Source organism: Mauremys mutica, chromosome 1, assembly GCF_020497125.1.
Source record: "Mauremys mutica isolate MM-2020 ecotype Southern chromosome 1, ASM2049712v1, whole genome shotgun sequence".
NCBI classification, from domain to species: domain Eukaryota; kingdom Metazoa; phylum Chordata; order Testudines; family Geoemydidae; genus Mauremys; species Mauremys mutica.
In genome coordinates this window covers 238,806,482-238,950,660 of record NC_059072.1, presented here as the reverse complement: position 1 = coordinate 238,950,660, position 144,179 = coordinate 238,806,482, and the positions used below count along the sequence as shown (strand labels likewise).

Sequence of the window (144,179 nt, the reverse complement as noted above, 5' to 3'; positions counted from 1 at the left end):
GCTAATACCCATCCATCCTGATGGAAACAAAAGTATAACTATTTTCAAGAAAAAAATAAACCTTAAAAGCAGCTAACAGACATCTCTTGTCTCTCCCTGCCATCTTGTCACAAGATGGTCGGAGCGAGAGACAACTGACATATCTTTTGTATAGACAATATGGGACTGAATTCCTCATCCAACAATTCTTTTAACAGTTTTGGTAAAGTGAGAAGAGGATTGCCTCTGTCTGCACTCTCGCTTAAGTCTATTACTTGGAGAGTGGCAGACCAAGACTTATTTTTCAGGGTCTCCAGCCTGTGACATGATTGCGCACTAGTTTATGACATCTGATCCAAAGCTGAGTGCGGTCAGTAGAGGCCTTTCCATTGACATTCTTCAGTTTTGGATCAGGTTCTGTAATCAGTAATACTTTTGCAATTATTTAATTCCAGGTTAATTTGATCTTCTTTGTTAACAATGACAGATTACTTCCTACTATCTTTTTTAGGGAAGTCTCAAGTTGACTGAATCTTGGCGGGAGGGAAGAGGGGGAGCAGATGGATGGGACACACTAACTTCTGATCCATATTTTTCATGAGTTGATTCCAGGCATTGAATGTAATATCTTTCTCTCCAGGAGGAAAAAACAAAACAAAACATACCAATGAACCTGCCTGGGTTGGGAGCTATGAAGCTCCAGAGAGAAAAATATCCTCAGAGTAACACATTGCCACCATCTCCTCTGATGTTATACGGCATACTGTCACTGCTGTCTTGACTTCTCAAACAATGTATGTGTCAGTGGAGGTATAATGCCACAGAAGGAAAACAGTAAAATGCTTGCAAAGGATAAAATAGTCAAAGTGAAGGCTGGGGGTAGGCACTAGTGACTACATGCACTCTAAGGGCAGTCCTTCTGTATGCCTCACCCCCATGCCAGCAGCCAGGGGTGAGGCAGGGCCTGAGTTAATGACTGTTATGATTGTTGTTGAACTTAACATCACCAGAGCCCAGTGTTCTCCAGCTCGACCACCTCAGAGAGCTGCTCTACCTAGACAGCCAGGGATTCTGCCCTGGAGGGGAAACCCCAAGGTTTGTGAAGCTGGCAAAGCCGATTCTAAACCTCTTCAGGATGCCCCTTATGTCTGGGTTCGGAATAAAGAAGTTTAGAATCAGCTCTCTGTCCCATTTGTGCCATGCTAAGTAAAATGCAGAGAAAGATGTGCACAATTTATTTTAATGTTAATCAGGACTCAAGTCATCATGCTGAAAGCATACATCCAAGGTAAGTGAAGAGTCTGTGGTTGAATTTCTTTCAGTATTGTTGCAATCTCCACTTCCTTTTTGCTTGGTGGTGTTGTCCCTGGGCCCAAACAGTTAGCTAGTATTCAAGGCCTTGCCAGACTGTTTCTGTTAGGAGAAACTGATGATAGAGTCAAGTATTTCACTGGTAAATAATCTTGTTCATTTACAAAAAATGTACACAAAGTCCTTTCTCAACACAGTAGGAACAAACAGGAGGCAGTTTCCTTGTTCAGAAATCCAATCCTGCTTCCCAGCCAGTCCTGTGCCAAGGAGCTCTGTTCTGTGCCTTCTCCAGGCCATGCTACAGCACTTCTCAGGCTTTCTGCTGGATTTCTGGTCCTGTCCACACTGGGCACACACACACAGTTCCACCAATCAGTGCCTTAGCCTATGTGTTTGCAGTTAGTGCCAGGGAAATCCCTCTTATTTTCCCTGAGTTAGTTCTTGTTCATGTCTTCCCATGCAGTGCTGGGCTGATAGATGAAACAATAGAAGCCATCTTAACCATAAAAGTATTTAATTGCTTCATCCATTTAGGGTGAATGAAAGATGGCTACCACACCCATCAGATTCAGCGAGGTGTGTAATTGCCCATTGATCAAAGACACACTTGCTGGCAGCCACTAGTATCCTCCAGCACAACAGTAGCATTGTTTCATAGAGCCCATTTTCTCAGGCCTGGTCTACATCTAAAAGTTATGTCGACCTAGCTATACTGGTCAGGGATATGAAATATTCACACCCCTGCGAGACATAGTTAAGCTGACCTAAAGCCTAGTATAGATGCTTCTAGGTTGACAGAAGAATGCTTCCATCAACTTAGCTGCTTCCTCTCAAGGGGGTGGATTTACTTTACTACTGCAATGGGGAAAAAATCCTTATTGCTATAGTAAGTGTTTATACTACAGCAGTGCAGCTGCAGCTGTAGTGTTGGTAGTGTAGATGTAGCTTCAGGAGCATGAAATAGAGAAGACATAAGCCTTGATTCTCTGCTGGCATGCTCCTTGTGTAGTAATTTACTCCAGCAGACAGTGAGGACTGGTCTACACTGAAAATTTACATCAGCGTAGCTACGTCTTTCTGGGGTATGAAAAATCCACACACCTGAGAGATGTAGCTAGGCTGATCTAACCACCGGTGTAGACAGTGCTAGGTCGATGGAAGAATTCTTTTATCGACCTAGCTACAACCTGTCAGGAAGGTGATTACCTACAGCGATGAGAGAACCCCTCCCTACCAGTGGTTTCCCCAGGAATTGAAATTAGGGGGGGTGTTCGAATTTACAGGGGGGGTGTCAGGACCAATGAGATATGTAAAAGAGATATGAATAAAGTAAATGTTTTGTTAGGATTATGCAAATTTAACATAAGAATAATGCAAGTTACACCAAAACACATAACAGGTCTAGATTTCTAAAAAAAATATACATTTAAAAAAAAAGTATTTAATTTAAATTGACTTTTGAAAAGTAAGCCATCATAGGTTAAGAGGGAAGATCCTCTCATGGATCAGTAACTGGTTAAAAGATGGGAAACAAAGGTTAGGAATAAATTATCAGTTTTCAGAATGGAGAGAGATAAATAGTGGTATCCCTGAGGGGTCGGTACTGGGACCAGTGCTGTTCAACATATTCATAAATGATCTGGAAAAATGGGTAAACAGTGAGGTGGCAAAATTTGCAGATGATACAAAACTATTCAAGATAGGTAAGTCCCAGGCAGACTGCGAAGAATTACAAAGGGATCTCATAAAACTGGGTGACTGGGCAACAAAAATGGCAGATGAAATTTAATGTTGATAAATGCAAAGTAATGTACATTGGAAAACAATCTCAACTATACATACAAAATGAAGGAGTCTGAATTAGCTGTTAACACTCAAGAAAGATCTTGCAGTCATTGTGGATAGTTCTCTGAAAACATTCACTCAGTGTGCAGCGGCAGTCAGTGATTCCCAACATTCTGTTTGCTTCTTTAAAAAGAACAGGAGCACTTGTGGCACCTTAGAGACTAACAAATTTATTTGAGCATAAGCTTTCATGGGCTACAGTCCACTTCAACGGATGTAGCCCACAAAAGCTTATGTTCTTTTTGCAATACAGACTAACACGGCTGCTCCTCTGAAACCTTTGCTTTTTAAAGAAAGGGATAGATAATAAGACAGAAAATATCATATTGCCTCTATATAAATCCATGGCACATGTACACCTTGAATACTGTGTGCAGATCTGGTTACCCTATCCCAAAAAAGACATACTGGAAATGCAAAAAGTACAGAGATGGGCAACTAAAATGATTAGGGGTATGAAACAGGAGAAGAAATTAAAATGACTGGGAATTTTCAGCTTAGAAAAGAGACAACTAAGGGGGGATATGCTAAAGGTCTATAAAATCTTGACTGATGTGAAGAAAGTGAATAAAGTAAATGTTTTGTTAGGATAATCCAAATTTAACATAAGGAAAATGCAAGTTACACCAAAACACATAACAGATCTAGATTTCTAAAAAAAAAAAAATTAAAAAAAAAGTATTTAATTTAAATTGACTTTTGAAAAGTAAGCCATTATGTGGTAAGAGGGAAGATCCTCTCATGGATCAGTAACTGGTTAAAAGATGGGAAACAAAGGGTAGGAATAAATTATCAGTTTTCAGAATGGAGAGAGATAAATAGTGGTATCCTTGAGGGGTCAGTACTGGGACCAGTCCTATTCAACATATTCATCTGGAAAAATGGGTAAACAGTGAGGTGGCAAAATTTGCAGATGATACAAAATTATTAAAGATAGTTAAGTCCCAGGCAGACTGCGAAGATCTACAAAGGGATCTCACAAAACTGGGTGACTGGGCAACAAAATGGCAAATTAAAGTCAATGCTGATAAATGCAAAGTAATGCACATTGGAAAGCAATCTCAACTATATATACAAAATGATGGCATCTGAATTAGCTGTTAACACTCAAGGAAGAGATCTTGGAGTCATTGTGGATAGATCTCTGAAAACATCCACTCCATGTGCAGCAACAGTCACAAAAGCAAACAATGTTGGGAATCATTAAGAAAGGGATAGATAATAAGACAGAAAATATCATATTGCCTCTATATAAATCCATGGTACGTGCACACCTTGAATAGTGTGTGTAGATCTGGTCACACATCCTAAAATATATATATTGGAATTGGAAAAGGTACAGAGACGGGCAACTAAAATGATGAGGGGTATGAAACAGGAGGAGAGATTAAAGTGACTGGGAATTTTCAGCTTAGAAAAGAGATGACTAATGGGGATATGATAGAGGTCAACAAAATCTTGACTGGTGTGAAGAAAGTGAATAAGGAAATTTTATTTAATCCTTCACATAACACAAGAACTAGCAGTCACCCAATGAAATTAATAGGCAGCAGATTTAAAAAAAACAAAAGGAAGTATTTCTTCACACAATATAAAGTCAACCCAGGGAACTCTTTGCCAGGGGATGCTGTGAAGACCAAAACTATAACAGGATTTTAAAAAGAACTAGATAAATTCCTGGAGAACAGGTCCATCTGTGGCTATTAGCCAGGATGAGAGGGATGCAACGCCATGCTCTGAGTGTCCCTAGCCTGTTTTCCAGAAGCTGGGAATGGGCAACAGGGGATGGATCACTTGATGATTCCCTGTTCTATTAATTCCCTCTGAAGCACCTGGCCTTGACCACTGTTGTAAGACAGGGTACTGGGCTATATGGACCATGGGTCTGACCCAGTATGACCATTCTTATGTAAAAATTAATTATAATAAAAATGTTTAGTACAGAAACTCCCCAACATAATGACCTCTCAAGATAGCAACAATGTGAGATAACAACCTTGGCAAATACTGCATTTTAAAAATCTTGGCCTACTGGGAAACATATTTATATAAGTTTCCATTCCCAGTCACAAATCTAGCATTCTGGAGCAAAGTGACTAAATTATAGTCCAACAAACAAATGTTTATTTAACATGCCCCTCACTTTTCCCTCCACCGCACTCCACTCACCGGTGTTGTCCTTGGTCAGTGGAGACTCAGAGTTCAGAGGTGCTTTCACGTGAGTACACCTTCCAGGTGGGGGACAAAAAGGCACAGTTTGCTCTGGCCATGGCTGTTCGTGGTGCCATGGTTCACTTTACCACTCTGTTGCCAATGGCCCTGCACAGTCACCTTCTGCTGTCACCTACCACTGTGACCTCTGCGAGTTGGTCTCTTGAGGTTCCACCAGCACTCAGTGATTTCAGCTGAGCTCTCAGTGCGGGAACCTTGCTGCTAGTGCAGTCTGGGCTGTCTCTTACACAAAAACACTGTACCCACAGGAACACTGTCCCCACAACAGGACTAAGCAGATTGTCAGTGATTTCAGCTGCAGTGGTCACTTAACAGAACAAAAGACTATCTATAGAGCCTAATCAGCTCTGTCCTTAAACAGTGGAGAGGGACAGGTCCCCACCCTCTCTCTTGATGCCTTAAAATCATCACAGACTAAGTACAGTTCTACTGCCCTTTACTCATACTATAAGAACAACATTTCATCCCCCCTTCCCCGACATTCAAGTGGTTTGTAACCCAACCCCAGCCAAAATCTATCACTTGGACAACACAGCTCTGTTTGCTGGATACCTAGGTAGATTAGGTGTGAATGTAAATATAATCTGGCCCTGAAGCCTTAGCCCCCAGCTCATCACTAGCTGTCAGGGAGAACTCATTTAGACTTTGCTTACAAATCATCATTTGAAATTATTAGGTTGTGTAGTAACGGGAAACAGAGACAGTGTTGCAGTGAGGCGTCTCTGGATAGTCCCAGACCGCCGCTTTTTATTCTCTTTCTTACAGACTTGTTACTCAGTATTACATGATTGACATCACACAGGTTACTTATTACTATATGATTGATACACCTGTTTACTTCATTCTGATTGGTTAAGGCTGGTTCCCATCACCGGGCCATTGTCTTGTGTGACTAGGCTAGCATAGCAGAAAGTGCATAATATACTGTGCTAATAACATGGTTCAGTGGAGGGACAGCGTGGTTTGCCAACATCTGTACCTACACTGTACCTACAAGGTTGGCCAACATCAACTAAATGAATGCAATGACATCATAAAAAACAGCTGTATAAGGAAGCAAGGAAGCTAGTCTATGTTCATACTTTTCAAATATATTATACTTTTTCAGATACACATATTTTATCAGCAAAGAATCCTGTGGCACCTTATAGACTAACAGACGTTTTGCAGCATGAGCTTTCGTGGGTGAATACCCACTTCTTCGGATGCAAGTAGTGGAAATTTCCAGGGGCAGGTATATATATGCAAGCAAGAAGCAAGCTAGAGATAACAAAGTTTGTTCAATCAGGGAGGATGAGGCTGTGAATGGCTTGCCAACTACAGAAACAGTTTCTCCTCCCTTTGTTTTCACACCTCTACTGGTAGAACAGGGCCTCATCCTCCCTGACTGAACTAACCTCGTTATCTCTAGCTTGCTTCTTGCTTGCATATATATACCTGCCCCTGGAAATTTCCACTACTTTCATCCGAAGAAGTGGGTATTCACCCACGAAAGCTCATGCTGCAAAACGTCTGTTAGTCTATAAGGTGCCACAGGATTCTTTGCTGCTTTTACAGATCCAGATTAACACGGCTACCCCTCTGATACTTGACATATTTTACCATACACTGTATAAGCTTTTAAAGTGTGTATTAATGTTTCAGTTTAAATTCAGATTTCCAAACAGTCACTAAATTGGTATGTAACTAGCTCACAAAACTTGGGGGGGTGTTGGGAAAATTCAGGGGGGGTGTACACCCCCCCTGGGGGGGGGTGTAGGGAAATCACTGCTCCCTACCCATCTGTGCTGCTGTAGCGTTTGAAGTGTAGACATAGCCTGAGTGTAAAACACCACCATTGTGCATTCTGATTTGGTAGCGTTATATACCCACTTTGGACAGATATAAATGACTACACACAGATAAGCTATTCCTTACCTTTATGCCATCAAAAGGCCAAAACTGAAGTTGCACCCAGAACTTTATCCAGAGAATATAAAGAAAAGCTCTCGCTTTGTACACTGTTAAAAGAGCTATCGCTGAAATTGTATTTACTTACTGCTGGATCAAAATGATCTCTTTGCAACAGTACTGAACTTACTTGAAGTTGTGGTATAAGTTTGGCTTGGCATTAGCTGAAGAGCAATATTACTCAAATCTATCTTATCTATGCCACAGCCAAAAATAATGTATATATTTTACTGTAGATGTCTTTGGTGCATAGGCTATATTTAAAACATATTAGTTCTTGTCTCACTCTTCTGTTTTCTTCAGCCACAGACAGGATAAAGTCATATTTGCTCAGAGACCAGAGCTGCTTTAGTAGTAATATACCAATACCGTTATCTGGCATATCCAGTTGGTTAGTGATTCTTTCAAGGCAAATTATGGTGGCAACCCCTACTAGCAATTACTATTTCTTCACACCCTCATTAAAAGCACATGCCATAAAAATGCTTGTTGATGGCAGTTTCTTATCTTAAGGCTAGGTACACAGCATACCACACAGACACAGGATATGGCTGTCCTCTCTCCTGTCCTATTAGGCTCTCTTATTTGGTAGTTTTCAGTTGTTTTTTTATTTTAAGTAAAATTTTTCATCCAAAACACTAGCAAAAGTACAGTAGTTCAAACTGATGCATTTTAAATAGGTGTATCAGTGCTCTGCTCTTGACGGCAAAGAACAGATCTTAATTAATGTTTCCAAGGCACACTAATTTCCAGTGCTATGTGAATGAATTTTGATAATAATCTGCAATATTGGGGAGGAGCACAACATAATTTAGTTACAATAGCTTCACTAGGTAATATAAACCATAGTAGTTTTACATCAAAAAAATCACATTGACATTCTTCTCAAACTGTCCACTCTAAAACGCCAATTCTGCAATCACTTATGTACATGTATAACTTCACTTATATGAGTAGTATTATTTAAATGAATAGAATAACTCACATGAATAAAATTGTGCAGTATATAAGTTTTTGCTTGCTCAGGACCTAAATACATATTTCCCTCAAGGTATAACTATCTCTAGAAGTTCATTTCAGAGATAAAGCATTTTTAAAAAGTCCTTATCTGTCCTTTGAAAGAAACAGCTTAACCAATATTTTCCTTCACATTTCAATCTGTCTCCATCCTCACCACAAATCACTCTTTCTTCCTGGATCTTTGCCAGTTTCATAGCATTTTATGTTTGTGTAACTATTAGCTTCCAAGGCAGGAACAAAATATTGCAGCCACATGATATGCTTAGGAAATCCTTTTTTAAATATTTGCTAGTTCTGTTGATTTTCCCTGGGGAGGAATAACAAGATTTTATCTCCCTCATACAGACTATCCATTGCCTTTTTCTGCTTATCTGTAAATCTTAACCCAGTCTTGGAGTAAGTGGTCTCAAGTTAGCGTTTTTATTTTTTTTTAAATCCAAATACAAATATTTTACTGTGTTAATTCAGAGTGACTAGAGTTATCTACCATAGCTTAAAGCATATCATTTTGATTTTCTCTCTCTGTTTATATTTAATTTTTAAAACAATTACACACACTTTAAATAACTGAGATGTTTGTTTCTTGTAGCCACCAGTCCTGTAACCTGAGCCACTCAGGCAAACCTTTATGTCTGCACAGAGTCCCATTGGAGAGTATGATCACTGAGGCTTTGCCTGGGGAGATACATCTGCTCCTTTGGATCCAAAGGCAGGATCAAGGCCTAAATCTAGAGATGGAAAGGAATAGCTAGTAATTGGGCCCATGCCTAAGACAACTCTATAAAGTTCAAAATTATTTTGGTGTAAAAATTATTGTTGCTTCCTATGACAGTGAACAGGTTTGGTTCTCAATATACAAAGGGTTAACTCTAGCTTCACCTTCACCTTGCTAAAGTGTCCCCTCCTCCCCACGGGCAGCTGAAGGAGACAGAAGGAAGAGAATGCTTGTGAGAACATAGGGCTCCTAGCCCAGATACCCCCAAAGTTAGGGAATCTTTTATGTTGGTTTGCTTAAGGTAACTTAGTTTGATTATACTGACAGAAATAGGCTCCCGCTCCTTCTGCTGCTTTATGTCTGCTGAGTCATCCTGCCAGCTTACACTCACTGGAAATGAATGGAGCACAAAAGTAATATGTGTGTACGTTTTTTGTTTTTTTTTTAAAAAGGTCACATTGTTGTGATTAGAATGACTACAGTGATAGTAATTCTGAGCTGACTTTAAAATCTGCCCACCCCACATAAAATTAGCCCACAAAAAAAAGCATACCTGGAAGCCAGTTTGCCTCCTCTTAGACATCTATGTTACTGTAAAAATTCCCAGTGACGGCTGTGATTCACTGACTGAAGGAGTGTTGCTGTAAAATGGTCTAAAACAGCTTTTCAGCAGAGTACAGAGGCACTTGGAAAGCCACATTGTCAGAGTGTTTGCCATTTCCATTTCTAAGCAGTAGGGCCATAGCCGTGGGTGGGCCTGGTGGGCCGCGGCCCACCCACTTAGCATCCAGGCCCACCCACATCTAAGTAGAGTGTAGAACTGCCACAGCGGCCCCAGAGCACCACTACAGCACCCAAAATCCAGAATGAAGCTACGCATATGTCCTTCAGAAAGCCACTCTCCAGCAGCTCTGCCTTGCCATTTTCTGAGCCGCCACATGCACGTGCACAGATCGGCAGGTGAAGCTCTGCGTCTGGGTGCACCAGTGCTAGGAAGAGGGTGTGGGTCAGGGGAGAAGCTGAGCTAGCAGGTGCTCCGGAGCCGCCCGTTGGCCAGCAGTGCTCTCTGCATGGCTCATCCCCTGCATAGCCGAAGGCAGCGGCAAGGCCAGTCTCTCTGCAGCACTCCCTGGAGAGGATGCACTTTGCTGGGCAATTCAGTAGAGTCCGGGCCAAGTTTCACACCCAGGCAAGCCCCTGTTCATGCCTCTGTAGTGCAGCCAGAGCCGACGCCATACAGGAGATGCGAGCCCCCAGCTGAAGGGCAGCAGCCCATATCCTGCAACAAGGCAACGGTTCCTTCTCTTCCCCCACTGCAGAGACAAGGCACATCTGAGCAGATCAGCCCTTCCCACCCAAGGCAAGCTGCACAGCCAGCCAGCATGGCCAGTGGATAGCACAGTCTGTCACTGCCCGTCCACCCAAAAGTCAGGGCCCACACACATTTCCACTCCTACCTACACCACTGCTAAGCAGCTAAAAAAACCCAACAATTGAGTAAAGTAGATCTGTGCCCAGAATGATTCAATAAACAGTGTGTGCGCAAAGGTAGTGTAGACCCATTAGCTTTAGAAATCTCTTCTTTATTAGCATGTTAGCCTAAAATGAAGACTACTACCTGCCTGAGCACAGGGGCTCAACTTGATGACTTCTCAAGGTTCCTTAAAGACCCACATTTCTATGAAATTATGATTCTCTGATCTTTATTCAAGCAGCCAACTCTACAGTCAAAGTTGGTGGATCTTTTGGACACAAGGTAAATTAAATTGGGTAACTAAATTAAACATCTGGTAAAAATATTATGCTCTACATAAGGCCAAATTTGCAAATAATGGATATGAGCAAAAGTTTGTATGCATTTTCTGGTCACTTGACTTAGGTACACAAATCTCTAGTGTGCTTGCACTTCAGGTTCTTTGTGCATGAACAACCATAACCATAACCAATACACATTGGTGGATTTGCATATCTAAAGTGGGTGCTATTTGAATATTTTGGTCTAATTTATTTTCATTATATGACTATTAGTCAGTGGCTGAGTTTGTTTAAGTCAGTCTGAGTCTTTGGAACAGTTCAGTCTGCAAGTCTGAGCAAGGATCACTGTGAGGAATATAGTTAAATAGGTGCAATGTCAAAGTCAGAGGGGAAAAATCAGTAGAGACTTTCACAACAAAAATATGTATGGAAGCTTTTAAGAAAAATCACAGCAATTTCTAGGACAGAGCAAGCATACTAAGCACAAATCTATACCATTAGTCTTTCATAACTGAAGCCAGTGGGCTTAGTGGAGCTGTCTGGATATTACTGAAGGTAGAATTTGGCCCTAATTTCTCAGTTGCCTACCTAGAAGATTCATATCTGCAAGTATAAAATGTAGTATAAAACAGGATTTGGCAGGAATTGTGTGGACTGCAGTAGGGATTTAGGCACCTAAACCCAAGATTTAGGCACCTAAATACCTTTGTGGGTTGAGGCTTTTCAGCTTCTCTCAGAGACAATAAAAACTAGGTATCGGAACAGAATGTTTATATAGGCAAAAACCCTAAAGACAATCCAGCTTAGGTTTATGTTTTGCTGCTACTGCTGTTAAAGTTTACAATAAAGAAAAACTCCAGGAAGGGGACGTTTGGACCAGACCCAGTTTCTATATATTGTGTTAGGAGCAAGAAGAGGAGAAAGCTACCAGTTTACACTATGCTTAAGTGTGTGTGTATGTATGGGGTAACCCCTGCTTTTATTATGGATAGTAAAACAAACAGATTCCCCATGCTCTCACACCTCCTTAGGTCTTATTGCTTAGGACTAGAAAACTAAGAACCCACTGATTTCAATCAGGATTAGATCAGTCCCTAAGGCAGGGGAGGTAATAGTTGGATGGTGTGTAATGTTCTAAAATATTCAGTCAATTAAATAAGAGAAAATCTTACTCAAATTATGTTAACTGGCTGGTCTGGTTTTGTGACCTACTTTCCCCTTCGTAGTATAGGTTTTCAAAAGCAACATACTGTTGGACAAGGGTAGTCTTGTTTTATAGCCCATTCTTTGGAATTCCAACCATATATTATCATTCCTGTCAGAGTGTATGGCTATATAATTAAGTCCTCGAAACATGCACTTCAATTAAAGTATACTATAAGAATAAAAATGTTTTAAACGTGTACCTTGTGATCCCTCTCATTTGAGGATCTCAGTATTTTACCAACGTTTATTAAGCCTTCTAAGAGCTTTGTGAGTTACAGAAGTGCCACTCTACTATTATAGGCGGCAGTGTTGCCTATTCGTGGCTCTGCCATTGGTTTGTGGGGTGACCTTGGAAAAATTATTTCCCTCCGTGTGCCTCAATTTCTACATCTGTAAAAGGGAGATAATGATACTCCCTTAGTAAAGCATTTGCAGACCTACTGATGAAAAGTGCTATATAAGATCTAGGCATTATTATCCCCTTTATACAGACTGATAAACAGACACAGATCAAGTGACTTGCCTGAGATCACACACAAAGTCAGTGGCAGAGCTGGGAATAAAAGCCATGACTTTGACTCCCAGAAACTCTTTTTTTTTTTTCACTTTGTGCCAGCTGTTCTTGTGTTTGGTCTCCACAGATATTAAGGAGTTGATGAAGACAAATAGTGCTGCATTCTGCATGAAAGTCAATGCCTGCTTATTTCATACAAAAGCTTTTCGGTTAAAGCAAAAAATGCCAACCACCACAACAAAAAGGAAATCCCAAATCAGTAACAGATCAGTAGACTCAGTTACAAGCTGTTAGGATACAATATTTTAAATCTTTCCCAGCTTTATTTTCCTGCCAAGTCCTCATGTCAGGATGGTGTTTTTTCTCTTGTAACAATTAATCACATCACTAACACCTAAAACAGAGCAGGAAGATGTTTTTCTTTCAGATGCTTCAGGGTGCAGTGGAGACCAAATGAGTGTAGATAACAAACACACTTTGACAGTTGTAAATGCTGCCACATGTCAGAGGAAGAAGTTAAACTGTGCAGATTTAATTTATAAGTGATTTCAAGGCAGATGTGTCAGTAAAACTTTTAACCAGATCTGTAAAGTTGAGCTGTTAAAACACTAATGAATTTATTAAAATCACTTTTCCTGGTTGTGGTGTAACATGCCACTGGTGACACCGATTCACCCAGGGTTGTTGGTAGGGGCGATCAAACCTGGGACCTGTGCAGCTTAATGCATGAGCCTCAACTCCAGGAGCAAAAAGACACATCTCATTTAACCAAGCAGGCTCATCAATCATTAGCTGGCCTAGCCACCACTGGGGGGAGACAGAGTGCCACTCTGAGCAAACAGTTTGAAAGTACGGTGCAAAATCATGTTTCTGTTTCTTTGGACACACTGTGGGTTTCTGGCTGCTGTACTTGCCTTCCATAATGAGCAAAGCATGCTCTTCCAAGGAATTTTTACATTTTGATTATGGGCCAAATCCTTCCTGTTCTATTGGAGTGAGTTTCCCCTTTGAATTGAATGGGCTAGTTTGTGATATCACACAAAGGCCCCCCCGGCAGAGCGGGGCTCATGAACAGCTTCCTCTGGCATGTACCCCTTTATTGGACTTTCCACCACCAGGTGCCTGCATCTGATGCCTTGCCAGCAGAGCTCTGGCGGTGATTCACACACATAAAAACGAACACAACACTAACTGAAATAGGTATAAAATGTTCCTACACACAGACATTAATGTGTGGTTTCTTTTGGTAGGTCAAGGTGATTTTGATTTATCCGATGCTCTTGATCATCCAGGTAAGTAAAACTGGGGGGAAAAAAAAGGTTTTGTTTGCCCTATTGTGTTTAATATTATTGCTACATCTTTAATATGTTTTCCATTTTATGAGAACTGGACCACAACATAAACTAATTTAATTTAAAGGAAATTCATAAAAGTCAATGGGACATGCTGGATTTAGCACTTTTGATAATTGGGCTATTTTTTAAAATGTGCTTAAATTCAGGTTCTATTTTAAAAGAATCTTGGCCATAGGACCTTAGCACTTAATTTGTGGTCTCAATGATGCTTATGTTTTCTTTATCTAGAATATTTATCAAGCTTTACAGATGCCTCCCTGTGATGTATTGAAAAGTGTTTCAGTTTGTATTGATTTTATGGTCTCACCGTGTCTCATAGGGGAAACAATTACTAAGAAGCCTCCACCGGCTACCAAAAGGCCAATGTTTGGTGAGTAATAAATTTGAATTGGCTAATGGCTCATGACAATGATCTCAGATTTGTAGTTCCTACAAGATTCATCGTGATGTGTGCCATGTGCAGGATCTGAGATCAAGGTTGTGCGATAACTATCTAAGTATCAAGTATAGGTTAAAAAAAAGTATTAAAGGAACTCTCTTGGACATTTACCAAATAATAAGAGTTCCTTAATGGGTATAATATGGCTTTAGACAGTGACTGGACAACTCTGAAATTGTATTGGCTGATAATTTTTGGTAATCTCTTACCTGCCCTGAAATCCCCAAAGAACATACAAATAGACAACTGTAGCTTTTGTGTTTGCTTTACTAAACATTTGTGCAGGGGAAAAGACAAGTCCACAACAAATGACTTTTAAAAAATGTTATTAGTGTTGGAGACTAAAGTCTTATATACGCGGGACTTTAAAATTTGATGGATCCCCTCTTCTGGCATTCACTTGTTAGCGTGGCTTTTAATAGTTCAAAAACAGGCTATGCCAATGAAGAGAAATGAGCTGTGAATGGTAAAGGAGGACTAGAAAGTTTTAAAGCCATAAACTGTGGAGGAGATTGGATGTGACAAACTAATTTTAAAAGGGTAAACCTTTTTTTCTCATTTTCAACGTTTAAAAATACTTTTTTATTTGATTATGATATTCCACATACTACACTGAAAGAAAATTCAAGTTCTAAAATGAAGCATTCAGGAATCAGGAAATGGATAAGGTTGCAATCTTAATTTAGCTCCCTTGTGACTATGCATTATGGTAGAGTCTTTCACTACACAATCACAGTTTTTCCCCCCTCAAGAATCCTGTCTCATTCAGTGCACAAGTTGGACATTGTTCTATGTATGTGGCAGCTGTTAAATATTTGTATTGTCACTATGTGGTGCATGGCTTCATGTTTTATACATTGCAGTGTCCCAGCCCCCACATTACATGAGGCCAAAAGTCCTTTCTTACCTCTGTCTCTTATACCATACACTGAACAAATAATATAGTGCATGGAGCAGGACTGCTGCCTCATTTACTCATAAAAATCTAGATAGATGTACTCTCCCACTTTCCCTGCTTCATTACACTACATCTTTAGTGAAATGGGTGGGGTTCTGTGTCTATGTCAATGGGGTGGAGTTCTTCTAGATTAAGGAGCCCTCCTTATGTATCTCTACATATTATTCAGAAGAAGTCACTGTCCGTTTAGAGCTCCGCCTCATTCCATACTCACCCTCAAAGACCATATTTCACACAGACCTGCACACTCTAAATGAAATTCCACTCAACTTTTCTGTGCATATGTAACTGCAATAGAAGTTGAAAGATTGTCTACTGAATAGAAAATTCCACTCAACTCGCGTGCACATATGTGCAGCACCAATGGCATGTTGGCAGATGGTTAGTACAACAAAAAACAGTGTACAGGCATGAAGCATGTTTTAAAATCTTTACAACTTGTCCAAAGCAAAACTGATTTTCACCAGATCCCAGAAAGGCATATGAGCTACTTGAGGACTCTGTCCTCTGATTAAAGGTGTCCCCTCCCACACACACACACACTATATTCCTACTCAAAGTAGCTGAACAGTTTTTGCTCAAACATTCTAAAAAAGTGCTCCTGGGCTGAGAACAAATGTTTCCAGTGTTTAACCAAAAGATAAAAGTTATTAAAATCTTGAAATCTTTATTGCTAATAGATGATCATCCAAAACCTCACCCACGTCCTCCTCACAAGCCGCAGCCGGGAAGCTATGGCAATGATGGCGGTAAGAATATTTTTGTGCATTAAATTTATGGATGATATACTTGTGGAGATTATGAAAGGGGGAGACCCGCATCAGGGCCCTAATTGTAACCTGGGTGATCACTACTTCCCACCACCCAACACAGATGTAATGAGGTTGAGTAGTGTCTGCAAAAGAAAAACTAAAACAACTAATTATTCCTCAAAGAAGGCTTTTAATGATTTACGACTATAAAGGCAACATAGACAGAATAAGAAGAGAATAATTAAAGACCATCACTGAATTAGGATTAATATAAATGGCAGGTTATACTGAAGATAGGCACAGTGACATGCAAAGCTACTATCACTTATCAACTACTAGCTCTACCTGAACTGTGCCCATTCCCAGCAAGGCACAAGAACCTACACAGTTATTATATATTGATTAACTATTTACTACTACTATTCCTAAGCAATTTACTATTACTATTAACCAACTTACTTTTACTTCTAAACAATTTACTAGTATAATTAAACTATAGTATCGATACAGACTTAAGATTAACCAGCTCGAGCACAATCAGACTTCTTTGCTTCAAAACCTCACCCTGCATTTTCCCGAGAATTCGTTACCCTTCAGTCGACCGCTTTCCGCAGTGGCCAGGCACAGATAGTCAGTGAAGTGCAAGTCCCTTCAGTTCAGGGGGTGTGTGTGAGCCCGATCAAAGAGAGATCTCTTGTAGGTCAATACACACACACACACACACACGCACACACACACACACACACACACGGACACCTTTGCACCTCTTTATACATTATTTTTTGGCCGTGTTCCAAAGCAGGTCAAGCAGTTAAGGTGGCCAAATGTCTTAGTGTGGTATTTTGCAGTTGTTTTGACCTTATGAACTGTGCACTTGTGCCCAGCTTTTCTTTATGTGGCCAGTTGTCCTAATTGTGGTAAATTTGCTAGACTCAAAAACATTTAAGTCAGCCTAAAGAAGTATCTGGTTGCAGTATGTAGTAACCACAAGTCCACATCTAATTTCATAGAGCTTCCTTTTTTGATTAATCTTAGTCTATAAAGCTTCCTAGCTAGATTTTGCTTATGCTTGGATTTTATTGTGCTCGCTCTTTGCAGCTTCCCAGAAGTTTGTGGCCTAACACTGCTTGACAAGACTTATGCTTACAGAGAAGCCTCCCATTAGGCCTAACACTGATACATTAATCACAATACTCTGATGGTGCACTTATTTATTAACCACTGTAGGGAACTTTTGGTTTGCTATGTGCTTGTTTGCTTGTTTGTTTGTTTGTTCAACGTTCCAGGTCCACTTTTTGAAAAAGGTTACTGGGTCTTAGTGTCTGTCCAACAAAGTATATCTAGCCTGAACAATTTACAAGCTATTGGACCCTAAAATCATGTTGATAATCATCTTGTTTTCCCTTCCACTTCTGTTGACAAATTTAGCTGCACCTATCCTGGGAATGGATAGGAACCAAAAATTTTCTATTGACATGACTGGAATTCTAGCCTTCAAATAGATTCTAATGGTTGACCTTGAGGTGAAAGACAGAAAGTGGGCTCTAAGCCCAAAAGGTCTGTCTCCACTTAAGGATCCTGGGGGAATGATCCTCTCCTAGGACACCAAGAATAAACAGGCCATGGTAGTGGAAGGGAGGGGGAAAAGATGAAATTTCAGATAATTTTGAATAATGAATAACATGTTAATTCTACAGACAGGTTCAGTGACTTAGATCTCAATGATGGGAAACCTCTACCCCCAAGGCCCGCAGGTACTGTATGCCAATTCTGTGGAATATTTCACAACCTCTCTCATACAGTCATATCCCACAGCTGTCTGTTTTTGCTTTAGACTTGCATGTAGCTGGTGTAGGGCCAGATTCTCCTACTCTTACATATATTGAGCAATCTCTTGCTCCACAAATAGTGCTAAAAGATGTTGACTGGTCAGTCCTGAAGAGAGAAATCACTTTAAGAACATGAGTAAGCAGGGTGGATTTGATTTAAATCACTAGTCAGGAAGACTTGATTTTTTCATGGTTTTCTAGGTAAAAGTGCAGTCTTGTTGGTTGTTATAACCTTAATACATATTCTTCACAACTCAGAGATAGATGTAGGTTTCATTTTTAGAAGGTACACACTATACATATTTAAACAGGTGATTTATTTTGAAAACTTTTCAGATTAGTTTTACAGCTATATCAGAAAATGAATGATTGTTTGGTTATTTCATTTACCAAAGGTAATTGAAGCAGATATTTATGAAGTCATTGGGAAGTGAAGTATCTCCAATTCAACAGGTTAATCATTAATATTTGGAGGATTTTCTTGCCATGCTTTATTAGGAGGAGAACATCACCAGACAGACATTTAAATTGTTTTATTTAACTAAAACAACAACGTTAAGTATTCTGGATTTTTTTCTTCAACAGCAAACATATAATATTTTAACAAAACAAGCATATGTCCCTTGCTTCTCACATTTAATCCAGACTTCTTCTCCTTGTCCAGCTCTATTCTGCCCCCAACAATCTTCTATTCATTGAACGTTTTGAAACTTTGCACTCTTAGAGAGAGGTAAGGGATTGACTCTGTGTACACAATTTGCAGAGGGACAATAGAGATGAGGTCTGTTATTTCTCACTGCTATATATTATTTATTTATTTATTTAAAACATTTTTGCTGTTAACAAGCATGTTACCTCTGGAGACACAAATCCACAGTTTGAGAACTGCAAAACTAAGCATCTCTAAGCTTCTAGACTGATCACTGAGTCCCATTGAGTAGATAGAAAGATTAACCTAAATAATCTATACAGAAGCCTGTGGAACCCCATAAGATTGGGTGCCTAATCCATGAACTATTGGAACTCATTTACAAAACTTTTCTTAAACATTGCATGACTAGATTGTCTCATACTATAGAATTAGAATTTATAATCCCTATTCCATGATGAGATACCTTTGAGCTATAATGTGTCTTAATTAAAACTATCTTTAGATAGGTTTTTTCCTCAAAAAGCATTTTATAAAAAAATCCTATTTTTAAAAAATCATTGATTTTTTATCCACCCTGTGCTGAAGTGATTTGCTAGGTTGGAAAGGGTCTTCTGCACTTTGCAGGATTGGGCCCATAGTCTGGTTGAATTCAGTGGCACTACTTACAGATTAAGGGGCTATTCAGAGGGCATAAAGTTGGAAGCATGGGGCCTATAGTGAGTCAGCCAATGGCTCCCCGTGTGGTTGTCTGCCAGTGGAGACTAGCCAGAGTGTTGCAGTGCTCTGGCTACTCCCCTGTCTCACACCCCATGCTGGCAGCTATCTTTTATTTGAAATTTACAACATTTTTAATGAAGGTGGGTAAGCAGTTTCAACCCCATTTTATTGGGTGGGGGTGATTAGTATTATCATTCTGAGGAAATTAAGACAGAGGAGTGACACGATGTGCCTCCAAAAAGTTAAGGTTGAAGTCAGGATTAGAACCCATGTTTCCTTACTTCCACTCCCCAGTTCTTACCAAATATCATTTTGCAGACTGCCTCTGCATGGGATTTGTTGTTGTTTTGCTGTGTGTTAGCTGTGACTTTTCTCCAAAAGGTTTCTTCCAACAATGAAGTTATTTCCTCTTTTCCAGGAGAAAAGGAGAGTAATGTCAATCATGGTGGAAACACTGGTCAGTAAATACATATATACGTATTATCTTATGGTATATTTAGGACAGTCTTAGCTGAACCAAAAGAGTTTTAAAACCCATATAAAACATATGTGTAGATAAGTCACTATTTTCTTGTCTGTAGGAATATTATGGTTTCTGGTCCTTATATATATATTTAAAAATGTTTTATTTCATGCTGCAAATGAAATTCAAAGTTGTATGAAGACTTTCTCATGTCAAACTGTGTTTGCAATGATTTGCTATTATGGGTCAGTGTCCACTTTATGTACTCTAAAATAAGGATGCTCTTTTGTTAATTCTGAAGAAAAAACATTTTTTCTTCCAATAGATTCTGGAGTAGTTGCTGGAGTTACATCACCTGTGATTTCTGTGCTTGTGCTGTTAATTGTTGGAACAGTAGCTGGTTACACAGCTTACAAGAAGAAGCAACTCTGTTTTAAAGCTAATGGTAAGATTTACACTAGCTTTTTTGTTCTCATTTTGGAACTGTGGCAGATCTTGATTGAAACAGCACTTTCTTATTTCTTGTAATATAAATTAAAACCATCTTGTACATTCTTTTTGCACATCTTTGGTGGTTGTTTTTGTACCACAGAAAACATTAGCTGAAAATGTGCATAGTGTATGTAGGTGGATGGGCATGGACGGAATAAGTGACCAATATATATCTGTTTCAGTCTCTGAGTTTGGATAATAAAATATAGTGCACCTGTTTTAAAGAATTCATTTTACTCCACTCAAATAGTTGCAAGACCTATAATGTTTCAAGTAGTAATTGCAGCTTCATTGTTCATCTTTAGTTTTTGTATTGCAATTGCACAACCAATATGCTATGTGCTTCCCAGAGTGGAAGACACTATCTCTGTCCTGAAGAGTGCAGGGTCCTGAATATGAACTTACATTTAAAATATTTTTATTCCCAGACACAAACTTAATGAAATTGAAATTAAGGTTGAAAATTCATGGATGTGATAGTCAGTCAGATGCTGCCCGATAAGAACTGCATATGTCATAATGAATTAAATATTTATGTGGGATTTTCAAAGGTGCTTACAGCTGGCCTAACTTGGCTTCCATTGAAGTCAATGGGAGTTTTACTATTGATTTCCGTGAGAGCAGATTTTGCTTTTGAAAATCCCATCTTAGCATTGTTTTCTAGGTTTGCAAGGGATATTTGTTAACAGATAGCATGCCTACTCTTTCCACAGATTTGAAGTAAACCATTGAAATGATAAAATTCCTAGGTCCCTAGTGTCAGAAAGTGTGATGGTGGGTGGGAGTGGAAGTTGCAGTGTTACAAGGCAGCTGCAACTTTCCCTGCAGCAAAGGGGGGGAGGTGCTATATAGAAGGGCATGGCAGACCCAGAAAAGGGGTAGGCAGGGCCGGTGCAAGGATGTTTCGCGCCCTAGGCGAAACTTCCACCTTGCACCCTCCCCCATCCCCGAGCCCCCGCCCTGATGCGCCCCCCCCCACGGCAGCTCCCCACCCCTACCCTCCACCCTGAGGTGCCCCCCCACCCCAGCTCACCCCTGCTCCGCCTCCACCCCGAGCACGCCATGGCTGCTTCACTTCTCCTGTCTCCCAGGCTTGCGGTGCCTAAGCTGACTGGCGCCGCAAGCCTGGGAGGCGGGAGAAGTGAAGCAGCCACGGCGTGCTCGGGGAGAAGGCGGGGCAGGGGTGAGCTGGGGCGGGGAGTTTCCCTGCGTGCCGCCCCCCCCACTTGCTGCAGGCGGCCCTCCCTGCGCTCCCCTGCCCCAGCTCCCTCCGCCTAAATGCCGGTGGCAATGGGGGCGGCCGAAGATCCGGCCGCTGCGGTCGCTGCCGAAGAAAATGCCACCCCCCAAATCCTAGTGCCCTAGGCGACCGCCTAGGTCGCCTAAATGGTTGCACTGGCCCTGGGGGTAGGATTATAGCATCAGTGCATCCCATGAGCAGCCTCTGCCATCGGAGAGCCTATAGAGCCCACAGAAGGAGCAGTGAGACAGGACAAAGGTTATCTGTCCTTCTGTAGGGGCAGGGAGGAGCAGTATTAAAGGATAGAGATGTATAGATCTGAATAAGCATCCATTCCAGAATATTTAAATTTTCTTTACAATCTTCCATTTTAGGTGGGACAACTGTGTAAGCTGGCAAGAGAGGAACTGCCCAGTGATAATGAATATTTTCTGCACAACACTGGACTACTTATTGTTAAGATGTACTTAAGTAATATATGAATGGGTAATATAGTACAATCTGATACATATTATACACATGAATGTATATTTTGGTTCAGATGCTAACTCCGTGATAATTCCTCAATTATGTGCTCTAATATTTTTCTAAGGGTAAAGGTTTGTGTCTGAGCATTGGGTTCACAGAATATTCAGTGTTTTTTCTATGCCTATTTGTTTTTTTAAAAAACAGGTTAATACTTTAGGTGATGAGAAAAAAGGAACTTTCACCTATGTGTTGTATTGGTGCTCTCTTGTATATTTGTATTTTTTGTAAAGTTTGAGGCAAATACTTGAAAAGTTTAAAGATTTTACTTTCCTTTATTTTATACTTTACATCTGAATTCTGCTGAGTAGAAAAATCAATAGTTGAAAAAAGCATTTTCATCATTCATTTTTCAAAAAACGACAAGGGAGATGTACTGTGTACCGCAAAACCACCGATAGAAAGAAAGCCCCAAACCATATATGAGGGGCACACATTGATTTTAAGGAAATGTGTTACGTTCTACAAATCTTGCTTGAACCCTGCTTCTTTTCTATGAAATTTCTTAATATAGAAAGGGCTAGTTCCAGAATCCATTAGAGTCAGTGCGTGCCCTCGCATTGTCTTTAATGGGCTGAATCAACCCCATCCATAGGTACTGGTTTTCAGGTAATTTGAAGACCCTGTAATAGAAACTAAATTGCGGTAGTTCTTTAAATCAGTCATCATAATCACCGCATTACTGGCCTTTTTACAAAAACAGTCAGAATTTTCTTGTGGAGGAAGGAATCAATTTGATTACAGCTGTAGAATACAAGGAGAATGCTTGTGGGTATGAAACATGATGCTTTGAATTCTAAGCCCCATCTTGAGTCACATATAACCAATCTGTTAAATGTTATCTTTTTGATATGTATGTTGTACTTATGATTTTAATCATGTAGTCTCTATTCATCTTTAAACTCAGCATTTTCACCTTTATTTTACAAATGATCTACCATATATACTCATTCATTAGCCCATTCGTTTATAAGCCAACCCCCTCCCCCCCGATGGTTAGGTAAAAATAGCAAAAACTGTATGACCCTTTTATAAGCTGACCCTATATTTCAGGGGGTGGCAAACTTTGGCTCCTGGCCTGTTAGGGTAAGCTGCTAGTGGGCCTGGATGTTTTGTTTACTTGGAGCGTCTGTAGGCACGGAGCCCCTCAGCTCCCAATGTCCGTGGTTTGCCGTTCCCAGCCAATGGGAGCTGTGGGAAGTGCCTGTTGACCTGTTGAAGTATTAAGAGATTTCTGAAACAGGTGGTGCAACAGGTGAGCATCCAAATAATATATAACTCAGCGCATCTAGAAGGAAATTGTTGTATCTTTCTCAGTTGTTTAATATTAAAAGATGTTTATTTCTGTTCTATCCAGTGTAAACTTTCAATAAATACTTCTTTTGTTTTATCTAAGATGAATTGGTGTTGGTTGTTATAGTCTAGGAAACAATGATGGCTGATGCTTCTGAACAAAATAGATCTGTCATGTTAAAGGAGGCAGGGAACTATTCATGACACTTCGTCTTTAAGGATATTGGGGAGAAAGAGAGAGCTGCAGTCTTTCTTAAGGAGTAGTGCCTCTGTCTATCCTTAATGCACACAAGGACTAAACCAGGGGTCGGCAACCTATGGCATGCATGCCAAAGGTGGCATGCAAGCCGATTTTTGATGGTTACACAGCCCGCCGGCGCTCTGGGGTTCCCGCTGCTGGCCCCTTGCCAGCCAGCGTCCCCCCCTCCGAAATCCCACTCGGGACCTCTTGCTGGCCTGGGTCAAGGAACCCCAGGCTGGCAGCAGGCTGAGACCCCGGCTGGCAGGAGCCAGCAGCTGAAACCCCAGAGCGGCGGCGGTGGGCTGAGCCGCTCAGTCACTGCTCTGGGGTTCTGGATGCTGGCCCCTTGCCAGCTGGGGTCCCCGCTGCAGCCCCACTCACCTTGCTTCCAGTTGGAGTTCCAGTGCAGGCTCCCTGCCAGACAGGGTCCAGGCTTCTGGCCCTGCTCAGCCCTACCAGCCGCCAGCTCCACTCACCTAAGCTGCCGATCTGGGGTTCCAGCCGGTTAATAACTGATCACTCAGAAGCCTGTGTGCAGCTTAAAGTATCTAAATACGTGCCAGACATTGGAAAACTCAGCAAGGAAAAGCAAGGGCAAGGATCACACTAAACTGATAAGATCTGCATTTTAATTTAATTTTAAATAAAGCTTCTGAAACATTTTGAAAACCTTGTTTACTTTACATATAACAGTAGTTTGGTTATATATTATAGACTTACAGAGAGACCTTCTAAAAAATGTTAAAATGTATTACGGGCACGCAAAGCCTTAAATAAGAGTGTATACATGAAGACTCGGCACACCGCTGCTGAAAGGTTGCCGACCTCTGGACTAAACAGTGTTACGGGGTGAACCACTGTTACACCCTACTTTTCATTTGTTTACAGTTTAAAAAACAACAAGATAAACACTTTCCTATTGGGTGGAAACTTCCCATGTTTATTTTCTCAACCAAAATGTGGATTTTATTTTTGCAAGTTTAGGCATAATTGACTCAGCCACTTGAGTTGGCTAAGCAAGAAAAACAATGTTTAAAAAAAGTTCTCAGTGGTCTAATTGCATACACATAGTGGATGGGTTTTTTTGTTTGTTTTTTTTGTTTGTTTGTTTTGGCTGCTATTGCTACTGTTTGCTATTGGTTGGTGATGTTTTGTTTGTTTTTGGGTTTTGGCAGCTTTTAATTTATGAGGGTAGGAAAAGAAGAGAGTCACGTGGTCAGATCACAAGACTCAGAGCCAAGAATACAGCCTAGCACTCCTGCCTCTGCCACTGACTTACCGCGTGATTTTGGGTAAGCTTCTTTGTTTCACTTTTCCTATATGTGCAATGGGGATGATCAAAACTACCTTGCAGAGATATTGTGGGGCATAATTGAATGTTCATTAAGCACTTTGAGATCCTTGGCTAAAACATGCTACGTACATTCACAATGTTACTGCGGCCAAATATTAGCTTGCATTTGGCTGTAGGGGATATAATAGCTTCAGAGAACTCCAAAACCACAATTACACAGGAGTAAAACAGGAGTAATGCAGTGGTGAATCTCTGTCTTCTTGGTTACCACAAATTGGATTAGATTCCATGATGTGAGCCACCATGATCTTTAATGGTGTTTTTTTTTTAAACCAAAACTCTATCACCTTATCCTAAGATGCAAAAAAAAAACAAAAAAAACCCCCAAAACAAAACAAAACAAAAAAGTCTTCTAAGGGCTGCATGTTGTGTACCCTTTCCTGGCTTTTCTTTTTTGAGCATGCATGTGCGTGTGTCAGCCCATATGTGCAGACTCAGGGGCAGATGATGTGAAGTACCTTCCCCGAAGAGCAAGCTGAGGAACGTACTGGCAAAGCTGGCTTTTGTTCAACCTTCGTACCGCCTGAATTCTTAGCCAGTGTGGCCCCAAATAAGCTATAGCAGCCTCAGGGATGATGACTATGCTGCCTACAACCCTTCCCAAGTCACTCCACAGTCCAGAATAGCCACAGCAAAGGTCTCTGGCTATACTTGCTCCAGGTCACTCACCACCAGCTTTGCTCTGATAAGGTGCTGAGCAAGGGCATCACCCCTCAAAGGGAGCTTATGTGAGCTTGACAAATCCGGAAATTATTATTTGTATTGCAGCAGCACCAAGCAGCATAGCCCAAGACCTGTTGTGCTAGGTGCTGTACAAACACAGAACAGAGAGCTGGTCCCTGCACCAAACCGCTTTCATTTAAGTCCCTGAAGGTGGCTTCAGGTACCTAATTTAAGGCATCCAGCTCTGGAAACGGCCTTTTGTCTTCCTTCTTGCCAGCTTATCTCTACAAACAATAACACTCTCCCCTCCCCCAAACAACAATGTCGAGATGGGGGAGGGGATTTTATGGCTTCTCCTCCCCCGCGTAGCCCTTCGGCCCAAGGGTGGGAGACAGAGCGGGGCTGAGATTGTAAAGGTCTCGGTGAAACACACCAGCCAAATGCTCTGGAGCCAGGTGAAATGGCCGCAGAATGGGCCCCCCAGCAGCGTGGGGGGTGGGGGGGCCGGGTCCCTGGCGCACCGGCAGGCGGGGCAGGAGGCGCGCAGCCCAGGGGGGCTCGCAGGAGGCGGGAGCACCGCTGGGGCGGGCGCGCCAGAGATTACCTGAGTGGGGGCGGCGGCAGCCCCGCTGCCCAGCAAATGGCTGCGCAAGGGCAGCTGGAGGACTCGCGCGGGGGGCAGCGCGCGGGCCCCCGCCCCTCATAAAAGCAGCTGCGCCGGGCCGGGCTGGGCGCGGGCTGCCTGCTGCGCCCGGGGCTTTGTCCGCGCGCGGGGGGCCCAGCGCGGGGCTGGGAGGCGGCGGCGGCGGCGGCGGCGGCGCCAGCGCCAGGCGCGACCCCAGGCTGGCAGGGGGGGAGTGGCCCATTGCAAATGCAATCGGCCAGGGCGTGGGTCTCGCATGCACGCTAGAGCCTGCGGATGGTCAGGCTTTGTCGCCTGCTAAGGACAGGGCTGCGGCGGGGGCTGAAGGGAGCGTGACTTTGTAATTCCCTTCCCGGGTCTCCAGCCGCAGGAAGGAGGCTAATTACCAGCTGGGGATTTGTCAACTCAGCCCAGGCCTGTTGGGAGCCAGGGAGACGGGCTGGAGTTGTTGGTGGGTAGGGTTCGGACACTGGCAGTAACAACAACAGCCTTCCCTTCTGGCTGAAAGGATGGCTGGTGAGTAGGCTTGCTTTCCCTCTCTCCCTGAGGCTCTTGTTAGTTAACTAGGCTTCACTTGAGTTTTAAGCCCCTTGTCTTGAATAGAGTACACCAGGTGTGGTAGAGCTTTGTAGGAGTAGGATTGATTTGTTTTCCCCCTTTGGTTTTAGGATACATACGCGTTTCCCAATGTGTTTTCTTGATAAAGACTGTCATTTAGTGTATGCAGTGTTTGTTCACAATAGAATAATACAATGTTGTAATTAGTAGGCCTGGATTAGGATTTAAACCATCTGGCTGGTAGGAGCTAAACTCATTTATCTATTACATATGCAAATATAAAGTCCTTTACCTGGGTTATCATTGGAGATTTCAAAGGTTCATAAGGTTATATTTGGTATAAAAGCATACTTATTGACTTTCTTGATCTGGGTGAAGAAAAGCTCTCTGTTTTATGCTGCTAATAGCGACACAGGTATTATTTATGAATAGCCCTCATTTTAAGAGAAGCCAAGTGGTAGTTTATTGTAATACAGGACATGGTTGGGTTTGGTTTTCCTCCCTGCTTATTCCCAGGATTGTTGCCTAATTTGAACCAGGGCTTTGCTAGAGCTGAGTCCTAGCACCTCTAGGCGTAGCAGTTCATCACCACCACTCCTCCCTCTACCTCTGGGCTTGCTGCATAATTTATGAATGTAAAAAGATTGCTTGAGACCCAGCACCTCTTTCATTACAAATTTAAGTGCTGCCCAGGATTACTGTGGTATAGAAGTTGTGGCGGAAAAGGTTCCTCACATGGTTTAAACCTGATTCCTCTGATCAATTAAGGAGTATCACTGAGAGTTTTGAAGAGAATTCCACTCTGTTCTGGGCCACAAAGATAGTGGCAGTGGTGTGGAACTTTGTGTGTTGGGAATGATACATGGAAAGAATTGTGTGGAAGGAATCCATAAATTAGAAAATAAACCATTTTAGGCATCCTTATTTGTCAAGATGAAGAGTTATACGGCTGTCTTATTGAGTTGATTTTTGGTTTGGGTAGCATGCTGAACTGTGATATGTGGGAAATCTAATGATGCATTGCACGGGCTCCTCTTACCTATCTCTCCAAAGTCAGAATTTCCAGCAGCTCTATGGCCAAATTTAATAACTGATTGTTTTTCAAAAACTGAGATGTTAAAATCTTGGGATAAATATGGAGTGCAGTAGAATTATGGTTAACCAAGTGTCAAAACCATTTTCTCATGTTATTTATTTGGCTTTCACCATGATCATCAATCATATTAAAATCATGAGTTCTAGGCTAATAGTTATGTGATTAGACCATATCTCACATCTCAGTTGAAAATAAATACAATTCAATAGAAGTTACATGGTTTGAGATGCAATTACTACTGACTTCAAAAACTGCACACAGTATTCAAGGTGTATGCGCATCATGGACTTGTATAGTAGAATTATGATATTTACTGTCTTTTATTGGTCCCTCTCCTTATGGTTCCTAACATTGTTAGCTTTTTTTTTTTTGATTGCTGCTGCATGTTGAATGGATGTTTTCAGAGAGCTACCCACAATGACTCTAAGGGTATGTCTACACTACCAGATTAGTTCGATTTTAACTTAATTCGAATTTGTGGAATCGACCTTACAAAGTCGACTTTGTGTGTCCACACTAAGGACACTAATTCGACTTTGAGCCCACACTAACGGGGCAAGCGTCGACATTGGAAGCGGTGCACTGTGGGAAGCTATCCCACAGTTCCCGCAGTCCCCGCTGCCCATTTGAATTCCGGGATTTCCCCACAATGCATGCTGGGGGGAAAAATGTGTCGAGGGTGGTCTTGGGTAACTGTCATAATTCAACGTGCTTTCGGACGTCTCAAGGGGAGATGGAGAAGCTTACTGACTCGCTCGGATCTCGGCAAAACCAATATCCCCATTGTTATTGCAGCTTGCTGTGTGCTCCACAATCTCTGTGAGAGCAAGGGGGAGACCTTTATGGCGGGATGGGAGGTTGAGGCAAATTGCCTGGCTGCTGATTACGCTCAGCCAGACAGCCGTGCAATTAGAAGAGCCCAGCAGGAAGCGCTGTGCATCCAGGAGGCTTTGAAAGCTAGGTTCCTCAGGGAGCAGGGTAACCTGTGACTGTTCAGTTTCTTTACAGAGAAGCTGAACCTGCCCTTGCTTCAGTTACTGTTGACTTTCTTCTGCGGTTACATACCCCGTTCACCACGTTTCCCCCCTTCCAACGCACGTTTAAAAATAAAGTTAATGGAACATTGTTAATTAACAACGTTTTCTTTACTAATGAATTCACGTTAAAGGGTTGAAACAGGGACGCAGACTGTGGTGGGTAGGGTGTGCAGTGATGTTAACACAGCTTCTACACTCGAGGAATGATAGGCTCCTGCTCCTAGAGCGGTCTGCAGTGCTGGACTGGTTGTTTCAACGGAGCCTGCCATCCCTCCTTTTCGGGACTCTGTGTGCGGGGGCTATGTGACCTTGTGGCGGGGGAGGATGGTTACAGATTCCCCTGCTGCGTGGCTCTGTGGTCCGGGACAAGGACCGCTGCATAAGTTCTGTAACCGCCCTCCCATGCCACAAAGTCACGTACCCCCCCACCCACACAGAACCTGGAAAACACCTCCCAGACCGACCAGGGTGCCTACTTTCTGCACTGTGTGTGTGACCTGCTGTTGATCCTGCCCCTGTGTCTGTACCCTGGTAAAGGTGACTGTCCTATGCAATTACCAACCCCCTTCCCCCTCCCCCTCTTCACAGACAGTCTTCTGTAGAAAAACTTGACGGAAATAGTAATTAACAGCAAACTACTTTTAATAATCAACTACACAGTTAGGGGATGAAACTGGGATTGGGGCTTCGGTGAGCCAGGAAGGGAAGGACTTCTCAACATTTAGGGAATGAGAGCCTTCTTGTATTTGTGCACTCTGCAGGGGTGCAGTGACAGTTTTCACGGCCCCTGTCGCCCCTCCTTCTTGTTACTTTGGGTGAGGGGGGTTTGGGACTTTGTGGCGGGGGAGGGCGGTTGCAGATACAGTGCAGGGGGGCTCTGTCCTCCTGCCTGCGGTCCTGCAGAACATCCACAAGGCACCGGAGCGTGTCAAATTTTCCCTGGGCATTTCCTGTGTGGCTGGTCAGAACATCCAAGCTCGGACTGCTGTCCAGAGCGTCAACAGAGTGGTGCACTGTGGGATAGCTCCCAGAGCTGCTACGGTCGATTTCCGTCCACACACAGCCTAATTCGACATAGCCATGTCGAATTTAGCGCTACTCCCCTCGTTGGGGAGGAGTACAGAATTCAAACTAAAGAGCCCTCTAGGTCGAACTAATTAGCTTCCTGGTGTGGACAGGTGCACGGTTAAGTCGAATTAACTCTGCTAAATTCGACAAACTCCTAGTGTAGACCAGGTCTTAGATCTTTTTCTTGAGTGATAACAGCTAATTTAAACCCCATCTTTTTGTATGTATGGTTAGGATTATTTTTTCCAATGTGCATTACTTTTGCACTTATCAATGTGGTGGGCATCTTTGGTATCTTCCCCCCCACCATGGATGTTAAATTTAATTAATTATGGTTGGTATAACCGAGCGTTTCAACTATGCTCATCTCTAGAACTAGAGTCTATATTACACTTATTCCTAAATCAGGAATAGCCTCTCTTCTTATGAGTTCCAGGACAAGCTGCTCTATGAAGCAGTCATTTAATGTGTTTAAAAATGTTATATCTGCACCCCTTCCTGAAGTGACACATACCCAAATATTAGGATAGTTGAAATCCCCCATTACTATTGTGCTTTCTGCCTTTGTAGCTGTTCTAATCCCCCTGAGCATTTCACAGTCACCATTGCTATCCTGGTCAGGTGGTTGGTAGTATATTTATACTGCTAGACTCTTACTGTTGAAGCGTGGAATTTCTATCCCTATAGAGATTCTATAGTACAGTTTGATTTAAAATTTGTACCTTATTTGACTCTAGCTTTCTTTCACATGTAGTGCTGCTCCCGCAGCAGTGCAATCTATCATTCCTATATATTTTGTACCCTAGTATTACCATGTCTCATTGATTATCCTCATTTCCATGATGCCTATTATAGCAATATCCTCTTTACTAATACTAGTTCACCCATGTTAGTATTTAGACTTCTAGCCTATTTTTAGTAAGCACTTGCACATTTTTGTCAATATTTAGTTGCTTGCCCTCATGTCTTCTTTTTAAATGTGATTCTTTTATGTTTGCCTTTCTGACTAACTCCTACTTGTGCTTTACCAACTACTTTGTTATCCCTTTATTAGGATATAGATTTTCTCCTTTAATAAATTCATCCCTAATGGATGTATCCACCTGAACCATGTGCTCTTCCACACCTGTTACTTTCCCTCAGCCCTTAGTTTAAAAAGTTCTCTACAGTGTGGTTCCATTTTGGTTTAGGTGGATCCCATCCTTTCTGTATAGGCATCTCCCTTCCAAAAAGGTTCCTCAGTTCCTAATAAACAAAACCCTCTTACTTACAACATTGTTTCAGCCACACATTGAGACCCTGCAGTTCTGCCTGTCTTCCTGGCCCTGCATGTAGAGCTGGAAAAAGAAATTGTGAGGATTAGGGTATCCTGTCTTGGACAGTTGTAAAAAAACAAAACACAAACAAAACCAGAACAATTTCCTGACTGTTAGGAGATTTTTAAAACATTTCTAAATAAAAAGCTTATGCCATGAAGGCAAGTGTCTGGGGTACCTTGACAGTGTGTGGTGAAGGGTTACACCCCTTCACTTTGCTACCTTACAGTTGAGGGAGCCATGATCCTATTTCTTGTACTCCCCCCATTCTGCAAAATGCTAAGCACCCTCTACTCCCATTAATATCCAGACTTAAGTTAAAAAAAGTCAAACGATCTCAAGCTTTGCAGGACCAGGCCTCCTGAGCATAATGGCTGTGTCATTCTGATGTTGCTTAGAGGTGATTGGGCAAGGTTTGGGCCAGGTCTCCATGTGCTGCCCATACAAGTCAGCCAACAGCGCTGAGCTGGCACTTGTGGGGATGCATGCTACTCCCTTGGAGAATTCCAACAAAAACAGCCAGAATACTTCCAGTGATTCAGGTTTGGATGTTAAAAGGAGATCAGGACACTTAGTAGGATTAGACTCAGTCTAATTATTTGCACAGGCAGCAGCCATGTCCTAAGGCACAAAGGGAGGTGGGAGCCTTCCTTGTGAATCTGTTTCCTCTGCTCTCAACTGACCTAAATGTTCTGGGTTTTAAAGATTATTTTAAATTTGTAATCTGGTTGTGTAAAGTCAAAGCGATCAACTTGCTCCAGTCACATTGAAATAGGGTAGATGCTGATACTATATACAAGTTGGATAGAGGCTGATGCTTTCTCAGGCAGTCGTAATGAACTTTACATGCATGTTTTTCTCTCTTCTGTTTTGGATTGCTGCAGTTCTCTGCTGTGGTACATCTATGCCAAACAAACTTGCCCCTGAACTTTGCCACATATAATGCCTGCTCTCATTGTTTATTTTGTTTTCTGAGGGTGGTTTTAGTATTTTTTTTTTTCCTAGCCTGTAAAGCGGTTAGCTTTGGAATACATTTTTAACGGCTTTATCTAGGCCAGGTCAACGCTAGTGAGCTTACAGTGGCACAGCTGTACTGATGCAGCTGCACTGTTGTAAGATCGCTTGTGTAGCCGCTCTGTGCCACCAGGAGAGAGCTCTCCCGTCAACATAAACGAGTGGCGGTAGCTATGTTGGTGGGAGAGTGTCTCTTGCAGACAGCACTGGCCACACTGGTGCTTCTGTTGGTGTAATTTATGTCACTCAGAGGGGTGTTTTTTCACACCCCTGAGCAACATAAATTATACTGACAAAAGTGCTAGTATAGAAATAGCCTTATACAGAGTAAATAGAGTCCTTTGTCAACTCCTGCTTGTTTAGCAATTTTCAGTACATGAGTCAGTTCTAGTTTTAAAGCATTACATCTTTAGATTATCTTGCTGATATTGGGTAAAAATAATAAATTCATTTTTAATTAAAAATTAAACACACTTTTTGATATCAAAACCTTTTATATTAGTTTGTATGTACTATGTTCCTCTAGAACAGTTTGCTTCACCCAGCGATTTTGGCTTTGCCCAGAACTGTTAATATAGTACCATGCTTCAGAGAAATTCCACTTGAGGCCATCTCCTTGAGAAAATCTTATGCTATTGCTGGTATAGTTTGCTTCTGCATAATTGCCTGTACTTTTAAATGGTGGGGTTCAGTTACTAATGCTTCCAAAACAAATATTGACTGAAGTTATCCAACAATTTGTAGGAGTCAGTGACATCCACCCAACAACGATCTCCTGGTCAATTGTGTTGCCTAGTGAGCCCAGACATGCTGGTTGATGGGTGGCTCACTCTCAGAGAGATGCCATTTACCTATTGGCTATGTGATTCTAGTTTTTCCCTGGGCAGCCCCAATAATAGCATTCCTGTTAGAAAGCAAAAATATATTGTTATGCAACTGTGTTTATTAATAGGTTAACACCAGCAGGTAGAAACCTTGGGAATAATGATGCAGTTGTGAGCCCAGTAAATAAAATAACCAACTGTTACTGCAAGAATGTGCAGAGACAGCTTGACTCCTCCTATAGGTGCTGTGACAGTTTCATTTCCCCCAGGGGCAAGAAGCACAGGCATGCCCCTGAACATCTTCTGAGAGTTACTTCGTGATATGGGGTCTTTGCCATCTGAGAGGAGTTACTCCTAGGGGCTATATGCAGGTATCCCAAGGTACACCTACTTACCCAGCCTGCTTAATAACTCTGTTACGTTATTCTTCTCTGTATCCTTTTTGAATATTGGTTTGATTTCAGGGAGGTCACAAAAAGATAGATGGATTTAGCAATTTCTTGTCCTCCTGCCTTAACAACATGCAGCAGTGTGGTTTTTTTTTCTGTGATAATGACATGAATGAGAGAACTTGCCTAATCAGTTGGATTATATTGTATACAATATTTGAAGGAAAAATCTAAAGATTTATTACAGGGAAGCTGACGTGATTTGGCAGTAGGGTGATGCAACACCACCTGGGAAATGATTTGTTTATAAATCAATGTAAGGTTAGTTCACAAACTCCGTAGCAGATACTAGCCTAAATTAGGGGTTAACAAAAAAACAAGAATTGGACACGTTCTGCAAATGTGTGCCTAGAATTCTCTATTCAGTTTTCTGTCTTTTGGCAGGGTTTGGGAAGGGAAGGAGCTTATCATAGAGAGCACAAACTCTTATAAGCTATACCCTGTTTGTTAGCTGGAGGAGAAGATGGATGGTGGGATGCTGCCAAGAACGCATATTTTACATAAATAGAATAACCATTCTAAATATTTGTTCACAGTAGCAGATCAGGCATTTGTGACCCTTGGTACGGATGATGTTTATTGCCAAGGAGCTCTGGTTCTTGGACAGTCCTTGAGGAATCACATGACATCTAGAAAGCTGGCTATACTAATTACACCACAGGTGTCCAGTGTGATGAGGTAAGAATTCAAAAATTCTCAGCTGTAGTAAATGTGAAAAATAATTGGTTGCAAACCAGACTTCTGTTGAATTTCTTGCCATAACATAATTACAAATAAACCTACTATGTTTTTTTAAATGCATACCTTAGCTTCTTGCTGTTCAGAGAAACTAAACCCGAGGTTTTCAACAGTGACTAGTGATTTTTGTGTTTCTCAATCTTTTATTTCCACCACACAAAAAAAGTGGGGAGGAGGGTAGCCATACCCTCCTGAAAATTAGGCTTCTTTAAGATGCCCCAGTTTGGGCACCTAAAATTACTAATCACTTGAAAATATTGCCCTAAGTCTTTGGTGATGGAATATTTAAATAGTTGTTGTTTTTTTTGTTTTGTTTAAAAAAAAACAACACCTTACTACTTAGTCTGATTCCACAGCCATTCTATGTGCAGAACTCTCATTCGATCACTTCACATCTAGTAAATTAGTTGGGTCAGACCTGGACAGCAATACGCTGGGAGACTCAGTTACTGCAGGACATGATGCAGGTAAATCAGTAGATGGTAATCTTAGCTCTTACCACTGAACCAGTGCTGCAGTATACTGCTGAAGGGGGCATCTTTTGAATGGGATGTAAAACAGAACACCACAGACTTCAGTTGTTACATCTGCTTATATTGAGTCTGAGTTTGGCTGTGTGTGCAGTTTGAGAACTGTGCACATTGCTGATTCTGAATGTGGTGTGGTGGTGATTGTAAAGCATGGGGCAATTTTTTTTTTATTTTTTTTGCTGCAGGTTAGATGCACTGGCAAGTCCATGCTTCCAGGGTTTTTAAGCTCAGGTCAAATGTGAACAGTATACTATCCCTGAATAAGACTCTAAGATATTGATAATGTGAATTTTAGAGCTGGATTTATTTTATTTTATTTTTTTATCTAATCAAGTTTTTTTGTTGAAAAATTTTCAACAAATGTCAATTTTTTTTCCCATTTATTGATGAGAATAATATTTTTCAAAAGCACCTAAATGACTTGGGAGCCTAAATCTCAGTTATAGGACTTTTTGAAAATTTTACCCCACAGTAAAAAAACAAAACCCCCTAACCAAACCAAATCTTAACTCTCTCCTTCCCCCATTATATTTTGGTGACTAATGACTGATTCTGAGAGCCAGTTAGTCCTTAAATTATAAGCTGCAGAGTGTAGGGCTTGTCTTCTCTCGTTGGACAACACGTAGGATATTGTAAGTGATAACATAACACACAAATTACCTTAAGATTATTTTTTCCTGTTCTAGGCTTGTAAATGTTGATGATAATCAACTTCAGTATTGTCTAGGAAGGTTCTGTGAGTGATTATGAAGACACACCCCACTGAAATTCTTTTGAGAGGGCTTGAAACAATAGTAATATATCTATATCTCACATATTTTAAACGTGTATAACTGAGGATAAATTTACTCTGACAGGCACAAGGAGGTGCAAATACCTGTACCTGGGGAGGAACCATGCACTGCAGAAGTGGCCAGTGGTGGTGGTTCTGCATGTTTATGCAATGAGAGGACAGCTCTACTGTCCACTTGGCAAACCCTATAATAGGGGTGCACTGAAAATGTGAGAGTCCTAGTCACACCACCTCCCCAGCCAGAACCAATCACTTCTTGAGATGCACTGGCCCTTAGTAGAACGGAGGTTGTAATTTGTGCCCCTATAGTTACCTCCAGGGCAGACTTCTTGTCTACAGGGACCATGCATCTTGGTTTAACCTCTAGTTGGAGGTCGTTAAATCAGAACTGAATGTCATTGCGGGGCCAGTTATCTTCATGTCTGATTTTTTTGCACTATGTTAACTGAAGAAATGTTTCTAAACATTGTTGTTCCTGTATGTGGCTTGCTTTGTCAGGGCTGTCCTCTGCAGGGTGTTCGATGAAGTGATTGAAGTGGATGCAATTGACAGTGCTGACTCCATGCACTTGGCTTTGCTGGAAAGGCCAGAGCTGGGTGTAACCTTCACCAAACTTCACTGTTGGACTCTCACTCAATATAGCAAATGTGTCTTTATGGATGCAGACACTTTGGTGAGTAGAGAGTGGTAATCATGTTGTCAGGATTCTGAGTGATGCTAAAGATAGCTGGGTAGATTCTGCTAGACAAATCCAGACTGGTACCCATCAGAGTAAGGTGGCCCAAAGATCAAAAGAATTTGTGCGGAAATAAAGTGACCTGTTTAACTAGCTGTCCAGTACAAATTATGGCCATGATTGCATTTACCATCCTCTACACAGAAGCAGTTCATTTTGCCGGATTAGTTGGGCCAGTTCATTGTTTATATTAGAAATTAAAGTTAAGTAGTTGAACATTTGTCTCTGGATCTGAAAAACATTTTTATGAGCTGTGATCCCGTACTGTGTGTTTTATTTACCAAAAAAGGAGATATTCAGGGGAAGTGGGTTTTTTATTGAATCTTTCATTTTTGTGGTAAATAAATGTATTTATTCACTATTTTATTTATCTGATTTATAATTTTATATAAAGAGCACCTATCCCATCCAATCAGCTTCTCTTAACCATTAAAAATTCAGGGCAGATCCTCAGTTAATGTATTATAGCTTCTCTCCATCGATTTTTGAAGGAGCAATGCAGAATTTCATCAGCAGAGGATCTGGTCCTCAATGTTGTAGTATAGATGGAGCAGTCTTTCCTGCTCCCTTCAAAGCTTAAAAGAAGGAAACCGGCAAACAAACAAACCAAGCAAACAATTCCAAAAATAAATCCAATCTAGTGCTTCACTCAGCTGTCCCCAGAGTCAGTGCCAAACCGGATCTTTCAGACACACAGCTTTCACCAGCCATTATTACGCTTATTCAAACAGATGGGCTCTGCAGCATGCCCCAAAGGACCTTGTCTGTGTCTCTCTGTCACTCACACAGAAAATATAGATATCTATAAAAATGTACCAGCAAGGCCTGCGTATACCCTGGGGTGTAAAAGTGGTGTTCTCCTTGTTGCACTAGAATACTTTGAGGGACTTGCCGTTTAAACGTGGTGATCATGTTGTAATTTCATTATGGTCACTGTTTTGCCTTAGATCTTAAGGAAAGCTATAAATATTATCTTATCAACTAACAAATGAAAGTTCTGATACCCAGCCTCCTTTGTACTGTCACTGTTTAATGTGCTCTAAATACTTAGAGCTTCCATGACAAGGATAGTAATTTAATCCATCAGTTTTGAGTTAGCTGTCCAGATGTTAAAGGCAACACAGTGTTCATAAACTGTTACTTTAAAATTTTAAATTTGAGTGTAATAGTCCGGTGTTGGGGCCGTGCCCTCTCAGGGGCCATCGGGAGCCAGGCCGCCTCACTACACGGCCCAAATCAGTCTCCGGGTTCTGAAGGTCTCGGGGTTCTGCCCCTCAGGCAGGGGCTGTACAAAAGGCACACGGTTACTGCAATGAGCCCCAGCCCTCAGTCAGGGCGGGGCAGCAAACACTAGTTCTAGGCTAAGATCCTTCCTGCAGGCTGAGCACCAATAAAGTCAATGAGCCCCAGCCCTCAGTCAGAGCGGGGCAGCAAACACTAGTTCTAGGCTCAGATCCTTCCTGCAGGCTGAGCACCAATAAAGTCAATGGGCCCCGGCCCTCAATCAGGGCGGGGCAGCCAATCAGTTCTAAGTTCCGGTCCTTGTAGCCAGAGCTGAGCAATCACAAAGTCAGTAGGCCCAAGACCTAGCTCAGGGCGGGGCAGCACACAAGAGTCTAGGGGACTCAGATCCTTCCTGCAGGCTGAGCAACAACAAAGTTAATAAGCTACGCCCAGGCCCTCAATCAGGGCGGGGCAGTAACACAGCAGTTCTGAGCTCAGATCCTCTCAGCAGGAGCTGAACACACAGGGGCACTAGCAAGCCCAGGCCCTCAGTCAGGGCGGGGCACCAAACACTTAGTACTAGGTTTTAGGGCTCAGGTCCTTACCTCAGGAGCTGAGCAGTAATAGTAGTCTCAGAGCTCAGGTCCTTGCCTCAGGAGCTGAGCAGTAACCCAGTCCGAAGCCCAAGCCCTAGGTCAGGGCGGGGCAACCACAATAGTTCAAAGGGGCTCAGGCCCTCGGGCAGGGCTGAGCAACACCAGGTACAGTTCAGGGCTCAGGTCCTTGTACCAGGAGCTGAGCAGTCACAACAATACAGGGGCTCAGGTCCTTGTAGCAGGCACTGAGCCACAGCAGGTAAGTGCAGGCTTCTCTGCCTGAACGCTGGTAGGAGGGGGAGTCTGCCACCCGTGAGTGGGGTGGCAGGAGGGACACAGGCCCACCCACTCCACTGTGTCCCAGCCCGGGGCCCTAGCAGCGGCGTGGATCCGCTGCAGTCAGTGGGGATCCTGGCCGCAACACACTGACATGGGCACATCAGTGCCCTCAGCCGGACAAGGTTCGGCTACCCCCGGGCTACACTCCATCTTCCCCTCCTCGGGTACCTGCTCGTCGCTGGGCTCGGCAGCGGGGTCCCACACCATGGGCTCCTCGGCGTGCTGAAGGCGGTCTAGGTCGGGCTGCTCCTCTGGACTCGGGTCAGGGGGCCGCTCGGGCCGCTCCTCGGGGTACCGGGCTCGGGGCAGGCTCGGCCAGTCCACCTTGGGGTACCTGGCTCGAGGGAGGCTCGGTCGGTCTACGTCAGGATACCTGGCTCGAGGGAGGCTCGGTCCGTCCGCGTCAGGGTACCTGGCTCGGGGCAGGCTCGGTCCAGCAGGAGCCCGATCAGGAACGTCTATCCTCTCCGGCCGCTGGGCTCCAACTGAGCGCTGAGGCCGGGCTTTTATACTTCCTGTCCCGCCCCTTGACTTCCGGGGGGCGGGAACAGGTGGCAGTGGCTCCGCCCACTGAGGTGGCTGTTCCGGTTCCTCCCTCTCTGTGGCCGTCGGGAGCCAGGCCGCCTCACTACATTGAGTCTTTCTTTTTTTTTTTTCCCAAGGCGTTATGTAACATTGATGAACTGTTTGAACGGGAAGAGCTTTCAGCAGCTCCTGATTCTGGCTGGCCAGATTGCTTTAATAGTGGCGTATTTGTCTTTCGACCTTCTGTAGAAACTTACAACTGTCTGCTGCAGTTTGCTACTGAACATGGCAGCTTTGATGGTAAGTCTTTGAGAGAACATAGCGCAAGAAATTACCCTTACCCTCAACTAGCCAATTCTCCATAACTGTAAAGGACTGAGTGCACTACTTAGCAGAGCAGAGAGAGGAAATGACAATACACAAGGTTTAATCTCTCAAAAAACCTAGGGGGCAGATCCTCAGCTGATGTAAATTGTCATAGCTCCAGTTTGCACTAGTTGAGGATCTAACTTTATAACTCTTGATCAGATAAGATGGATGGGGTTACCTGAATATCTCTGCCTCACTACACATTATTTCATTTAAAGCTTGTGTTAAAAAATATTCTTTCCTTTGTCTAAATCGTGGAAACAGACAAATTGCTAAGTATGAATACAAAATAATACAAGCATGTAGGGACACAATCAGAAAGGCTAAGGCACACAATGAGTTGCACCTAGCAAGGGACATCAAAAGCAATAAGAAGAGGGTCTATAAATACATTAGGAACAAGAGAAAGATGAAGGAAAGTGTAGGCTCTCTGTTCATCGGGGAAGAAGAGCTAATAACAGATGACATCAAGATGTCTGCAGTTTGTCTATTTTACTTCAGTCTTCTCTAAAAAGGTAAATTGTTACTAGATACTTAACACAGTTAATATTAACAACAAGGGGGAAGGAACACAAGCCAAAACTGGCAGGGGGGGAACAAGCTGAAGAATATTTAGATAGGTTAGATGTATTCAAGTCAGCAGGGCCTGATGAAATTCACCCTGAAGTGCTTCCATCACTTCCTTAAGTAATCTCAGAACCATTGGTGGTTATCTTTGAGAACTCCTAGAGGATGGGTTAAGCACCAGTGGACTGGAGAAGGGCAAACATAGTACCTATCTTTAAAAAGGGGAACACAGAGAATCCAGGAATTATAGATCAGTTTGCCTAACTTGGATACCTGAAAAAATACTGGAACAAATTATTCCACAATCAATTTGTAAGCACCTAAAGATTCATAGGGCTACAAGGAATAGCCAGTATGGATTTGTCATCATGGATTATGCCAAATCAATCTAATTTCCTTTTTTGACATTGTTACTGGCATCGTGGGTAAGAGGAAAGCTGTAGACGTGATATAGCGTGATTTCTTTGTTAGGCTTTTGAGGCTGTCCCACACGTTATTCGCAAAAGCAAACTAGGAACATGTGGTCTAGATGATATGATCTATAAGAAGGGTGGAAAACTGGTTGAAAGACTGTACTCAGAGTAATTATCAGTGGTTGCAGTTAAACTGGGAGTAGGTATCTAGTAGAGTCCCACAGGGGTACTAGTCAATATTTTCAGTAATGATTTGGATTATGGAATGGAGAGCATACTTACAAAATTTGCAGATGACACCAAACTGGGAAGGGTTGGAAACCTGGAGGACAAAATTAGAATTCAAATTGAACTTGACAAATTGGAGAACAGGTCTGAAATCAACAAGATGAAATTCAATAAAGACAAGTGCAAAGCGCTATTCTTGGAGAGGCATAATCAAATGCACATTGGTTCTGAATCAGCAGTGTCATGCAATAGTGAAAAAGGCTCTCATCTTTATGGGATGTATTAACAGCAGTGTCCTATATAAAACATGGGAGGTAATTGTCCAATTCTACTCTGTACTGATGAGACCTCAGCTGGCGTACTCTGTCCAGTTCAGGAGGCCACATGTTAAGAAAGATGTGAACAATTTGGAGAGAGTCCAGAGGAGAACGAAACAAATGATAAAATGTTCAGAAAACCTGGCCAATGAGGAAAAGATTAATAAAAAAGGAATGGACATATTTAGTCTTGAGAAAAGAAGACTGAGGGTGGATCTGAAAGGTCTTCAAATATGCGAAGGGCTGTTACAAAGACTATGGTGAGCAAATGCTGAAGGTAGGAGAAGCAGCAATTGGCTTCATCCTCAGCAGGGGAGATTTTGTTAGATATTAAGGAAAACTTTCAAGGATAGATAAGCTCTGGAATAGACTTCCAGGGGAGGCTGTGGAATCCCCATCACTGGCAGTTTTTAAGAATAGGCTTGACAAACACCTGTCAGGGTGGGCTAGGGTTATTTTGTCTTGCCTACATGCACAGGGGTGGACTAGGTAACCTCTCAAGATCCCTTCCAGCCCAACTTTTCTATGATTCTGTGATTCTATGAACTCTCAATTTCTGTTTCCTGCCATTCTTTATTATTTGATTTAATAAGTGTATTTATTTCTCATGCTGTCAAATTCATGCTGTATAATTGTATTTTGTATTTATATTAACTTTCAGTATATTAGCCAGTGGGGCACTAATTCTGCAAACAGTTACACACTGGCATCAAGCTGTTGCTTTTGTTACCTCCTCTTCCCACCCACCAGCAGCTCGGTTGTCTCTTTTGTCTACTTGTCTCTGCTTACTGGCAATTTTTACCCAATTTGCAGATTTTGCAGTTTCTTCTCATACACAAACTGGCTTTTGAAAGCAAGACAACACTGAATATTCATATAACTTCCTCCTTGGAGTCTAAAGGATTAAGCTAAAATACTGTGGGAGACACAGGTTTACCTCATGATTGTGGGCTAGATAGTACTTTTGTGCAGCTGCAGGAACAGTACAGGGAAGGGGATATTGGCTCTTGCTTAGATCAGCTGGTGGAGCCCAGTCTCCAGCCATGTGTTCAGGGAGGAGCAAGAAATGGGTGCATAGCACCCTCTTACCCTGCACAACCAGGCTCAGGGTCCAGGAAGACTGTACAGGATGTAAACCTGTGTGGGTATGTAGCTCAGATCACTCAAGTTTTAGACCAAAGAGCACTGAATTTTCTCTTGGCTTTTAAATCTTCAAACAAATTGTAGTTTACATGAACATTTTGTTGATGTTGCTTATAATTTTATTTATTCTCTAGGTGGTGATCAAGGCTTATTAAATAGTTTCTTCAGTAACTGGGCAACAACAGATATTGGCAAACATTTACCATTTATCTACAACTTAAGCAGTAGTGCTATCTACACATATGTTCCTGCTTTCAAACAGTAAGTAGTATTACTAGTGGATGATTGCAATTCTATACCACCCTTTAATATATTTTGCCCATTTATAAGAGAAAAGGATAGTGACCCATTCTGAAACTTGATTGTTAGTCTAACACAATAGTCCACAATGTGAAGTCATGTGACAAAAAGTTGGAATACAGTAATGCAGAGCCTTTAGCATCTGCTTTGATACAGAATACCAAGATTTCTCAACACTTAGTATTGTTAAATAGCTCTTGCAATATAGAACAAAAGTAAAAGTTGGAACAGTATTACAGGTTTTTGAATTGATATATCTTTGCTGATCTGTCACGTCAGTGACACTTTCCTTATAGTCTACAGACCACAGATTATCTAATGGCACAGTTCTGATATTCTTACTGTAAAAGTAGCCCCATTGCTTTTCATTAGTTTCTCACAGTGTAAGGGTATTGAAATTTGTCCATAAGACTATTCCTTGAAGCAAAATTGGTGCTAGCAATTATATTTTTCTCTTTAATAAACTTTTGTAGTACACTGTTATAAGCATGACTATAAATTTTTTTCAAAAATGGGTCGTGAATTCAATGATCTATTAGTGTGAATTATGATGAACTTCTTGTGAAGCTTTGAGTGGATAACTTAAATACTGGAACCACAATAATCAATAATTTTGCTGCTTTGATATTCAAAAAGTGATTTTTTTTTTTTTAGTTTGGAGGGGAATGTGCAAGAAGAGATGATATGAAATTTAATCTTTCAGTTTCCTTCATGAACTATTTCCATTGGAATGAGCAGTAGGAAACAGTAAAAGACTGCATTGTCACTTTCCTTTCTTTCAAGCAAAGCAATTCAGATTAATAAGATAAAGTAATTTAATTCAATAGCTTTCAATTATTCTGCATAACTCAGATCACATCTGGTGATATTTCATTGACCTCTTATTAATGTATTATCACGAGTAGTTGCAAGATGTCACCTGCCATAGCACCAAGAATACACATTTCTTCTGAAATGCCAATCAGAATGTATTCATTCCTATACCACAACTTTGTATTTCTCTCCTCCACAGTTTTGGCAGGGATGCAAAGGTAGTTCATTTTTTGGGGTCAGCAAAGCCCTGGCACTACAAGTACAACTCTCAAACAAGAACAATTATGCAGGATGGCTCCACCTCAGGATCTCAGCATCAGTACTCGTTTCTTGTACTCTGGTGGAAGATATACTGTGCTAGCGTATTGCCGTTGTTAGAAACACTTCCAGAGATGGAAGACATGGAATCCCAAGAACAAAAGGTAAAGTGGTATCTTGGAAAGGAGACTAACGGGAATATGCCAAAATGAAAACACCAACAAAAATTCCATAAATAAAAATAAATTACCATCTTTTTTGCATGGGGAGATGAATGAGATGGAAAAGCATGATGGCTTTTGAATGGCAATAAATCTACAGTGACTTTTTTGTTGTTTTTTATTAAATGCAGATGTTGTCTAGAGATGGATGTGATAACTATACCTCCGTGCAAAGTATTAGCTTATTATTATTAGTGCTCCAAAGATTTTTCCTTTATATCAAAAGTAAAGACAGTTGATGAATAATGTTTGTAAACTGACACTTAAACCTTCCCAAAATCTCTCTCCAAAAGCCTGGCAGTCATATTTTCGGCTGGTGTAAATCAGCATTGCTCCACTGTCTTTGATTGAACTAAGCTGATTTATGTCAGCTGAAGACCTGGCTTCGGAATACAGTAACATTACCTTTTCAGAACTGCATTGTAACTGTTTCTTTAAGGGTCATAGCTTCTCAACTTATTGAATAAAGTTGCCCTGAAAAAGGTCTGAATATTTATGTTGAGGAAAGAGTTTGCTATAGCTTTACAGCTGAAAGCATGCTGTAAAGCTATAGCAGTTTGGCACCTCAATTTTAATTTAAAAGTAAAACTTTCAAAACAAATTAGTTTCTCATCAAGAAATATACTCTTAATTTGCATACTGAAAATGGCTAACGTAGACTAGTTGCTGATAAGTAGATTAGATTGTGGTTTCAAAAGAGAGAAAGCAGCAAGTAGAAGTAGTGGGGGCAGAGAATACTTTGATTTTGATTGATACACATATTATTAATTGCATCTCCTTGGTACATGTAAATTGATTTTCACAACTATGTTTAGAATTGGATGATGATGATAATCATAAAAACTTCAACAGGCCCATAAAATCAGTTGGAGTGTTGCTTCTGATGTGAAGAACATTGGTTTGTAAAACCTTTCTTATTCCTAGCAAACTGCGAAGGAGAAGAGAGGAAGGGGAACTGCAGGTTATGGATATTTGCAATTTTTGTTTGCCTAACTTTTGTCCCTCTAATACTTTGTACAATAAAGAAACAATAGAACTAAGCTAGTATGGAAATTGAATAATTTCTCTCAGTGGACAGGGGTGGCTTTAAGGTTTGTATTAAGGGCTTGATCCATCGTCTATGGGAGTCTTTCCACTGACTTTAATGAGTGGTGGATTGGCTACAAAGTTTGGGTAGGAGATTTGCACTGAAACCTGTGCCCCAGTCTGGGGATAAAAGAAACCCCTTCAGATTCTGGAGCTCTTTATTCCTTAACTTCTATAGGGCCTGTGGCAATCAACAAGAAAATATCACAGTAGAACCTTGTGTTATGAAGAAAGTGTAAATATTTTTTATAATTTGTTAAATCACACTACCATAACAGTTTGTTGCAAAATTCTTCTTATAGTGATGTGATTTGTTTTTTCTAGCACATTTTCAATGGAGATGAAATCAGACCGAAAAATGAGAATCCTCTTGTTATCAATTCTCTGCAAATCCCTGTGTCTCCAGAACAGACATCTGAAATGGACATCACTACTTGCCCACCTGAAGAGTTTGATACTAAAACTGTAAATACAAGTTTTTTATTTCTTGTGAATATCTATGTATATTTTGCATATTGGGCACTACCAGTGATGGACATGTTTACGATGACACATATAAACCTCTAAACAGAATTTAATTTTAAGCATTTGAACTTGATAACATCCTCCTCAATTTAGTTCACTATTTTAGTGTTTCTTGACCATTACTGTAGAAAAGTGTGGTATTTTTTGTTTTTTAGAGTTTTTAGAGAGAAACTGCAAATGAGCTATTTGCAAGAATCACTTTTTAAAAACAATTTATTTAAAGGATTTTAATTTTTGTTGGACCTTTCTGCTGCTGATGGAATGTTGTTAGTCCCAGACTATTACTATATACACTACTGGGTGGTAATTCTAAAACATGTTGCTTAACAACGTGGTTCTTTGGTTTTTTTAAAATATATTTAAATTGCTAGTTGTATACAAGCTACTTATTTAATTTTTCATTAAAATAAAATATGAATGCTTCCAAAGATCATGTAAATTAAGATTAAGGGCCTCCCACTTAAAATGGCCTAACTCCATTGACCTCATGGAGTTATTTCTGGTGTAAGTGAGAAGACACTCGAGCTTAAGGGCTCTATGCTCTGATTGCCAGAAGAGGTGAATGTGTATTTCTGATAACTTATGAATACAGTTTCTGTACTTCATCTCTATTATGGATCACCTTGATCTACTCTCGTTCTGTGGATAGAAATTGCTCATCTGGCCTTAGAGCAAACTGAACTTTTAGCGTCTCTTCTCCATCCCCCACTCCTCCAGCTGAAATTATTTTCTACTGTACAAATTCTGTTAGTGTAAAAACTGTGTGAAGAAAAAGCAACAATTAATACAACTTTACATTTCAGCCACCTGTATCTCAAGTTGAACAACACGATTCTGAAGTCAGTCTCCCTGAGCCAGACCAGCCATTAGAACAGCTTGCCTTTCATCCTGCCCCTCAGCAAACCCTGAAACTGGTATATGCAGCTCTTTTTGTGTTCCACCCTTGTTGCAAGTCTTTGTGCATGTACTTCTCTCCCAAAATTGTGCTGGCAAAGAATGATCACCTAATTATGATTTAATTTAACAAATAAGTATGTCTTAGCTGATCAGGCAGATATAAAAATGATTTATCTGTATAATTTCTTAGCCATTTCCAGTCCTTGTTTATGAAGCTCTCTTTTAAATATTTGTAATTTTTCCATCTGAATGTATATTTCCCCCTGCCCCACCCCAAGTGGTAAATTTTGTGAAATTAGTCTTGGGTATCTTGTAACAAATAGTTGTTTCAATAATAATTGGTGCTTAAAGCTCAAATGTACTATCTGCTGAAATAATTTAAGCTAAAACATATAATTGGTTAAATCTTGGTTCCGTGGAAGTCAGTGGGAGTTTTGCTACTGACTTGGACAGAGCCAGGATTTCACCCATAATATTGACCCTTCTGTCATTAGTAATATCCAAAGGTTAGCTTTAATCCATGTAATAAAGGTAAGTAAATGGGTTAGCATGTATTAGTAGGGATTATATGTTTACTTAAGAAATAAGTCCCAGATTTTGTCACACGTGCGTATCTTCAGGGAGTAAGTATACTCTGTAAAACGTTTTGTTTCTTGGTTGTTGGGCCTCAAGTAAATGAAATGGGAGCTGAGCAGAAAGATACAGAGTTTTATTTTGAAGCTGCCTTATTATGAATGTCTTGCAAGAGTTCAAAGGGTTATGTGGACCCTTCTGAATGCGTTAACAATCAGGTCTCCTTTGCTCATAACATCAGAGGAGCTGCTTCCCAGTGTGCCTTCCTGAGCAGCGTATTCAAATGGAGCAAACTTTCAACTCCTACTTTATCAGCTGCCATAGTATTTAGATGGTTGGTATTAAATCCACAATATTTTAAATTTGGTAGGTACTATATGAAAAGGCTTAAAATATTAGACACAGTTTTAGGTATGCAAAATTTCTGATGAAACATTACAAATATGACCAATAGTATAACAGTCAGAAAAGTAAGACAAAATCAATGCCAGATAAGTTTCCTGTGATTTGAATTTTTTTATTTTTTTTTATATCTGATTTAGGAACTCATTAACACATGGATCTCTGATGAAATCTTCCTGTGGTTCTTCAGTTTCTATCAGTAGTCGCATGTCAGGCATACACTATTAATACTGTAGTAATATTGCTGTCTGCCCCACATGGTTTGGAGAGGCACTACATTAAATAGCTTCATGCTTTTTTATTTTATTTTATTTTTTTTTTCTAATTATTACTTAGGGGTTATGTCATTCTATAAGGAAAATTTAAGATTGAAGTAATTTAGCAGGAGGCACTCTCAAGCTGAATGAACTGTTCTGTCCTTTTCTGCTTGTAAGAATGTCTATATTTTTTACTTGAATTCTCACTTTATCCTTTTGAATGACTTGATTTATGGTATACTGTAAAGTAAAACCCCTATCTCCGTTAACCTGTGCATTGTGCATCACCTCTACATATAGATTTTATTTAAGCAGATGTTAGGAATTTTTACATTCTACCCTTTGCTATATATTCATCTGATCCTTGGTTTTTATTACTGACTTCTTTGTCAGGTCAATTAATAAATTTTCTTCCCTACATTATACTTTCTTTTACATAAATGATGCTTAATTGATGTGTCCAGAAAGGAAGATCTCTTAGATCTTCATCTGGAGTCGAATAGAATAGTTTGTTACAGATAGCGTATATCAAAGATAAAATGTATGAAAATTGGTGGTTGCATTCTGGATATCATACTTGCATGAGTAAGGGCTATTTGTATGAGTAATGGAATACAGGTCAGTCTGGAATATTATTTTTGTTTAAATCATGCATGTGGAACAGGGTGGATCTCTCATAGGTATTACAGAAATGAAATTCTTTCACTGTATATTAATTTCCCTTTAATTGATTAAATTATGATCAGTACTTGTTCGTTATCTTTTATTCACATAATAACCTTTGCTAATTGAGTCTCCAAACCAAAATTGGCAAATTTGAAATATCCCTCAGAGGCGCCAACTATCTATGCATTGAATGGTCGTTTCAGGATGGTTAGTGAGACTGGTGTCCAACACATGCTGTTTCTAGCCTGAGTTCTTACTGCCTTGTCCATTAACTCTTTGGAGACCAGACAAAACTCTGATCCCAGTCTGGCACTGGGATCTGCTAGTGTAGATACCTCTGTCCGTGTGGAGTCCTGCTAAAGTTATTCAGACTCTACACAGGTGCAGAGTGTTATTCATATGTATCCTCATTAAAAACCTCATTTTGGTTGGCATTTCTGAATTTGCCAGATTGTGAGTTAAGACCAGGAAATATGTTTGACTTTTTCAAAGATACTTTGCCAAGTGATACAGCTGGGAAAATGCTCCCACATCATGGAAATCATAATGAACAATCTCTTCAAGATCATTTTGGTTTGGATGATTAAAATTTAGAAACTGATTTTAAGCCCATCACTAAAATGAGGCTAATGAAGTGACTGCTTTGCACTGTCCTGTCTCTTTTCCTAGGATGAGACTACCCATCTTATTTCTGAGCTGTCCACTCAGCTGGAACCGGAAGAGCCAAGTGCAGAAGAAGAACGGAAGAAGTGGGAGGAAGGCCGTATGGACTACATGGGGAAGGATGCTTTTGAACATATTAAAAAGAAATTGGATACATTTTTAAAGTAGACTTAATTGTAATGCAATATATTGACCAGGCACTGTTTGCATTTGTGGTGCATATGCAACCCCTGGGATATTTTGTTATCTTCCTTTGATATTGAAGTTAAAATGGACCTCCTCTATTTTAAACATAGCAAACATTTTTTGCAAACATAGCACCACTAATTTTTTAACTCTGGTGTGTGCCTCATATTGATTGTTGACCTATAGTGCCTCATGAAATAGTAGTGCAGAAATTGTGACATCTCCACTTGACATCCCTGCATTAAGGAAAAATTCCTATAGTATTCTGCAGTAATATCAGTTCTAATATTTTGGATACCATTAAACTTCCAGAGGATCCTTAGATTAATCTAGAGGATTTCCATCTTTAGAAAATGCTGCAAAACCTTTTTTTATGAAAGCTTTTCCACTGGAACCAAAGTGACATTCACATCACCAACCATTATACGTAAGCTGACAAAGGGGAAAAGCCAAAGGAGGAAACCCTGGCTCCACTGAAATCAAAACTCCAATTGACTTCAATGGGGCTAGGCCTTCACCTGGATACTCCAAGAAATCCACTTGCTCTTCTACTTTAGGTGGAAGGTGCTCAGGTACAAAGCTAATGGGCAACAGTACAACCCTAAAATAGATGGTAATGGTATTACTAGGTGTTTTTTTTGTTTTTTTTTATCATTGCGATAAACTGCTACAGGATTTTTGTGTTACCTTAATCTGTATATTCAGGGTTTCTCATGTTTTATTATGTATTTTATTAGCTAAATGGTTGCAAGAGGAAAAAAACACTGTATTGGCCTTCATAACTAACAGCTGTTCTGCCTCATTCTGGTGCTTTAAATGAATTTGTTTACCAATGCTCCAAACTGCATTTCACAAAGGCACTAAATCCATTAGATGGTACTTATCTATATTGCAGGCAGTTTGGGTGCATCTGAGACAGATAACTGATACTTATTTAATAAAACAGCTGTTTATTAGCTATAAACTAAGAGCCTATTTCTAGAAACCAATAGTTACTGTCAGTGGGACTGTGCTGTATTAACTATATTTGTGAGGGTACTGCTTTGCAGATTTGGGCGTTTAGATTTAACTTTAATCACGTTGTTAAATAAAAATAAATACATTTCAGAAGACTGAGAAACTTGACAGATTTTTCTAACTTGGTAACTCTCTTGCATTTCAGCTTGAAACTTCAGTTCTGGTAATACCAGAAAGAGAAATTAGAGTTATACAACAGTTGATGCAGGACTTCTTCTTTAAACATTTTGGGTCCTATTGTGTCACCAGTTTTCAAGCTGCAGAACTATCTAATGAAATCATTTGGGAACTCTGCTTAAAAAAAAAAAAATCAATGGCATAATATAGCTCTCCTTGGTAAGAGGAATGTACACAGAATTCTACTGAGGAAAGAAAAAGGTAACTCCACCCCCCCACCCCCCCCAAAAAAGGACAAATTAATCCACTAGGAAAGCAGCAAGAGATCCAAAAGAGTGGAAGAAAGAAAACATTGTAAACCTTCTTTTTTTTTTTTTTTTAAATGTGTCTGTTAGACTCATGAAAGTGAAAATAATTCCTAACTACCTCCACTTTTACCCAGCTTGTTTCTTATTTACTCTTACTGAAGTGATTTGGATGTTTAAGACAATTCTCAGTTTTATGAGGAATATTGCCAATGTGACCTAAACAGTTTGAAGATTGTTTAAATCAGGGGTCGGCAACCTCTGGCACATGGCTCACCAGGGTAAGCACCCTTGCGGGCCGGGCCAGTTTGTTTACCTGCTGCGTCGGCAGGTTTGGCCGATCGTGGCTCCCACTTGCCATGGTTCACTTTTCCAGGCCAATGGGTGCTGCGGGAAGCGGCGTGGGTCGAGGGATGTGCTGGCTACGGCTTCCCGCTGTCCCCATTGGCCTGCAGCAGCGAACCGTGGACAGGTAAACAAATTGGCCTGGCCCTCCCATGGTGCTTACCGTGACGAGCTGCGTGCCAGAGGTTGCCGACCCCTGGTTTAAATTGAAAGACATTTTTTTTTTAAATGTGAACTCATGTTTTGTGCAGCTACATTTTGTGCAGTTACTACTGCCTTTTACTGGGCATGTTCATTAGATTACGGGGGAAATTACTGACTTAAAGGGAAAATCAGTAATTCTAAAAGATTTTTAGAGTAGGTTTATTATTGTTAAGTATTAAAGTGAAAGGAGGGATCAGGGACCTAGGATGTGAATTTGCACCCTTTGATGGTTATGCAGTATTTTTCCAAGAAAACTAGATTAATAGGCATGTCTGATGTACCACAATACCATGTACTTAATGAGAAATTCATCTTTAATATTTAGAATGAAACTTTGTCATTTTTTCTGGCTGGAGTTGAGAAAGGATTTGGTCCAGTTGATGTTTTTTCCCCCAACCTGTTGGAACATTGGGGAGGATGAGCTCAGGAAGGATAGTGCACAGGGAAGAAATTTGAGTCACTGGTGCTTGGCCTCTTTAGACTAGTTGTGTTCTTTTGAAACATGTAAGACATGATTTTCAAAAGTGCTCCTACATGCTTAAATAGGACAGGAATAGCTGAATAGTTGCTTTTGAAAATCACACCCACATTGTCCTAATGCACCTGGCAGTGGCAAATTCTGCTCATGTTAGGTTAATGGTTCAAAGCAATTTCTGTGGTTACATACCAGCTACAGAGGAGGGATGAAGTGATGTTGATCTGGGATCCAAATATTCAATGGCAGACTGCAACTATTGTGAATTTGAAAGAGGCTGGACACACATCCACGAGGTGAGAGTTGAACAATATCTTTTTAGAGCAAGTTTGACTGTGGGAATGTAGTGTGAATTTATTTTGTAGCTGTGGTCTGAATCTCCACCAAGTCTTGTGAATTTTAACCTATCTATAACACTGTTTTGTTAGGCTCTGCTTATTATATTAACAACTTCATGATATTTTGTATAGTCACTTGTTACCAATGTTGCTGAAGTTCTACACTGCCATCTAAACAAGGATCAGGGCTCATATCCCTAAGGCCTGGTCTACACTAAAAAGGGGGTTCGAATTAGGGTACGCAAATTCAGCTACGTGAATAGCGTAGCTGAATTCGAAGTACCCTAATTCGAACTACTCACCCGTCCAGACGCGGCGGGGTCGAACTCCGCGGCTCCAAGGTCAACTCCGCCACCGCCGTTTGCAGTGGTGGAGTACCGGAGTCGACCGCGGCACTTCCGGAGTTCGAACTATCGCGTCTAGATCAGACGCGATAGTTTGAACTCCGAGAAGTCGAACTCACCGCGTCGACCCGGACGGTAAGTGTAGACTAGCCCTAAGTACAGAATCAAACAATGAAACTTACCAAAGAGCAGAAGGCTCACCCAAGTCTTTACACATCACTTAAGTTCCTAACTTGTTTAAGTGATGAATGGGTCTTTGCACTAAGGTGAATGTCACACGGAGAAATCAGAAAGGGAAAAAGGCTTGAAGTAATCATGTCCATCACATGGCTGGTGCAGGATTACAGTTCAAATTTCCATTGTGGCTGGGGAGTATCATTCTTTAGTGACTAGTTACTTTTAAATATGTTTATTAAATTGGTACTCTGGTGTCAGCGGTACCTGGTGAACAGTATTTGCAAACATAAGCCATGTTTGTCTGCTTAGTGATAGCTAGTAGGAATAAAGTTTTTTTTCAATCACTACTCATGGACTAATTGCGTTTCTGCTCATTGTTTGGACTTACATTTTCATTTTATGGAAAAAAGTTTCCCTTCTATTTGTATTTTTTTTCCCCACGGAGACATGACTGAATACATTCTTTTCACATGAGAATGTTGTTTAGTTTCAAGTTGTCATCTCATTTTGTTTCAAGGAAAACCCAAGAGAGTGGTTATTTGTTAGAGCTGAGTACACCGTGAATTTTCAAAAAGTGTGTGTTGAAATATAGTTGTCAATGTCTATCTCAGTGGGAATCTACCACTTTATTGATTCACCTCAGTGGAGTGTCTGCTTTGATGTGGGAGATTCAGATAGGATTTTTCTGCAAGAGGCATTGGTGTAGTCACAGAGTAAACTTCGGGGGTGGATTTTCCCCTGAACAACAGATCTTTTCTCAATGTCATTTAGGAAGGGCTGTATATACCTACCACTTGTCTCTGCTGGACATATTGTAATAATGAGGTAAATGATTGGCATAAAGAGCTCCTACTGTCCAATCTACTACGTCAAGAATGGATGAGCACTTAATGGGGTTTTGAAAGGCTGTATTAAAATAAAGCTCTCAAGGGGCTATTGGGAGAGCATCCCTCTTTCACTTAAAGGGGACATCTTTATTTAAAACCTGCTCATCTGTGTCTCACCTCACATGTTTAAGATCAAAATAATTAATCCCAGCTAGAATCAGAGTAATTCTTACTTGCAGTGTAACCATCAATTGGGTGGCTTAGTAGTTAAGATCTGGTGTAGATGGGCCACAAGTGGAGAACACTTCAGGTCATTTTGCCAGTACCATAGTAATAGGAGTATGTAGCACTATCCTTGTAATATCTGTTACATCCATTTCCTAACATCATGCCCGAGGCCTTTGAGTTTGAATATTCTTGGAAAGTAGGAAGACTGTTTAACCTAATTCCAGGGCAGTCCCTCCTGTATTTTGCTGTGAATTTTACATCTATTTTGGTTTTGAAAAGCTGGAGCATAAAAATATCTAGTTCTTATTTCCACTGGTATTCTGTAAAGTAATAGGGGCTTGTACTATTAACAGTGGTTGGTCTTATTTACAAGCCTCAGGTAGGGCCGTTGTGAGGGGGTAGCAAGCAAGGCAATTGCCTGGGGCCCCACTCCACAGGAGGCCTTGTGTGGCAGAGCTTGGGCTTGGGCTTCAGCCCTGCGCAATGGGGCTCAGGCTTTGGCTTCAGAAACATTGCAGAAATCCAGTATGTGAGCAAGTAAGGGAAGTGGGTGAGGGGCCCACTCCTTAGTTTCTGCCTGGGCCCCAGCGAATCTAACACCATCCCTGGCCTCAGGAAAGACGTGTTTGTTCAGTAGGAAAATGTCTGCAACTATTTTTTAACATCTGTTAATCTTGTCAATTCCTCTACTGAGCTGAAATTATAATTTATCCCATCTCGAATTCTTGTGATTTTTTTTTTGCAACTACAATCGATGAGAAGATGGTCAGCAAATAAAATCAATTAGAAGATTTTTCTAACTTCTGTTCTTGCATTGGTGTGAAAGTATTTTACCTCAGTTTTATCAAATAAATACATAAAACATTTTGCTTGGCTCTATTTTTTTTCTTGTGTAGTATATCTGGGGTATTTTAAATTGTCATTTTAAAAATATCCCTCCCAAACTAGTCCATTTTCTTATGTCTTCTGAATTTTCAGTGCATTATAACTTCAGACTGCTTCATGTGAACTTTTTCCCCACCTGACTGACCAATAAATGGGTAATTTTCTTAGAGGTTTTAATTGAAAATAGTGGCAAGCATTTCATCACATCATTTCTGATCCACTCCAACAGACTTTTAATTGGGTTGCATAATAACATGGCTATAAATTTAGCCACTTTTTGTGCCAAATTATTAATAAAAATGTTGGACAAGACAGATTCCCAAGACTGATCCCTGAGGAACTCCACTAGTAACCTCCCTCCAGCCCAGGGGTGGCTCTAGGATTTGCGCCGCCCCAAGGAGGGTGGCACTCCGCGGGGGACGCTCTGGCGGTCGCTGGTCCTGTGGCTCCGGTGGACCTCCTGCGGAGGGTCCGCTGGTCCCGCAGCTCTGGTGGAGCATCCGCAGGCACGCCTGCGGGAGGTCCACCGGAGCCGCCTGCTGCCCTCCCGCGGGATGCTGCCCCAAGCGCGCGCTTGGCGTGCTGGGGTCTGGAGCCGGCCCTGCTCCAGCCTTACAGTTAACCTTTCAGTATGACCCGTTGTAGTCCCCTTTAACCAGTTCTTTATCCACCTTTCAGTTCTCATATTAATCCCCATCTTCTCCAGTCTGTCTAATAATTTCCCATGTGGAGTTGCATCGATTGCCGTAGTTAAATCCAGGTAGATTAGATTGATTGCATTTCTTTTGTCTAAAAAATCAGTTAAAATTAGACTAAAATTTCTGCTTTCTCTTCCTGAAAGGGACTTTTGCTCATGTGTGGTTTTTTTTTTTTAAAAACAACCCTGGATAATATGGATGGGAAATACTGTGTAGTAAATTATAAAAAATTATGTATGGAAGCTTTGTTTATACTGCCACTACTCCAAATTTCAGTTTTGTGCCTCGTGTATGTAGCATTATAGGTCACACCATAATAATGCCTATTTCAGTTTTTCAAAATGAAGTCATGATTTAAAGTAAGCTGCAGTACCAAGATGGTGGTTTTGTTTTTTTTTAAAAACCTGCTGGTTTTGAATGTCCATATTGCTCCACTAATCTTAAATGTATAAACATTACACACTTGAAAAGACACATCGGTCTGATTAGCAACGATATGCACAAAGCAGAACAAGCCCTGAATCACCTTATCCATGATGGTGACCTTGAACTAATGGTTTTCCATACTTGGCTAGAAGTTGCATTTAAAGCAGTTCCTCTTCGCCAGTTCTGTCCTAGCCTCCTCAATCTGGCTCCTGCCTCTTGCACTCAAACTACTCTTGCTAAAGTCTTTAGTGAGCTCTCTGTCCTTAGCTAAATCTTAGACCCAGTACTCCTCCCCATCCTTGACCCGTCAGCTGCCTTTAACACAGTTGCTGGCTTTTCTTGTAATGCTGTCGTTTCTTGGCTTCTGAGCTTTTGTCCTCTCCTGATTCTCCTACCTCGCTGATCACTCTTTCAGCCTGTTCTTTTGGAGGATCCTCCTAATCTACCCTCCAAATCTCCATAGAGGTTCCATAGGGCTTTCTTTGGTTCCCTTTTTTTCCACCTCTATACCTAACCCCTTGAAAATTTCACAGCAAATACAAATTTCTAGGTGGTTCACTCAGCACCCACAATTTTTTTTCCTATGGGTGCTCTAGCCCTAGAGCAGCCATGGCGTTAGTGCCTATGGCACCAGGAATGAAAACATACATGAACAGATGGCTAAAATAGTCAGCTGTGCAAAATTTTGGGGACAGGGGATCAGTGCAGGGAGTATATTAAGAGACTGAAGAGTGAGTACTGGAAGACCAGGGACAAGACCGCACCTCAGGCAATTTGCCAATGACATGCTCACATTATGACGACTTTGATTGGGCTCTGTACCTGCCTGGAGCCAACAGGTCATCATGATGAGCTAATCAGCTGCAATTCAGCATGGGGACTGATGGGAGACAGCAGCAGGCTCCCAGGAAGGAGCATCAAGTGACTTTTTAATAAAACCAGTCCCCGAGCAGGGTGTGGCACAGAAACAACAACAAATTTCTCAGAAGATCTGTTTGATTCCTGTGCGCTCCTCCCTCCAAGGACTAGCCCACTTCCAAGCCCACAGCAATCCTGGTGGAGCCAGAAGCCACTTCAGCTTGGTAGGTATGACTCAAATTTACAGTTTAATGGGAGGTATTTCTGCTATAACGAGCAATGCAAATATTTTAAGTCCTGGCTACCAGTTTGTGGGCACTAATGCTGGATTTGTATCATCATGCTGTGGCATCCCTGCCCCTTGTTCAAAATGGTGGCACTTGGAATTTCAACCATTCCTAGACAACTGTAAAGTCACAGATGTTTGCTAGGGTTATTCAGACTTTCCTTTCAGTCACAAGAAATTTGCCACTCTAATCACTCCTCCAGGTTGGGGGGGCGGGAGAAGGGGGGGTGGGGACGAGAGAGAGAGAGAGTGTGTGTGTGTAAAATATATATATATATATATATATATATATATATATATATATATATATATATATATATATATATATATAAAAAAAAAACAGGTTTCTATTTTAAATCGTATCCATTTCAGTTACATCTAGTCCAGAGGTTGGCAACCTCTGGCAGGTGGCTCACCAGGGTAAGCACCCTGGTGGGCCAGGCCAGTTTGTTTACCTACCACATCCCCAGGTTCAGCCGACCATGGCTCCCACTGGCCACAGTTTGCCGCTCCAGGCCAATGGGGGTGGCAGGAAGCCACGGCCAGCACATTTCTTGGCCCCCACCGCTTCCCCAAGCCTTCATTGGCCTGCGTGCCAGAGGTTGCCAACCCATGATATAGTCCAGGGGTGGCACACCACTTCTGAAAGGTTGCCGGAGTCTTCATTTATTCATTCAAATTTAAGGTTTCACATGCCAGTAATACACTTTAATGTTTTTAGAAGGTCTCTGTCTATAATATAACTAAACTATTGTTTATTTACTTTACATACAAGTTTTTAAAATGTTTAAGAAGCTTCACTGAAAATCAGTCTACATGCCGCCTTTGGCACATATGCTGTAGGTTGCCTACCCCTGATATAGTCCATGCAGTCTCTCAATCACAAAATCATTTTGCCACAGCATAAATGCAGTGTCATTTTTTCCCCAACTGATGCCAGGAGCTCTGGGCAGGAGCGGAACATAACAGAGAACTGTTTCAGCTACTCCTCTCCATCATGGATGCAAGTATACTATCTCCTGCTACCTCTCCCCCACCACAGCACGAGCACCCTGCTCTGTACTCTTAGTCCAGTAGTAGCTTGGACACCATGTCAGGGCAGCCCATGCATTCAGGACTCATGAGCAGCTGGGGAGGGCAAATAAACCCCAGGATGCCTTCCTTCTTCAACCTCTCTCTGGTGAAAGCCTCCAGTCCTATCCCCCACCACCAAGTGAGAGGAAAACATGGAAAGGAGAACATGGACCCAGGGGACATGCAGTGCTAGGGGTATTATGTCAGGTTGTGAACGTGTGTGTGTGTGTGTGTGTGTGTGTGTGTGTGTGTGTGCGCGCGCCCAACACTATGGGAGTGTTGCACTATTTTCAGATGTTTACAAATAAAGCATGCTCTGTTTTCAAGAAAGTTTATTGTTATCATTGCATCATACCAAACAATTATGATTTGAGATAATAAAGCTAAAAACATGTTCAGGAGCAATTAACTGTTAGTTAGCCAACAGTACTCCTGTATTTACCACGTATAGAAATCCACATCAATAAATTCCATTTGTAAAACCATGCTGTTCCCCTCATCCCACCCCAAATTCATTATTCATCATGTCATTCAGACTTACACACTGCATGGCAATCAAGCCTACACCCCCTCAAACACTGCTCCTGCACCTAAAATGAGCTAATTTCCCTCCCACCCCCAAAGACATTCAGACAAGTACTATTCCCCCTAATCCATTGGGCCATGCAAGACCACAATGTGAGAACACAAAACATCCCTGGCTTCTGCTGCTCAGGCACAACCAGCTTCCTCAGTGGTAGCTGCATTTTCTGTTTGAGGGTACCAATCCAGAGGCTCCTGGCTGTCGTAGGGCCAGTCAGGGGGAAATGGCTCACCTCTGGCTTCAGAAAGGTTGTGAAGGGCACAGCAATCCAAGCGAGGTGGACAACATTGATGACGCTAGCATCCAAACTGGGTTGTAGACATTTCCATTTGGCCTTCAATCCGCCTCAAGCACATTCAGCGTCCATTCTACACTTGTGTAGATTGTAACTAAACCATCTTTTGTCATGGCCTCTGAAATCAGGATACAGTTTTATAAGCCCAGGCAATAGGGGTATGTGGGCTCCCCCAGAACAACAGTGCAGACAGTAACACCATTTATGTCAATGGCATTTGGTAGGACTAGTGTCCCAGATTGTCCATGAATGTAGATTCCCGACTGGCAAAAAACTCAGGCACGTGAATTTTTCCTGTGCCGCCCACACTGATATTCCTAAATCTGCCTTTTTGGTCCACTGGTGCCTGCATAGCAATGGAATAGTGCCCTTTGCAGTGTATGTACAGAGATGCTCCTTGAGGAGGGCAAACGAGGCCCGATACTGAATGACCCCAGCACAGTTAGGAAACCCCATTCTCACAAAGCCAGCAGTTACTGCTGGACTATCTTTAATGCCTACTCCTTGGGGGTAAACTACATGCCTGATTGCCTTAGATACCTCCACCACCAGTTCAGTCAACTTTCCAACTTCACACTGTTTGATAATGGACCTGTGTTTAAAAACAAATGTGAATTCAGTTTGGTAATACATGTTCACCTCAGTGATTATCCCCCTCTGTTAAGACTTTTCTAACCTCTGCTTGAACTTGGGGCTCTGGCAGCCACACTGCAGCGTGCAGACCTGAGTCAAACAAACCAGCTCTCAGAGGTGCTGGTGCCCTTTCTGGACTCGGGGGGGCTGCATATTGCAGTGTGGCTGCCAGAGCCCAGGGGTGAAAATAACATCAAGCACTTATCGGTATGGGAGCCCGACTCTGGGCCCCAGGAAGGGGCGTGGCCTGGGGGGGAGGGGCGGGGATGGAGAGGGTCAGCCAACCCCAGCAAGCCCATCTGCGCTGCCTGGCCCATGCTGCCCGGGGCACTGGTGGTGATTTAAAGGGCCTGGGGCTCTGGCCATGGCTGCGAGCCCTGGGCCCTTTTAAATCACCAGCCCCCCTCCTCCCCCACTCCCACCTTGGTGGCCCGGGGTGTGGGTGGGTGGGTGGGTGTGTGTGTGTGTGCGCAAAAGGGGCAACGACATTAAAGCGCTGCCACGGCAGTGCTTTAATGTTAGCTGCGTATGGGCTGGGATTGGTGACCACTTTTTACCGGTACGCTGTAGCGGCCCACTTTCACCCCTGCCAGAGTCCCAAGTTCCATCAGCAGTTAGAAAAGTCTTAATGTCGAGATAACATACAATATAGATGCTCAAGCTCAGGGATACAGATCAGGTCAGCTGACTTGAGTTTCACTAATCCTGGGCTTTCCTTGCAGTATAGCCATACTCACTGCCTGTGAAATTAGGTACCAGCCCTGTCAAAGCAGCTCCTGAGTCATGCCTTTCTGAAGGATGACGTTCAACACTTGAAGTAGCCGAGAGAACTAGTTCAATACAAAACATATGTGGTGCATCATTTTCAAGAACTGTGCCATTTGCAGATCGCATTTAATTCAGTAGGAGCTGTGGAATCTCAGCACTTCAGAATATCAAGTCATTTATTACAGCATCTCGCTATGGGCTTAAGAGTCTAATGTTAGGTATCCAATATTTAAAAGTCTTGACCTTTGCTTTTTGTCGTGGGACTCAGGGCGTGGCAGACAACCCGATTTGAGGACAAGGTACTGATGTGATCCGGTAGATGTATAATCACTGAGGTGAACATGTTTCAACGTATTACCAAACTGAACACGTTTGTTTTTAAATACAGGATAGCCTCTATAAACAAAGGGTTAAATCCTGAGATCCAGCCTCTGACACAAGCCTATGGCGTGTGACACTTTATCTGAGTAACACTTGAACAGAAACTACCCCAGTGATTTAGTTCTATATAATCAATAATTTACTTGAATTTAAAACCAGTAGAAAAAGAAATTCCAGTCCGTTTATTTGGGGCCAAAGCCTGAGTTTGCTAGTGAGGGCCAAATTGCAGTGGTGTAACTGGAACAGAATTTGGGCCAGAGCTTATGTTCAGCCCTTAATGAGGCAAACTCCAGGTCTACTGAACAGAGCATTGATAGGCTGAGTTAGAAGTGAGAGGAATGTCTGTTTCAAATAGTCAAGTGTAATTTAGCCAAAGTAATTTAAGTGTTGTTCTCTTTTTTCAGGTTACTAGCTGTTTGACTGCCTCCCTGTTCTTTCCTTGGTTAAAGAATTTCTTGGTCACTGTCACCTTCCTTGTCACACCAGCAAAACGGGAATGTCCCACAGCACGGCTGCAGCCAGGGCTTCCACATGTTGTTGTACTCTGAGAGCTGCTGAGGGACTGGAGTCAGGGTCCTGTGATGCTCCTGAACAGCTCTTGCTATTCTGCTTATTACTGTGTCAAACAGGGGTTCGGTGGCAGGAGACAGAGGTTTGATCTCAGCAGGGTCGCTGGAGAGATCAAAGAGCAAAGGAAGGTCATGATGGGTTACATCTTCCCCGAAGCAATTGCAGAGTCCACTTATATAACAGCCTCCCGCACCCTCTGGCTGGAATATTGGAGTTGTATAATGAGCCTTCCACAGTGCCCCACCTGCCAGGAGAGAAACCAACTTTAGTAACAAAGATGGACATGAACTAGACAGAGCTCTCCTAAGGGCAGTATTTTCCCTGCAAAGGCTTTTATTCTGTCCCAGTCATAGGAAACAAGTGGCAAGCCAAGGTGACCATGCAACTATATCTACTGGGAACTAATTGAATTCCAAAATAGCCCTTTCCAAAAGCAGATGAACTGGTTATTTTTGTTCTTCTAAGGCAGTGATCTGTAGAACCATGTTTAAAAGCATTTCTTTTTACAGCAACTGGTAAAAATGGTTACCTACCTTTTTGTAACTGTTGTTCTTCGAGATGTGTTGTTCATGTCTATTACACATTAGGTGTGTGTGCGCTGCGTGCACACACACTGGAAACTTTTTCCCTTAGCGGCTCCCGTTGGGCCGGCAGGGGGGCCCCCGCCAGAGCGGTGCCCCGCTCTGGTGCATATATACCCCTGCCGACCCGACCCTCCCTCAGTTCCTTCTTGCCAGAGACTCTGACAGAGGGGAAGGAGGGTGGGAAGTGTAATGGACGTGAATAACACATCTCGAAGAACAGCAGTTATGAAAAGGTAGGTAACCGTTTCTTCTTCTTTGAGTGATTGTTCACGTCCATTACACATTAGGTGATTCACAAGCTTACCATAGGAGCAGGGTAGAAGTCAAGGAATAATTGATTGAAGCACAGCCCTGCCAACTTCCGCGTCCTCTCTGGCCTGATGATGGACTGCGTAGTAGGCTGTGAATGTGTGCACCGACGACCAGGTGGCTGATTTACAGATCTCCTGGAGTGGAACCTTCGCCAGGAAAGCCATCGAGGACGCTTGAGCCCTAGTCGAGTGAGCTGTGATCGTCGGGGCTAGCACTTTGGCGAGCTCATAGCATGTGCAGATGCAATCCACGATGATCTCTGTTGTGCCGAGATAGGGTGGCCTTTCATTCTCTCCGCGATGGCGACAAACAACTCTGTTGACTTGCGGAAAGGCCTGGTTTGTTCCAGGTAGAACGCCAGGGCTCTATGGACATCTAGTGTATGCAGGCTGCGGTAACTCGGGCCCGTGTGTGGTCTGGGAAAGAATACTGGTAAACAAATGACCTGACCCATATGAAATTGCGAGACCACTTTAGGGAGGAATTTAGGGTGCAGCCTCAGCTGCACCTTGTCCTTATAAAAACTGTATATAGGGGTTCCGAAGTGAGGGCCCTCAGCTCTGATACCCTCCTAGCTGATGTAATGGCCAACAAAAACGCCACCTTCCATGAGAGGTGCATGAGAGATCAAGAAGCTAGGGGTTCAAAAGGTGGTCCCATGAGCTTAGTTAGTAGCAGGTTAAGGCTCCATGGGGGAACCGGTGGGCGTGAGTAGGGAAACACTCTCTCCAGCCCCTTGAGGAATCAGACTACTGTGGGGTTGGAAAACACAGAATGCCCAGACTCCCTCGGGTGGAACGCTGATATGGCGGCCAGATGTACTCTGATTGAGGAGGAGGCCAGACCCTGATTTTTGAGGTGCAGTAGGTATTCTAGTATGGATGGGACAGAGGCCTGAAGAGGCTGTATGAGTTTAGGTTCGCACCAGTAGGAGAACCTCTTCCATTTGGCGAGATATGTAGCCCTGGTGGAAGGTTTTCTGCTACCGAGGAGAATTTGTTGGACCTGAGTCCCAAAGGGAGTCTACTGAGGCCGAGCTCGACCGGGACCGATGCCGGGAGCGGTGCAGGGATGGTGACCTCGGTGGGTGCACCAGTGCCGGTTTGCCTCTGGACGGCAGTCTCGGTGCCGGAGGCTTCTCCTTGGTTGGGAGCAGGTTCGTCGTGGACAATTCAATGAGGTCCTTTGCCGCCTCAAATGTGTCCAGCGTGGAGGGCTGTTCTAGGAGCTCCTCCAGCCCTTCCTCCTCACTCGAGGCACTTACCCCGGGGCTCGACGGGCCTTTCAGTGCCGGAGCCACCAGTACCGGGGTCTGTCCTGGGGCAGCACTGCCCTTTTGCGCACTTGAGTCCTTCACAGGCGCTGCCCTCTTATGTGGGAAGCGCCCTCGGGCCTTGGGTTGGCCCTTCGACTGGGTCGGTGAAGTCGACCGGTGCCGGGGCCGGCTGTGTTGTCTCGGTGCCATAGGCTTAAAGTGCCACTGGTGCTGGGTCATGAATCGATGCCGGGGCACTCCGCACCGAGGCCGCCGGAGCCGTGGTTGGACGGTCCGAAGTTGAGGGCTGCAATGCAGCCTCCATAAGCAGCTGCTTAAGTTGAAAGTCTCTTTCTTTTTTAGTTCTTGGCTTGAAGGCCTTAAAGATTTTGCAGTGCTCTGTCTAATGCGATTCCCCCAGGCAACGGAGACACGAGTCGTGGGGCTTGCTAATCAGCATAGGCTTGCAGCACGTGGCACAAGCCTTGAAGCCCTGGGCGTGCGGCATGCCCCGCCACCCAGGGCCGGTGCCAGAATTTTTCCAAAACCTAGAACAAAGGAAGCTTAACTATCTACTAAGATACTGCTAACAACTAACACTGATAACTGCTAACAATGCTATGGGACACACTCAGTTGATAGGAGTTGTTCCAATGCCACCACGGATGGTAAGAAGGAACTGAAGGAGGGGCGGGTCAGCAGGGATATATATGCACCAGAGTGGGGCGCTGCTCCCGCAGGGGCCCCCCTGCTGGCCCAACGAGACCCGCTAAGGGAAAAAGTTTCCGACGTCCGTGCACGCGGCACGTTCGCACACCTAATGTGTAATGGATGTGAACAATCACTCGAAGAAGAACCCTCATTTACCCTGCTAGACATGACAAACTTAGTTCAATGAGGCAAGGACTAGATCTTCCTGTGTGTGTGTGGACTGCATCTAGTGCATTGCAGGTGCCAACTACTGCTCTATAAATTGATATGCAAGACCAATGCTCCTCGACGAGCTGGACTGCATTCCCTCTCTCTGCTTTGCAGAAGACTATCAGCTCAAATGACTCTCCCCAAGAATTGTCCAGGGGCCCCAGATAGCCAGAGAGAGAGAGAGAGAGAGTGTGTTATTCCCAATGTAGTCACAAGGTCATTGGGAGTCAGTGAGAGTCTTGTATGGATGCAGCCACCTATTTAAAATGACTACTTGTGTATAGCTTTCAAAGAACATTCTCATCAGCATGGGGGCTCCCAGCTCATGATAAGGAGGCAGATGAAGCTGCTCTGGGGCAAGACTGTGATGCATTCCCTCATAGACTCAAACGCTTCCCAGAGTTTGCAGGCCCACATCTGCTGCACAGTTTCTGCTATTCCCCTTTGTAGGGTGTAGCAAGGGCTGCTAGAACAATTTCCAGTGGGAGTGCTGAGAGCCATTGAACCAAACTGTAACCCCTGTATATAATGGAAACCACTTCAAGACAGGGGGTGCTGCAGTTCCAGCAACTATGGGTATAACATAATACCTCTTACAGCGATAGCTAGTTCTGGTGGTTGGTGCCTTAGGTGGGGGAGTCCCATCTCTTCCACCTGCCCCTGTGGAGCTGTGTGTGCCCTCAGGGGAGTTGGAAGGGTGCAGTGCTTGCAATCTGAATGCAGGGACTGGAATTGTACCCGACTCTTATGTGGTCTGCCCAAGGGAAAAATCTTTATGGTCTCTCTCTGCATTTTGCACTCACGGAAGAACTAGACAAAATCTGGTCCTAACTTATTTCCAGTCTGAGCACGTAGCCTAGTCTTGTAAGCAGGGCAGTTTACTGGATAGCAACTGTAGCCTAATAATAATAATACAATAGAAACAGAAACTTGTTTTCAACGCAGGGTGATGAACACTAGATTGCAGAGCCATGGCAGCATGTTGCACTGAGCTGTTGCACAGACCAGTGGCTCTCCAGCTGCTGATCAATAGTTTGAACAGAACTATATCAAACAAAAAGAGGAAAGTAGCAGCATGACAGTAAGAGGCTGGTTAATAATGAAAAATGACAAGGTGTTAAGAGTGAAACTGAATGCAGTTCAACAGATTTGCCTCCCCCTGTATCCCCTGGTCTGCTGGGAGATGATACAATTGATCTGAGTGACATTATTAATGGAGACAAGGTGGGTGGGGTAATATCGTTTATTAGATCAACTTCTGTTAGAGAGACAGACAAGCTTTCAAGCTACGCAGAGCTCTTACTCAGGTCTGGCAAAGGTACTCCAAGATTACCTCACCCACCTTGTCTTTCTCTCATATCCTGGCAGTGACATAGCTACAACTACACTGCATAGATTATTATTATTATTAATAATCTATCATTAGTATTATTTTCTTTTCTATAAACAATCGGGCCATGTTTTTTAAAATGGGAGCCCAAGGGCCACATAAAAAAAAATGTTCATGTGCCCACTTGGTAGCAGCCATCTGATGGTAACACATTTAGGCCACAATCCCCTGTAATTTAAATCATTCTTGGAGGAGGTGGTGGTTGTGTCCAGCACACGAGAGAGATTAGACATGATACCTAAATGACAGAAGGGTAGGTTCAACACTCTGAGACATTTCTGTAATGCATGCAGCACAAAAGCCTACATTTGCGTTCTGTATATATGACATTTTCTTTTTGGTTCAGTGGAATCTGCTGAACTCTCCTGCTTTTTGTTGTGCCCTGAGCTGTTCTCCATGACCGGGAGGCTGCAGCTTTACCCCGCAATCTGAGTGAGTCACATGTTGCTGCAGCCAGGATGTCTTTTGCTAATCAAAAACTATTAGGAGAAAGGTGGTGGAAACAATATTGCATCTAAAAATCTAGCAAATATTCCAGCTGAACACCTTCCATGGGTATATTTCTTAATGTAGTTCTAAGTTTCAACTATAGCTTTCAGGCTGCATCTCTCAACTTCTTTAGTGTGATCACTTCTGGCTGAATTCCTCTGTAGTTTTGAATTAAAATAATATATTTGGAAACATGGTAGATACAAGTGTTTCCGCCTCTCAGCCATTAGCAGAAATTGTGTAAAGAAAAAAAAATGGATTGATAAATAAAGGACACAGCCATTAATTGTAGCTGAAGTTTAAGATTAACAATTACTCAGTATGTGTTTTTTCTTGGCTATATGTAGATATCTGAATTCATACTGTAGTATATCTAGATACATTTTCTGTGTATATATATATATATATATATATATATATATATATATATAAAATATAGACTATAATCTAGACTGTATATATAATATAGACTATAATCTAGACTATATATATAATATAGACTATAATCTATGTCATTGATATGTGTTCAGTCAAATTAAATATTTTGGGCCATATTAGCCTAGTTACCTGCCTGTCTATTGAGCTCACTTAGACTGGCTAATTATGATTGATTCTCCATTGCCCTGCACCTTGTGTAGTTATTTACATCTGTGCAAAATGGGTATAAAATGCTAAATAACTACACAAGATGCAGGGCAATGCACAATCTGTCTTCCTGTTAGTTAGTGTTGAAGGGTGCACTGAGATGTGGCAAACAACTGGAGTGTCGAAAAGAAAAGAACCCGAAAAACAATATTGAAAGCTGAGTAGAACTCAGCATTGGAGAAGCCAGCAGGGGTTCCAACCATCACAGACAGACAAAGAGGAACACATAATCGGAGTTAAAGCAACCCTGCCTGAATTTGACGGAAGTGTGTTAATTTTGGGGTACCATGTTAATGTAATATGTCCAAGGAAAAACTGTTTCTTGGATCTAAATAACTCTCAAACCCATCTGGTGATAATCAATTTAACAAGCAGAAAGAAAGTGTCTCTAATAAGCCCTATTGTGTCAGGATAGAGGAAAGGACTCTAACATATAGACAAAAGACTCTCTCAGCTTAGATGAAGGGCCTAATTGATGAGTCCTCACTAGAAGACAGAAAGGTACAATGGCTTCACATCCAGACAGCCCAATATACATACATGAAAGGACAATAAGTAGAACAAGAACGTGATCTATTTTAAAATGAGCAGAACAAATAAAGAGAAATCAATTGGACTCCAAAGATTTCTCCTGTATTGTAAGAAAGGAAAGGAATGGATCTGAGTAAGGCACTGATTTTTGTTTCAGATTAAATTACATGGAATATTACAATTTTTGGTTTAACTATGTTTCATTTCACTGCCTGAATTTCAAAACTACCCACATTTTGAATATATCTGATCTGCATATCTGTAATGGACATGCACACAGGGCCACCCGGGGGGGGGGGGGGGCGCAAGTGGGGCAATTTGCCCCAGGCCCCGAAGGAGCCCCCAAGAGAATGGGTGAGGCTCCTGCTCCGGCCCCACCCCTCTCTCAGAGCCTCAGCGCTTCCAGGAGCGTCCTGGAACAGCAGTGCAGCGCGGCTCCGGCAGGGCTCTTGAGCTCCGCCCCGCTCAGAGCAGCGTGGTAAGTGGGTGGGGCTGCAAGCTACAGCGTGGCCTGAGCTTCCTCCACTCGGCCTGGAGCTCGCTGCCCCACCCCCTCACCACGCGGCTCTGAGCGGGGCGGAGCTCAGGGGCCCCGCCGGAGCCACGCTGCACCGCTGTTCTGGGACGCTCCTGGATACAACGTGCTGAGGCTCTGGGTGAGGGGGGGAATTGGGGGTAAGGGGCCGGGGGGGTTGGATAAGGGGCAGGGAGTCCAGGAGATAGTCAGGGGATAGGGAGGGGGCAGAGGTTGGGGGGGCGGTCAGGGGATAGGGAATGGGGGGGTTGGATTGTGGGCATTCCGGGGGTCTGTCAGGACTCAGCAGGGGGGTGGATAGGGGTCAGAGCAGTCAGGTGACAGGGAGCAGAGGTGGGGTTCCGGGGTGGTGGTTGGGGGAGGGGTCTCTGGGGGACGGTGAGGGGACAAGGAGCAGGATGGGTTGGGGATTCTGAGGGGGGCAATCAGGGGGTGGGGGTTGGATGGGGGCAGGGCTAGGCTGTTTGGGAGGCACAGCCTTCCCTACCCTAAAGCTCAAGTTTGAGGCTTGCAGAAGAGCCAAGCTGTTGGCTTTTCCATTAGGGCTACCATCCCTTTCACTTCTCAAATGCCACATTATAGTCTACCTCCTTCCCGACCCTACCAAGGGAGACCCCCCTCCCCTGCATTCCCTGAGGCTTCAGAGGGGTTCATTCAGTGGTTCTCAAACTTTTGTCCTGGTGACCCCTTTCACATAGCAAACCTGTGAGTGTGACCCCCTCCCCTTATAAATTGAAAACACTTTTTTATATATTTTTATATATTTAACACTATTATAAATGCTGGAGGGTTTGAGGTGGAGGCTGTCAGCTCGTGACCCCCAGTAATAACCTTGTGACCCCCTGAGGGGTCCCGACCCCCAGTTTGAGAACCTTGTAAAGAAGTTCTCTCAAAACTGGGTTTGTGCCGAGATGTGGAAGGTTTATTTTTCCCAGGGGCGCTCGTGGGGGAGAGCAATTGGGGCAATTTGCCTGGGCCCCGCACAAGGGGCCCCCACGAGAATATAGTATTGCAATTTTTTTTTTATGGAAGGGCCCCCCGAAATTGCTTTGCCCCAAGCCCCCTGAATCCTCTGGGCAGCCCTGCCCTGCACATATAAGTTGTGCAGCCAGATGAGCAAATTATTTTTTCTTTCAAATTTGTGGGGAAAAAGATTGCTTGAGTAGCTATGGGATTCCTCCCAAAAATTATATCTTGCATTCTCTCTTATGTGACTAAAGGTGGGAGTGGATATATATGTGCAGAATGTTTCATTTTTTTATAGAACCATCTTGTATTTCATTGGGATAACTAGGAAGGCACACAACTCTGTATGCAGTTAAGTAAACTGAATATACATAAGGTTATACAGGTAAAAGATGAGAGCAAGAACGATTAATAATCCATTGTTACATTATTGGTACATTATAGGAAGCAAAGTTATTTTGGTGCATTAGATCAATTTGAAACCACGTAGCAGACAGCAACACACGTAAGCCAGTCTAAACACAAAGCTTAGTAGGGCATCAATATTCATGATTATCATTATTTTTAGATTACTATAGCAGCTATAGGCCCAAATCAAACCCAGAGATTAATTGTACAAATACAGAGTAACAGACAACCCCTACCCTGGAGAGCTTTTAGTCTAGAGATAGACAATACAAAGGGTGAGAGGGGGGAAAACTGAGGTAAGTGAGATAAAGGAAGTAACTTACTCAGGGTCACAGAAGGTTAGTGGCAGAGCTGGCAATAGAAACGCAGGTCTCCTGATTTCCAATTTAGTGCCCTATCCATTGCCAGACCACTCGGCCTCTCAATAGGGTTGGATGATTAAAACCTTGGTGTGCTCACATATTTTCCTACAAAGGCAGATTCATTTTATGATTGCGCTTCAGCATTTTGGTTTGGGCCAAAGGCCCCATCGGTTTCTATACTGACTTCTCCCCTAAGGGCCATCCTTTCTTGAACCTGGCCCAGAATGGTCAGATTTGGGCCGTGATTTGTCCTATTTCTCATACTTTGTGTAGGATTACACCTTAAGTGAAGGATTCTCTTGTGAGCTATAGTACACTGACCCATTTCCTAACCACCACTCTCAAACTTTGCAGGTGCTGTATGGGGATATTAGCCAGAATATAGTTAGTCGCATTTTAATCTCTCTGGGTCTTGGAAACAGTTTCAGGCCATTGTGTGTGCGCAAGATCAGAAATTTCTAATCTGTGGGAAGTCCCAGAAAATGTGCGTGCAGGGACCTATTTGACTACAACAGGGGTCAGCAACCTTTCAGAAGTGGTGTGCCGAGTCTTCATTTATTCACTCAGATTTAAGGTTTCGCGTGCCAGTAATACATTTTAGAATTTCTCTTTCTGTAAGTCTACAATATAGAACTAAACTATTGTATATAAGGTAAATAAGGTTTTTAAAGAGTTTAAGAAGCTTCATTTAAAATTAAATTAAAATCCAGAGCCTCCCCGCACCGGTGGCCAGGACGTGGGCCGTGTGAGTGCCACTGAAAATCAGCTCACGGGCCGCCTTCGGCACGCGTGCTATAGGTTGCCTACCCCTGGACTACAACATCTCTCTCAGAGATTGCAGGGATGGGAAGAGCATTGGATTCACATTGTTAGAAAAACTAGTGTGTAGAAGAAATGTCCATTGCTTTTATCCCATTGAATGTCTCTCCCAGGAGATGAAGAGGTGGGGCCCCCAGTTGTCAGGATATCTGCCCAAGTATCCTCATCTAAGGGACTTAGGAATTCAAATACCTACTTTCTTTTTATGTGTAGCCACTTGTCTGTTTCTGTATCTCATTCAGGGCTGTGGTGGGTTTGCTCACTAGTCCTTTAGTACTTATTGTTAAAAGCTTCATCAGTTAATTTTCAAATTTGGAAGACAGTTAAAGCATGGCCAGTCAGAATCCGTCTGAAAATGAAACATATGGATTTAAACGGAGTACAAGTTGGAGACTGATGAAACACTCATTGGGAGGGGGTCCGAGGGAGAGGGAAATTCTTTTTTTGAAGCACTTTGAGGCTTGGAACATCTCTATGCATTATAACACAATTCAAAGCAAAGGAATATTGATGAAGACGCCACTCTCTCCTCCCCTGGCATGTATTAGAATTTATCAGTGTACCACTGCCCTCTAGTGGAACATTTCATAACATACCTGCTTGACTATCAACTTTCTTGGAAGTTGCTCATTTAAGTCACCAGGCAGCTAAGATACAGAGCCAGGCTTCAACTCCAGCTGATGTTGTATGTTTGGAGAATGATTCATTCTGAAATCTAAACCAATCCAGCCCTCTCTTTAAAACACACTCTCCTAATTCAGGGAAACTTTCAAAAACTTTAGCCAATAAGCTTCCTTGCCACATTTGCTAATAGAAGATAACTGATCCTTTAAACTTGGGGTGGCTACATTTCAGACTCTCTTTCTCTCCCCTTATCCCCATTTAATCCTACAATGAGTCATTAATCAGTCATTTTCTTTAGCAATGTGCATTCATCTGAGAGATGGGAGACGGGGTTCAAGGCCCTGTTCTAACCCAGGCAGAGTGGGGATTTGAACCTGGTTTGCCTACAGTTTGAGGGACTCCTCTTACTGCCAAGAGAGATAAGAGACTCCCTCCAGCCCATCAATTAGGCACCTAGAGGCCCAAATCAATGGGAGATTTGTGCCCAAGTCCCTTTGTTAACCTAGGCCTTAAGTTCTGCCCCATTTCACTCCTGGATAGCTTAGGTGGCAGCTGCGGGAGCCCCGAGCCCTTTAAATCCCAGTTGGAGCTGAGGTGGGAATTTAAAGGGCCCAGAGCTCTGTGGTGGCCGGAGCCCCGGGCCCTTTAATTTGCCCGTGAGTCCCAGGGGCTCCCAGCCACCTCTGCAGCTGGGAGCCCCGGGTTGATTTAAAGGCCCTGGGGCTCCCAGCCATGGCTGGGGCCCCAGGGCCTTTAAATCTTGAAAGGCCACACCTCTTCTGGTTGAGGCCACGCCCCCCCCCAGGACTCCAGCAGTACCGGTAAGTCCTGTAAGTTACTTTCACCCCTGGCTGTGACTCCTCTTCTGAAGTTCTGTGTCTAGGCCAGGTCAGCCCTTTCTCACAAGAAAACAGACAGAGAAGTGAACCTCTCTCAGTGTAGCCAATAGCCCAGTCGTTAGGGCACTCACCTGCGATGTGGGAGACCTACATTCAAATCCCTTCTCTGTCTGGTTCAGAGCAGGGACCTGAAGCCAGGTCTCCCACCTCTCAGATGAGTATCCTAGCCGCTGGGCTGCAGAGTATTCAAGGGGATGCATGCACACCCACCCCAGCATCAAAAATTCCCGACCTGCTCGCCCATGACTGTCATTTGTGTGAAACCCAATCTGGTAAGGGTACCCTGAGAAAGGCCTGATCTGGAAGACTCACTGGGGTGAGAGGCAGGGAAACTCTTAGTCTGAGAATCCCTTTGGGCTACGGGGTGAGCAAGGGTTCGGAGCAGCTCGTTAGCTATGGGGTAGCATCAGGACTTAGGCAGTTTTGTTCACAACAACTGGTGGAAATGGAGGCACCTAGGGGGACTTTATGTGCCTACACAGTTAGGTGGCTGCCGAGCAGTGGTTTTGAGAACATCAGTGATAGGCACCTAAATCCCATATTTAGGTGCCTAAGAACCTTTGTGGATCTAGCCCTAGATTCCTATGAAAAGGAGCCTCAGAAGCTGGCAAGCTGAGCAGGCAGCTTGTCTAAGCTAGACAGGATCAAAATGCAGAGGAGAAGGGCATAGACACCTAAGCAGCCGACCTAGTGCACCAGGCTAACAAGCGCATCCTTACACTCAGGATATGTTGGCATGAACCCTCTCATGCAGTTAGGTACCAAGACCAGCATAGCCACTGTAGCTAGCCCACACCCTAACAACCAAACTGTCCCTCTTTCTTGCACACTCAATGCCTCTCTCATGCTTTGCCCTATTTTCTCTTTGTCCATGGCTGTCTGTTGTGTGGGTGCTGTGCTGCCCCACTCCACCAGTGGCCTGCATCTAGCCCTCCTGCAGCAGGGCCTGACAGGCATCAAGATTTCAGTGTGCTCAGAGCACAACTACAGGGATGGGACCTCACTGACGATATAGACAATTCTCCTTACCTTTGTGGCCTTCAGGGCTTTGGCTTGAGTGAGGGATCAGAGCAGCTTATTAGCTGTAACATGGTGTCAGGCCTTAGGTGGCTTCTGCAAATGCTGACTGGTGGGAAATTTTAGGTGCCTGGGGGATTTAGACACTTCTGGGAATAGGTGGCAGCTAAGAAGCAGCTTTGAAAATGTCAGTGGCATCTAAGTAGTGGGCTTGGGCACCTAAAAAGGTAGATAGGCACCTAAATACCTTTCAGGATCTGGCCCATAGGCTTCACAACAATGAACAAGCAACATCTTAATACCTTGAAAAAAACCTGTTCCTAGTCACCTTCTGTGACTCAGTTTTCTATCTGTGCAATGGTAATACCTGCACTTCCCTACCTCAAAGGTGTAGTGAGGATAAATACCCTAAAGACTCTGAGGTGCTCAGATACTACGGTGATGGGGCCACACATGTACAGAATATGATAGATACAATAGTTGATATATTCTGCTCAAAATGTATTAAAGATTTATGAGAAATGTTTAGAGGCATAGATCAACTTTTTGGCTTTACAAACAGTAACTAATTAAGCCTCACAATACCCCTGTGAAGAACTTAAAAATTATTACCTCCTTTTCAGAGATGGGGAAACTAAGGCAGAAATGTTAAGTGATTGGCTCAAGGTCTTAGAGATAGTGCTTAAATGAGGAGACCGTCCCTTTTTCCTCCATCACCTTTCGCCTTTAACTCAGACATCAGGAGTGAGAAACATGGATTTCCTATAACCACTCATGCATGGATTCTGACACTATACTGTATGCAGGTAGGGAATCTGTGTCAGCGCAGGAATTAGAACTCAGGAATTCCTAGCTCCCAGATCTCCTTTCCTTAGGGGAACTTGACATCTTTAAGAATATATCAGCAAGGAAGTTTGTTTGTTTGTTTTAGGGTTTTGGAGTTAAGTCATAATTAAGAAATGCATTACAGCTGCTGTCAATTAGCCTAATTGAAGATAGATGTTTCACAGCTGAGCCTTATAAAGGGAAAACCCAGTCAAACAGAGAAAACGGAACTCTTGAAAAAAAAAAAAAAAGCAAATAACTTCTTTAGCTTAAAAAAACAGGCTGTATCCATGATCACTCTGTTGGTAGCTCTCCTGATGCTTTTGCAGCTGGAGCAATAAAAGCACTGGCTGTAATGAGGCAGCACCTTCTATTACTGTAGGCCAAAGGCCAGATTTTTAAAAGTACTTATTCATCTTAAGATGCAGATAGACACTAGTGGGATTTTCAAAATCCCACTAAAGGTCCTATTTGAATCTTTAGGTGCCTAAATTTACCTTTAAAAATCCAACCCTCAGTAATAGCCACAAATCACACTATTTTGTATCAGGAGAAAGTGTGAGAGCTACCAACTCAGCCACACTAAAACTTTCAGAGGTGTGGTATCAGGATAACAGGTGTGGTATCAGGTGTGGTATCAGGATAACAGGTCACCCCAAATATTTTTACCTATTCTCTCCTGTATAGGTTTTTGTACTGCATTCATCACTGAACACCTTCTAGTAGCGCAATAAGCAGTGTGATTAGGATCTGTCTTCATGGGTGGCATGTGACCTGCAGAATAGGGGAGTCTAGCCCCTCGCCCTGCCCCTTCTGCCTGAGGCTCTGCCCCTTCCGACTGCCCCCCACCACAGCCACTGGCCCCCACCCCAGACTAGCCCCCCTAGCTCAGGAGCGTCAGGAGGGTGGGCGGCCTTGGCTGCAGACCCCCAGCCCCGGAGCTCCAGGGCCATCGGACAGGGGGACTGGAGGAGCCGCACTTCCACATGTTGAGCGGGCGGGAAGCAGGAGGGGTGCTTGGGGGCAGTGTGTGGATGGGGCTATGCCTGGCTTTTTGGAGAGGCACAGCCTCCCCCAGCCTCTGGTACCCGCTGCCCATATCTGTCATGTGTTTATCCTCTTGTCCTCTCCCCTGGGACCCAAGCATGTGCAGTAGAGCATATTGTTTTGGATTTTTTTTTAAATATATAATGTACACACACACACACACACACACACACACACACACCCCTATACGTTTACTTACCAGTTGTTTCACGGTTTCATAGATCTGAAGGCCAAGCAGAACTATTTGTAACCCTTCTGCCAGGCTGAGTTGACAGCAGCCTGGGTGAAAGGGTGGGAGGTATGGGGGCACCCTACATGCTTCGCTGCTCATGTCAATGGCTGATTGCCATGCCTCTCTGTGGGGTTCTTCTGCAGTCTTCATTGTGAGCCACTCCTCTCTGCCAGCCATCCTGCTAGCCGCTCACCAATATATCTTCAACCCCCCCCTTAACACAGCTCTCAGTGACCTCAGCTCTTCAGTGATTTCAGCTGGTAGTAGGGGAGCCTCAGTGCTGATGCACCACTAGCCCAAAGGAGGTATTAGTATCTGCAGCATGTAACAAGACTCCTAATGGAGTCAAAATTAGCCCTATTATTACACAGTGGAGAGAGGAGACATCAAAGTGATGTTTGGGGGTCCATACTGCCAGGCACAAAAACCTGTCCCCAGCCTCTCTCCACTCACTGGGAATTGGAACCCATGTCCCTTGCCTAGCAAGTGCTACTTAGTTGAGGGCGAGTCCCTCCATCATAAAATGCCAAGTACAGTTCTACTGTCCTTGAGTCACATAACCAGGATAACACCACGTTATTACTCCTGCCCCAATAACAAAGAGACTGGAGAGCCCACAGCAGCCAATTTGGGCAAGCAGTCCCATCATGCTAGGCATGGTGGGTGTGCCCATGCAAACGAGATCACCCCCTGAAGTCCTTTTTCACAACTCATGACCAGATGTCAGGGTAGAGCCCGTTCGACTTTGTTTACATATTAATCATCACCTGTTGTGGGGGAAATATTTATACTCACTGTCCTTTTGGTGCCACCGTACTGCATGTAAATATAGCCCACAATAGTGAAACATGAACTCATGCTCTGAATGCCGAACTTTTCCCTGCAGTAAAGGCATCAGGTTTTGCCCATCGATCACCCTAATGTGAGGGAGAGAATGGAAGTCACCAAACTGGGGTGAGTACATTGTGCAGTCAGTACTCATTGCAAATGACAATTCTTAAACAAGCTACCATTTGAATCAGGAAATGCAAGCATTTAAAAATTACATATGATTCCACAGCTATAGAGACTTGAGCAACTGATTTTTCAGTTCAGTGGCAGTTCTGGAAAACAAACAAACAAACAACAAAACAAAAACAAAACAAAAAGAACCACCCACACACCAATCAGACTTTTCAGGGAATTGACAAATTCTGTTTTTGGTCTGTTCCAGAGCAAAGATTTGAACCTGGGTCTCCCAACTCTTGGGTGAGTACCCTAACCGCTGGGGCTAAAAGTGACAGGATGGGTAGAGCTAAGCAGGAGGAAAGATAAGGACATTTGTTTTTTAAAACTGTATGACTTCTAACCTGACAATGTCCCTTTAAAAACAAACAACTGTATATCAGGATGCGCAATATCAAATCTTTTCATTGCAAGTGAAATGGAGCAAATATAGTTTATGAAACAGCCTCTATACCTGTCCTGAGGCATTATCCCTGCAGCCAGGTGAGCCACTGTGGGGTAAATGTCCATAAGACTTGTAGGTTCATCAATAACTGTATCTGCAGGCAATACTCCCGGCCATCTAAATATCCCTGGCACACGGATCCCTCCTTCCCAGCCTCCCATGGCTTTTCCACCTGTTGTAAGAGAAATGGTACCACAAGTAATGAGTCATTAGGACAGGGACTCAAGTTATTGTGAATTTACAGATTAGAATCATAGAATATCAGGCTTGGAAGGAACCCCAGGAGGCCATGCAGTGCAACCCCCTGCTCAAAGCAGGACCAATCCCCAGATTTTTGCCCCAAATGGCCCCCTTGAGGATTGAACTCACAACCCTTGGCAATGCTTTTAGCAGGCCAGTGCTCAAACCACTGAGCTATCCCTTCCCCCATATTCAAACACTCTTTAAATGAAAATAAATCTCACTAAATCTAGGAGAGCAAAGAAAGCCAAGGTTAAACGCAGTACTAACTTTGCTCTTCCCAGCTGAATACTACTACCATCTTTATATTAGGCCATTTTCTCCTATGGCTGCTAAGGCAATTCATGGTTGTGAGGCATGAGGGACAGTTCTATTCTTAACCTCCAAAATAAACAAAATTCAGATCTGCAACATTAGTGTGGAATTTTGTGATTTAAATGTAAATTAACCACAGCAGAGGGCTCCTTGATTTCCAAGATCTGACAGAACAAACACAAAGTCAATAGAAGAGAGATTAAAATCCCGTATGACTCTCAGGGAAGCAACTGTGGGATACAAAGGGCTCATCAGGCAGTTCCAACCAGAAATAGAGGGAGCCTAGCAAAATGGTTCATAGACGCAGCAGGAGACTCTAGGAGATAGTTGACAGTCTTCAAGGACTCCACAAACTAATCTACAACTGCAGGGATGCTCTGAGACAATTCTAGAAGGAAGTGTGCTATGTAGGAATATGAAGTATTGCAGAGCCCCAAAGGGGACTCTGCAAATATTCTGCAGCAAACGAGACTCTGTGAGGCTATCTACAGTCATGTTGCAATGTCCTTGAATGTAGTCTGTATGGCCTCTCTTTGAGCTCCCTCTCTATTCTTCTAATCATCTCTCAATTCAACGCCAATCCCCAGGCATCACAATGAATTGGCTCTCTTTTAACTCATATTATTCACTACTTTTAATGGCATTTCAAAGTGAAAACCAAAGAGAATGCTAAATAATTCCCAGGGAGGAAAAAAACACTATTGAGCTACACAGAAGATTATAAATATGTATTAAATAACTGCAGTGGAGGACCTTAATAAAATAATTTAGTTTAAAACCAAAACCCTGGTACTCGGGAAATTCAAAGTTAAGTTAAAAAAACAAACAAACATTGTAAAGTATGAAAATATGGAGTTCAGGTACCCAAACAAACTTGCTCTGCTCTTTTATGCCTGCCACCATGTGGCAAGCCAGCCAGACACTTATGAAAAGTATCACAGGAAACAGACATGTGAAATCAAGGTTAACATGCTAGTTTGGCCAGTAAACCAGTGGGCTGAGGACAGCGGCCAGAATTGTATGCTTGACAAGTTGACAGGAAGGTATGAGAACCTTTTAGTGGACAATGATGGAATAACCTGTCCATAGCAGAAGTGTCTTTGACCGTGCTCTGAAGCATTAGGGTCCATATCTGTTCTAATTTTTAAAAAATCCTATCTAATGTAATAGTAGATTTCTCCTTGTCCATAAAAGTGTTTTATCCCTTTTTTTTAATTATACAAAGCTCTTAGCCATAATGATGACTTATAATGACAATGAGTTCCATGGCTTGCTTATGCATTAGGCTAAAAACTTTGTCTTTTAATCTGCTTTCAATTTGTTGTGTTTCAGTTTCATTGGATGCTCCATTGTAGTTCTGTTACGAGAGAGGATAAATAGGAACACCCAATGTATATTCTCCCAACCATTTATTATTTTTATATCGATATCATGTCCTGTCTGACTCATTATTTTTTAAATGTAATGGCCCTAATTTCTTCTTTTGTTTTCTTATACCGCAATCTCTCCATTCTTCAGTCATTGTCTCTCTTTGAACCCCTTCTGTTTCTGTTGTATCTTTCTTGTAATAACATGGTGAGAAAAAGCAACAAAAAGTCCTGTGGCACCTTGTAGACTAACAGACGTATTGGAGCATGAGCTTTCGTGGGTGAATACCCACTTTATCGGATGCATGTTGAAGTGGGTATTCACCCACGAAAGCGCGTGCTCCAATACGTCTGTTAGTCTATAAGGTGCCACAGGACTCTCTGCTGCTTAAAATTAAAAGAAGCTCATAATACAGGGGGAGGATGTATATTGAGAATCTCTTGTGCAAATTTAGGTCATTTGATCCATAAATCTTACCTCAGCCCCTGAACAGTTTTTTAATTATTGCTTCCCCAAAAGGGAAGTGGGTGATGGAAATTATCCATGACTGATCCTGAGAGAGAAATATCAGGATCAGAGCCATAGTTTGAGCCCCAAGTATGTGTAAAATTTGGATGCTACATGATTATTTTAGTGGGACTGTATCTCACTTAAATGACCTAAAAATCTTTACTACTAAACAAACCCTGTAGCTATTTCCAAGACAAGATTTTATTTTGAGGACCTCTTACCTATCAGCTTTCTCTTACTCTAACCTGTTCTGTACTTGCTACTGCAGAAAGGGACAAATTTTCACATCCAGATCCAGTCTTTCAGCCCCACAAAGTCGGCAGTTACCTTGATTTTTGGGAATTAGAAATGTAATGGATAATTTCATTTTTTAAAAGGTGATCTGTAAAGGGGCAATAACTGAGACTGTGCCTGTGTTTGATCGTCTGCTGATGTGTAAAGAAGGCATGAAGATTTGGGGGCCTCTGTGTTTTTTTGTGAGGGAAGACACATTTACGTTTCCTCCTTTTATATTAAAAATCCAGGTCCTGGGGGACTCATGCTTTGGCTTTGTCTAGACTAGAATTGGTGGTCCTGTTATAATTTGAGCTAATTGATCTAAATGCTAATTGTTTTATAACAGGCTCTCCACAAAATGTTTGTTCTGGGGCACAAAATTTTGTGGTTTGCCTGAGGCTGAGCCACCATGTCCTGATACTTTGCAAATGTTTGCACCTAACAAGATATTGGCAATCAATTACAACAGGAGGACAAATACCAGTAAAGATATTGCTGATCCCTGTCATAGGCTTTCTTTGGCCCCTGGCTCGCCAGGGTAAGCACCCTGGTGGGCCAGGCCAGTTAGTTAATCCAGGTCCGCAGGTTCAGCCAATCGCGGCTCCCACTGGCCGTGGTTCACTGCTCCAGGACAATGGCAATGGCGGAAAGGGGTGGCCGGCACATCCCTCAGCCTGCGTCGCTTCCCGCTGCCCTCATTGGCCTGGAGTGGTGAACTGCAGCCAGTGGGAGCCGTGATTGGTCCAACCTATGGACGCGGCAGGTAAACAAACCAGCCTGGCCCGCCAGAGTGCTTACGTTGGTGGGCCGCGTGCCAAAGGTTGCTGATCCCTGGCCTTCGGCAACAGGAGAACTAGTGACATGATAACATCACAAGACAATAGTCAAGAGACAGAAAATTGAGAACAGAATACAACTGGCCATCATGTACAGCCCCCAGCTAAAACCTCTTCAGCACATCAAATGATTTACAACCTATCCTGGAAAATGATCCATCACTCTTAGAGTTCTTGGGAGGCAGGCCAGTTCTTGCTTACAAACAGCTGCACAACCTGAAGCAAACTCACCAGCAACTACACACCCACAACAGAAACACTGACCTAGGAATCAATCCCTGTAACAAACCCCGTTGCCTACTCTGTCCCCATATCTACTCTAGCAACACCATCAGAGAATCCAACCACATCAGCCACACCGTCAGGGGCTCATTCACCTGCACATCTACTAATGTGATATATGCCATCATGTGCCAGCAATGCCCCTCTGCCATGTACATTGGCCAAACTGGACATTCTCTATGTAAAAGAATAAATGGACACAAATTAGACATCGGGAATGGTAACATACAAAAGCCAGTAGGGGGAAGACTTCAATCTCCCTGGACATTCTATTACAGATTTAAAAGTAGCCATGCTTCAACAAAAAACTTCAGAAATAGACTTCAGAGAGAAACTGCAGAGCTACAATTCATTTTCAAATGCAACACCATTAATTTGGGCTTGAATAGGGACTGGGAGTGGTTGGCTCACTACAAAAGTAGTTTTCCCTCTCTTGGAACTGACATCTCATCAGTTATTGGGAGTGGACCACATCAACCCTGACTGAACTGGCCATGTCAACACTGGTTCTCCACTCCCTTCTCTTCATATGTCAGTATATTTATTCCTGAATCTGTAATTTTCACTCCACGCATCTGAAGAAGTGGGTTTTTTACCCAGGAAAGCTTATGCCCAAATAAATCTGTTAGTCTTTAAGGTGCCACTGGACTCCTTGTTAAAATTGAGCAATGGAGAGGGGAAGGGATTTTAAATCACCCCTTTAAAAAACTGTTTTTTCTGATTTTGTTAACACGTATTTAACTTCAGTGCCAAATGCATATTTTGGATAAAGGATGCATGAGTGCAAGGGAAGGATGAGACACACAAATTTACTCCCAAGTAGTATAGCCCTCGATAGTATTCATCACCATGTATTTTTGACAGGTTTTCACGCCCCATTGAGGGCTTATGTCCCGCCCTTTATCCCCGTTTCTGTTGGCGCCAAAGTTCGGCCCCATTGGCCATTTTGAAAAATTGTTATGTTTGAATAGGGGGAGTGTTGTGCGTTTGTGTTTTGATACATTTAGAGAAAAAGGTTGAAAGAATAGAGAGAGTTTAAAGATTAAAAAAAGAAAGTTTGGGTTAAGGTTTAGAGCAGGCCTGCACAACATGCGGCCCACAGGTGGGCGGGGGGCTGAGTAGGTGAGCCGGGAGGTTAGGGGGATGATGAGCCGAGCGGGCAGGCAGTGGTGGGGGGGCAGGTGAGCCGGCGGCAGGGGAGGGGTTTTGAGGAGGCGGGGGGGCGGGGGTGAGGAGGTGATCCAGGGGTGTGTGTGTGTGTGGGGGATAACGAGCCAAGCAAGCAGGCAGTGGCAGGGGGGTGGGGGGCTGAGGAGGGGAGTGGGCAGCGGTGGGTGAGTAGGCGAGCTGGGGGGGGTTGATGAGCCGAGCGGGCGGGCAGTGGCGGGCTTTATACTTGGGGAGGGGGGTGAGGAGGTGAGAGTCGGTGGCTGACCTATTCTACTGATCTTGTCTCATAAAAATTGGTTCTTTTTGCTGGGCTGGGGGTTGTCTCAATGCTGCAAAGAGGGTGTTCCCAAAGGAAGGTGCTTGCTTCTAACCCCCGAGGCCGCCAGTATGTCTGTCTGCTCTTCTCTAGTCAGCCCACTTGACAAGTTTGATTGTCCTTGGTCTGGCTCCCATCCCCTCTCCAAGGGTTGCAGCTGTCCGGAGGTGCCTGCCTGCCTTCCACGCCTTCCTCATTCACACAACAGGGCAATTGATTACAAACTGGGGGAGAAGATCTTATTCTACTTCTAGCAAAAAGACATTTTTCTTTTACCTTAATTATATTACCTTAGGGGCCCACTATAGCATATTTTCAAGGTTCAAAACTGCTGTTTCGGCAGGGTGGCACTGGGGAAGAAGGGTTTGTTTCTGCAGGGCGGGCAGTGGTGTGTGTGTGTGTGTGTGTGTGTGTGTGTGTGTGTGTGTGTGTGTTGGGGGGGGAGTGGCGCTGGGGGAGGGGGTTTTGGGGGGTGGGGTCGGACCCTCAGCTGTTTTCTTTGGAGTAATATGGCCCTTGCTGCTTTACAAGTTGTGCAGGCCTGCTTTAGAGGAAAAAAGGAAAGAAAGGTTTTTTGGTGAGGTTGAGTAAGGAGAGATGCTTTTAAAATGGTTAGTTTGGTAGGTTATTAAAGAAAAAAAGAGAACTTAAGAAAAAAAGGAGATTTTTGTTTTTAGAGGGCTAGTTTGAAAGAAGAGAGGCAAGTTATTAAAGAAAAAAGATTTTTAGTGAGTTTGAGTAAGGAGAGACAAATGATTTTAAAGGCCTATTTTGGCAGGTTATTGAAGAATAGAAAATTTTGAAATAAATGTAAAAGGTGTATTAAATATAAGGGTAAGTTAAAAAAGAGCATTTAAACATTAATATTGAAAACTAGGTTTAAAAGGGGAATTTACTGAGGCAGAGCCTGTTTAGTAAAACACATGGTAAAAACTATAAAAGGTGGCTTAAAAAAACAAACAAACAAAAAAACTCATTGAAACTATTAATTATCAGGCTAGGTTAAGAAAAATATTTTAAGTTTTTCCCTATGTTTTAGACTAACGTGAGTCATTTTTTAATAAGGATAACATGAAGCAGGAGCAAAGCCCGTGTTGGCAAAAACAGCGTCTGAGTTAGTGGATTAAAGATAAGAAGGCTGCTTCTTTCTGAAACTTTAACAAATGCAAGTTACATTAAGTTTTGTAAAGAAATAAAGCCCTGCTTTATAATTACATGAAAAGACAAGTCTATATGAAAACACATCCATTTAGTTACAGGAGTGTTTCAATAAAAAAAAAAAAAAAAGAGCACGTAGAAGCACCCCACATTTAAAACCACAGGGTTTTAGTAACAGACAGTTTATATTCCCCTTATTTTGTAAACCAGTGGATCAGAGAGACGAAGTTTGTTTCTTCCCCCACTTTTTAAACAAATAGAGGTGAAAGTCTTTTAAAGGAATAAACACTTGAAAAGACAACCCTATATGAAGACACATCCCTTTTGTATGTTCCAATTAAAAAAAAATAATAAAAAAAAAACACTTCACAGAAGCACCCAGGCCTAAACCCACAAACCCTTACTAAGAAAAATTTTTAAAAGCTTGTTCCTATGTTTTTAGTGAGGACACTTTGAAGAAACCTTTTTAAGTTAGTGAATTAGTGGATTAGTAAACGTACCCCTGCTTGAGAAGCACTGCTCTGTAACCCCCAGATCCTCTTCAGCGGTACTAGCCAATTACTGCCCATTTTGTATTTGCACATTTAATTTTTCCTTCCTCAGTGAAGTACTTTTTACATGTATTTATAGAATTTAATCTTGTTGATTTCAGATCAATTCTCTAATTTGTCAAGATTATTGTGAATTCTAATCCCTAGCCTCTGTTTGTCATAGGATGGAGATGGATGGCAGGAGTGAGATCACTTGATCATTACCTGATAGGTCGACACCCTCTGGAGCACCTGGCATTGGTCACTGTCGGTAGACAGGATACTGGGCTAGATGGACCTTTGGTCTGACCCGGTACGGCCGTTCTTATGATCCTGTAAAAGCAGCAAAGAATCCTGTGGCACCTTATAGACTAACAGACGTTTTGCAGCATGAGCTTTCGTGGGTGAATACCCACTTCTTCGGATGCAAGTCTATTCACCCATGAAAGCTCATGCTGCAAAACGTCTGTTAGTCTATAAGGTGCCACAGGATTCTTTGCTGCTTTTACAGAACCAGACTAACACGGCTACCCCTCTGATATCTTATGATCCTGTTCTCCAAAGCACTTGCAACCCCTCCCAGCTTGGTGTTGAGGGAAAATATGGTGAGCTTACAACTTTGGCCAGGCTTTTAGGCCTAAACTTTGGATAAGCTTGTTTCTAAGCTGTGTTGAACTTTGGTTCAGCTTGTCTGTGTACAAGGGGCAGAGAAGAGGGGGACAGAGTGATGGAAAGTTGCTTCTGTGTGTCAAGAGGTAAAAGAAGTCACAGTGGAAAGTTCCCAAAACGGAACAATGGCTTTGTGTGTATAAACGGCATGAGGGGGCAGAGTGATAAAGTCCTCAAGTAGCATAATTTGCAGTAGCCAGGCTTATTAAATATATAACCACAACAGTGTTAGAAAGGTCACTGACCGCAAAAGAACAGACAGTGAGTAACAGGAAGGGGGGCTAGTGGGCGAGATGCTTGTTTTTGCTTTTGTCCTTTATTAAATTTTGCAATGTATTCCAAATAAGGTAATTAATACGGAAGTATGTGTAGTTTGTCTGTGGTTTTAACCTTTATAAGCTGATTAGAAATTTATGGAGAGCAGAGCAGCTTGCCACCTTGCCTGGGCCATGCTGACTCTCCTTGCATATATACTTGTATAAAATAAAGGAGCTTCAGGCTGTCTGATCCAAAATCAACCGTGTGGTCAATTTTCCACAACAGTGTCATCTACAAATTTTATAAACATATGTTCCATGCCATTATCCAGTTGCATTTATTGGTATAGAATTATTGGCATGGAAGAGAGGAAGGATGGTCCAGTGGTTAGGGCACTACCCCAGGGCTTTGGAGATAGGGATTTAAGTCCTTGCTCTGCCAAGACTTCCTATTTCAGTAGACACACTAGCCTCTCTGTGCCTTAGTTCCCCATCCATATGTGGGGATGACCATACTTCCTTACGTCATAGGGGTGTTGCAGATAAATACATTGAAGACTGGTGCTCAGATATCACAGTATTGTTATACAAGTATAGATGCTGGTGAGTTTGGAGATTGGAAACTATTTGGGTTTTAGTTGCCTTTCTGAGCTCCATGATCAAGCAGAATATAACTTTTTATAAATATATTCAACCTGGACCTATTTATAGCATCTTCTTTCTTAAAATAAGGTCCCACAGACAGTCTACAGTGTTCTCACCTTTGTATATTCCATTCCAACCACCTAATTGGGCATTTTGTTTCTGAGCCTCCAAGTGTCCTCCATGGTCAGATGTGAAATAAGTGAATGTGTTATTCTTCAATCCTGCTTTGTCAATAGCATCCAGAATTCTGCCTATAAAGAAAAATAGTGCTATTCAGTAGTGAGAAACGTGTCATTAAGGACCTGATCCAGAGTCCAGTGAAGTCAGTGTGGGTTAGATCCACAAAGGAACTTAGGCGTGGTGATGCTGAGTGTCACCACACCTAACTTTTAAGCATGTAGAAAATCACTGGGATTCATCATGTCTGAGTTGGCACCTAGGCTCCATATAGAATGAATGGGGAAAGAGGGCACTTCAGAATGGGAACCACAGAAGCCCAGTATGCTAGTGGTTCCCCACCTAAACTAGTCAATGGGAGATACCAAGGTAAGAGGGGTGTTCTAAACCCTGCCCCACTTGGCAAGTTGGGCACCTAAGTCTGGGCTGCAGGGAGGCACCTCCCTCTGCTTGGAATTCTGAGCTGCAAACCCTCTCATGGGATTCGGCACTGTGATGATTTGAGAATAGGCCTGTAAAATTTATTAATTCTGTGTAAAATTATGAACGCTAGTATCTATGTCAGCTGCACACTCCACTTTCAATGTTCAAACATTTGCCTTTTCTATGGTCTGTCTCCATGTTGGGTTGAACATTCCAAAAGCTGGTGGCAAAACAACAATAGAGGGCAGTTGACTCTTAAGTATCCAATTGCTGGAAATTTATTCCCTTTGGACAAAAGACTGGTTTAAAAAAAAGGGGGGGGGGGCGGAAAAAAGAGGGCTGAAGTTGGTCTGCTCAGGGCAGCAGTCCATTTTCTCCTGGCCAGGAGAGAGAGAGGGTCACATAGTAAGTAGCAGCTCCATTGGGAGGGCGGGCACTGCCCACTGTCCTGAACCTACGTAGCCTCAAGAGCTCTGGACCACAGCAGGGACTCAGAGACCAGCTCAAAGCATGCCCTGGCATGGAAAGGGAATTAAATATGGGTTTAGTGTTTGTTGTTTTAAATGCTCTGTACTCTCCTGTGCTTTGCACAATTAAGTATAGAAGAGCATAAAGGTTTTAGACTGTACATAGCGTGTGTGTGTGTGTGTGTGCGCGCGTGCATATTGAATGCTTCACTACGACTGGCTGCCCCTGAGAGAGTTTCAGAAGCTTCACATCTTGGGATGGAGTTTTAGGAGAGGTGTGTTTAAGAGGGGTATTTCACGTCAAAGTGCTGGTCCTGAGGGAGCTCTTCAGCCCACCTGTCCTAGGGCCCATTTCCAAGAAGGGGTAGCAGACAGAGAGTCAGTGCCCTAGCCAAGGGAGGAACAGTGCAGCAGCTTGCTGAGGCTCCAGAAGCTTAACACCCTGTGGATCCAGAGCACAGAGGCTTGGACTCCCCTCACAGCAGTCCTAGTCGATGGCCAGCAGGGAGCACTTGCTAGGATCTGAGACAAGCACCTATGCTGTTTTTACAAAAAGCTGGGGAGCAGGTCTGACCTCATAACTTTTAGCCCAGTATTTAAGAAACTCACTGGCAATAGGTGCTTCCTGTGGCTACAGATGAGGAGCAACAGCTCAAGTGCATCAAAAGGAAGGATGGTCTAGTGGTTAGGGCACTAACCTAGTCTATGCTCCTCCACAAATATCCTGTGTGACCTTGATTACTTAGCCTTTCAGTGTCTTAGTTCCCCAGCTGTAAAATTGTGATAATTATAATGATTATTAATACCTAAGTCTAACATAGAACTTTTCATCCGTAGATATCAAGGCTTCTTGCAATCAGTGTCATTAATCCCATTTTACAGATGGGTAAACTGAGGTACCGGGAGGGGAAGTCATTTGCTGAAGGGTACCCAGTCAGCTAGCGGCAGAGGCGGGAACTGTACCCAAGTCACCGAGTCCCAATCCAGTGCCCTAGGCACTAGATCACAATTCCCTACATCACAGGGGTGTTGTGGGGATAAATACATTAAAGCAGGGATCAGCAACCTTTGGCATGCAGCCTGCCAGGGTAAGCCCCCGGCGGGCTGGGCCAGTTTGTTTACCTACTGCATCCGCAGGTTCGGCCGATCGCGTCTCCCACTGGCTGTGGTTCGCCGCACCAGGCCAATGGGGGCTGCCAGAAGCGGCGCGGGACGAGGGATGTGCTGGCTGCAGCTTCCCGCAGCCCCTAGGGATGGTCTAGACAGTATTTGGTCCTGCCATGAGATGACCTCTCGAGGTCCCCTCCAGTCCTAGAATCTATGAATCTGAGTACACTGTGCACGTTCAATTTTACACTGACAACTGTCATGTCTGAACCATGCTGAATTAAATGTATGTTAAAGGCATTCTTTGAGGCCAGATGTAATGAAGTGTTTGTATTCTACAATTTGATTACATCATACTTCTCTCTAATTATCACAGCACTACACAGAATAGAGTTTTAATTAAAAGAAATATACTCCACAACAACTGCTTGTATTTGCTTCCTAAGAATGACATATACATGTTTAAAGCAAGGGGCAGTGTACAGGGTCCTGGTCCTCTGGCACATCCGTATATTGTAGAGACCTGCTTCAGGCAGTTAAAAATCTATTTGTTGTTGTAAATTATAATGGTACCTACCATGCCTTTTAATTTTTTTTTTAGACCAAAAAACCCCCATTTATTTATTTAAAGTCAGTCTCATTAAAAAAAAAAAAAAAAAAAAAAAATCCACCACGCACCACTTACCCACCATCCAGTCCATCTCCTCTACATTATCTCCATATAAACCATGTCTACTCTTCCCAAGAAACTTCTCTGTGGTGACAAGGGGTATGTGGACATGTAAAAAGGAAACGAAGAGGAGGAAAGGGCCTTGCTTGTTTCTAAAAACAAAAACAAAAAATAAAAAAAAACTTGTCACTGTCTCAGAAAAAAAGAATTTTAGTTGAAAAAATAATCCCCACCCCCACCAAACAAATGGCCTTGAAATATATTGCTTGGTGTTTATTCAGTGTCACACGTTATGCTATGTCTGCACTATGAGCTAGGGGTGTGATATGCCCGGTTTTGTACACATACTCGCACTACCTCTCATCACGCTAGCATGAGGCTAAATAGAAGTGTAGACACGGTAGCACAGGCAGCGGCAGTAGAAGCATGGCTGAATTGTGCCAAGCACAAATCCCCTGGAAACTGTGCCTCTGTTGCCGCCCCCCCGTGCTGCCATGGCTACGCTGTATTGATACGTGCGTTCGCTCTATGAGAGCTCGTGTGACTATGTGTATATGAGCAGAAGAATTATGTCTCTAGCTTGGAGTGTAGACATAGTCTTAGAGGTCAGTTAATCGTTCTTGTTAGCCAGGGCCGCCCAGGGGGTGGGCAAGAGGGGCAATTTGCCCCAGGCCCCGGGTCCCGCTGGGGCCCCCACGAGAGTTTTTCAGGGTCCCTGGAGCAGGGTCCTTCACTCGCTCTGGGGGGTCCAGAAAACTCTTGTGGGGCCCGGGCCCTCGGAGCTTCTTCCGGTCCCGGTCTTCACCGGCAGGGGGTCCTTCCGCTCCGGGGCGGAAGGACCCCCCACCGGCAAATTACCGCCGAAGTGGGACCCGCCCCCGAAATGCAGCCGGGTCTTCGGTGGTAATTCGGCAGCGGGGGGCCCTTCCATTCCGGGACCCGCCACCAAAGTGCCCTGAAGACCCGCGGCAGGGGCCCCCTGCCGCTGAATTACTGCCAAAGACCCGGTTGCACTTCGGCGGCGGGTCCCACTTTGGCAGCAGGGGTCCCTGCCGTGGGTCTTCGGGGCACTTCGGCGGCAGGTCCCGGAACATAAGGGGCCCCCCGCCGCCGAATTACCGCTGAAGCGGGGGCCCCCCGCCGCCGAAGACCCCAGGCCCCCGGAATCCTCTGGGCGGCCCTGTTGTTAGCAAGGGGCCAAAACTAGAATTTTAGATTCAACCTTCTTTAAGTTTTGGGGTTCTTGTGGGGAAAAGATCTACCTTAATGGTTCAGATCCTGGGTTGGGTTCAAAACAGGAATGGAGCTTCTTTTCCGGTTCTAGGTTAGATGCAGATGGCATCTTACAACTGTGCTTGTGAGGTTTCAGACAAGCAAAATTGAAGAAAAACAAATTCCAGGTGCATGCAGGAATGGAACATTTTCCACACTAAATATTTCATTTATAAACAAAATATCTTTGTATTAGCAGGAACGTGTAAACTCCCAGCCAAAAGATTGATGTTTTCTCTGTAACAGAGAAAGGGATTTCTGTTTAGGGGGTTGAGCACAGTCAAGATGTTGCACAGAGGGGAGAATTTTGCCCTTTTTACTGCAAAAGCCCTGTGCACTGGTGAAAAGGATACTCATTCACTGTGCGTTAGCTCAGATTTCACACAAGAATCCTTGCAAGGTGAGAATTAAGAGCTTTGTCTATTACAAAGAACTAATACAGTTGGAAAATCCAGTATTGCTTTCGATAAACTGTTCAGCCTATGGACTATTTTCTTGAGGAATGTTAACCTACAGACATCAAGCTAAAATTGTTGTTATTTGTAATGTGGTACTGTTTAAGAGCCCCCATCATGGACCAAGACCCCATTGTGCAGGGTGCTGTAAAAACAGAACAAAGAACTGGTCCCTGCCCCAAGGAGCTCACACAGTTTAAGTATTAGAGGCAAGAGGTGGAGACAGTCAGCCAGGGGAACACAAGGAAACAATACCGGTCAGTATGATAAGCAGTTGTCTTAGTACATTAGCTGCCTAACCCAATGGTGACTTGCACTATTAGAGACATTATAGTAACAATATAGTTAAGAAACATTAAAGGATAATATGATATATATTGGTTACCGTTCAATAAATGAAACAGCCTCCTTAAGTACATTGGAAGTGGCTATCTCTAGCTTCATTGGTTGTTCAATAATGTCATGGTTTCTCATCAGGATACAGTTCCAATACTTTACAAATCCATAACTGGAGAACCAGGAGATGAAAAACAGGAAACCACACAGGGCAAAGCAGATGATTGCTTTCCATTTTACCAAGAATAAGCCGGTCAGTTTTCCAATCAAAAGAGTGAGCACTGTAAGGGCAATTATCTGACTGTAAAGCCAATATTTAGCTTGCACCCAGGAGTTGAGGCAATGTTTTTCTCTAACTTGGCATTCGTTCACAAGGGTAAAAGGCATGCCATAAAAATAGTCAAAGCCATGGTTTAAAGGGTGATGGCAGTGATCACTGTGGGATTCACAGTTCATACCCTGATGCCACTTTCCTGAAAATATAAATGAAAGATTTAAAATTATATATCATTGACACTGGGTGCCCCTGCCTATATTCCAAAATGTTGGCGCTCCTTCTAAATGAAAATACAAAACAGACCAGATGAGTCTAGGTCAGGGATGGAAGAGGTTAAATTTATATGTGGAAGCATAAAATAACTAGAAAAAAACAATTTACCATCATCTAACTCAACTAATTCCAATTCCAGTTAGGATGAAAGCCCAGATGAGGGGAGACACATACTGAATAGATCAAGAATGGAAATTTTTTTTTGATGCTGGTTATCTTAAATTGTAAGTTAGCCCTTACTTTAAAAGGAGGATCCTTTGGGATCCAAGAAGGAGCTGATGGCTACATCAGAAAGCCTAAAAGTTTAGTGTGACATCCACTCCTGGGAGGGAATTCCTCTGTAACAGGATCTACACACGCTCAGCCCCCGCACTGCCACCTTATTTGGCTAAATTTATTTTAAAACGATTCCAAAAATGGTGTTCTAATTCTACAGCATACTAACAATTATGGTCTATGTCAGAGGTCGGCAACCGGTGGCTCGCGGCTCGCCAGGGTTAGCACCCTGGCGGGCCGGCCCGGTTTGTTTATCTGCCGCATCGGCAAGTTCGGCCGATCGCGGCTCCCACTGGCCGCGGTTCGCGATCCCAGGCCAATGCGGGAGGCAGGAAGTGGCGCGAGTTGAGGGATGTTCTGGCCACGGCTTCCTGCTTCCCGCATTGGCCTGGGACCGCAAACCGCGGCCAGTGGGAGCCGCGATCGGCCAAACTTGCCGACACGGCAGATAAACAAACCGGGCCGGCCCGCCAGGGTGCTTACCCTGGCGAGCCGCGAGCCACCGGTTGCCGACCCCTGGTCTATGTGAACAACAATTAAGTTATGTTGACACAGAAGAGTGCATAGTTATAGAAGAGCTATGACTATGGGCTCAGTGGCTCCAAGACTGGTAAAGGACCTCTGAGTACTACTAGCTGCTGTTTGTTGTGTTTTACAGTATAACATGAGAACCAGTCTGCACTATCCCAAGTCATGTTCATCCCTTTGAAGAGGGCTAGCACAAGACCTATATATTATTAAGTCCTTCTCAAACCCACAAACTAAGAGCTAATAAAGACTGAAATGGTGCACAGGCCTGTGCTGGCCATGTACAAAAAGGTTAATTTTCACCCTCAGTATGCCTAAAACACAGTAGGTGTCTTTCACTTTTTAGAACAATATTTTTTGAAAAAAGTGCTCTTTAAAAAGGACAAATCCTGCTATTCTTACTCAGACAATTCCTAGTGACTTCAGTGGGATTTTTGCCCACTGTGTGGGGCCTGATCCACCAGTGAAGTCAATGAGTGTCTTCCCACTTTGTGCCTCACCTAATATAGGTACAGCTCATGAAGGTCCTGGTAAGAGACTTGGCTCTGGTAATATACAGGATGCACAAACATAGAAAAGTTCAGGCGGCAGGTGAGTGACTGAGCTGTAATTGTTTAAGACCACTGTAGTGTCTGGCAAGCAGCTGCTCTCAGAAGTCAATACATATTCTGTGGGTGTTTCCTAAAACATTATGTACTGAATTCACCAGATCCCTTTTTCTGCTTTCAGTTTACTTTGTACACCCATACTTACTTAGTTTGGGCTTATCAGATATGTAAATTATGGATTTTTGTAAACAGACTATATTTCAAAATGTTACAGTGCTTAAGAAGTTGTATAGACTGGAAGCTTTAGTCTAGCTAATTTCTACATACTGTACCTATAAGTGCTGTGGTATAACCTTGCTGCTGCAGTATTCTGGCAAAAGTTGTTTCATTTGGAGGGAGCCCTCCTGAGCCACCAATCCAATAAAGAACACGCTGGTTAGTGCTGGATCCCATTCCTAAAGCATAGTACAAAATAATAATTACTTGTTTCTTTTCCTATTGTTCTCTTCAATGAATGGAAGGTCATGTTTTACTTAAAACCAAAATGCAATGATATGCTGTCAAAATCAATAGAACTGGTCTATTTAATCAAGATCTATTTAATTGCAATAGAAAATTGTACTGTTTAGACAACAGTGAACCATTAAAGAGAGGTCCAACCTGATCTGATGGGGTATCTGCCGGTCAGGAAAGCAGCTCTGCTTGGCGTGCAAAGTGGAGCTGCAGCAATGTGCTGAGTAAGTTTCACTCCTTCCTTTGCCAGCTGATCAATATTAGGGGTCCTAAAAAGAAAAACAAACTTTGATCAAATTTGAGACACACCCAAGATAAAGCAGCATGTTCAAGATCATCATGGATGAATCTACAAACTGTCTGCCTTATATACAACTAAATAGTGAGAAAATGTTTATATTAGTCCTATTACCATTACCACTGTCCATTTGGGAGAGGTATTGATTCAAATAAAAAAACAAACACACAACACAACACAGTTACACTGGATAAATAATGTTCAATAAAGAAAAACAAGAACCAAAGAGTACATCCCCGATGAAGAAAGGATATACTGTATTGGCATATAGAACCAGATATGGATATGTGACAATACAGGGATTTATTTCCCCTTGTCCACAGAAAGGGAACCACGTTTTGCATTTTCACTGCAGAAATAAAAGATACAAGAATGGTCCTTTTCTGTTTTATCACTTTGTAGTATGAGACTTGAGTAACATTTTGTTGATTTAAAGCTGTTTTTATATATTGTATATGACTGAGATTGCAAACACATAGTACAATTAAATTTAAAAAAAAAAATCCAGTTGTCTCTTGTGCCTGCCACTCAGTTCTTCAGAAACAATTCTTAAACTTTTAAATTACATTTTCCTTTTAATAAACATCTCAATTTTGCAATTAAAATGATTACCATCTATCAGAAAACTCCTCAAAGAGAAGGAGAACAACAGCTGCATGTACTGTGCCTGTCAGAAAGCTAGCCTGTCTTATTAAAGTGAACATACGTTGTCACCAGCCTTTGGACCCCATTCAAGAAAGAGAAATAAGATTTGACATACTGAAACAAACAAATTCCACATCAGGTCCAGCATCAACTCTTTGGCAACTGCCAAAGCTGGAGAAAGGAAGGTGTAAAATACCCAGAATACACATAATAATGACTATAACAACAAGACATTTCTCTTTCTTCCAAGAACTTTCGTTATGCACTCACACACACACACTATTAATATGTCTAAATAAAAATGGGCAAGTCAATCTTGGGATAACTATATCATGGACATGGAGACATCATTCCATGCACATATTACATTTAAACCTGTGCTGGTTGGAGCTGGCATTTGGTGTTGTTGTGTATTTGGTTGTCATGGTTTTTGCTGCTATGGCAACTGAGTTAGAGTATTATGGTCTGTAAATAAAATGGAGGTTTTGGTTAGCTGTCTGCTCTCTGGCCTCAAGTGATTGCTTCCTACTCCGGCTGCCCCAAGGATATAACACTGGCAACGAGGGTGGGATCCTGGTGCTGCTCCAGTAACAGAAGGAAGTAGAAATCAAGGTAAAGACCAAACAAAGAAAAAAAGCTGCTTCTTTGCACTGACTGTGAAAGTGAAACTAAAAATCATGGCTACTCTGATCAGGCCCCTGGAGCCTTTTGATGAGAATATAGAGCAGTGGCATGTGTATACTGAGCGTTTTGAGCTTTTTTTTATTGCAAATGACATTACAAAAGTGAAGAAGGTGCCAATATTCTTAAGTGTTGTAGGGGCTAAAACCTACTCTCTGCTACACAGCTTATTGCACCCTGTTAAGCCAGCAACTAAATCTTACAGTGACATTGTGGAAATCCTGGGGTCCCATTTTTCCCCAAAACCACTGGTAATTGCTGAAAGATATAGGTTCCACAAAAGAGACCAAAAGGAAGATGAAACAGTTGTACAATTTGTAGCCATTTTAAAAAAGCTAGCAGAACACTGTGAATTTAAAGAAATGTTAAATGATGCCCTGCGTGACAGGTTAGCGTGTGGCCTGTACAGTGAAGCTATACGGAAGCGCCTACTGACAGAGGCTCAGCTTACCTTACAGAAGGCTGTTGATATTGCTGTCTCCATGGAACTGGCTACAAGGGAGGCACAATACATCGGTGCACCCCCTAGGGTGCAAAAAGTGTCACAAGAACCGACCCACAAAACTGTGCAGAGTCAAGAATGTTACCGCTGTGGTAAGCTGGGTCACCAGGCATCAGAATGCTGGTGTAAGGACCTGGTGTGTCGACACTGTGGCAAAAAGGGACACATTGAGTGTGCCTGTAAACAAAAGAAAAAGAGGCCTGTGGTCTGGCCGACAAAAAGAGGAACCTTGCATACTCTAGAGCAGACCCAGGATGATCAAGGAGACACCTCATCACAAGAGGAAGTGCCACTGCATGTTTTGTCTTTGGCAGCGGGCTCACATGAATACTGGGTAACCCCCTTATTGGAGGGCAAACCTATACGCATGGAACTGGACACCGGTGCAGCTGTCTCGCTGGTCTCTGAGACTGTGTATAAAGAAAAGCTACAGCATCGTCCGCTTAAGGCAACAAAAACTGTTCTGAAGACGTATACGGGAGAAGCTGTGCCCATGGTGGGCACTATTGATGTTAAGGTGGAGCTCAATGGACAGGCCGCTAGATTGCCACTGTTTGTGGTGAGAGGTAACTACCCAGCCTTAATGGTCTTGGCTTGGGAAGGTCTTGGCTTGGGAAGATTCAACTGAACTGGGCAGAAGTGCACCGGATGACTAAAGAAGAAACCAGTCTAACCCCTATACTAAGGAAACATGCTGCTGTTTTTGGAGATGATTTGGGAAGTATGAAGGGAATCACTGTGACATTGAACATTAAACCTGGCAGTCCACCAAAATATCTGAAAGCCCGAACTGTGCCATATGCCATCAGGCCAAAGGTTGAAGCAGACCTGGAGCGCCTGGTCACCAATGGAGTCCTAATACCAGTTACCCATAGCTCATGGGCCACTCCTATCGTTCCAATAGTGAAGAAAGATGGCTCTCTCCGGATTTGCGGGGATTTTAAAGTCACTGTCAACCCAGTGTTGTGTGCAGAGCAATACCCGCTTCCCCGCATCGATGACCTCTTCGCAGGCCTGGCTGGGGGACAGAAGTTCAGTAAGATTGATCTGAGTCAAGCATATTTACAGATGCACGTCGATGAAAAGTCCCAAGAGCTGCTGACTATTGTGACTCATAAGGGGCTTTATCGATACTGTCGCCTACCCTTCGGAATAACATCGGCTCCCGTCCTGTTCCAGAGAGCTATGGACCAGATCTTGTGTGGCTTGTCAGGAGTTCAGTGCTATCTGGATGACATCCTGGTCACTGGAAGAAATGAAGAGGATCACTTAAAGAATTTAGAGGCTACCCTACAAAGATTGGAAGAGTATGGCCTACGAGTTCGCAAAGACAAGTGTGAATTCTTCAAGCCCTCCGTTGAATATTTGGGACACATCATCGATTCTGCAGGTCTTCATAAGGCCCCTGCAAAAGTTAAAGCTATTGTGGAGGCTCCCCCACCACGAAATGTAAGCCAGCTGCGCTCGTTTCTAGGACTACTGAACTATTATGGAAAGTTCATCTCACAGTTAGCCACACTGCTAAAACCACTTCATGAGCTCCTTGGGCAGAACAAGGCCTGGAAGTGGACTGAAGCCTGTGATGTTGCATTTAACAAAGCTAAGGATGCATTGTTAAATACTGAAGTTCTAACGCACTTTGATCCATCCTTACCCCTGCAATTGGCCTGCGATGCCTCCCCTTATGGAGTGGGAGCAGTCGTGTCACACATTATGCCTTCGGGAGAAGAGAGACCTATTGCTTTTGCTTCACGCACTCTAAGCAAAGCAGAAACTAACTACGCCCAAATCGAACGTGAGGCATTAGGAATTGTTTTTGGAATTCGGAAGTTTCATCAGTACCTCTTTGGGCGAAAGTTTACTCTTCTTACAGACCATCGACCTCTGACGTCAATTTTTGGACCCTACACAGGCATTCCCCCATTAGCTGCTAGTCGTATGCAACGTTGGGCATTGTTACTTTCAGCACACACATATGAAATCAAATATCGGAAATCCACTCTGCACGGCAATGCAGATGGCCTCTCGAGGTTGCCTTTGCCGGTCAAACATCAAGATAGTGCCCAAAAGGAAATCTTTTACTTTGAACAGGTAGAGAATACACCCATCACTGCTACTCAGATAAAGAAGGCAACTCGCGTTGACCCAGTATTGTCCCAAGTTATGGACCTGGTGATGCATGGAAAATCTCGACAAACCTCTCCGGTCTCATCCGACCTTGTTCCCTACATGTCCAAACGGATGGAGTTATCGGTCCAATCTGGTTATTTGTTGTGGGGGAGACGTGTCATTATTCCACCACCGCTGAGATCACAGATGTTAGAACAGCTACATTCCGGTCACTGTGGAATAGTGCGCATGAAGGAAATTGCACGAAGCTATTTTTGGTGGCCTAGATTGGACAGCACTATTGAAGAGAAGGCAAAAGCTTGTATGTCATGTCAGGGTGTGAGGAATGCACCCCAGTGGGCACCCCTACACCCATGGGACTGGCCTGAAAACCCGTGGCAACGTATTCACGTTGACTTTGCTGGCCCCCTTGAAGGAAGCATGTTCTTGGTGGCAATAGATGCCCATTCTAAATGGCCAGAAGTCTCTATAATGCAGTCCACTTCTGCAGAGAGTACTATCCAAAAACTACGAGGACTCTTTAGTCGTTTTGGTCTGCCAGAACAACTTGTGAGCGACAACGGACCGCAGTTCGTTTCTCAGGAGTTTCAAAATTTTATGAAGGCAAATGGGATACACCACATCACGTCAGCACCATATCATCCGTCCACCAACGGATTAGCTGAAAGATTTGTGCAGACAATGAAAAACGCTTTGAAATCAGCAAGGGGACAACACTCCATTCAAAAGCGTCTGGATATCTTCTTACTTTCCTACAGAAACACCCCTCATGCTATGACCCAGGCATCCCCAGCCTTTCTAATGTTGGGACGACAGCTGCGCACTTGCTTTGATCTGCTGAAACCTTCTGAACCCCGACAAACTGTGCAACATCAGCAGCAATATCAAGTCATCAGACGGGCACCCAGAGCAAAAGACCGAACCTTTAGCCCGGGACAGCCAGTTTTGGCTCGGAATTATACTTCCAGAGCTAAATGGGTCCCGGCCACAGTCATCACTCAAACAGGACCTGTTTCCTACACAGTCCAGACTGCAGAGAATGTTACCTGGCGGCGACATGTAGATCAGCTGTTGCCAGGTCATGCCAGTCCTCAGGACCCATCTGCAGTTGAGGGGTCTGACTTCACCTCTTCTGGTGAGGCACCGAATCACGAGTCACCTGTTCCTGACTGTTCTCCTCCATTACTGCCGGCAACTGAGATACCCCTTTGCCCAGCACGAGCTGATACCACCTCCTCACCCGTTCGTGCTGCGGACCCTGAGCCCCTAGTGCTTTCGGGTGCAATAACACCAGAAGTTCGCCGTAATCCACCTAGAGACAGAAGGCCTCCTCATCGGCTGGATCTCTAGCTAGGGCGAACCCACGGTTATGGGGCAAAATAATCCCCAGGGTTTAGCCGGGAATGGAGGCAGTCTACCCTCCTTCTCTAGTCTAGTGTGTGTTTTATTTAGGGGATGTTCTTATTAGGGGGGGAGGAATATGTTGTGTATTTGGTTGTCATGGTTTTTGCTGCTATGGCAACTGAGTTAGAGTATTATGGTCTGTAAATAAAATGGAGGTTTTGGTTAGCTGTCTGCTCTCTGGCCTCAAGTGATTGCTTCCTACTCCGGCTGCCCCAAGGATATAACAGGTGTCAAATCCCAATTTCAAATGTAGCCTTGGAGTACATGCACGCGCATGTGTGCACACGTGTCCATCTGGGCAAATGAATCAACAACCATCCCAAGAAAGTCCCTTGCAACGTAACACTTACTGTAGCCCATTTATTTTCTATATACTGAACACTGAAAAGAACATATTTAAAATGATCTCCTAAGATGACAGGCAGCTGCCTAAATAAGTAAGCCCAGGGTTACTTTAGTTAATATTTATTTTTCTAATATTAAGTAGTTTTGAATCTGTTCTCATATCTATTGTAAGCCACAGCCTACTGTGTTATCATTAGGACACTCCAAAGGAAAATGAAGAGCACTTATGTACAGTGAGATGGTGGGATACTGGTTGACTCAAGTATGCCTAACTTTTTTCTTGACTCTATTTCCACCAGGCCAGAGGACAACACTACACACCAAGATGAAAATTCTGGGGCCATTTTGATGGATTTCTGCTCCTCAATCCATGCCACAGTGACCATGACAATGTGACTTTACCTTGTAGTCTAGGACCTTACCTTAGTGTATCATTGCCATAGCAGCCTACATCCCCCAAACCAAGATCATCAGCCATCATCAGTAAAATATTGGGTTTAGAGGCACTTGATGCATATGTCCTTAAGCATGAAACCAGCAAAATGGCTAGCCAGTTCCTGAAATTCAAGAATTAAAAGAAAAGATTTATTTAATGGGGACATTTGTAACTTTCTGACTCATTTTAAAGTAGGTGCAGACTGAGATGGTTCCTCAATGGTTCCAATTAATTGTAAATGCTTCCCACACCCCATAAGCGCAGTGTTATGAGATATCTGTGTGTGTGTACATACATATACATATGTAAATAAGTATCTAAGGTGCCAGAAGGTAGTGCTCATGCATATATAGAATATTCTATGGGTTTTGTAGGATTAATAAAACTTCTTGTTGCACGTTGCTAATAGCTTCTTGTGTGCAGTTCTTCATGCAGAGATCTTCACACAGTAGAAACACTGCAGTTTCATTCACTGTATTAGGGTGGGAAAATACAAAGAATGCAGTCAGGGGTTTGGACCCCAGCATATCATGAACATATTTCTGGTAGGGTTCCCTTGAGCTACAATGCTAGGATTTGGAGGTGGTATGGAGGTAGGTTGGGTCTGGGGTGAGAGAGAAGGACTTTTCTGCTGGCTCCATTACTACACAAATCCAGTGGGCCCTCCTTCTGCAAAGAAACAATGCACCAGCTCCAAGGGTAACTGTAAAATTAAGGTTGCAGTTACTGTTCAGTGGCTCCACTTTTGTTCCTTGACCTGATGGAGAATGGTTCTTCCCTCCAGGTCTTACAAGACCAAGACAGTAGTTTTAAATGGGCATAAATTTTGAGCCCACATTAAATATTTTTAAAACTTCAATAGATTAAAAAAAGATCATGCTATATTTTTATACACAAAATTTCAAAAGCCAAAAAAGGGCCATTAATTAATTTCTTCTCTTACCATTGCAGTTTCAGGTGTCTCATGGCTTCTTCTGACACACACCAGCTGACAACATCAAAATTCTGTAAAAAAATAAAAATAAAAAAAAATAGGATGTAAATATAGATATAGATATAAGGCTCTCATGCCTGCTTATTAACCATCAGACATCACAACGGTCACACTACCATTGTTCTCAGCTAAAATGTAGACATGCTGAACAGTTAGTGCTAGACTTTGCAACCCCTAAATTCATGAGCACTTACAGACGTAGTCCCATTAAACTAAGACACTTCTTGTATGAAGGAACGCTCATGAATACAATTAAAGATTATGCAGTACAGGGCTCAATCCTGCAAGCTGTTGACTGTTCTCAACTCCTACTGACTTCCATGGGAGTTGTAGGTGCTCATTACCTTGCAACAATGAGCCCACAAGCACCCTAACAAACAAACAAACAAACAAACAAGAATAAAAAATGCCAAATGCAGAATTTACACAAAGAAATTTTACTTGTTGGGATTTCACTGAATGGTTTGGGGTTTTTTGCGTTAAATGATAAACAAAACATCACTATTAGGTAAAGTTATTTTATTTTGCTTGGGAGGAGAGAATAACATTCATCTTTCAGGTGCAGAATTTGAGCCTTACTGTTCGATTACAAACAGCTAAACATGGCATGCACATCTTCAAATAAAGCCTAAGGGCTATATCTACAAAAGGGACTCAGTGTTCCAATGCTTAACTTGGAGCCCTCCTCCTAGTAAAATCCACAGCCTTGAGTTAGGATCCCAAGCCCCCTGTACAATGCATATAGAGGTAAGTGCCTCTATATGTAAGTAGGGAGTCGCCTAAGCTAGCCAATAGGAAATGTTGAGGACGAGGTGAGGGTCAATGCCTTTCCCCTCAAAAACAGCCAGGCACTGAAGTCTGAGTCAGAGGAAGGAGTCTCCATTTACTTCAGCTTCTCGGAAGTGAATCCTCTCCTGGAGTTAAGCACCTATCCCATGTCAGGAAAGAGAGAGAGCCCAATGCCAAAGAACCAAAGTTACTCCATTTTGTTACCTTGCCGCCATTTTGTGCTAGGCAAGCACAGAGGTACCAGTCCACCTTTAGCTGAAGGTAGGGGAGCACGTAGCACGAAGAATTGGCAGGGAAAACAACAAGCAGTGGTAAGGCAGTTAATTATAAAGGTTGAGTGCATTTAGATACTACGTTGCAATATTGGCACAGGCTCTGAGAAGATATTAAGCAAAAGTGAGATAAAGTGTGGTATGAAAGACACAAATCCACACCGTGTAGAAGTCAAGCATAGGAATTTATTACACACAGCGCTGGCAGAGTGTCACCTTGCTTATTAGGCTCAGAGACACTGTCAATCAATTGATTATAAAATAGAATATATAGATTTTCCATGGGCAGAGGAAAGTGACGGGGTAGGCAGTTCCACACCCTGGGATAGGTTTTGCAGCAAGACAAGATAGCACATTAGCCAATGGTTAAAAGGTTACATAATGTCTCCGCCCATGGTCTCAAGTTAGCAAGTTAACATTTAATTAATACTTTGGTGAAATGTTATTAGTATAAAATATGTTAAATTCTGATTTGGGGTCAGGATTTGGGGATAGGAATGGATCAACTCCTTTGATTGTTCAACAGGTACATTCCTAGGGGATAAAGCAAAGAAACAGTGAAAGTATATGACAATACAGATTGTCTCCTTTATGTCTTAAGGCAAGCATTGGTCCCTGGGAAGGGAGGTGGAAGGATGCCATATCTTTATACTGACATGTGCCAACTTTTCATAAACTCAAGGTTGGATCTGTGGGAAGAATGTTCCCTATAGAAAAGACCGACACAATAGGAACAGGGATCATTTGTTCAATCTGAAACATTGGACGAAACATAATTATTCAGTTATTGCTTCAACATCTGGCATTTCTACTGACCAAGCATATCTTAGCAAAGGCAATGTTATCTTGTTTACCCCAGCTTTCTCTTAGCTAATCACTGTTTAATGGGCCTCTGGTCTCCAAACCAAACTCTGGGTCTGAGAAAGAGCTGGCACAATCCATATACCAGGTTGTTATAATAAAATGCACAAGGATTTTAACACTTCATGGTATAAGAGTCAGAGTGTGTTAGTGAGAGAGTCAGAGAGGAGGCAGAGCTGTCAATCTGTCAAAGAGTTTGTGAGTAAGCCAGTGAGAGAGTGTCAGAGTGAGGATCAGTGTATGTAAGGAGAGCAGAGAGCAGTGTAGAACAGAAGAAGTGAGCAGTGTAAGTAAAAGGGAAAAGAGCCTGTGTGTGTAGGAAGGAGAGAGGGATAGAGAAGGTGAGGGAAGGTAAGAAAAAGAGATAAAAGGTGACAATAAGAAACTTGAAGGAGACCTGAGAGGAACCTGAGAAAAAAAGAAGAATGAAGAGAAACCCAAGGAACTTGACCTGAGAGATGCTTAAGTACTTCAAGAAGGCTGTCGTCAACGACCTGTGGAAGACTGGCCATCTTCACTTCAGCATCACTTCCAACTGTATGTTATTGTGGTTTGGGATGCTCTTAGCCTACTGACAGGGATTGGTGTATTAGAGGGACTGTTGTGTTACTAAAGCATTGCTTTCGAAATACAGTGGAGTCGCATCATAGGTGCATTTAACGTATGCAATTTTAACTATACGCGCTCAGCAAAATAAAGAGAGAAACAGCTATTTAAATACTGTACCTGTAGTGCAGGCGATTCCGCCCGCCATTTCACACAATGAGCATTTGACTATATGTGATTTTCGCCTTACGCGCTGACTTCAGAACCTAACCCCCAAGTAAGATGTGACTCCCCTGTACTACTTGTGTCAATAACATATTGGACAGATGTGCCGTGTCCTCTAGGTATTCCTGAGACAACTCTAGCACAGAGAAAACCCTTGGGGTAACAAGACCACCCTGTTACAGCCAATAACCTAGCGGTTAGGGCCAGGGCCGGTGCAAGGATATTTTGCGTCCTTAGCGAAACTTCCACCTTCCGCCCCTCCACCGTCTGCCCTCCCCCCGGACCATCGCTTATTATAAAACTTTCAAAAACGAATACTGCATAATATGGCATTGTTCATTATAATTAATACAGGTTCGGCTTGAAAAATTGTTAATTTTATTATTTAGACTACATATTTAATAAAAAATAAATGAATAACCTGACAGTGTTGACATTGTTATTGTTTTCACTTTGCACAACAAGCATGGATCTTAAAATAAATCACATACATTATACACAGTACACTGTCACTTCCTTCATATCAAAATCTACTACATTTTATTCTACCTTTATAATATCCAATTATTGTTATTAATAAAATTTATAAAATTAGAGCCTTGCATGGTGTGAAGCATCAGGGGGTAGCCGTGTTAGTCTGTATCCACAAAAAGAATAAGGAGTCCGCCAGCAACTACACACCACACCACAGAAACACTAACCCAGGAACCAATTCCTGTAGCAAACCTCGTGTTGCCTACTCTGTCCCCAGATCTACTCTGGCGACACCAACCCAACCACATCAGCCATACCATCAAGGGCTCATTCACCTGCACGTCTACTAATGTTATATATGCCATCATGTGCAAGCAATGCCCCTCTGCCAGGCACATTGGCCAAACCGGACAGTCTCTACATAAAAGAATAAATGGACACAAATTGGGCATCAGGAACAGTAACATACAAAAGCCAGTAGGTGAACACTTCAATCTCCCTGGTCATCTATAAACAGATTTAAAAGGTCACTACTCTTGAACAAAAAACAAAACAAACAAACCTTCAGAAACAGACTTCAAAGAGAAACAGCAGAACTAAAATTCTTTTGCAAATTTAACACCATTAATTTGGGCTTGAATAGGGACGGGGAGTGGCTGGCTCAGTAAAGAAGCAGCTTTGCCTCTCCTGGAATTGACACCTCCTCATCAAATTATTGGGAGTAGACTACATCCACCCTGATTGAATTGGCCCTGTCAACACTGGTTCTCCACTTGTGAGGTAATTCCCTTCTTGTGTGTCATTATATAATGCCTGCATCTGTAACTTTCACTCCATGCATCTGAAGAAGTGGGTTTTTTACTCAAGGAAAGCTTATGCCTAAATAAATCTGTTAGTCTTTAAGGTGCCACCGGACTCCTTGTTTTTATAAAATTAGAATGGCAGATACTCCTTCATACTGGGGGATTGGGTTTGGTGGGGGAAGGGAAGCAGACTGGGTTCCCTCAGTGGGGGATTGGGTTTGGCTGGGCAGGGGAAGGGAAGCAGACTGGATTCGGTCAGTGATGGTTCAAGTTTGGCTGGGAGGAGAAGGAAGCAGACTGGGTTCGGGTCAGTGGGGGTTTGGGTTTGGCTGAGGAGTACCAGGGGAGCAGACTGGGTTTGGTCACTGGGAGGATCGAGTTTGGCTGGGGAGGGGAAGGGGAGCAGACCGGGTTTGGGTGTGGAGGGGGGAGAGGGCGCAATCTGGGTTTGGCCGGGGCAGGATTCAAAGAGCCGCAAGGTGAAATGGGCGCTCTCCTCTCCAGTCCCTGGCATGCAGCAGCGGGCCAAGTGCAATTGCAACAGGGCAATGGGAGCCTGTCGCCTGATTTGCCTTCATGACTCCGTCCTGCGCCTGGGCTGGGGAGTTGAATGCTGGGCTCTCGCTCTGGCGGGGGGGGGGGGGGGGCAGGCAGGACTGTGAGGCAGAGAGTGCACTGCCCTCATGCCAAAGCATGGTCGGGAGGGTAGAAAGCTGGGGCGCAGGGAGGTGGGTTAATGCAGCTTAGCCACCCCTCCACGCGAGAGAGCCCGCAGAGCTGCCAGCCACGGCATCCCTCCCTTCTCTCCGCACGGAGCAGCAGAGCCTCTGCCTACAAATCCTGCAGCCCGCTCTCTGAGCATGCTATGCAAGCCGGCCCCAGCTGCACCTCACTGACAGCACAGCTCAGACCCAGCAGGGGTCTTACACTTCCTGCAGCAAGCTGCACAGCAGCCAGAAGGAGAGTGGAACAATCTAAAAGACAAAGGAGCTATTACTGTGTAAATGTACCTATCAACACAGCAATCAAATCAAAGGACTTCGATGACTTCCTAAAGGCAGGAGAACAATTCACTGGGAGCGCGATTCTTATCATATATGTCTTCCCTCCCTACAATCTGCGATCTGCAGCCAGTGTCTTGATTGACAGCAGCGCCCCCAAATCTTGGCGCCCTAGGCAGCTGCCTAGTCTGCCTAGCAGTTGCACCAGCCCTGGTTAGGGCACTTACTTGGGATGGAGAAGGCCTGTTTTCAAAACCCTGCACTGCCTGATTCAGAGCAGGGACTTGAACACAGGGCTCCTACATCCTGGATGAGTGACTTAATCACTGACTTAAAGGATATCCTCAGCACTAGCATCACCACCATTTTTTTGTGAGAAAGGGACTAGGCACCTAATTCCAGCAGAGGGTTTATACTGTGAATCCCAACCAAAGAGGCACCTCCAGCCTGGACCTAGGACCCTAACTATCTTTGAGAGGGAGGGCTTAGACTCCATCCTCTCCTCAGCATTTCCTATGGAATACCTTAAGCGGCTCCCTGCTCATGTTGCTGGCTTCTGAGAATCCAATTCTTAGGTGCCTAATTCTCCCCATGCACTGTAAAGGGAGCCTGGGCACCTAACTTGGGGCTGTGAATGCCACTGGACAGCAGGGCATGTAATAGTTAGGCAGTGCAATGCTTAAGTCCTTTGTGGAGCTAGCCCTAAGATACCAAATGCAGAATTTGCACAACAACCTTCTTATACAGGCACACTACTTTTTTCTATTACGCACTGAATCCCCAGCTCCTTCTGAAGGCTGGACTCCCATTGAAATCAACAGGAACTTTTCCTGTGCATGAAGAATATAGAATTGGACCCCAAGGCTTGTTTAATGTCTTCAGGCATCATCAGGAAAAACTAATTCCAGTCAATAAAATCACCACTTTTACTTACACAAAAGTAACACAAATCAGAGGTTCATTCCCCCAAGAGCCAGCAAGACACAGAAGACAATCAGCACGACTCAGCATCCCTTTTTAATAATATGAAAAGCAAACCCTCGTCTCAAGTTTACCCCTTCCCCTGAGATTATCACTCCTTGATTTGTTAGGCTTTGGCTACACTTGCATTTCAAAGCGCTGCCACGGCAGCGCTTTGAAGCGCTAAGTGTAATCAAAGCGCCAGCGCTGGGAGAAAACTCTCCCAGCGCTGTCCGTACTCCACTTCCCTGTGGGGAATAACGGACAGCGCTGGGAGCGCGGCTCCCAGCGCTGGGGCTTTGACTACACTGGCGCTTTGTAGCGCCGCAATTTGCAGCGCTGCAAAGGGTGTGTTTTCACACCCTGCTGCAGCGCTGCAAATTTGTAAGTGTAGCCAAGCCCTTAGACACATCCTAGAGGATCAAGAACAGGAGTACTTGTGGCACCTTAGAGACTAAACAAATTTATTTGAGCATAAGCTTTCGTGGGCTACAGCCCACTTCATCAGACGCATAGAATGGAACATATAGTGAGGAGATATATATACATACAGAGAACATGAAAAGGTGGGAGTTGTCCTGAGGCTAATTAATTAAGATGAACTGTTGTCAGCAGGAGAAAAAAAAACGTTTGCAGTAATAATCAAGATAGCCTATTTAAGAGAGTTTGACAAGAAGCTGTGAGGATACTTAACATGGGGGCAATAGATTCAATGTGTGTAATGGCTCAGCCATTCCCAGTCTCTATTTAAGCCTAAATTGATAGTTTGCATATCAATCCTAGTGGATCAGTGCTGTTTATCAGAAAGTAGCATAGCTAAACTAGTCTTGCTGCTTTTCCCCAGCTATCCCTCCTTCCCCTTACCTAGACCTTTGCACAGTGAGCCAAGGGTAACATTGCCAGGATTAGCAAAATAACTGCTGTTAAAGTTTCACACAAATTCCTGGTTAGCTGAGTATTATGACTATTTTCTTAAAATGCTGGAGAGACACTTTTACAGGACGTCCTATCTAATAACCTAAGCTATTCTACTGAGATCCATATAACACCACTCATCACTGTTGTATCTGAGTAGCTAAAAAGAGCCACTCTAAAAATAAAAATCACAACAGGCCAGTCGTGGTCTCAATCTTCCTTCCCACTTCCCTAGAGTCAGAGCTCTGGAGGGGCTTTCAGGAGGTGAAGGGGCTAGTGTCTGCTTTTCATTTATATCTTTTCTCCTCTCCCTTGTTTCAGCCTTACCCAGAGCTGCAACTAACTAACCCTCGCAAGGCTGAAGACATGATTCTTACCCTTTACTCTGAAGGCGGTGAGCTTTGCAGCCATTCCTCTCCCCCCCCGCTTCTTGTAATGCGCCTATTGCAGAAACACCGCCCCGTGTCCTGCTCTCACAGGCTCAAATCCGGCTCGTGGTGCCTGCGGCCCCGGGCTGGAGGGCAGCGGGGAGGACAGAGGGCTCCGTGCTTTGCCTCCAAGCACCGCCCCCCGCAGCTCCCATTGGCCGGGAACGGGGAACCGCAGCCAATGGGAGCTTCGGGGGAGGTACCTGGAGGTGCGGCAAGGGCAGCGCACGTGGAGCCCTCGCCCCCTCTCCCCCCCCCCCAGGAGCGGCGCGGCGCGGCGCCGGTGACAGGGTGGGCAGGTAGGGAGCCTGCCCTGGCCCCGGTCCCCGGAGCTGCTTTAGATAAGCGGTGCCGGGCAGGAGCCTGAACCCCTCCTGCACCCCCCCCAACTTCCTGCGCTGAGCCCCCTGCCTGCACCTTGCACCCCAACCCCCTGCCCTGAGCCCCCTCCTGCATCCGGTACCCCTCTTGCACCTCAACCCCCTGCCCTGAGCCCCCTCCTGCACCCCACAGCCCTCCTGCACCCCTGCCCTGAGCTCCTTGTGTACCCCAACCCCCTTCCCTGAGCCTCCTCATATGTCCCGCACCCTTCCTCTCCCCCAATCCCTTGCCCTGAACCCCTCCTGCACTCTGCCCCCCAACTCCCTGCCCTAAGCCTCCTGCCTGCACCGCACACCACCCCTGAATCCCAACTCCCTGCCCTGAGCCCCCTCATGCAGCCCACACCCCAACTTCCTACCTGGAGCCCCCTGCTGGACCCTGCACCTGTGCACCCCCAACCCCCTGCCCTGGGTCCCCTGCTGCCCCCACCTGCACCCCAACCCCCTGCCCTAAGCCTCCACCCCTGTCCTGAGCCCCCTCATACACCGCTCCTATGTCCCAATTCCTTGCCCTGATCCCCTTCCTGCACACTGCACCCCCTGTCACACCCCGCACACACCCCAACCCCCTGCCCCAGCCCTGCATATAATTTCCCCAACCAGATGTGGCCCTCTGCCCAAAAAGTTTGCCCACTCCTGTGCTAGGTGGATCCCAAGAGAGCTCAGCGATAACACCAGGTTTTTAAGGGTCAGGGCATATGCCAGAATATGTGGAAGAGTTGCTGACACTGGAGAGAGTTGTTGGGATGTGCACCAAATCTGGAAACTGGACCATTTCTGCAGGTAAGTGTGTTGTATGGAGGACACTACTCGAAGAAGAAATCATCTTGAACCAAGTCTGTATCTTGCTAGATTTTAGACTTTTAGATGCATTTTCACTTTTGCTTGTAACCATCTCTACCTTTATCCCTTTTAGTTGGTATCACTTAATCCATATTCTGTTGTTAATAAACTTGTTTTCCTTTTACTGTAAACCAATTAAGTGCTGTGTTTGAAGAGAAGGGTATATTTATCTGGTTAAATTGATAAGCTATGATGTACTGATTCTTTAACAGAGCATTAAATTTAATATCTTCTATGAACACACAGTGGCAGAGGCTATGCATTGCAGAGAAACATCTCGAGGAGCTCGGTGGCTGGAGTTCATTGACTGTTACCTGTTAGGTGAGGTTTGGGTCGGAAGAGCTTTGAGGAGTCTGCTGGTGAAGACGACAAACTGGTGTGGCAGGGAACTGACGCATTCTAATCACCAGCAAAACTCATTCTTGCTGAGGGAAAAATGTAACATAGTGGCTTACAGCTCTTGGTATCCTCAGTAGATTTAAAGATGAAGCAGCTTGAGCTCCAAGCATAAGATACAGAATATTGGCAGGGATAAGTATATTTTGTAGCAGTTCTTTGCCTGTAGATTATCTTGCTAAAAATGGAACATTAGCATTGTGTAATAGGTCTCTGGGTCCAGAAAGGGTTTCTGAAGAATTATTTCATGCTTGTGGGAGGATGGTATGTTTTCTGCCTCAAAGATGACTTGACACAGTCTCTGACAGCATGGGTCCTAGGTGCTACTGTGCATCTTTCAATAACCACACTGTTCATGAGTCCCCAACACATGTGGTGGCTCAGATTTCTCTCAGCTTTTCTAGTATGAGTCCCTCACTCCTGGTATAAAAATCACTGATTAAGATGAGCCAATGCTACTGCAGTTGACAACCTTATAACACTGAATATTCAATTTGTAGGAGAGGGTGCATTTTTCTAAAAAATACAAATTTCGTCATACTGTCTCTCATTACTCACCAATTAGTTACTGAACGTATGGTAAGACAAAGATTCTGAATTGGCATTGACTTCAGAGGAGCCAGGATTTCACCCAAGACGTTTTATCAGCCAGTGCAACATTGTAATAGTATATGGGCTGTTGTCAGTTGTTGGCTGCGTGTGTCTGTTCTCTCTGTGTGCTGTGCCGGCTCTGCACAGATAGCTGGCCCAGGAGACCTCGTTTGAATGCTCCAAAGAGACCACAAACTTGGTTCAGTGGCAGACATGTTCAATCAGGTTTATTGTCAATGAAGCACGGTCCTAGCTCCCCAAATCAATGTCTACAGTTACACTAGCACATGTATGCACGTTGCAGTGGACTCAGTTCAGTGAATGGCAAGACCTCCTGTTCCCCCCTCAGCTGGACAAAGACCCCCCCCCCCCGTAATACCTCTTTTACACACTGATACAAACAAATGACATATTGCCCCTATGACGTGGTTTTTTACCTTGTACCTGTTGGTTTGATCAAAACATCTCTGTCCATCACCCACTCATCCTGACCTATTCTTTAAAAGGGGTCAATGTGTCCCTGTGTCATCTTCAGGGAGTGTGTTTATACCATAACAGGGATCGGCAACCTTTGGCATGTGGCTCACCAGGTTCGGCCGATCGCAGCTCCCACTGGCCGTGGGTCACCGGTCCAGGCCAATGGGAGTTGCGGGAAGTGGCGCGGGCCGAGGGATGTGCTGGCTGCCACTTCCCACAGTCCCCATTGGCGTGGAGTGGCGAACCGCGGCCAGTGGGAGCCACAGTCAGCCAAACCTGTGGACGCAGCAGGTAAACAGCCCGGCCCGCCAGGTTGCTTACTCTGGCGAGCCGCGTGCCAAAGGTTGCCAATCCCTGTACCATAACCTTGTAGCGGGGTGTTCTGGTATCACCCTTTCGGAATGTGTTTATGTGAGAGTGCTCTGTGCTTAGTACTTCTTAGGAATGTTTGTATTTTTGCAAAACCGGCCCATTCTTGCCACATGAACTTGCAGGTAGGCATGTTTTGTAACAGAGCAGGTCCTAACTTGGCCTCTTGCTATTTCTGCTTTATATTAGCTGGTCTCGACTCTGTTTAGGCTTTAGGCCTTACACTAGGCCTTTTCTACCAGGCCTCATGTCTCTCTATTACACGGACCTAACCTCCACTTTCAATTATTCTTTTTATACCTTTTGAGCCTGCCGTATTTTTTTCGGAACCTGATCTACGAAAGCTCTTTTAAAGCAAAGTTTGTGATGGTGGCTGCACTAGTTAAGGCAGCTGCTGCTGCTCATCTGCTACTAAACTTAGACAGTCAGGAGGTGTGGTTGAATTTTGGGTTACTGTTTGCTTTATGTCATCTTTCCCCCCTTCTCTCCTCTCCTCTCCTCTCACACATCTAACTTCCAGAAGCCTATTCTGATATCCAAAAATTTAGTTTTTCATCTGACAAGTTATTTACTTGGGAACATGCATTGATCACAACCGTCAATAATAAAACTCAATATTGGAATGCTACAGGAATGGGAAAGAAATTTTCTCATTTAATACCTTTAAGATGAAGAAGACAATTTCCTTCCTCGCTTTGTACCATGACAACATTCTATTCAGTTCCTTTTCTGCTAAATCAATTGAAATGTGAGAGTCACATATTTGCAGGATCAGTCTTAGACACATCTTAAAAAAGATATTTAGAAATCAGTTCCCATTTACTCACTTTCCAAGTCCCAAGTTCTTCCTACAGCAATTGGTAACAGAATTAATGCCTACAAGCAGGTACAGCTCCCTGTATGGTTTAGGTATTGTAGTTACCATAAATTGTGGCTGCACATATATACACCATGCAGATGCCACAGTCCTCCATGGGGATCATGGAGGCACTAAAATGACAGGCTTCTCCTTCAGTGGGCGCTTAACCCATGGGTCAAATTTGTCCTGGTGAATCTGAGCAGAGTTACACCAAGGATGAAATTGACCAAGTATTTCTGAATCCTTTACTGAGCAGCACCTCTTTCACTTAGATATTTGCTGATTATATTAAGTTACATAGATTTCTCCAAACTATGATTTTTTTTTCTTGTTCGTTAATTTAAGTGGTACATCCCACCAATGATCACTATACTTCTTTACTCAAGATGATGGTAAACATATAAAGTAAGTTTATTTATTTTATAAATTTTTATTAGCATCATTTATGAGTAAAACTGCCAGTTACAAACTATAACAGGATCTTTTGCTCACCAACCAAAAGCTACTTTTAGTAACAATTGTGCAAATGACAATAAAATAAAATCTTTAAGAGCAATATTCTGCTTTCTGGCATGCATGATCATTTACTTTACTATTATCCAGTTAAAGCTGCAGTTTGTTCAAAAGCTGTTGAAAAATTGCGGTTGGTTCTTTCCTAAGCCAGTTTCACTTTTTCTTGTGTATATACCTCTGACAGTTTCAAAGATTTATCTATAGCTAAATGCCCAACAGAGAATGGAGTTATACCTCTGTGAGGCAGTGATGTGCTGGGAAAAGGAAGTAATCGTAACACAGATGCCACTGTATCTGGATGTCTTATGGCCAAAATATTCAGACCTAGGTGCCTAAAGTGGGGCTCCTAAATTCATATTGGAAGGCACAGTCTCTCCAGGTCCTATTCTTTGTGTACATGGAGTTCACTTTATGCACCTAGCTAGTAGTGGAGAGTGAATGGGAGAAAGCACTGTCATAACCCCCTTGTCCCCACTTACAGCCTCTTTGCTCCCCAGAGAGAGAGGGCAGTAAAATGGCATATTTAAGGTATAATTTGGCCCAAAGGATACATGATTTTTCAGAAATGATGTTATTACACGTTGACTGTAGCAGAGCATTCACAGTTGCAGGGTTTTATGAACCACCACCTATTTTACAGAGCAGGGTGTGCACTGTCACCTTCTTTATCACACCAGCAAAACGGGAATGTCCCACAGCACGGCTGTAGCCAGGGCTTCCACATAATGTTGTACAATGAGAGCTGTTGTGGGACTGGAGTCAGCGTCTGGCGATGCTCCTGAACAGCTCTTGCTATTCTGCTTATTACTGTGTCAAACAGGGGCTCAGTGGCAGGTGATAGAGGTCTGGCCTCAGACGGGTCTCTGGAGAGATCAAAGAGTAAAGGGGGGTCATGATGGGTTACACCTTCCCCAAAACATGGGCAAATTCCTCTTCCATAACACGCTCCAGCACCCTCTGGATGGAATATTGGGGTCACAAAATGAGCCTTCCACAGTGCACCACCTGGAAGGAGAGAAACCAGATATAGGGACCAAATGATGAGTATAACATAGCACTATAGTATTTGAGACTGCTCCTCTAAGGAATACAAAGGCACTTACCCATGAAAATATACAAGGTTACAAGGCTTCTTAAAGTCCTTCAGAATAGAGACTGATTTTGAAGGCACTAAACATTGTGGAGAGGAAAGCTTCTGTAGGATGGTACAGTACATGTTTTCATTAAACTTCCACTTACATCTTCTCTATGTTGATTGCAAAGAGTCCTTTGTTGTGGTGCACCTTCTGCTGGCATCAGACTTCACTACAACTTCCATGCCAGTTTTGACTTGCCAAGAACCTCAGGAGTCAATCCATAGGTTCCACAGAACTTGGACCAAGCACAGACAACTTTTCTGAGGCTATGTCTACACTATGCAGCTTTTAGCGACAAGCCGTGCCACTAAAAGGCACGCAGTGTAGCTGCTGTTTGTCGGCTCCCCTGCTGACAAAAAACTTCCAATCCCAACAAGCAGAGTTAGCATTGTCAGCAGGAGACCACTCCTGCCGACAAAACACTGTTCACACTGGCACGTGTCATCGGCAAAACATTTGTCTTTTGGGGTGTGTGTGGTTTTTTTAACACCTCTGAAAGACAATTTTTTTGTCATTCAGTTGCCAGTGTAGACCTGGCCCAAGTATTATTGCAAAAAAGCAATCAGTTAGTGCAGGGTTTCAAACAGGGGTAGCCGCTTGTGTAGGGAAAGTCCGTGGCGGGCCAGGCCAGTGTGTTTACCTGCCCCGTCCACAGGTCTGGCCGATCGCAGCTCCCACTGGCCGTGGATCGCTGTTCGAGGCCAATGGGGGCTGTGGAGAAGCACTGTGGGATGTGCTGGCTGCTGCTTCGCACAGCCCCCATTGGCCTGGAACGGCAAAACGTGGCCAATGGGAGCTGCAATCGGCCGAACCTGCGGACACTGCAGGTAAACAAACTGTCGAAGCCCACCAGGGGCTTTCCCTACACAAGCGGCGACCCCTGTTTGAGAAACCCTGAGTTAGGAGCAGTCATCATAGCAACCACTATGAGGAGAAAATATTTGCTAGAGTTTGTATCCCTCATGGGGAGAGTGTCTATACTCACTGTCCTTTTGGTGCCATCGCACTGCGTGTAGGTATGACCCACAGTAGTGAAACATGAACTCGTGCTCTGACTGTTGAACTTTTCCTTGTAGTAAAGGCATCAGGTTCCGGCCGTCAACTACCCTGATGTGATGGAGATAAGAGAAGTCACCAAACTGGGACAATAAATATTGTATTTATTACTCACTGCAGTAAAAAATTCTTAGTGCCACTGGCACTACATCTACAGATTGTTTACATGTTTATCTGTATATAATTTCCCTGCTGCACTTGTCCTACATTTAGAACAGCTATTAGAGAAGTTAAGCAAATACTGTAAATCCCTAAATAAAATGCTTTTAAAAACAAAAATTCAGACTTATCCTATTGAATAGTACACAACCAGTTTTTACAAAGACTTAGTTCTTATGGAAAACTAAGACCCCTATTCAGGAAAGCATCCCTAATGAGAACAGCACTTAGGCAGGCTTTCCTGAATAGGGATGGGTTTAAGCACATAAGTGCATCCCTAAATTGGGGCCTAAATTAGTATTTAATAGTTTTCTTGTAACAACACTGGCAAGTAATTTTTTCTCTCCTATATATAAGCATTTCTAAAATGTATTTCACAAACGGTATCTACGTAAATTTTTCCAATACTTTACTTTTTCCCTTTTCTCCTAGAGCAAAATTTTCAAAAGCAGCTAAGTGACTTAAGAGTCCTATTTTTAAGGCACTTAGGTACTTTAGAAAATATTACCCCGGTGTGTATATTTCTGACACTTCTGCAATTAGGAGCAGTGTGGCATTCGGGGGTTGGCCTCCCCACTCACAGCTTTCACCACACTTGTAGCGGTGAGTGTGGGGATATTGAACAGTAGGGATGAAATCCTAATCCCAGTGAAGTCAGTGACAATTCTCTTATTGACCTCAAAGGGACCAGGATTTCACCCTAGATTCTACTGCCTTTCACAATACCAGTATTCTGCTGGAAGATGGCTGCCTCTCAGTTGCTAAGGGACCACAGGGCATCCACTTTCTGACAACGCAGTAGTCGAGCCTAAGTGATTAGGAGAATGGGATTACAAATTGCAATCCCATTAATTTTGCCAACTCCCCCCTCTGTTACATCCATTGGGGGTAAGGGCTGAGGCAGAGAGAGATGCTTTGGCCTCCTTCACAGACAGGAGGGTCATGGGTGGGCAATATTTGTAAGACAGAGAGCACTGCACTTGGCAGATTAAGTATATCGGAAGTAGATTCTTGACTGCCTGATTCTCTGCTCAATGATGTGAGAACACATCTAGGCCTGTAGAGGAAGTATGCTGGGAGCTCTCCTCACACTATTCTGAGATTTATCTTGCTCAAGGAGAGGAGCACATTTCACAGAACATGGCTGCTAAAAAGTGGGTTTCGAGCTGCACGGACCAAATCGAAAGAGCTGCTCTTTTCTCATGGGGGCACAGCTAGAGAAAGTCTCTCCACTCCATCTAGTGCTTCTTGTGGGAGAGCAAACAGCAAGGAGTGACATGGATAGAAAAAAGGCATGCTTTGGAAGATAAGATGTAAGGAGGAGGAGGGGCTACAGAGAGGGTTATAAGGAGAGATTTATGGGTCCTTGTGGTGTGGGAGGGAGGAAAGCCCTCTACGGTTTCCACAGAGCCTAGCAGGAATTGTCGCAACCCCTATATGGAACTCAGTCCCTTCCCGCTCCTCTATTTCCACCACAAGCCTCACTACTCGTAAGGGCCCATGTGGGGACCATGTATGTCTGTTTGGCCCCTGCAGTTCTATTACCCTAAGTGTTTTTAATTGGCTATACGTCTACACTGCAATAAAACAACAAGGGCTGGCCCCTATCAGCTGACTCGGGCAAGCAGGACTCGGGCTGCAAAATTGCACTGTGATGCTATATGATTGGAAAATGACTGTTTATATAATTAATATTGCCACTTGTTATGCAATTGCAACAAATCTTGTACAAAGTATGTCATGTAAGGTGTCAGTGGAAAAGTTATGATTTGATGAGTAGGATTATCCTGTTTATACGCATGTATCATTTTGTATCTGAAGTTATGAATATTGGCTACATAGATCTATATTTCAATTGTGTTTGCTCCTGGGATAACACCCACAAGGCAGTTTACGTCCAGTCTGTCCAACACATTGTGAATGAACTATTCAAATTGATGGCCCATTAAAGAACACTTAATTCTCACAAAGGGCCACAGAAAAAGTGTGTCCTCACCCGGTGACCCTTCCTGTAGATGCTTTAGCCAAAATACAGGTAATGGCTTCTATGAGTCATCAAAGCATGCAAGGGCATGTGACAAGCTCATGTGACCCTGGACTCCATCTTGTGCCTGTAATTTTCCACAAAGAAAGATTGAAAGCATTCCCTCCAGATGGGATAAGGTATACAGGACCCTGGAAGCATCTCCATTTTGCCTCTTTCCTGCTCTGATCTCTGGACTATGAATTTACACTAAAAGGAGCATTCCAACCAATGGACTGAGGACCTTCCAATCGTTTGGAAGTTACCAGAGAGACTTTACAAGCCAGCAGTCTGTAACATCACTGCTACAAACCTGATCCAAGAACTTTGCAACGTATCTATATGATTTCTTTGACTCTCTCGTTTTCTCTTATAAATAAACATTTACATATTAGATACTAAAGGATTGGCAACAGTGTGATTCTTGGGTAGGATCGGAGTTATATATTGATCTGGGTATGTGGCTGATCTCTTGGGATCAGAAGAACCCCTTGTTTAGTGAAATTGGTTTTCAATAACCACTCATCATAAAGTCTAGTGTCTGGATGGTGAAATAAGGGCTGGAATGCCTAAGGAGACTGCATTTTTTATTTCTTTTTAACCAGTGTGGTGAGACAGAAGTTTACTTTTGTTACTGGCTTGGAATATCTAATGATAGAATAACCACCAGCTTGGAGGTGAGTCTAGCCTATTTCTCAGCAGTTTGTCCTGAATCTGGTCTTCTCCGATGTGACCCACTGAGGCACGGTGACATGCAATGTAGGCTTTTGGGCTTGGGCTAGAACCTGGGATCTGAGAATCAAGGGGGGAGGGTTTCAGAGCCCAGGGTCCATTCCATTTACACAGCAATGTTATAGCCCCCCAGTCTGGGCCCTGCGAGCCCGAGTCAGCTGACATGGGCCAGCTGTGGGTGTTTTATTGCAGTTGTAGACACATCCTTAACTAGTTCATTTCATATTCTCTGGGATTTCCTTGTTCTGACAACTATCCTACCCCCATGCGCTACATGCTATAACCCATAGTAATATCCTACTTTATGATTGTATAGCAGCAACATAAGCCATCAAAGCCCATTGCTTAGTGCATACCACACTATCAATGTAAAGTTTAGCAAGAGCATAAGCAGCAATATTGTCATTACAGATATAGGAAGTGAATATACTTTGTTGTCTCCTTACCTGTCCTGGGGCACTATCCCTCCACCCAGGTGAGCCACCGTGGGATAAATGTCCATAAGGCTTGTAGGTTCATCAATAACTGTGTCAGCAGGAAAGACTCCTGGCCACCGAAGTATCCCTGGCACACGGATGCCTCCTTCCCAGCCTCCCATGCCTTTTCCACCTACAGCAAAGTGACATATAACAGTTATGACTCATTAACAGACATTAGACTTGTACATGAAATTAGACACAGATGGCAGCAGCACATTGCTCATCCTTAAGGTTTAATTCCATGGTTAAGTTCTGATTTCATAAACTTCAAGAGGGATGCACAGAATCACTCAAAAAATAAAAATCAAACACACCCTCCAAAACTGGGGGGGCGTGTAATTAATGTCTTGACTTGCAGCATGGGATAGATGGGAAAATGGGCAAGCAAGCTTTCAAATATATGTTCTTCGGTAATAATTTTCTCTCTCTTTCCCGTCACATAGCTCCTCCTGCACTCAGCTGTTAGGCTGCATCCTTTTGTAGGGTCAGAATGGGGTGACAGGAAACTTTTAAGAGCCTACACCAAATAGCCCCATGGCCTAGCAAAAAGGGAGGGACTGGAAACACTCTGAGAACACACAAGACTGAAGGGTATGAAATACGTCTTAAAACGGCATTTAAAGAGCCTCATCCCCCATTTTAATTCAGAGTTTCAGTACAGACTGGTTCTGTTTAGACATGGGCTAACATTTTCAAAAGTGACTCTGGCATGTAGGATTTAGTCATTTAGGAGTCTAAAACCCAAGTACCTATTTCACTTTTGAAAATGAGATTTAGGCTCCAAAGTCACTTAGGTGGTTTTGAAAAAAAGTTACCCAAGAACTTCAAGACCAGAAACATGAATCTGAATAATACAAAAGCTATCATATACCCTTATTTGAACTTTCAGTCAAATGATTTTCCCTAACCACACAGTACACAGGACTCAGACAGCTATAGAGAGAAGAAGAATTCTACACAGATCAAGCATCAGGATGCTCAGACTGCCTAGGTGCTGAAGAAAAGATGTGTATTGTGGTACAGTTGGATACACCCAATATAGTCATCAGGTTTCCATGTCTTTTAGCTGCTCACCATGGCAACCTTGTTTCCCCCCGCCCTCCAAATCCTATCAGACTCATTCACCAAATCTATAACGTACTGCTTCCATTCAATGGCAGCAATCAAAGCCACTTTACCGTCCAGCTGCATAAGGAAGAGCCAGGAGCTAGCAAAAGTTCCTCCTCCCCATCCCTGAAAACAGGCGAACTCTCCCTTTCAGTAGTACGCAATTTCCAAAGCTCAGGGAGTCACAGTTTCAAGTCTTTGCCCCTGGCTGTGTACTTGGCAAGTGCTGCATGAAAAATCAGGCCGGGCTGCAAAATTAATACAAGCAGCAGTTTGAAAAATGAAAACATTTACATTCTTTCTGATTGGCATTTGTCTTGTTTAGAGTATATTGAAAGCAACAAAACCATGCAGTGATTGCCTTCTCACTGTAAGGGACAGCACACTCCTTTCCTTTTCTGTTCTGATTACCCATATATCTGTGATTTCTGGGGCACAATAAATAACCATAAATGTCTGACTACATGGAAATCATTCATATTTACTGTCTAGTAGGAATGATTCCATAAAATGCCACTGAAGTGCGTGTATGTCAAGAGCCTGTATACACAAAGAAGAAAGCTTTTTTTGGTACCACTTCTCCTTACTATTTTCCCTTGCTCTCTACAAAAGATCAGTTAATAACTAATTTAATACAAATATTTTTCCCTTCCATGAAGCCTTCCATCCAAGGAACAAACAATGATTTACAGGCATTATGCAAGCTTCACAATACCATTGTGAGACAGGCAAGTTTAATACCTTAATTTCAGAGAAACGAGATGGAGCATAGAGAGATTAAGTTTGCTGTCCATGGTTACACATGACATCTGTGCTAGAACCAGGAGCAGAAACCAACTCACATTGAACCCATCAGTGTTAGTCAAGCAAATTAATTTTCTATTGCATTTCTTAACTTAAAAGAAATCGTACTGTATTTCTTACCTTTATATATGCCATTCCAGCCACCTAGCTGAGTTTTTCCTTCTTGAGCCTCCAATTGTCCTCCATGGTCAGAGGCAAAATATGTGAATGTGTTGTTTTTCAAATCTTCCTTTTCAATAGCATCAAGAATTTTGCCTGTAAATTAAAAGAAAGACAGAAAAACAGTCAAAAGTTTGCTATGAAACAAACAAAAAGATTAAGAGCTAAGGGAACTAAAGCTTTGCAGAGCCCTTGCAGAAATCTTTAATAGCTTTTAAGACTCTAAAAGCTTGGTTGATATCAATATTGCACCTTTTAAAATCCACTGATACATTTAAAGAAAATCTCTTTCATAAAGGACACTTACCCACCAACCAATCCATTTCTTCTACATTGTCTCCATATAAACCATGTCTGCTCTTCCCAAGAAATTTCTCCGTGGTGAAAAGGGGTGTGTGAACATGTAAAAAGGAAACGAAGAGGAGGAATGGTCCATGCTTGTTTCTTAAAAAATTAAATTAATATTTTTGGTGTGCACTTGGAAAATTCTAGAAGCTTTCACATTCACACATAGATTATAACTAGAACCATATTCATCCTGACATAATGCTTTTGACCTCAATTTGGCTGGTATGGAGCATTCTCTCTCGTAATGTGCACAGTGGATGACACTAGCTATTTTGGGGGGTAATGTCTCTCCCCAGAAGAGTTTGCATTACAATGCACCAAACAGTATATATTTTCAAAACAATTTCCTTAGTGAGAACAATCCCAGAACCTCCTCACAAGAGGGCTTTACCCTCAACACAAAATTTAGCTATTTCCCACTCCATAGTAGAGAGAGTGTGGCACCATGGAAGGCTGTAAACTGAGTGAAAGAAAAAAAGAGGGACACATGATAATGGAACAGTTAGGCAGAAATAAATGTCAGACTTCAAGGTGTAAAACAGTTATCACATGTAGTCAGGAAGGGTAAATTTTTCAAAAACATCCCTATGACTTAGGCTTCTAAGTCCAATTTTCAAAGCAACGTAGACACCTTTACTTACAAAAGTATTTCGATGCCTAAAGATGATGCCTAGAGGAATTTTCAGAAGTGCCTAAGTGAGTTAAGCATCTAACTGAGTGGTGGGCAAATTGCGGCCCGCGTGCCACATGCAGCCTATCAGGGTAATGTGATTGCGGGCCATGAGACATTTTGCTGATGTTGACCATCCGCAGGCCCAGCCCCACGCAGCTCCCAGTGGCTGGGAACGGTAAACTGAAGCCAATGGGAGCTGCGAGAAGCAGCAGCCAGCACGTCCATGCGGCCCGCTACTTTCCGCAGCTCCCATTGGCCGGGAACGGCGAACCGCAGCCACTGGGAGCTGGGGGGGCGGGGGAGGGGGTTGTGGATGGTCAACGTCAGCAAAATGTCTCGCAGCCTGCAATCACATTACCCTGATGGGCCACATGCGGTCTGAGGTTGCCCACCACTGACTAACTCCTACTGAAACTCTTTCACTGAAAGTCAGTAGGACACAGGCGCCTAAGTGCCTATTCCACTTTTGAAAATGGGACTTAAGCACTTTTGAAATTTTTACCTGAAGAAGTTTTGTCTGCTATGTATAGCACAGAACAGTTATCTGGATGTCTCATGGGGCTTTTTGTAGTTTGTTCCCTTCCAGATGAGCACTAAAGGGGATGAGCTGCTGCAGGAGGCAGGATACCTTACCAAATAGATTAAATGGTCAGATTTACTATGGTTAATTTGTCTATATTCTTATGTAAAAAAAATAAAATAAAGATGTCTGAAAGGAAGTAAGAGCCATATAAGCCACAGAGAGAAGAGCCTAGCAACCACTATAGGAGAATTGCTGGATTATGTAGTGCTGGACCAGAAACAGCCCTCCATTAACAGAGATGGAGGCTGGCAAGAGAGAAAGAGCAGCCTGAGAGCTAAAAGAGGGGACGACAGGCTAGTAGTGGGGGCGGGAGGTGGGGGAACAATAATGGAAACCTAAAAAATAAGTGATTGCCAAAGAGCATGTTTTATTTGCAGCAGTCTTGTGCTGTAATGGTGCCACTCTTCACTGGTATAGTGGAGAGCACAGGCCATCAGGCTGCAGCGCATCACAAGCTCTCCTTAAACATAACTTATTCTCTCACTACTGCTTTTCAAAACCACTTAAGTGACTTTGGAGCATGCACCCCACCGATTTTCACTGGGACTTATGAGCCTAAATCACCTGGCACTTTTGAAAATCCCACCCCTATGGGTCAGCAAGGTGGCCCTAATTCCTCAGTGACTTACACCTCAGATGACACCATAGACTTTGGCCCAGTAGCCTTTCATGATAAATATGAAGAGAGAGATTTAGGTAGAAAAAAACTTTTAGAGTTTGTCTGATAGCTGGGGAAGCTACACAGTGTTGTTTTGCAAATAATAAAAAAAATTGAAAAATGAGGCCTTAGTCACATATGTCACCTGGTTAAAGCATCTCTTATTTGAAAAGCTCCAGGTAGTTCCAGATCCGGGATTGCTGAAATAAAGTCGAATCCTTGGTGTATTCATGTTGTCAATACTCAAAATGCTCTCCCCATTAACATGTCATTCATACTGGTACTCTTTTCTTGGCTCCAGAAACCAAGTCAGTGAGCATGTGTTTGTGGGCAGAAATTTCTTATGTGCTTCAAAAATATTTGAAAAAGAATTATCCAGAGACATTAACAGCTTATGCAAAAAAATCCACTTGCACCGAGGATCTTAAAAAACACTCCTGGGGTCTTGTCTCCTTTAAGAAAAAAAGGAAGGCCTTTAGTTACCTTTCAATAAATGAAACTGCTTCTTTAAGCACAAGGGCAGTCGTCCTTTCCAACTTCATAGGTTGTTCAGTAATGTCATAATTCCTCATCAGGATGCAGTTCCAATATTGCACAAATCCATAACTGGAGTACCAGGAAGTGAAAAAAAGAGAGCCAGCTAAGGCAAAGCAGGCAACTATTTTCCAGCTGGCAGAGATCAAGCCAGTAAGCTTTCCAATGATAACTGTGAGCACAGCAAGGGCAATTATTTGAGTGTAAAGCCAGAGTTTGGCTTGAAGGGCTGCATCCAACTCAGGAGGTTTGTTTTTCTGACAGTTGTTTAGAAGAGTAAAAGGCATGCCATAAAAATAATTAAAACCATGGTTTGAAGGGTGGTGGCAGTGATCACTGAGGGCTTCACAGTTCATACCCTGATGCCACTTCCCTGAAAGTTAAAGAAACAAAGAAAGGCAATTGTTAGGACTGGGATTTTCAAAGAAGCCTTAGGAGAGCTAAGTGCCCATTTAAATGGCAGTTGGGCATATAAATCCCCTAGGTTCCTTTGGAACTCACAGTCTAAAACATTAAAAAGCACTTGTAAAAGGTGGAGTTAGCACGCCCTGCAATGCATATGCCTGCTGTGCACAACTTGGAAGAAGAGCAATGGATTTCAATCCCTCCCTGTGTTTGTTAAGACAAGCACAATAAAAGACCGCACAGGGCCTGAATCTAAAAAGGGATCTTCACAGGTGGATCCTTGCACCTATGGTAGAATTCCAGGGAAGCCAGTAGAACTCCATACTGGCATAAGAGTTTCTGTGGGATCCTGGGGCCTTAGACTAAGCTACCCAAGGAAGGGATACGTTTTGTAAAAAATATTATTCTGCATCTATGCAGCCATATCAGAAATGAGTACTGAAACATACTGCAGGAAACACATGTATCAACATTTGCGAAATAATAGTTTTTTACAAATGTACATAAGAACGGCCGTACTGGGTCAGACCAAAGGTCCATCTAGCCCAGTACCTGTCTACCAACAGTGGCCAATGCCAGGTGCCCCAGAGGGAGTGAACCTAACAGGCAATGATCAAGTGATCTCTCTCTCCTGCCATCCATCTCCATCCTCTGACAAACAGAGGCTAGGGACACCATTCCTTACCCATCCTGGCTAATAGCCATTAATGGACTTAACCTCCATGAATTTATCCAGTTCTCTTTTAAAAGCTGTTATGTAGGCATTGTAACTATAATAAATGTAAAGTGAAAGGAATGCCACTAGTTTGCTATAATGTAACTCTTCCCCCAAAATGAATACCTGTTATTCTTTCAATTTTGGCATATGGCAATGTGTGATTCTGTTTATATATATTTTATAAATAACCCACAAAAAACTATGTTAAAAGAACATTTTTAAGATTGCAAAGGCAAGCACTAAAAAGATATTCCTAAACAAAGAAACATTTCCTATGTCCAAGTGCATTTAAGAAGGTTCATAAATCCACATGCAATGGCCTACCTAAACTTAATTCCAAAATCCCTGTGCATTATAAGCCCCCTCCCCAAATAAGTCTTCTCATGTTGTCAGATACATACCAATATCCAATCCTCAGTGGGAGAAATGACTATTCTTTCTTCTGTATAAACCAGTATTACCTCCTAATCCCAAATTCTAACAGAAAATGCCAGATTTTCCTCGTTACAAATCCTATATAAGATGAATTTGCAAGCATTGCAAACTTTTTTCTTGTTGACTTGAAGCACAAAGAATTGCTTCCAGTTTATACAATCTGAACACAGATTCTAGTAACGGAATGTCTACACTGCAGCATAATCCTGGGCTCAGACTCCGGCTTGAGTCCAAATCCTCCTTCCAATCCTCTACATCCAAATCTCTCAGACTCGTGCTCAGATCTAGGGTCCTATGACCTTCTGGAACTGGAGGGTCCAAGCCTTTGTCAAGCCAGGATCCAGAGTTAGAGCCCTATTGCTTTGCAGTGTAGACACATCCCAGGTTAACTCATGTCCTGTGAGTCCGCCAAAAGTATCCTACAATTCCATGGGCCAACTTCCTTTGTCTTCTCTATCCCAACAATCTCCAATCACCTCCAGTGAAAACGGAAGCCACCCCTTTTGGTGAGCAGCAGCAGCTCATCAAGTCAGCATTATACCTACCATTGTCTTCTGACCACCAAGATGCAAATACCATCAAAGAACCTTCTGTGTTTGCAACGGAAAGTGAACAGTGCTGACTAATGATCATGGGAACATGGCCAGATTTTGGTAAATCACTGGTGCGAGGCTAATAAAACCATAGATTTTAGTAAGACTACCTGGAATTATCCCACATATAAGCAGATAACTAAAAAGCTTGCAGCGCTGCAAATTTTCTGGACTGGTGAGCAAGGCAGGGAGTAGATTAAAAGGCTGAAGAGCAAATGCCGGAAGACCAGGGACCAGAACTGCACCTCAGGTAACCCGCCAGCCAAATGCCCATTTTATGAGGTGTTTGATCGAGTGCTGGACACTGTGCCCAGCACAGAGCTAACCGTGCTGCACAACAACATAGTCAGCCAGGATGGTGCCATGCTGGCTCCTGAATCCATCATGTGAAATTCTTCATGCAAAAGTTCTGGATCTGCTCCTGGTTATCCCAGTTCTGCGTGAAGATGAGATCCCACCAATCTGTGCTTGTGACCCTGTGTCGGAAGTGCTGGTGTACGTGGGGGCAATCAGAGGCTATACCGAGTGTAGGGAGCAGCATCAGCCAGTGAGAGTCTGCCATGCCTGGGTACTACCCTCCACTGCCTCCTCCTGCTCCATCATAAAATCAGTCAGGTGCCTTTGGTGGGTCAGAAAATGCCACCAAAATGTCCACCAGTGTCTCACAGAAGCTCTGCCCATTTCCTGACACAGGAATGAAAGCATTAGCAAGGGAAGTTCTTCAAAAGGTGCCTCCTTCACAATGCTGGCTCCAGTAGCTCAGAGCACACAAACCACAATGACTCCTCGGCAGGCTGTGTTGGTGGGCTGTTCAAACTTCCTCTAACATGCAGGGTGGACAGTCAAGTTTTCCCACAGTGCATCATAGTCAAAGGGCTAGAGCAACCACATTTTGAGAGAGTGCTAGGGAGTCTGGGATATGGCTGGTTTGACTCAGGGATGTGTGCTGCAGTGTAGATGCCAGAGCCACAGTTTCAAGCACAGATTAGAAAAATTTTAACATAGGGTTAAGAATCAGTGTAAGTCCCAGGTTTTCAGCTCACTCGAGTTCCACTAACCCTGGGATTACCCTCAGACTGTAAACTCTTTGAGGCAGAGACTATTTTTTTCTTTGTTTGCATAGGAATCCCTGGTCTATGACAGGACCTAGGTGGTACTGAAATACTAATTATTATTAATAATAAGAAACTGCAACACAAATTCAAAACAGCATTTTGTACAGCATGACAATTATCATTGACAACACATTCAGACCGTCCTGTTCTAAAAAAGAAAACCTACAGGACAACAAAAATAGATCAATTTAAATATGCTAACTCAGGTGTAGGAACAGTCACAACATCTATCTTTTTGGGTGCTAAATGTTAAATAAAAGATAAATAGAACTGTTGACAGTAGAAAATCATATTCATCCAAAAATAATGTAAACAGGAGCCAGATATTCAAGATGACAGAATACAGCAGAGCAATATACTGTAAAGCACTAGGTGACATGAAAAATACATGCGGTTATTATAAAAGTTATGTCAGTGATTAATTTTTAACTAATGCAACCCACTTGGCTCATCTCTCCTTAAAATAGTTCAATTGATAATCTAATACAGGAAATAAGTTACTCAATTTCTCTTAATTCTTTTATACTTGTCAACCAAAATTCTACAGTGATCATAATAGCTGTTTGGATGTCATAATACTGAAATTACTCTAGCATGATGCCCTAGTAAAAGGGCATATAGAAGCCCTCCCCACCTCAGCTGGAATAGAAAGCCCTAAATTCAGCAAAAACTGTATCCTTCCGCCATCTGAGCAGGCCTCCCCATGATACAGCCCATTTTCTCAGGGCTAAATCATTTATCTAGTGCACAGCCTAAAGAGCAAATAGAGCTCTCAATGTTCTTAAAAATGAAGTTTGCAACTATGTTAATACTAAATTTGGTTCCTCCATTACCTCACTTTTTAATTTAAAAAAAAATGTGGGTTACATAGTTGGGTATGTATTAACCCCAGAACATTCTGAAAGGTTCACGAGTCTCAAAAACTTTAGATCCATCACAATTCACCTTGTGATCAAGTAAGACAAGATGCAAAGAATCTTCCATCAGTGTCAAGAAGCAGACAACTACCCAAAGAAGGATAATTTTAATTTACTGACAGAGCCAATGGCCAAAATAAAGTGGTCACTGAGTTTGTATTGGGAGCTATTAAGACGCCACTTTTTTCTTGCTGAGAAAATATCTGAGTTAAAAATAACCTTTACAGAGGAAAAAAATTGAAGGTAATGTTAGCAAGTATGGAACAGGCCAGTGAAAGGGTGAAATTCACCTAAATCAATCAGCACAAAAATATTCTGATGAAAAATCAAAATATTCTCTTTTGTGTGATGATTCATCAATAAGCAAATTCAAGTGATTTCATGTCCTAGGATTTTTTGGCATCTCTGCTTGTGTGTCTATATAAAAGAAAACAATAAAATACGAGTATTCTGTGATCTGTAAATAAATAAATAAATTCCTGGATTAGTCTTCAGACCTCTTCAGAAAAAAGCACCTGCTCTTTTCACCTATCATTAGGGTTTACAAAGGCAAACAGTACCAATGACTTGACTTCTATGCTATAGCATCAAACACTTAAATAGTACTTCACATTTTTAAATGCTACTTAATAATCCAGAGACAGAACAAGCTATTTCTGAACACGGCTGGGCTCACCTATCTATGAGTGGGGAACATATTATATTAGCCAGTTACGTACTACCTACTTGCTGTTAATTTCTATATCCCTTTTCTCCTCTAAAGCCAAATGAAATGTTTAAAGTCCTTCGTGTGTGTGTGTGTGTGTGTGTGTCTCTCTCTCTCTCTCTCAAAGGAAGCACTGTAGCCTGGTCTACACTAGGCGTTTAAACCGGTTTTAGGAGCGTAAAACCGATTTAACGCCACAACCGTCCACACTAGGAGGCACCATATATCGATTTTAATGGCTCTTTAAACCGGTTTCTGTACTCCTCCCTAACGAGAGGAGTAACGCTAGTATCAGTATTAAAATATCGGATTAGGGTTAGTGTGGACGCTGATCGACGGCATTGGCCTCCGGGAGCTATCCCACAGTGCATCAGTGACCGCTCTGGACAGCATTCTGAACTCGGCTGCACTGGCCAGGTAGACAGGAAAAGCCCCGCGAACTTTTGAAATTCATTTCCTGCTTCCCCAGCGTGTAGATCTCATCAGCACAGGTGACCACGCACAGCTCATCAGCACAGTTAACAATGCAGTCTCCTGAGAATCGTAAAAGAGCCCCAGCATGGACTGCACGGGAGGTACTGGATCTGATCGCTATCTGGGGAGAGGATTCAGTGCTAACAGAACTGCGTTCCAAAAGACGAAATGAAAAAGTATTTGAAAGAATTTCTAAGGCTATGACGGATAAAGGCCACAGCAGGGACTCAGTGCAGTGCAGAGTGAAAGTTAAGGAGCTCAGACAAGCCTACCAGAAAACCAAAGAAGCAAACGGAAGGTCCGGGGCAGGTCGAAAAACATGCCGCTTCTATGCTGAGCTGCATGCAATTTTAGGGGGCTGCGCCACAAGTACCCCACCCCTGATCGTGGATTCCGAGGTGGGGGTTGTAATCTCTGCCATGGCTGAGGATTATGCAGACGGGGAAGATGAAGATGAAGAAGAGGAGGAAGACCTAGCAGAGAGCACACAGCACTCCGTGAGCCCCAGCAGCCAGGAGCTTTTTATCACCCTGACAGAATTACCGTCCTCCCAGCCCTCACAAGCCACTATCCCAGACAATGACGCCATGGAAGGGAGCTCTGGTGAGTGTACCTTTGCAAATAGCAAACATTGTTTTTTAAGCAAGCCTTTTTTAATGATTGATTTGCCCTGAGGACTTGGGATGCATTCGCAGACAGTATAGTTACTTAGAAAAGTTTGTTAACATGTCCGGGGATTGAGAGGAAATCCTCCAGGGACATCTCGATGAAGCACTCCTGTAGGTACTCCAGAAGCCTTTGCAGAAGGTTTCTGGGCAAGGCAGCCTTGTTCCGCCCACCATGGTAGGACACTTTACCACGCCATGCATGTAGCAAGTAATCAGGTATCATTGCGTGGCAAAGCATAGCAGCGTATGGTCCCGGTGACTGCTGGCATTCAAGAAGCATCCGTTCTTTATCTTGTTCTGTTATCCTCAGCAAAGTGATATCGTTCAGGATAACCTGGTTAAAAATCAGGAATTTAAGTAAGGGGGGTGGCCATTTTTCTACTGGGTTCGTGGACTGCAGCAGCTTAAAAAAAAACTTTCCTGCACGTAGCGAAGTGGGGGGAGGGGAGGAGTGAAATGCCGATGATCTTTTCTGTGTTTGGTCACCGGCGATCTTCCCCAAGGTACCAGACACGCAGTGGGTGGGGGGTGGGGGGGGTGGGAAGGTTGTTGATTAGCAGGGAGCTAGCGTGGTATTAGCCATGCGTTGGGGGGGAGGGGTAAATCACTACAGAAGCCGAAAGACAGTGGCTTACCATGGCCGCATGCAAGCTGAATTCTGATGCCTGGACCTGTGTCTGAGATCTGTAACTCCAGAGCTGCAGGCACTCACTATTAAGATGAAAAATGCGACCTTGTAGGGAAATCACATGTGCTAGGTGAATACTGCTTTTCACTGTGAAAGAGTATAACCATTGTTCTGTAAAATGTATCTTTCTAAATATTTATCTCCCTCATGAAGCTGCAAATTTTTCAACCATCCCTCCTCCATCCCAAAGGCTAGCACAGATAAGGCGGAGGAAAAAGAAGACGCGAGATGAGATGTTCTCGGATATTATGGAAGTTACACGCAATGAAAGAGCTCATCTGAATGAGTGGAAGGACGTGGTTTCAAATTACAGGAAAGAGGCCAGTGAACGTGAGGACAGGAGAGATGAACGTGAGGACAGGAGGGACAACCGAGATGAGAGGTGGCGGCAGGAAGACCGGCAGGAAAATCAGCGGTGGCGGCAGGAAGATCAGCGGTGGCGGGATGCAACTCTGGGGCTGCTGCGTGATCAAACTGACATGCTCCGGCGTCTTGTGGAGCTTCAGGAACGGCAGCAGGATCAAAGAGTGCCGCTGCAGCCCCTGTATAACCACCCTCAACCCTCACCATGTTCCACATCCTCCTCACCCAGACGTGTAAGAACGCGTGGGGGGAGGCTCCGTGCACCCGCCCACTCCACCCCCGTGGACAGCCCAACCAGAAGGATGTCGTTACTGTGAATTTTTTTTTAATGGCCTTCTCCATCCCTCCTATCCTCCTCCCAAACCACACCCTTACTTCTCTCCCTCTTTTTATAATGAATCAATAAAGAATTCATGCTTTTTAAATGAGAGTGACTTTATTTGCATAAGTAAGCTGTACTCGAAGGGGGTGGGGGAGTTGCTTACAGGGACTGAGTCAGTCAATCAAGGGGGTTGGGTGTTCATCAACAAACACAGCAGTCACACTGTACCCTGGCCATTGATGAAGCTCGTTTTCAAAGCTTCTCTGATGCGCACCGCTTCCTGGTGTGCTCTTCTAATCTCCCTGGTGTCTGGCTGTGCGTAATCAGCGGCCAGGTGATTTGCCTCAGCCTCCCACCCCGCCATAAAGGTCTCTCCCTTACTCTCACAGATTGTGGAGAATACAGCAAGCAGCAATAACATAGGGGACATTGGTTTGGCTGAGGTCTGAGCGAGTCAGTAATGTCCGCCAGCGCGCCTTTAAACGGCCAAATGCACATTCCACCACCATTCTGCACTTGCTCAGCCTGTAATTGAACAGATCCTGACCACTGTCCAGGCCGCCTGTGTATGGCTTCATGAGCCATGGCATCAAGGGGTAGGCTGGGTCCCCCAAGATAACGACAGGCATTTCAACATCCCCAACTGTTATTTTCTGGTCTGGGAAGTAATTCCCTTGCTGCAGCCGTTTAAACAGAGTAGTGCTTCTGAAGACGCGAGCGTCATGAACCCTCCCTGGCCATCCCACGTGGATGTTTGTGAAACGTCCCTTGTGATCTACCAGTGCTTGCAGCACCATTGAAAAGTACCCCTTGCGGTTTACGTACTGGGTGCCCTGGCGCTGCGGTGCCAAGATAGGGATATGGGTTCCATCTATCGCCCCACCACAGTTAGGGAATCCCATTGCAGCAAAGCCATCCACTATGGCCTGCACGTTTCCCAGAGTCACAACCTTTCGTAGCAGCAGCTTAGTGATTGCTTTGGCTACTTGCATCACAGCAGCCCCCACAGTAGATTTTCCAACTCCAAATTGATTCCCGACTGACCGGTAGCTGTCTGGCGTTGCAAGCTTCCACAGGGCTATCGCCACTCGCTTCTCTACTGTGAGGGCTGCTCTCATCTTGGTATTATGGCGTGTCAGGGCAGGGGCAAGCAAGTCACAAAGTTCCATGAAAGTGCCCTTACGCATGCGAAAGTTTCGCAGCCACTGGGAATCGTCCCACACCTGCAACACAATGCGGTCCCACCAGTCAGTGCTTGTTTCCCGGGCCCAAAATCGGCGTTCAATGGATAGAATCTGCCCCATTACCATCAGGATCTCCAAAGCGCAGGGGCCCGCGGTTTGAGAGAATTCTGTGTCTACGTCCTCATCACTGTCATCGCCGCGCTGCCGTATCCGCCTCCTCCTCGCCTCGGATTGAAGGTCCTGGTTCACCATAGACTGCACGAGAGTGCGCGAGGTGTTTAAAACATTCACGATTGCGGTATGGAGCTGAGCAGGGTCCATGCTTGCTGTGCTATGGCGTCTGCACAGTTCACCAAGCAAAAAAAGGCGCGAAACGGTTGTCTGCTGCTCAGGGAGGGAGGGGTGAGGCTGTACCCAGAACCACCCGCGACAATGATTTTTGCCCCATCAGGCACTGGGATCTCAACCCGGAAATGCCAAGGGGCGGGGGAGGCTGCGGGAATTATGGGATAGCTACGGGATAGTTACCCACAGTGCAACGCTCCAGAAATCGACGCTAGCCTCGGACCATGGACTCACACCACCGATTTAATGTGTTTAGTGTGGCCGCGCGCACTCGATTTTATAAAATCTGTTTTACAAAACCGGTTTATGCAAATTCGGAATAGTCCCGTAGTGTAGACGTACCCTGAGAGAGTTCTGTTAAGCTTTGGAAAAGCTCCTGGACCTAGTACAATGCTCAGTTGTTCTAACCATTGTAACCACGCCACTTCTTGTGACATTTTTTACTTCTCCTATTTTATGCTCCATTGGGTACAGATGATTAAATGTCCAATAGTAATATTTGCTCTTTGGGGTGGGGTCTGTCTTTTCATTATGTGTGGGTAAAGCACCTACCACATTAGGGCCACAAGCCCCAATTGGGAGTCTCTAGGTCTTACCACACTACAAATATTAAATAGTACTAGTTTGTTACAATATAGGATGAGTGTAAAGTTATCATAAATATCAGAGAGGCAGTGTTTCCTAATGGATGGAGCACTGGATGGTGACTCAGGAAATCTAGGTTCTATTCCTGGCTCTGCCACAGGCCTGCTGGGTGACCGTGGGCAAGTCCCGTGCCTCAGTTTCTCCATTTGTCATATGGAGATAATAATACTGACCTACTTTGTAAAGCACTTTGAGATCTACTGATGAAAAGCACTACATAAGAGCTAGGCGATCACGATAGTCCCTTCTGGCCTCAAAGTCTATAAGGTATTATTACTACTATTATTAATACAGACACCTGCATTTATTAGTTATTTTTTTCACCTGCTCGGAGCTACACGTGTGACTGACAGACAGTTGAGAGAAAATAAAAACCCAGAGTCTCTCCCAAACATTCGGGTAATCATTCCTGTGCCAACTCAAGATAAAACATATTCCTACATACCTATAAGTCCCGTGGTGTAACCCTGCTGACGCAGCACCTTGGCAAAAGTGGTTTCATTTACAGGAAGTCCTCCTGACCCAGCATTCCACTGCAGGGCACGATACCCATTACTGGAAGCCATGCCTGCAGTACATAACAAAATACACCTAGTCATTTTCTGCTTGATTTTTCATTGTTTTCATTGCTTAGGCCACACTCCTGCCAAGATTTAAGCTGGGATAGGTAATATCTGTTATTGGACCAACTTCTGTTGGTGAGTGAGACAGAAGAGCTCTTTGTTAGCTCAAAAGCTTGTTTCTCTCACCAATGGAAGTTGGTCCAATGAAAGATATTACCTCATTCACCTTGTCTCTCTAATGTACTGGGACCAACACAGCTATAACTACACTGCATAAAAGATTTATGCATGTACTTAACTTTGGAACTATTCATAGAGCATAAAGTACAGCCACATAAGTCTTGCAGGATCAAGGCCATAAGAATAAAAAGTATAAGTCCCAAATTGTTTATTTACTAATGGACGTATTTGCACCACACTCATTATTGCGGTATCCAAGCACTTCAGTGAGTCAAGGACAAAGCAAGACAAAATTTTAAAATAAATAATATTTGGCATTGTTATTTTGCATTGGAGAGGAGGGATGGCCCATGCTTTAGGACATTAACCTGGGAATTGGGAAGCCTGGGTTCCATTCCATGCTCTGTCACAGACAGCTCTATCGAACCCAGGGTAGTGTCATGTGACTTGCAGAATTGCTAAGATTGTACTTATAGCTAAGAAAAGGGGGGAAAAAAGTGATCCGGGAAAATAACAAACCAGTTAGTTTGTCCTCAGTAGTATACAAGGCTTTATAACAAATTGTGAAGGGCAGAATAATTAAATTAAAGGAGGTAAATGGTAAAGGGGATGTAACGCAACAAAAGGTTTGCCAAAGATAGATCATGCAAGTCTAACCTGATTTTTAGAGAAAATAACTGATTTTTAGATAAAGGAAGTGCAATAGATCTAATATACTTGGACTTCAGTAAATCATTTGACATGGTACCACATGAGAAATTTTTAGTTAAATTAGGGAAGGTGGGGATCAGTACAAGCATTTTAAGGTGGATGTGGAATTGTCTAAAAGGGGAGAAGGTATCAGGTTGTGCTGAAAGGTGAATTATTGGACCAGAGGGAGGTTACTAGTGGAGTTCCTCAAGGATCAGTCTTGGGACCAATCTTATTCAATATTTTTATTAATGACCTTGGTACAAAAAAAGTAGAAGTGTGCTAATGATGATCATTTGCTGATGATACATAGTTGGGAGGCATCATCAATACGGAGGAGGATTGGAATGTTACCCAGGAACATCTGGATGACCTGGAAGACTGGAGTGATACAAATGGGATGAAATTCAACATAACACACTTCAGGTCTAATAATAAGAATTTCTGCTACAAGCTGAGGTCTCATCAGTAGGAAGTGACAGAGGAGGAGAGAGACCTGGGTGTGGGGTCAATCACAGGATGACTATGAGCCACCAATGTGATGTGGCTGTGAAAAAGGCAAATGCAATCCTAGGATGCATCAGGTGAGGCATTTCCAGTAGAAATTGAGAAGTATTAATGCCATTGGACAAGACCTCATTTGTAATACTGTGTGCAATTCTAGTCACCCATGTTCATGAAAGATTAATTTAAACTGGAACAGGTGCAGATAAGAGCTAACTGAATGATCAGGGGAATGGAGAGCCTATCTCATGAGAGAACACTTGGCTTGGCTTGTTTAGTTTAGCAAAAAGAAGGCCAAGAGGGAATATGATTGCTCTCTATACATAAGGGGGTAAATACCAGGGAAGGTGAAGAGCTATTTAAGCTAAAGGACAATGTCGGCCCAAGAACAGTTAGATATAAACTCACCATGAACAAATTCAGTCTGGAAATTAGAAGAATGTTTCTAACCATCAGAGGGGTGAGGTTCTGGAACAGCTTCCCAATAGGCGTTGCAGGGGCAAACAACTTAACTAGTTTCAAGAGAGAGCTGGACAGATTTAGGAGTGCAATTGTCTGCCAGAATTACTTGTGATGGTAGGAGAATCTCAGCAATCCTGGGGCTGACATCTGGTTTATGTCTTATGTTCCTAAAGCTCATGTTTCAGGCTTTCCGCTGTCCACCTGCAGGGTCAGGAAGGGAACCCCATACCCCAATGTATTGTGTTGGGAGGTTTTGTTTGTTTGTTTTTTAATCTTCCTCTGAAGCATCAGGAATGGCCAAGCTGGAGATGGGACATTGGACAGAGTGGGCCAGGGCTCTGAGGTGGCACCAAGCATTCTCTCTCTCAGATGTGTGGCTGGCTGGTTCTTGCTCACATGTTAACGGTCAAAATGATACTGTATGAGCAGTTGGGAAGGAAGTTTCTCCCATCAGATTAGCAGTGACCTTGCGGGGGTTTCACCTTCTTCTGCAACATGTGGGTCACCTGCCAGAATTTTCTGGGTATATGTCACTCAGTCTTTTTCATATCACTGCAGGGGCCCCAGGCACTGGTGCACATCGCCCCTCTTCATTCTCTGCCTGTGACACATAATAGTCTCCTGTGGGCTGTAATCCTTTGGCCTAATTTCAGTTGTTGGGTTTAGTGTGTGGGTGCTGGGTGGTGTTGGTGGCCTGTGATACATAGGAGCTCAGATTAGGTTATCCCTTCTGGCCTTAGTCTTGTTTTGCCTCAGTTCCCTTTTTGAAAAATGCGGATAATATTTCCCTACATTGAAGGTTGCAAGGCACTCAGTAATGCCTTGCACTAATGGGGCCAGATAGATCTCCACCCAAGAATCTCAAAATTCATCACAAACGTCAATTAAGTCTCATGACACCCTTGTGAGGCAGAAAAATATTATCCTCATTCTGCAGGAAGGAATGAAACCCAGTCCTTAGGCTTTAAACACAAAAGTATACTTATCTCCTCCATGTCTTTGGCTTATACAAATTTAGGCAAGCTAAGACCAATGTCAAATCTGCATACCACACAGTTTATAACTCTCACATATTTTGTGCTAGTGTTCACATTTATATCAGCTTAAAAGGCACTTCTATAGTTCTGTAGTTAGAAGGCCTGCAAATGACATATGAGTATATGATAAAGACACAACCACTCAAAACAGCACAGGGAAGTCAAGTTCTTCCTCAAGAGACTGCCAGGACTACAAAGAACAATTAGCTGTCAACAATATCTTGAAAAGCTAACATATTTGGTCTCTTTATAGGGTCAAATCACAACTGGATTCTATAAAAAAGCTGATATTCTCATCTGATAACAGCCCTTTGCTCCCTTGCAATGTTGACCTAAAATAAAATAATTTCTCTATTTTTGTATAATTTTGTGATCTTCCACTCTATTGAGAAATTATTATGGTATGTCAATTACCCGCTGAAAAAGATTTTAAATAAATGGGAAGGGTTTTCAAGACTGTCACAGCTTGACCATTGCTCATTAGAACCCACTGTATTCCCTTCGTCCATAGCTTTCAAACTCAGAAGAACACTAAAAAGTGGACACAGCATTCTCGGTAAAAACTAAGGATGTGAAGAATCTCATTTTACATTGGTATCTTTTCAATCCTACTGTAATACACTTAAATGCGACTCTCACTTTTTTCATATAGTTATGCTGAAGGTTTGTAAAATGATGTTAACCCCTCACCCCCAAAAGTTCATTGTTTACCAAAAGTTACCATCGGAATCTGAGATACCAGCAATAGAGTATTTTCTTCTACATAGGATAGAAAATTACTGCAGTATTTTCTATTTCAGTATTTGGGGACTGTTTGGTAGATGTTGACTTGTTACCGATGACCAGAGCTCAGCTGTTTATATAGACAGCATTGTATCACTAAAAATGTGTTCAACCTGATCTGATGGGGTATCTGCCAGTCAGGAAAGCTGCTCTGCTTGGGGTGCAAAGTGGAGCTGCAGCAATGTGCTGAGTAAGTTTTACCCCTTCCTTGGCCAGCCGGTCAATATTAGGGGTCCTACAAAGAACAAACAAGAGAGGCATAAGTTAACACAAGTAGGTAGCAAGTTGAAGGATACATACATGAAACTTATTACAAGATTGAGAAACACTGGTTTTGATTTAACTGGGGTCGCCGCTTGTGTAGGGAAAGCCCCTGGCAGGTCAGGCCGGTTTGTTTACCTGCCCCGTCCGCAGGACCAGCCGATCGCAGCTCTCACTTGCCGTGGTTCATTGCTGCAGGCCAATGGGAGCTGCAATCGGCCGGACCTGCAGACAAGGCAGGTAAACAAACTGGACCAGCCCGCCAGGGGCTTTCCCTACACAAGCGGCGACCCCTGTTTGAGAAACACTGATCAAAACTAACTCAGCTTTCAAATGATTTCCCTAGAAGCATTGCTATATGTACTTTAAGAATGTGTTTGGTTCAGTGCTGAGGAGCCTTTCACCACTAGGGAACTAGGACCAAATTCATCCCTGAAGTAACTCCACTGATTTGAATGAGTTACCACAGGTATAAATCTGACCACTGGTTTCAAATATAGCTTAATCTGCAAAACTGAAACTACTGCAATTATATGTGTAAGTGGGATGATGAACATAGAAGGGATTTCCCATTCAAATGTTTTGACTACAGTAGAACCTCAGAGTTATGGACACTCCGAGAATGGAGGTTATCTGTAACTCTGAAATGTTCGTAACTCTGAATGAAGTGCAGTTCGGCTCCTGTTCCAGCAGCTGACACGTCAAGCCAGGTTCCAGCAGCAGCTGAACCCTCTCCTCAGTGCCTGCAGCTTCGTTGCAGGGAGTGTCTTTCCCTGGGTCGGACTGCAACTTTGTCCCCCTCCCAGCCAGGGGAGGGGTGTGTGAAAACAGCATCCCTGTCCCAGTTGGGGGAGGAGGGAAGATGTGAAAACAGTGCAGACCCCAGTGCTGCTCTTGCTCTGCTGGCTGCCTTGGGCTGGCAGACCCAGCATCTTCACTCTTAGATGTAAGTGGCTGCCCCGCGCGTGAGGGTTGAAGTGGGATGAGGTGAGGACAGGCATCCCAGATGTGCCTACCTTTAAGATGCAATACAGGCACAGTACAGCATAGTACAGTATTTGTTTTCTCTCTTTTTCTTTTGTCTCCACTGCTGCCTGATTGGTATCTTCTGGTTTCACATAGCGTCCAGTTGACCAGTCAGTCATAACTCTAGTGTTCATACCTTTAAGGTTCTACTGTATGTCACTTTTAGCAGCCATTTTATAACACTATATTTTGGAGTTCACTGAACCAAAACCTCCTATCTGGTATCTGGAGCATTTGTGAGCCAAGCAGTTACTGTTCAGTGTTGACACTACAGATTATATATGGCAGCATATAATAATATAGGTACACAATGATATTTTTATAAGGTTCTAACTCTCCCAGGAGGTAGGACTACAGCAGTAGTAGGAGGGAAACAGGCCTTTCAGACCTTCCTAACTCCAGCAATGGCAGATCTGGACAACAGGGCCAGGAAGTCTACAGTGCTCCTTTCTGCAACCCCGGCACCGCCATGTGAGGCAGGAGGAGACCCCCTACCACCTCTCTTGGATTGCCTATAAAAAAGAAAGTGCTTCTTCAAGAGGAACATGCCCTTCTGCTGCTGCTATAGACCCAGGCTGACTGGGAGAGTACAGGCCTTGTGGGTCATCCCTCATGAAGAAATTAGTGAGTGCCAGCCCACAGGATCCAGTGAGTGAAGGCCTCATGTGCCTGGAGAAAGGAGTGAGAAAATGGATGAGGGTTGGAGGAAAAGCATAGCATAGAAAGAGCAAGGTTTATAGATAAAAAAAAGTAGAAGTGGGTAAAGTGTAAGATATATGTAGAGATAGACAAGGGGTAAACAATAACGATACAAGTAGTCGGAGGTTAATGGACAGAAAATAAAGGAACTATGAAGTGGGTTATATCCCATGAAAGCTTATGCCCAAATAAATGTGTTCGTTTCTAAGGTGCCCCAAGGACTCCTCGTTGTTTTTGCTGAGACAGACTAACACGGCTACCACTCTGACACCAGAAAATAAAAGGAAATTCAGATCGAGTGGAAATAATAATGTTGCTTCCTTCCCCCATTTCTATTTGTATTGTTTATGTAGGCCCTAATCCTGCAGGTGCATACACATGGGTTTAGCTATATGTGAGCTGGCCCCATTGACTACAAGAAGACTACTCATATGCATCAAGTTAAGTACATGCATGAGTGTTTGAAAGACTGGGGCCTTGGACTATAAAGTCATTGGGCTGGAGCTTCTCTTATTTTATGCCTGTAAAACATGTACCTACTTGAAAAAATTAAACACATACATACAGTAATGAGAGAGCCTTTACCTTATGGTATTGTTACCATAGCAACCTATGTCTCCAATGCCAAGATCATCTGCCATTATCAGTAAAATATTGGGTTTAGAATCCACAGCCACACTCATTCCACATGTCTTTGGAAATATGCATACCACCAGCAGAGCGGTCAGGTAGCTCCTGAAATACAGTAAAACAACTTAAGTTGTTACCTGTATGAACCACTGTACTGTTCACAAGGGAAATGCTAATACGATTCAAGATTTGAATTAACTTAGGACAAAACATAGCCCCTGCCTCCACAGCTGAGAAGAGTGTTGCTGGCAGCAAGTCTGTTGCATGAGGAAGCGGGGGACTAGATACAGGGGTGGGTGTAGAGCAGGGGTGAAAGTAACTTAAATGACTTGCCAGTATGCAGGGTTGCTGGGGTACTGGGCAAGGTGGGGGGTGGGCAGCTCTGGGCCCCCAGAAGAGGCGGGGCTGGGGCCAAAATCCCCCAGCCAGCCCTTCAGCACTGCCAGGCCCATATCAATTTAAAGGGCCTGAGGCATCAACCACAGGCGCGGTAGCAGTAGCCAGGAACTCCGAGCCCTTTAAATCACCACTGAAGCCCCAGGGTAATGGTGGCAGGGGCCAGGAGCCCAGGGCCCTTTTAAATCGCTGGGCTCCGGGGCAGCTGCCCCTTTTGTCCCTGTCCCCCCCCCAATCACCGGCCCTGCCGGTATGATCAGCACTTTCTTACTGGTATGCCGTACCAGACCATATCGGCTTACTTTCACCTCTGGTGTACAGCTAAATTCCACAGGGCCCACTGTGAACAGGAGGCAGCAGGGCAGCGGCTCCATTGTTGTGTGTATCCTCCTATCTGTTCCTTCCTTCCATGTACTGGTCTCCCTGCCCCCAAGTAGGTTACTCTAGTCACTGGGCTGCCTTTGAGGAGGAGCTCTGCAAAAGTCTCCCACTAGGGGCCTGCATGGTGTGAAGATTCCTTATCCCATTTACCTGACTTTCATGCTGGCCACAGGATTATAGTCTGAAGGTAAAATTTTCAACACACAAGAACTAAGGGTCACCAAATGAAATTAATAGACAGCAGGTTTAAAACAAACAAAAGGAAGTATTTTTTCACACAACGCACAGTCAACCTGTGGAACTCCTTGCCAGAGGATGTTGTGAAGGCCAAGACTACAACAGGGTTCAAAAAAGAACTAGATAAATTCATGGAGGATAGGTCCATCAATGGCTATTACCCAGGATGGGCAGGGATGGTGTCCCTAGACTCTGCCAGAATCTGGGAATGGGTGACAGGGGATGGATCACTTGATAATTACCTGTTCTGTTCATTCCCTCTGGGGCACTTGGCATTTGCCACTGTCAGAAGACAGGATACTGGGCTAGATGGACCTTTGGTCTGACCCAGTATGACTGTTCTTATGTTCAAAATTGACTTAAGCTCCAAAATCCCATTTTTTCACACTTTCTATTATACTAAGTATGTCTGTCTTGAATAGGGTCAGCTCTTGAAGAGTTCTCAGCTGATCCAAATGTCAGTTAAAGATTACATTACTTGAGCCTGACCCCACATTTCTCTCACTACCAAAGTCTCTGGTGAGGGAATCAGTAATTTTGCTGGAGTAAGGACAGTAGCAGGTCCATAGTACTGCACGAGAAAAGTCTCCCCCAATATCAATCCACTTCTAAGCCGTTAGCTTTTAAAGGATTGCTGTCAAGATGTTTACTCCAAAAATATGATGTATGGAAAGAATAGCTGTCACCTCACAAACAAGCTGGAAACAAAAACATAGTTAGAAATAATTCAATGGTATAAAAGATTAATCTGCTTCATACTGTAAATAAGGAACATGCAGCTGCAGCCACTGAATTGTTTGAGAGCAAAGTTCTTGTCCTTATTTAATTGTCTATTAATAATTTGTGGCTTTGTATTGTCATGTGAGAAACTTGGGTCTGGATGCAACTTTGAGAATTCCACTTACAGACGCTCCCCGGGTTGTGCAAACCCGACTTACGGAAATCCGGATTTACAGAAAAAGTTCAGCATATTCCATACGCTCTTTTTTTTTTTTTGGCACGTAATTGTCGGAGATACGTTCCCAACTTACGCAAAACTCGATTTACACAAGGCGTTCCGGAACGGAACGCTTGCATAAGTTGGGGAGCTTCTGTACTCGTATTACTTGTCCTCAAGAAGGGAGGCTGCTGATCACAGTGCAGTTGAGGATAGTTCTTAAAAGTTACATCATGTTGTACTGGTATTATGAACTCCTGCAAAAAGTGATACAGTAATAGCCATGCAAGGTAGTGGAGGGCAATCTATTATACCGGAGGAAAAATAACAGCCCCTAGGAGGACAGGTTAATTCATGCAAACATTTTTTGTCTGAAACGGACAGACAGGAATAACTCTCCCTTCTCTCCTACTACTAAAATCAAGACAGTTTGATTTTATGAAAGCTGCTTTTATTAATATCTAAAAGTGTCCTAGCCCTTAATGTTTGCACATCACAAGCCTCTAAATATTTGACACTGGAGTTATCAATCCAAAGTAAATTCCTGCTCAGGGTAACTGAATTTTGCTGCCTAATGTACATTCCACCTATAATTTCAAATGGATGCCCTAAGCTGCTGTACTCATACCTAGAGATGATAGCCTTTCAGAAGTATTTCCCTGAGTATGGAACAAGGTCATTGTGAGATCTAATTACTGGTACTTATTGTTGGAGTAGGCTAGGGTAAAAAGGAAATCTGGAAGTGGAATGTACCATGTGAAACAATATTTTTATTGTTCATTCACCCACAGCATGCATAACCACTCATGTTTCTTAAAGAACTTACATGCTGTCAAAACATTACCAAATCCTCCTTTAAAAAAACCCCCAAACTGTCCCTTCTAGTTAATTTAGGGTGACAGATGTCCTGATTTTACAGGGACAGTCCCGATATTTGGGGCTTTTTCTTATATAGGCGCCTATTACCCCCATCCCTGGCACAATTTTTCACACTTGCTATCTGGTCACCCTAAATTAATTCCAAGTGGAATGAAGCCTACATGAGAGATTGGCATCCTAAACTGCTTGTTTAATCACAAGCGAGGAACTGATCAGTCTAGGAATGTGTACAAAAGGTTAAAGGAATAGGCTCCACAAGTAAAAGGAAATGACCAGAAGAGAATTTTTTTTTTTAACGTAATGGAATTTTATAGGGAAAATTACAACACGTGCAGAATTTCAGGGCAAGCATAGCTGCAAGATTCATCTGGATCTGCATCGCTTGGTAAGCTAGGCCCATTTTAAAGCAAAAGTATTTTAATACAGCCAAATACATACCAAAGTTATACATTTGGGAACAAGGAATGCCAGCTGGGCAATTGTGTCTTGTAAGGCAGTGACTGTGAAAAGGATTTAGGGGTCATAGTGGACAAGCAACTGAACATGAGCTCCAGTGCGATACTGTGGCAAAAAGAGCTAATGCTACACTTGGATATACAAAAAGGGGAGTAGTGAGTAGGAGTATGGAGGTGATTTTACTTCTGCATACAGCATTAGTGAGACCAACACTAGAATACTGCACATAGTTCTGGAGTTCACATTGTAAAAAGGATGTTGAAAAACCAGAAAAGATTACAGAAAAGATTACAATGATTCCAGGGCTGGAGAAAATATGATAGTGAGAACCTTAAAAAGAGGTCAGTCTGTTTAGCTTATCAAAAACAAGATCTAGCGGTGATTTGATTACAGTGCATATATACCCTGATGGAGAAAATACTAGGTATTAAATGGCTCTTTTATCTAGCAGAGAACGGAATAACAAGAACAAATGGCTGGATGCTGAAGCCTGACAAATTCAAAGAAGAAATAAGGAGCATACTTTTAACAGTGAGGCTGATTAATCATTGGAACAAACTACCAAGGGAAGAGGTCATCCAATTATGATGATGTCTTTATGGCAGATATGCTTTAGCTTTACATAAATTATACTTTACATAAACACAAGTAATTGGCCTCAATACAGTGATAACTGGGTGAAATGCAACAGTTTGTGATACACAGGAGGTCTGACTACGTGATTGAATAGTGCCTGCTGGCCCTAAACTTTATCAATCTATTAACCTGCAGATTTTCCTTCAGATGGGGACAGTAGGAAAAGAGAATGGAAGAGAATCAGTGATAGAAACAAATGAGATGTATGAGGAAAATAGGGCAGGTAAGGGCAAACTAGTCAGAGAAGTACTACAAATCACATGAAATATATCTAGTGTGCAAAACTCTCAGATACACCAGTATAAATGCACAGTAATTGTCCACTGACGGCAAAACTGAAAGCAAACTTTTCCCCAGTGTATCTGTGCTTCCCACAATCCAGCAAATCCCAAACTGAAAAGAGCTGAGTTTGTAGAGATCAAAGAAGGAAAGAGGAGAGGAAATAAGGATGAATTGCTATTTTCCTTTCTTAACACTGCTCACATGTTGTTTGCTACTGTTTATGATACAGCGTGCTAGCCCTGTCTGAAGGCAGCAGTTCTGATTAAGCAGATGATTGGAGACAAGGGCAGATAGGAGCTAGCAGAGAAGAGACATAAGAACGGCCATATCCGGTCAGTCCAAAGGTCCATCCAGCCCAGTATCCTGTCTGCCGACAGTGGCCAATGCCAGGTGCCCCAGAGGGAGTGAACCTAACAGGCAATGATCAAGTGATCTCTCTCCTGCAATTTGACTTGAAAGCTAGACAAAAGGCAAGAAAAACAGACTTTTACTGCCTAGGGTTTACTATTTTGAAACAGCCTGTAAATAAAATTCTGCATTAAAACAGAGTATGGCTCAAAAATACCTGGGAGCCTGTGCAGAGGGCAGGAAGAATACAAAGCTCTGACCATGTTCCAGAGGATCTGGCCCTACGCGCCTTCTGGACAAAGGAAAGGTCTCCGAATGTGACCCTTTGGTACAAGTGGCAGAACACTGCTGGCCGACCCCCATCTGAAAGCCAGATTTCTGCACTGCAAATCCGGAAGCAGGAACCCTCAGAAAGGGAGCCCTGGCAAAGCTAATGTTACAAAGGCCAGAGAGGGAATGAAGGCAAATTAGAATCTTCCTTAAAAAGTGTAAACTTCTCTAAGGGACTGAGGGAAAATTCCTCTCTGGAGAAAAAGCGTGGAGCACATTTTTAAAAGCAGAGTCTGTTTAGCTTTTTCATTCTGCAGGCCACAGTGAGAGAGATAGATCCTTTCTCTGCTCTCTCCCACAAGTACTGCCACTCAGCTTCCAACCCTGGGGTTCTTGGTTCCTAAAAGGGACAGATTTTCAAAAGCACAGCTCCCATTGTTCTCAAAGACCAGTTGGATACTAAGCCCTTTGGAAAATCTGGCCAAAAGTGTTTCATCCTCTGTGACACCAGGAATGGCTGCACAGACCATTACTGCAATGCACCCTAAATAAGAACTATTTAAAGGAAGTATGGACAGAGTAGGATCTGACAAAGCCCAGGTGATGAGTCAGACTTGGCCTGGCCACTAATAATCAGCTGGGGTGAAGATCAGAATTCAGGAATGGTGAGATTGTACCGCTGCTTCTACTCAAAGTTTGGCACACATTCTCAGCTTAGATATATTTTGGGGAGTACATAATAGGTTTAGAGGGCCAAAGTGGATATTAATACAAGATATCTCAGCAAGGTGCAGAAATCAGGCAATGCAGAAAGAATCAAATGAAGTGCTTAGTGCTCTGGAATTTTAAAAGCCATGTAGGTATGAATGGAATTTTGACTCCAAAGTACCTAAATCCCTTTAGAAAATGAGAGTTAGGCTCCTAAATCAGTTATATGTTACAATGCTGAAGGCACCAATGTCTAAATACCATTAAAATCTTGGCCCTAATAAGTAGAAGCCAATCAAAAAAGAAGCCAGGAAAAAGCTGAGAAATCAGCTCAGACATGCTCCAAACAGGCAAGAAAAAGTTTCCATCTAGTAATTCATAGGTTAGTGGAGTCTTAGAGCTGTTAATAGTTTATATACATAGTTTATATATAGCCAAATCAAACATATCCAAGGGGAAGGTGGAGGAGTCTGGGTGGTCTATGAGGAGAAGTGGGTAGGATCCACATAGTCACTTCTTTGGCCCCATATAAATTAATCAGCAAAATAATGCAGCCTTAAGATATTATCTATTTTGCACAGCCCTGCCCCCTCTCCCATCATGTGGGCAGTCGATAGCTCTGTTAGTATGGCTTCCATGGAGATGTGCTGCCAGGGATGGGAGTGGGGGTCAGAACTGGTCTAAATGATGTGGGGCAATTCACGTTAGGGGATCCTCACAGGGATTCCCTCCCTCTGAG

The 144,179-nt window shown here is 43.3% G+C and overlaps 4 protein-coding genes across 8 annotated transcripts; 2 read left to right on the top strand and 2 right to left on the bottom strand.

The window, feature by feature from the left end:
- Nucleotides 1-13,734: 13,734 nt before the first annotated feature.
- LOC123357088 (glycoprotein Xg-like) lies at nt 13,735-21,970 on the top strand. The gene is made up of 7 exons (XM_045000434.1): nt 13,735-13,819; nt 14,202-14,252; nt 15,960-16,025; nt 17,729-17,785; nt 19,648-19,686; nt 20,018-20,137; nt 21,799-21,970. The coding sequence occupies exons 1-7, from the start codon at nt 13,735-13,737 to the stop codon at nt 21,813-21,815; spliced, it is 435 nt and encodes a 144-aa protein (XP_044856369.1). The 3' UTR covers nt 21,816-21,970.
- Nucleotides 21,971-26,335: 4,365 nt separating this feature from the next.
- On the top strand, nt 26,336-50,293 carry GYG2 (glycogenin 2). 2 transcript variants are annotated; one of them, XM_045003650.1, is made up of 9 exons: nt 26,336-26,659; nt 34,042-34,183; nt 36,065-36,239; nt 39,124-39,286; nt 42,158-42,284; nt 43,336-43,558; nt 45,026-45,172; nt 46,030-46,140; nt 48,691-50,293. In XM_045003650.1, exons 1-9 carry the CDS (start codon nt 26,653-26,655, stop codon nt 48,850-48,852), a joined length of 1,257 nt encoding a protein of 418 aa, XP_044859585.1. In that variant the 5' UTR covers nt 26,336-26,652; the 3' UTR covers nt 48,853-50,293. The 2 variants fall into 2 exon arrangements, with proteins under 2 accessions (XP_044859585.1, XP_044859591.1); XM_045003656.1 differs by having other exon boundaries at nt 26,339-26,659; nt 45,026-45,166; nt 48,691-50,009.
- Nucleotides 50,294-59,425: 9,132 nt separating this feature from the next.
- Nucleotides 59,426-106,702, bottom strand: LOC123362890 (arylsulfatase D-like). 4 transcript variants are annotated; one of them, XM_045003444.1, is made up of 12 exons: nt 106,568-106,625; nt 101,718-101,834; nt 99,294-99,355; nt 98,337-98,471; nt 92,057-92,178; nt 91,729-91,851; nt 89,544-89,967; nt 87,447-87,583; nt 84,704-84,838; nt 76,025-76,187; nt 75,361-75,482; nt 59,426-60,948 (listed from the first exon to the last, which is right to left on the bottom strand). In XM_045003444.1, exons 3-12 carry the CDS (start codon nt 99,314-99,316, stop codon nt 60,578-60,580), a joined length of 1,755 nt encoding a protein of 584 aa, XP_044859379.1. In that variant the 5' UTR covers nt 99,317-99,355; nt 101,718-101,834; nt 106,568-106,625; the 3' UTR covers nt 59,426-60,577. The 4 variants fall into 4 exon arrangements, with proteins under 4 accessions (XP_044859379.1, XP_044859372.1, XP_044859387.1 ...); XM_045003437.1 differs by lacking the exon at nt 101,718-101,834 and having other exon boundaries at nt 106,568-106,702; XM_045003452.1 differs by lacking the exons at nt 101,718-101,834; nt 106,568-106,625 and adding an exon at nt 100,338-100,616.
- A 4,218-nt stretch (nt 106,703-110,920) lies between these two features.
- LOC123362785 (arylsulfatase D-like) lies at nt 110,921-142,915 on the bottom strand. Its single transcript, XM_045003271.1, has 10 exons — nt 142,680-142,915; nt 137,866-138,015; nt 135,408-135,529; nt 131,521-131,643; nt 121,447-121,870; nt 119,009-119,145; nt 118,663-118,797; nt 116,599-116,761; nt 113,168-113,289; nt 110,921-112,051 (listed from the first exon to the last, which is right to left on the bottom strand). Exons 1-10 carry the CDS (start codon nt 142,823-142,825, stop codon nt 111,681-111,683), a joined length of 1,893 nt encoding a protein of 630 aa, XP_044859206.1. The 5' UTR covers nt 142,826-142,915; the 3' UTR covers nt 110,921-111,680.
- Between the last annotated feature and the right edge of the window lie 1,264 nt (nt 142,916-144,179).

What these genes read in the sequence shown, in the direction of transcription:
- LOC123357088 (XM_045000434.1), top strand. Translation starts at nt 13,735, where the DNA reads ATGTTCCTACACACAGACATTAATGTGTGGTTTCTTTTGGTAGGTCAA. An exon ending in TCTACCCCCAAGGCCCGCAG is followed by an intron (nt 17,786 to 19,647) that starts GTACTGTATGCC and finishes CCTCTTTTCCAG; the next exon opens with GAGAAAAGGAGAGTAATGTC. An exon ending in CAATCATGGTGGAAACACTG is followed by an intron (nt 19,687 to 20,017) that starts GTCAGTAAATAC and finishes TTCTTCCAATAG; the next exon opens with ATTCTGGAGTAGTTGCTGGA.
- LOC123362890 (XM_045003437.1), bottom strand. Translation starts at nt 99,316, where the DNA reads ATGAGACACCTGAAACTGCAATG. An exon ending in AGACACCTGAAACTGCAATG is followed by an intron (nt 98,472 to 99,293) that starts GTAAGAGAAGAA and finishes CTTGAATTTCAG; the next exon opens with GAACTGGCTAGCCATTTTGC. An exon ending in GGGATAATGCCTCAGGACAG is followed by an intron (nt 75,483 to 76,024) that starts GTATAGAGGCTG and finishes CCCTCACATTAG; the next exon opens with GGTGATCGATGGGCAAAACC.
- GYG2 (XM_045003650.1), top strand. An exon ending in TATGTTCCTGCTTTCAAACA is followed by an intron (nt 42,285 to 43,335) that starts GTAAGTAGTATT and finishes TCTCCTCCACAG; the next exon opens with TTTTGGCAGGGATGCAAAGG. An exon ending in CTCAGCAAACCCTGAAACTG is followed by an intron (nt 46,141 to 48,690) that starts GTATATGCAGCT and finishes CTCTTTTCCTAG; the next exon opens with GATGAGACTACCCATCTTAT.
- LOC123362785 (XM_045003271.1), bottom strand. Translation starts at nt 142,825, where the DNA reads ATGGGGGTCGGCCAGCAGTGTTCTGCCACTTGTACCAAAGGGTCACAT. An exon ending in GCAGTTTCATTTATTGAAAG is followed by an intron (nt 119,146 to 121,446) that starts GTAACTAAAGGC and finishes TAATTTTTTAAG; the next exon opens with AAACAAGCATGGACCATTCC. An exon ending in AGAAATGGATTGGTTGGTGG is followed by an intron (nt 118,798 to 119,008) that starts GTAAGTGTCCTT and finishes TTTAATTTACAG; the next exon opens with GCAAAATTCTTGATGCTATT.